At 40.6% G+C, this 121,896-nt stretch overlaps 2 protein-coding genes and 1 long non-coding RNA gene across 5 annotated transcripts; 2 read left to right on the top strand and 1 right to left on the bottom strand.

The window, feature by feature from the left end:
- Window positions 1-440: 440 nt before the first annotated feature.
- slc60a1a (solute carrier family 60 member 1a) lies at window positions 441-25,291 on the top strand. Its single transcript, XM_033626225.2, has 10 exons — window positions 441-775; window positions 3,037-3,235; window positions 8,815-9,066; window positions 10,839-10,968; window positions 11,039-11,154; window positions 12,071-12,244; window positions 14,780-14,927; window positions 21,129-21,199; window positions 21,454-21,574; window positions 24,677-25,291. The coding sequence occupies exons 1-10, from the start codon at window positions 543-545 to the stop codon at window positions 24,727-24,729; spliced, it is 1,497 nt and encodes a 498-aa protein (XP_033482116.1). The 5' UTR covers window positions 441-542; the 3' UTR covers window positions 24,730-25,291.
- An 8,529-nt stretch (window positions 25,292-33,820) lies between these two features.
- On the bottom strand, window positions 33,821-77,185 carry elk4 (ETS transcription factor ELK4). Its single transcript, XM_033627151.2, has 6 exons — window positions 76,729-77,185; window positions 64,019-64,233; window positions 53,836-54,588; window positions 50,385-50,624; window positions 41,519-41,638; window positions 33,821-39,040 (listed from the first exon to the last, which is right to left on the bottom strand). Exons 2-6 carry the CDS (start codon window positions 64,223-64,225, stop codon window positions 38,942-38,944), a joined length of 1,419 nt encoding a protein of 472 aa, XP_033483042.2. The 5' UTR covers window positions 64,226-64,233; window positions 76,729-77,185; the 3' UTR covers window positions 33,821-38,941.
- LOC144463829 (uncharacterized) lies at window positions 75,548-93,480 on the top strand. Of its 3 annotated transcripts, none has more exons than XR_013491840.1 (6): window positions 75,548-76,420; window positions 89,755-89,828; window positions 90,353-90,421; window positions 90,618-90,684; window positions 91,764-91,856; window positions 92,481-93,480. It is a non-coding gene; the product is annotated as an uncharacterized LOC144463829 (long non-coding RNA). The 3 variants fall into 3 exon arrangements; XR_013491839.1 differs by lacking the exon at window positions 75,548-76,420 and adding an exon at window positions 84,086-84,153; XR_013491835.1 differs by lacking the exon at window positions 75,548-76,420 and having other exon boundaries at window positions 84,133-89,828.
- The last annotated feature ends 28,416 nt before the right edge of the window (window positions 93,481-121,896 follow it).

Raw genomic sequence — 121,896 nt, 5'->3', positions numbered from 1 at the left:
ATAACAAAGACGTACAGTGACGTACAGGAGCAAAAAGCAAAAACCACTGCCGAGCGGTGGTCTCAGTCTACGGCTGAATGTGCTCTGATATGACTCCAGACAGAGTGACATTCAGGGGGTGAGAGGCGTTGTCCGGAATACAGAACACTGAGTAGTTTTCTCAGCAGCCAGCCAGCCAATATCAATCATATTGGATCACATAGAGGCTAAATAAAGTTATGTTATAAAGACAACAAGTTCAGTGTATTCATGCATGGACAGTGCTGTATTGTTAATGGAAATGGACTGTTTGCAAGACTTTAGTTTTCCTGCATCACGGAACAACTAATCTCAAAACAGTCTGACAATGGGCGGTAGCCTACTTTGGGACATCAGCCAATCAGAGCCACATCCGTCAATAGGACAACTGGCAGTGAACTACTTGTGAGGCACTGTTTACTTTCTTCGTTGGCACTTTGTGTGGCTGAGTGTGAGAGCTCCACGGCGTCAGTGTCACTGAGCAGTTGGCAGCTGTCGGGCCACTGCAGCTCTGAAAGGTCGACATGAAGCTGCTGGATGAGCGGATCTGGTCGCTGTTTAAGCGCAACTGGCAGCATACTCTCACCTACTGGAGTGTGTTCTTTAGCTTCGGCCTGTGCATCGCCTTCCTGGGACCCACCATTCTGGACCTGAGGTGTCAGACTCAGTCCACCCTGCAGCAGATCACCTGGGTCTTCTTTTCCCAGCAGTTCTTCCTGTTGGTAGGCAGCGGCCTGGGAGGGCTCTTCAAGAAAACGTGAGTGTGTGTAATGAATACTGAGTGGGTGTCCATACTGAGTGGGTGTCCTGCTGTCTGACACTGTGCTGGTGCTGTTAGTCAATGTGATATTCTAGTGGTATTCCCATTAGGACTAATTGTGTCTGCAGTACTCAACAGAGTCATTGTAGTCGCCATAGTATGCCTCTAAAAAACTAAACTAAAAACTAAACAAAACTAAAAAAAAAAAAAAATGCAAGCAAAACCAAACTTTTCAATCCAGGCTTTTTGAGGTCCCATCAGTCCCACTGATGGAAGTGAGATGATTTTATACTGATGACATGGTTAAGAGATCTGCTACAGAAATTGAGGTATTACTTGTGTTTGGGGTCTCAGAGACCTAACTTGTGTAAGGGGTCTCATGCCGCATTTTCTGTATTTATGTGTCATGCACACAAACATATCCCCGAACCCTCGTGAATTTACAAGACACCATTACAATATTGTTGCAGAGATCAATCCAAAGTACATGTTGTTTTACTGCTGCAAAATTCTCAAGCTTGTATCCCAGGCCTGGTCACATCACACAGAAGAACAGACTGTACATTTCTGTCTGTGAATGACTGTTTGGCAAACAAAGAGATATGCAGTATATTTGGCAATACACAGACCATTAACAGAAAAACATATGTAAAGTATGAAATATTTTCTTAGTAGACACATAAGAATATTTTGTCACCTAAAAGATGTGCAAGCCCAGTTTGTGGCAAAGACAATCATCTACACCTCAATCATTTTAGTTTTAATAAGGTCAGAAGAAAGAACAAATATTTACAGGTCAATTTGTATAATTTGTACACATACAGCAAACAATAAGGAAGTAACACCAAAGTCAAGAAAATGCAGGTTAATGAATAGTATAAATCATTCTAACATTTGAGAATGTGCCAATATTCCTGTACATATTTATAATTCAAAGAAATATTTCTTTTTTTTTTATTTGTTTAGTGAAATATGTTTAGTGTACCAGGTCATTATGCCTACTTGTGTTCATTCTCTAGAAAGCCTGAGGTCATAGCTATATTTTGCAACTTAGAACTGACTATTTTGGGCTATAAAATAATAAAATAAAATAAAATAGAATAAAAACTGACCTTGGACCAAGCTGAATTGGACACATAGAGTAAATACAGCCTTACTCTTAAGGTGGAAGACTTGATATGACAGACTCATTGGATTTCAATGACCACGTCCACTTTCACCTTAAAAGTTAGACTGTATTCTAAATTTGACTGGCAAATCTGTAACATTCAAATGACAGAGAGTAGTTTCAGGTCTGTGCCTCACCCCACACATTGAGTAGCCAGTGAAACGTGACCAGAAGTGTGAAGGTGAATGTGTGAAGTGGTCAGGAACATGTTACCTGTTTTTTATACGAGATGAAAAGTCAGGGGATCCCCAAAGTCATCCAAAGGGGGGCTTGAATGTGTGTAGGAAATTCTATAGCAGTCCATCTAGTAACTGTTGAGACATATCACTCAAAACAAAAAATGTCCACCTCTTGGTGGCGTTACAAGAAATGTTAGAGAATCACCAAAGTCAGCAGAATTCATCATCTGGAGACCATGAATGCCCGTACCAAATGTTGTGCCAATCAGTGCAATAGATGTTGAGATGTTTTACAGGATAATGAAAAATGTTGACCTGCTGTTGGTACTAGAGGAAAGGCCAGTGGATTGCCTAAGTTAGAAGGATTCATCCTCTTGGGATCTGTGTACAAAATTTCATGGCAATCCATGCATTAGTTATTGAGATATTTCAGTCTGGACCACAGTGGTGGACTGACAGACCTCTGATGAATACTGACAGTTCTGACTGACTTAATGTTAAATTAACTGTTTTTTTAGGACAAGGTGAAAAGGAGAGTCGAAAGTTGGCAGGAAAGATGCAGAATACAAGGTGAACATAATGTGAAGGTGTGATAAATAAAAGATAATGGAGCAGCAGACCATCAAGGTGACTTTGTTGTGACAACAAGAAAGTGGAATTTCCCTGTCTTAATCAGTCTGATCTGACTTTCAGCACTGATAAGCTTAATCATTGACAACACATTTTATAAGAGTAGGGACTTTTAATAAAGGTTAAGAATATGTTGAACAAACGACTGTTTAAATAAAACCTTAAATGAAAAAAAAAAAAGCCTAAGATGTACACCTCTCAGTGAGTGGCTAGATGGAGGCCATTAACAGTGTGAATATAGTGCATAATGGTGTTGTCTTCTCTTTCTGTGTCTCCTCCAGACTCCTGTTTTCCCTGTCAGCCCTTTTCTCCTGCACATTCATCATCTCGCTTGTGTTTTCCATCATACCGCTATGTAACCATGTGGTACTGCTGTCTGTTGCCATGGCAATTGCTGGCTTAGCCATGGGGGTGATTGACACCATTGCCAACCTCCAGCTGGTGAAGCTGTACCAGAAGGATTCCGCCACCTTCTTGCAGGTCAGAAGAGAAGAGGGAAGGAAGGGGTAGTGACAGCTGTAAATGTGTGTGTGTGTTTGTGGGTGTGTTCTGTACTGTTCAACAGGACGGATCTAAGGATGTCAGTGTGGATGTGCATGTTTACTGATACAAAAATATGTACTTATAAAATAACATATTACAGTTTTTTGGTTAATTAGACTTTATTTAAGCAATGTTACACTCAAGGGTGAGCTTTTCTGAAGTCAGCGCAAGTGAGTGATTATACAACACTTACCAACAAAATCAAAGTTTTAATCAAAATGTATTAATCCTGTTGTGCAATCCGCTCTCAATATTAAAAAATAACAACTTTTGTTAGTGTGTGTAATGAAACCTATACTGTCTTAAATCGCATACTTCTGTACTTACACTTAATATTTTGAGTGCATAAGTGAGTTCACATTGAGAAGTATGGGAAAATGCAGTGCACCTGGATGGTGCACTCAAAACGGTCAAGAAGTTGAGTGTGGAACTATGGACACTTTTTGCCCTCAATGGTCGCCATTTTGGCTATGTAGCAGAAGGGGAAGGACCACTTTTCAAACTGGAAATAGCGGCCAAGGACTGTGCGACCATGAACGTCGCTGCATTGTACAAATGTAAGATATACATGTGTTTTTTGCACTAATCACCACTAAACTGTTGTCGGATATAAGCCACCAGTATGTTTATTGGGTTAATTTAGCAGTCTGTAATGATTTGGTACAGCAAACGATAACGCGAATGCTAATGCTAGTTTGCTAACTAGCTAACAGCTGCGGTTGTCATTTCCAGTAAGTGCACAACAGCAGTGTTTGGTTTGAGACAACACTACCCTGTCAAAATTCGTGCACTACGCCCAATAAGTACATAGTGCACATAGTATACTACATGGAAGTGTACTTATGGAAGTATGTGATTTGAGACACAGCACTAGTTTACTACTCCATCAAGTAGGCCAACCCTAATAACCTAGCAAAGCAAAGAAAGTTCGCTCCTTGGTATAACTCTCAAACCTGTAAGTTAAAACAAATATCGCGAAAATTTGAAAGGAATTGGCGATTAACCAAACTGGAAGAATCTCATTTAATCTGGGTAGACAGTCTTAAAACGTACAAGAGGGGCCTCCCCAATGCCAGAGCAAACTATTACTCAGCTTTAATAGAAGACAATAAGAACAACCCCAGGTTTCTTTTCAGCACTGTAGCCAGGCTGACTGAGAGTCACAGCTCTATTGAGCCTTGTATTCCTTCAGCCCTTAGCAGTAATGATTTTATGAGCTTTTTAATGACAAAATTCTAACTATTAGAGGCAAAATTCATGACCTCCTGTCCTCAGATAATACCTATCTGCCCTCAAACACAGCTGTAAGACCTAATATATATTTAGATTGCTTCTCCCCGATTTCTCTTCAACAATTGACCGCAGTGATTTCTTCATCTAAATCATCGTGTCTCTTAGACCCCATCCCAACTAGGCTACTTAAGGAAGTCTTACCTTTAGTTAACACTCACTTATTAGACATGATCAATATATCTTTATTAACAGGCTATGTACCACAGTCCTTTAAGGTAGCTGTAATTAAACCTCTCCTAAAAAAGCCCACCCTGGATCCAGAGGTGTTAGCCAACTATAGACCAATATCTAATCTTCCCTTTCTGTCAAAGATCCTTGAGAAAGTAGTCGCAGACCAGCTGTGTGATTTTCTCCATGATAATAATTTATTTGAGGAATTTCAGTCAGGATTTAGAGTGCATCATAGCACTGAGAAAGCACTAGTTAAAATTACAAATGATCTTCTGATTGCTTCAGACAAAGGACTCGTCTCTGTACTTGTTTTATTAGATCTTAGTGGGGCGTTTGACACAATTGACCATCAAATACTGCTACAGAGACTGGAACATTTAATTGGCCTAAAAGGTTCTGCACTAAGCTGGTTTAAATCTTATTTATCTGATCGTTTTCAGTTTGTTCATGTTCATGATGAATCATCCTTACATACTAAAGTTTGTTTTGGAGTTCCGCAAGGTTCTGTGCTTGGACCAATCCTATTTACTCTATATGCTTCCTTTAGGTAACATCATTAGAAATCACTCTGTAAATTTCCATTGTTATGCCGATGATACACAGTTTTATTACACGGCTCTATTAAATGCTGTATTCTGATTGGTCAGTCGCAGCATTCAGCGGTCTGATATTACTGTGTAATGACCGTTGCTAGTAGCAACGGTCATTACACTTGCTATGTAGCCCAGCGTTGCTAGGGACGCTGCCCTGCAACACTGCAGCTGTCAAACAACTTCAGAGGGAAAAAACAAACAGAAATGGCTGATTTTAACATTTCTTTTAACTTATTTGGAGAGTAGCCACAAGGATTTTGAGGAATTGGATGCTGCTGAAGAAAAAAAAATGGAGAAGGAAAGAAAAAAAATCAAGCGAAAAATGGCACAAGGAACTGATACCTGAAGAGCTTCAAGTGATAGAGGAGGAGAAAGATGAGATAAATACAAAAAAGACAACAAAATGGGCTACTGTACTATACTGTACTGTACTACTACAGGTACTGATGGACTTTCTCTGCCAAAAACAAAAGAACACGGATTTGAATACACACTCGGCAGTCATGCTTAATGACATTTTACACGAGTTTTATGCCTCGGTTCAGTCCACTAAGCCTGGGTGAGTACAAAACTAACCAAAAGTTGTCGAATCCGGTCGGTTTTAGTGCACTTCGCGGAGGCAGACAACATTATTTATTTAACTGAAAATTAGCCGTATAATAAGCGGGATAAAGTATAATGAGCCGCGTTGGGGTTCTATTCCCCTGTCGGGAGTTATTTTCCCAGTATTCACCGGCTCATTATACATTATCCCTTACATAGTATACATATGTGACATAATCATTATGTGTATAATAACAGTAGAAGTATGACTAATGATAACAGTAGCAGGAGGCATAAAGCAGGACCATGGCAGCAGCACAACCACACAGGACAAACAATAAATGAAACAAATGAAATTCCACACATTCTTGTGGTTGGCTCAAACGCTGTCAGCGTGATTTAAATAGTAAATATTTAAATAGTTTATTGACTTTATTGCGGATGTTGATCAGTGTTTTTTACAACAAAAAATAGGTAAAAAGGAAAAGAGAAAAAGAAAAAAATGACATGCATGGTTTTAAGTGTTCATTAAGGTTTCATACATGCCAGCACCCTAAACATTAAAACAAATATTTTACTATACACATTGTGAAGTGTTTCTAATTTCTGTCTGCTCCATACAGGTACAGTAAAATATTGAAATGTTTTTATTTGTTTGTTTATTTTGGACTGGCTTTTTAAAAATGCATGAGGCGAGGAGAGGTGAACAATATGAAGCAATGGAGGTTTTGTGCATTCCGATCCACATGCTACCATACTATATAGTATGCCAGGGAAAGATTTAGTGTGTCCCAATACATGGTATGTCAAAAATACCAGGATGTTCTACTACATGTGGTCGTATTTTGCAGTATGCAAGCCAGCATGCTTTTTTGGCTGTTCTGACCCACAATCCTCTGCACAGCGGACGCTGCGTCACATCAACTGTCACAAGTCCCAGTGATGGATGACAGCACATTCAGTTGACTGATGAGCAGTCGATTAGTAATAATAGGAATATTAATTGTTTAATTGAATAAAATAATCATAAATATAACCAACAACAAAAAGGGCACAAATATTAAATAATGAGCTGTATAGCCTCTGTAATTTTACTACCATGAATATAATATTTTAAAATTTACAGTGTATGCAGTTATTACTTATTGCAAAATAACAACATCAGAGCTCTTTGGATTGACCTCCATTTCTGGCAGGCTCAGTGAACGGTCTTTTGTTTTATCTCCATGGTAATGGATATATGTGTAAGAGGGTCAAAGTTTAGGCCGTAATGATATGAGACAGTGGTATGTCCTGACATGCATACTGCATGTGACAGTATGTACTTTGTATAGGCAGCTGCTAAAAGTAAAAAGAAAAAGTATGTGATTTGGAAGGCACCCCTTGTCTGTCTCATATTTGTGAACTTGATATCTCAAGAACGCCTTGAGGGAATTTCTTCAAATTTGGCACAAATGTTCAGTTAGACTCAGTAATAAACTGATTGGATTTTGGTGGTCAAAGGCCAAAGGTCAAGATCAGTGTGACCTTGCATCTGTCTCATTCTCGTGAACACAATATCTCAAGAACACCTCAAAGGAATTTCATTAAATTTGACACAAACGTCCACTTGGACTAAAGGATAAACTGATTTTGTAGTCGAAGGTCAAAGATCAAGGTCAGTGTGACTTCAAAGTATGTTTTTGGCCATAACTCAAGAATTCATATACTAATTGTGACAAAACTTTACACAAATGTCTAATAGGATGAAATTATGAAGTGATGACATTTTATATCCAAAAGGTCAAAGGTCAGCTTCACTGTGACATCATAATGTTCTGCATAAAACACTTCTCTGGCCATTATGCAGCATAATATCTCAGGAACAGAAGGGGAAATATTTGGTCAGATACTTAACTGGTGACGCTAATCATGGTGTCCTTGAAACTGTACTGATTGTATCGATGTTCTGTGCTGTAGGGGGGACAATGTGTGTGAAGCATCCATGTTTTCATAGACATGGATGTACAATGTAAGAGAAACTTGAATTCTAGTTTTGAGCCATAAGTAACCCTATCTGGATGAGAGGGTGGACCTGTGGAGGCGTGAGGGGTGAATCTGACTTAGAGACTGTAGTGACGCTTTGCAGACAGCCTGTAACTCAAAGAGGTGCCACCCTTAAATATGCATAACTTTAAGCCTTGATAAAAAGTTAACGTAAAGTAAAATGTAAAGTTATATAAAAATTCAGCCCCATGCTGTTTTCATGAATGGGGAAATTAGCTATAGAGACCAAAATTATTTTTTGTCATTCAAGGAACTGCAGTTTTAGGCATATGCATTGGCTTCATTTTTCATTACCAGAAGTTGATACTTGGCTATCTGTGGAAAAAATCATTTTGTCCTTGGACACCTGTAATGTCTACAACATATCAAATTCTGCTTTTGCATTCCAAGGCTACTAGGAAGCAGCAGGGATAAGGAGCTGGCCATTGGTTTGTTTTTTCCCTGTCCTGCTGATCGGCACATTTGGGTGATATTAGCGCATGTTGAATATGTTTCCATTCACTTCCCCTACAACTGCAGAGCAACGCCGGCACACTAAACTATAGGGACACCAAATTGCCAAAAGATGAATTCTTGCATGATGTTGGTATAATATACTAACTTTATTTAATATAATATTAATTTATGCCACCACTTTTGGTAAACTGAAATAAAGGGTTTATATTGAAATAGTTGTAATTCCAGCATGGTTTATCCAATATTGCTGTCAGTACCCTTATAATTAAAGCTGAATATCTGGACTGAAAGAACACACTAATTGTTTTATTTCAAATCCATTGTGGTGGTATACAGAGCCAAAATAACAGAAACAATGTTACTGTCCAAATATAGTATAATAATAAGGGGATCAATGTCCATGTCTGGCTCTAGGCCTTGCATTTCTTCATAGGCCTCGGAGCACTGGTCAGTCCCCTGGTGGCTGATCCCTTCCTGGCAGATGATAACTGTGTCCTGGGTGCCAACTGGACCGCCAACTCCTCCTCTTCCTCTGACCTAGAGCACCTTCGCAGCAGCCTGGCTGGGCATGGAGGGCTACCCAACATCTCCCGGTATCCTCTGCACACCGAGGGTGTGGTCATGACGAGGGTGTCGTATGCTTTCTGGATTATGGCTGTTATTAATGTGAGTTCATGTCAATATTACGTGAGTCATATGATTCATGAAATGTATACAATGCATACTAGTATAAGCTATCTATTTAGTACATAAGCTCAAATGTATATTACTTTTGAAAGGCTAAATGACAGTGATTCTTGTAGCTGCTGGTTGGCAGGCTAAATGTGAAACCAAGTGTAGCTGTGATTTGATTAAGACAGAGGTCTCCAACATTTTGTTAGCTAATGTTAGCTAACTAGTTCACCTTTGGTAACTAACCTTTGGAGAGACCAGTATGTAATCAACTATAGGAATGCTCTTTCCTACTTTTCTGTCCATCTAACCTTAACCCTTCTGCTTCCACTCGGAAACCCCCAGACGGCACTGTCACTTTCACTCATAGTTTCAAGTATGTGCATCAAGGGATTGTAACATCTAGTCCTAAACTGAATTGAACTTTCTATACTGAGGTCTCCCTATGGAACAACCTGCCCATGCATATTAAACACCATTAAAAGCCAAACAAAGGCAATTTTTATAAACAAAAGTTAAGGAGGAGTTGTTGGGAGGGTTGATGCTTCTCCTTTGAGGGAGGTCATTTTAACCATGGGTGTGGAGTTACAAGGGGATGAGTAGGTTTATGATATAATTTGTGTGTTTGCAATTATGTGTATGTTCTTATGTAAAGTTTCGCTGTCACCACCGAGGACCACTTTGGAAAAAGTGTTTTTAGTAATGCTTTAAGTGCTACCCTCTATGTTTTTCTCTCACCCATTGTGCTTTTAAAATTCCTTTTAAAAATCAAATCAAAACTAGTTCACTTCACTGTTATTGATAAGTGATGCACAATAATTTAGCGTTAGCTAGCTCACATGATTGCACAACAGTAACTAGGTGATGCCCTTGCAGTAACACAAAAGACCCCCTATTGAGGTCACGAACTGTCTGCTGAAGACTCTTGGTCTAAGAGTAAAGTTTACTCATGACATGCAGTATCCTGTAATAAAGTCAGGAGTCTTTACCACTGAGCAACGTTAGTGTTTCTCTGTCCAGTTGCTTCCATGTGTGACAGCCACGTCACTAAAAAGAGAACAAACATTTACTAAGTGATTTTCCATCATCAGTCTGTCATGTGTGCCATCATAAGCTGTGGCCAAAAAGCTTTAGGTCCTCTTACAAACAGGATGTGTTGTCATGACATATACTTAATAATACAATCAAACAAGTCTATTTTTTTCATGGTAATACTGAAAGGAAAGTGTATAATTTAATTTAAACATGACATGTACAATTAGTTGGTTATACAGATGGACCTGTAGGCCTACACCAAAAAACAGAACTCTGCAACACTGATGCCCCTTCTCTCTGGCGGGCCTTTCGTTTTGGGGCATAGTCATAGAATTTAGGTATCCCATGACCATATTTCCCCCAATGTTGCACAACTACATGTGAAAATGACCATAATGGAAGTTAATGATGTAAAGAACTTTTTAAACAGTGTTGCTGCTCTTCAAAGCCACTCAGATTAATGTCTCTGATTTCAGTTGTGTTCTTCTTATTAGCTATAAGCCAGGATATTGCCTCTCATGTAAAGTGATAAGCTTCCACCTCAGTGGAAATATCATTTTCCAAATATCATTTTTTATTTGAACTAGATCTTTTTTTTTGATGCAGAGGACAAGATAAGAAAGCATGGATTCTACTTTTATGAGAGGAGGAATCAGCTGACAGGAAGTATTGACTGTTAACTTAGTTAACTTAGTTAACAATAACTTCTTTGTGTGTGTGTGTCCTGGAAGCTTCCAGTGCCAGCAGCGGTGCTCGCTTTGATGTACCATGAGAGACTGCTCCCTTGCTCCAACAACAGTCCACGTCTGCTTGACAGAGACTCTGTTTCCAGTGCGAGCCCCACTTGGGACAGTGGTCAAGGTAATGCACTTGTGTACTTGTGACCACTATATTCAAAAGCAGTGACAGACTTCAGTATCTCTCTCTCCAGGTCATGGGAGTGTGTTTGGTTGCTGTAATCATGCCAAACTCCGAGGACGCCCTGCTACTTTCTTCCTCCTCCATGTTCTGGGTGGAGCCATCCTCTTCATCACTGATGGGATTGTAGTGAGACTACCTGCTGACACTACACACACAAACATCAAACACAACACTCAAAACCAGGGCGGGTGGATGAAGGGTGACACGTAAGACAAAGATACTCATGTATACAGTCAATCGGACCCAAACTGCCTGAGGGGCTCTGTGCAGGCCCTACAATTTCCACTCTGGGCTTTGGCCTGGAAGTAGAATAGCATTAGATGTGTAACAGCTAAGAGAAGAAAAATAAAAAGCAAAGTGTACAGCACTTATGAACTGTACAAAGCTGTAAAGTTGTCCACCATGGTACCAGTTTGCTGCTAGCTAACTGTAGATAACTTGTGTTTCGATTGGTCTGTGATATAATAGGTCAATCAGAGAAAGGTCCAATACTAACAAGCTGAAAGGGGGCATATCACCACTTATCATAGTGGAGTCAGATATACTTTGGTCAATAAATCGATTCCCCTCCTGTGCTTGTATACTGGGACAAGGACAGTAGTCCAATTAAATGGCCCTGTCGAGCTATAACTGTAGTTCCACTTAACTGTGCATGTAAACGTACCGAGTGTTTTTTAAGTTTCCTTCAGTATCAAAGTAAACAAGGGGTAGTTGTCCGTACATCCATAGCTACATTGCAAACAGGAACTGCTATATGCTAATTTGATGTGCCAAAATTTAAACAAATTAAGGCTAAGTAACATACATTGTTGCCCACAGCAAACTCACTGAATCCATGGCAACATTATACTTTGTTAGCATTGTGGGGTCTGTAGTTCCAAAATGTAAATTATGTACCAACTCGAAGGAAGACAAAGTATTGATATTTTTTCATGTTGTTTTAAGTCTTCTATTAAGGAGGGGGATGAGAGGTAGGAGCTACATTGTCAGACTGTAAAATCTCTGTGCAGTGTTGACCCCTGCTGTGTTTGTTTTACTGTAGGGCTCCTACACTGGCTTTGTCTACACCTATGCAGTATCCCCTCCTTTGCTGATGGGCCATAAGACTGCCGGCTATCTGGACAGTATATTCTGGGCCTCCATCACAGTAGGAAGACTGGCTTTCATCTACCTGTCCTACAGATACACAGCACCCAGGCTGCTCACGCTCAGTCTGGTATGAACATACATTTGGGAGACAAATTCTCTGTATAGTCAATAAAGTTGTTGATACCACAGTGCAGTGAGATTAGAGCTCAACAGGTGAGCATCAGGTTTTTTTCCCACATTAATTTGTGTGTCGCACTGAGTAGTAATTTCTTGTAAAAGGAATAGAGGTCATGCACAGCTGTTGTATGATAGTTCTAACCAAATATTTGAACTGGGTGGGAAAGCACCCAGTGAGGAGATGAGGAGTTATACAAACAAAAGGTTCTTTAAGCCAAAGTGAACAGCTTTGTTAACACTTGATTTAGGTTCTGTAAGGACAACTGAATATCATTATCTGCCGAATTTCTCTTTGTCTTTGAATACATTTAAAAATATATGCAGTGGTAAGGGCCTTATGTCTGTGTTGTACCAGCAACAACTGTTGCAGAGCTGTGCACTCTAATGGTATGAAAGGTGAATTGTACCCTGGGATGATGAAATAGCCATGGGCAATTATACTGCAACTGTTTGCTTTGAGATTTTTCCTGTTTTTCTTTAGTTGGGGTCAAATAGATTTAGAGCTGTACTGAGCTGCAAACCACAACTTTTGAGAAAATTAATCAGTGATTATTGAGAAAATTATTCTCAATAATCACTGAAAATTATTTGAGAAAATTAATCAGTGTTTAATTAGGCTAAAGATCTTCTGGTTCCTGGTCCCATTCTGTATGTTTGCAGCAGTTTTTAGACTGTCCTCTGGGAACACTAGTTAGAGCTGATGACTCATAGCAGTTTGATTGGGGCCTCTTTACAATGAATGTCCTACATGGGTTTCATAGTTGATGTCTGATTGGGTCATCTCTATGTTGAGTTTCCATTTGTGTGTGACTTGTTTTGTTTTTCCAACTGAGGGCAAACCCGGGAAAGAACCAGGGACCTTTAGATCTTCAGTCTAATGCTCTCTCAACTAAACTTTTTCGGCTCCAAAGCCCTTGGTATGGTGGCCCTCAGATGTAAAAACAAAACAAAGGTGCAAAAAAATGGAAACTCAACACAGAGAGGACTATGACAGCTATGACATCAACTATGAAACCTGTGTAGGTCATTTAATGTAAAAATGCCTCAATCAAACTGCTAAGACACTGTGTGTTCGCAGAAGACAGCCAACTGCTGCAAACATCCAGAATGGAATCAGAAGGACCTTCAGAACTCCACTTTCATTGATCCATTCATCATTCATCCGTTTTAAACATTGTGGAACATAATTGTTGGTATATTTTTATTGCCCAGTTCTAGGTGTGTTGCAGCTTTGTACCCTTGGAAAATGAGATGAAAATGGTCAGTTTTCTTTACTTTTTTGTTGTTGTTGTTGTTGTTATTTTTCTTTAAATTTTTTATGTGTTGTTCATTAGTTGGGGTCAGATAGATAGATTGAGAGCTGTACTGAAGCTCTAATGAGTACGGTGGCTCTGAGTTGCAAACCACAACATCTGAGAAAAAAATGAATGAAACTCAAAACATTTCAGAGGGCATTTTTTAGAAGTCAGAAGAGTTAGGTAACTACTGTCTGTGTCATCGTAATACCATGTCGACAATGTCACTCGCAGACTGCCTGAGAAAGTAGAAAGATGTACAAAATTTGCTGATTTTTTTTTCTGTGGGTGCAGATCCTGAATGGTTGTTTTAGTATTTACTTTTAACAAAAGGACATATCCAAGAAAAACAACAAAGCAAAGCCTACAGTGTTGTTTTGTTTTTTCATCTGAGGACCACCATACCATGGGCTTTTGAGCCGAAATAGCTTGGCTGGGACACTGTTAGACTGAAGATCTAAAGGTCCCTCGTTCAGCAGAGGAGCTGTGTTTTAGGGACACATTGCCTTGATGATTGGAGTTTGATTTGGGGCCTCTTACTTCCTCCACGTGTTGATATAGGTGTTGTGTAGGAGTGTTGCACTTTTGTACCTTTGAATGATGAAATGCATGGGTTTTTCTTTTGTTGGGGTCTATTGAGTATGGCAGACCTCAGCTGCAAATATATATGTGCATATACTTGTATTTATATCCATATCAGTTACTTATTTCAGTATTTATTTATACATGTATTTATTGAAACTTAAGTCGTTTTTTATCCTCTATATACAACAGCCCCCTAACTGTTTGTGTAAAGTTTTTTAGTGAAATGTCTGTGTCACAGGGCCACCACACTATGGACTTTTGTGCCAAAATAGCTTTTTTCTGTTTCCTTCATGTGTTACTAGGTTTCCTACAACTCACTTTAAAAATTAGTGTTTCTTATGTCAGGTAGGCAGATGGCTGCAACAATAGTGTCATGAAAACTTTATCTCTGAAATGCAAAAGACAACAGTTAAAAATACTCTTTTCTTTTAAGAAAACAGCATTTTAAACATTATGTTTCATTGAAATCTGGATGATGATAGTGTCGTTTTCAGGTTGAGAAAGTAAAAATTAGGCCAAGATTTGTTAACTTTTGGTTCACAACAGGTAACAGGCTTCCCTCAAGTTATGGTCATTCTCTCACTGTCACTGTGTGTTTCTTCCAGGTGGGGGTCATACTGGTGCAGTGCCTGTTGTTGATCTTCTACACCAGCTGTGTGTTTCTCTTTATCGGTACTTGCGTGTTGGGACTGTGCATCAGCAGTGTGTTCCCATCCATGCTGGCCTTTACAGAGGACATACTAGACTACAAAGGTAAACTACCACACAGTCAAAGTGCAGGCAGCAAGGGAAGAAGCCAAATGCAGACAAAACAGAAAGAGGCAGGATTAATTCAGTGATTTTAATGAACATGGCTTATAGGAAGAGTCCAAATGGCAAGTAGGTTAACAGGTAACAACACTTCATAGCGTATGTGGAGACTCCTCTATCATCTGTCCTCGATCACTTGACCCAGAAATCAATTGACACCCACCATCTTGAAGGATTTCTCAAGTGCGCTCGGAGGAGTCCAGGAGTCCAGGAGAGAGCAGGCTTTTCAAGGAGAGGGAAGCATGGATGCACTAGTGCAGCCTTCATGGAAGTCTTTTATTGACTGACATACCCCCCTGAATGGATATCAGTTATTGATCGGACAGTGCAGCGCTGCAGCTGATACATCACAACATCACTGGAGTTTCATACTGGAGTAAAGACAGATAATAGATTAAACTCAAGTGTATCACTCCCAAGTTTTATATTGCATTTGTTCTCTAATTCGCCATCTAGTTAAAAATCTGAACAACAAAAGGACCACAAATATTCTTCATTTATAAGAAATTTTTTTCTCTTCATATTCTGTTATGTCTCTCTGCAACAAAAACTTTCTGGTTTCTGGTTTCTGGTTGATGAGTTACAGAATTTCAATTTTGTTTTAATAAAGCCCATAAAGCCTACTGATAGCTGATCCAGTTTACATGACAAACACATCAAATACATGCAGAGGACCAACCAGCCCCTCCAGGATGTTGTGATGTTGCAGTCGTAACAATTAGCACAACATCAGCCAATCCCCATGAATTCAGACCTTGCAATTTTGTCAAATCACTGCACCTCTACCACAAATTTGACTATTTCACTATGGACCCTTTTAGGACTGACATCATGATGATGCCATTTTATAAGCTGGAGGCATAACAGGACTCACCACCATGGGGGTGTAGGCTACACAGACACATTCCATCTTGCTGTGTTACTGAGTGCCAGAAAATGAGGAGTCATGGCACAAGACCTAAATTTTATCGTACACCGGCCACCACTGCCCATTAACAAAAACAAAGACGACTAGGGTTAAATGCGGTAAGATGAAAGGACTGGGCGATAATCAGAAATGCTCGGATGTGCAGCGCACACTTCATATGAAGTAAGGGAAAAAGTATTGACTGTTGCAGGCATGAATAACATTATATGAAAAGGTTATCATGTCGACATATTCAGAAGTTGGGATGGTATTAAGAGGAATGTTGGATTTCTCCGTAATGCTGACTTTTTAGCACAATAGCTAATGCTTGTTCGATAGCAAAACAAACTCGAGGAAACCATTCAAGTGTCCTTGTCTTTTGTAAGATTGGCATAGTAATCAACCACAAAGCTAACCATCCCACCTTCAGCAATCCGGACAAATCATCCATCCACTGAGTGAGAGCATAAGGGTCGGCCAGTCTGGTCCCCCTTTTTTGTGTTTACTTATTCAAGTGACACTGGCGGTCCTGGAAAGTGAATGACCGACATGGTGCGTTTGTAAATTCAGTTTGACACTACTCTACACAAAAATAAGGGGCCCTGTTGGTCGAAGAAATGGTGCATTATATTTCTGTATGAGTTAACAAACACATTCACCCCCCTCAGCACGCTGCAGCTCCGGCTCCACAGACAGAGTGCCCAGAGTGCACTCTGCCTTTCCAAGAGTGTGGTGCTTTGAAAATCCAAACAGTACATTCCCACAGCACTCTGAATTTATGATTGGTCCAGTTTGTGCTAGAGTCCGCTCCGGCACTCAGAATGAATATTTTCGAATGCGCTCTATTCAAAGACACTTGTATCATCTTCCTCCATTGTCGAAAACAAGCCAATAGAACTTGTTAGGTAGCACTATGTAACGGATGTGTCTGTCCTGTGGCATTCTCATATCTGGCCGGATGCATACCTTAACTTCTGTATGATCTGCGTTGTGTTCTGTGGCTGTGCTGATTGAAGGAAGAACCCAGACCATAAATTGCTACTGCTTGCTCCTTTAATGTTCTCTGTATGGTGGTTATACCTATGTACAAGTTAATAATAAAAAAAGAACAGCTCTGTAATATGCAGTCTGTTCCATAGACACAAATCATCAGTCCCCTCCTTTCAGTTTGTGTAGTGCGGACTGCTGTATAGCCTCACACTTTGCATACTTCACATGATTAAAATACTGTAACTCCAACATCAAATGTACTTTTGAACAACAATGTGAGTGCTCAATGCATTTTATTACATATAAGCTCTAAACACATTACATACAGTATAAATGTGAACAGACAGAATGCACATACCTGTACACGTTAATGACAAAAAAAACAAAAGAACAGCTTTGTAACATGCAGTCTCTTTCACAGACACAAATCATCAGTCCCCAATTAGCAGATAAACACAGAAAACCTTGGAGCACTAGGAAACATGTGTCAACTATAAAACTAGCAAAAGTGCATTTACCAAATTTATACTCAAATGAAACAGCTGCTGCATGTTCACAATCCTAAAACTGACATTTATAATTACAAAATGTCACATTTACATTTTCTGTGGAGCAAAATAAATGCTTAACTCTGACCAGGAAAATAATGCAGACCTCCTCTTAGTTAGTGCAGCACAGACTGAGAGTGGCGCTGCTGTGACATCAAAAACAGCAGTTTCAGTCGATGTGAGATTGCTGAGACTGTTTAAAGCAGGGTTGTCAAACTCATTTTAGTTCACGTGCCACATACAGTCCGATTTTCTCAGTTTTTCCACATTCAGTCAGTCTACTTCTCACAGTCATTCTCTGTGAAAGTGTAAAAAATGTTTATAATCAATTATCACAGTGGCTTAATGATAACATTGTTTTTTTTATCAGCTTTGTTTCAGATGTAACTTTTCCACAACTGCTACTCTCTTAAAATTTACAATTGATGTTTTCTCTGCATCTGATTGCGGTCATCTCACAGAAGCAATAATTGTTAATCTCACCAAAGCTTTTGATCTGGTTGGTCACTGTCTTCTTTTAGATGGGCATCATGCTGTTGTTCTTTCCCAACATCCATCACTGTGGTTTGATTTGTATCTTCACTACACCCTGCAGAGTGGTGTGCATCAAGGCTCTACTATAGGACCACTTTTTTTCTCCTTTTTCATCAATGACCTCTCACTCTTTTTTTCTAATTGTTGTGCACAACTATATGCAGATGATACTATTATATATACATCAAAAGCCTCTAAATTTAGGAGGACCTACAATCTGCTTTCAATATGCTACAAACCTGGTTGTCAGCTAACAAACTACTGTTCAGTAAAGTAAAAACGTGTTCAGTGCTTATTGATGTGAGGAAGAACTGCAACTCCTAATCAAACTATTCAGTTTTTTAATTTGTATTAACGGTTGATGTCTTCAAAAAGTAGAACAAATTAAATATCTTGGTGTGTGGATTGACTCTGAACTTGCCTCTAAACCACACATTGATCAAGTCATGAAAAAAGTGCATTTTAGTCTTAGTGTTCTGTATCACTCAAGACACTGTTTTACATTTAATGTCAGAAAGAAACTTGCTCCACAACTTGTACTATCTTCAGTATAATGGACTATGCTGACATTGTTTATCAGAATGCTTTTAAAACGTATCTCTGTCCAGTCTGTATTATAGACTCTGCAGATTCATACTGGGTTATTCTTTTTTTTTTTTACGCACAATTGTATAATGTTAGACACACAGGTGGCTTTCTCTTGACATAAGACTTTAATTTCACTGGTATCTAAATATTTTTAAATGTACTGACTTTATCTATTCCTATTGTCCAAAACAAATTTTTGTACTTAATTTGTCAAACTATTCACAAAGGCACTCTGGTCAGATTCTCTTTACAGTCCACTTTGTATCTAAAAAAGAGTTGAAAAAAAGCTGTTCTGTTTTGAGCTCCTTCTGATTGAAATAAGTTACCATATAATATCTGTTTTCTGTCATCATCTCATTTATTAAAAAGCAATTTGTTTTCTTATCTTAAAAGGGATTGCTAATGTTTTCAGTAAAGTCATCAGTGCTCCCTTCTCTATTTACAGAGTGATCATTGTTTTTTTGATTTTGTCTAGTCTAAGCTTACACCCTTTTCTTTTAGCTAGTCAGGTCATTGTTGTGTCATTTAATACTGTACCTTGTAGCTACTGTTTGTTTTTTACATTTATATTGTGAGTGTTTGTTTGGGACCCCATTGAAAACAAGATAATACATCTCAAGGGGTCTCTCTTTCTGTCTCATTAGGCCCGTTTCCACTGAAGAAGTTCCTGGTACTATTTGGGGAACAGGAACTACTACAGGAACGTCCTCTTGCTCGGCCCTCTCAACCGCCGTGTCTCCACTGAGAGAGCGGAGTAGGAGGAAGGTTCCTGTAAAGTTACCGGGCTCTGGATGTGACGTAATCATTGCGCGACCATTTTGACCGGGGTGGCGTAGGGACGTAGGGACACCGTTAGCTGTTAGCCCTTAGTGGTGTCTGTAATACTCAGTAACTCAATAAACGGTCCGTGAATTTTTATTTTTTTTTCCAGCGGATGTCTTAGTTACAACATGATTGAGCTAACTGGAGTAGTTTCACGTCGTATCCGACAACGGGAGGCTTTTAACAGATGACGTCCTGATGTTAGCTTTGCTGCTGTTATGAACTGTCCCTGTCAGCTGCAGCCACTGATGCTTTCTAGACATCGTGATTTCCCAAAACTGAATAAATACCACACATAGCAACATAAAACTGCTTTGCTAGCTCAATCATGTTGTAACTAAGATATCCACTGGAAAAAAAAAATTCACGGATTGTTTATTGATTTACTGAAGCTATGAACGAGCTAACCCTCGTCTACTGAGTTTTAAAAATGCCGGCTATTTTGCCGCTTTCTGTTGACGTTACATCCCGTCTTGAGTATATCCAATCAGCACCAAGTAATCCCCAAGCCCTAGCCAGGAGTTTCTCAGGGCCGTTCTGAGTACCTACTCCCAGGCAGGGACTTGTTTAGCCCCTGTAAAAGTTCCGTAACTCTGTCCTTTGGGGGTGGTTCCTGCGGTGGAGGCACGCACCAACGGCCTGGCCCCGTAAAATTACCCCAAGGTTCCTGCGGTGGAAACGGGCCTATTGTGTCATACTGATTACTGTTAATTTATTATGTTGATCTGTTCTGTACGACATCTATTGCACGTCTGTCCGTCCTGGAAGAGGGATCCCTCCTCAGTTGCTCTTCCTGAGGTTTCTTTTTTCAAATTTGCCACAAATGTCTCCTTGGACTCAAAGATTAACTGATTAGATTTTATTGTTTCAAAGTCAAGGTCACTGTGACCTTGCATCCATCTCATTCTCAAATTTGGTTCAAACATTCACTTGGACTCAACAATGAACTGATTAGAATTTGGTGGTTGTAGGCTAATGTCACTGTGACCTCACAAAACATGTTTTATGGCAAAACTTCACACAGATGTCTAATATGATAAAATAATGAAGTGGTGTCATTTTATATCCAGTCCAACAGGTCAAAGGTCATCTTCACTGTGACATCATTATGTTATGCAAGAACACTTTTCTGGCCATTATTTCACGTCATATCTCAGGAACAGAAGGGGAGACATTTGGTCAGATACTGAATTGGTGACATTAATATTGGGTGTCCACCTTAAAACTGTGCTGATTGTATAGATTTTCTGTGCTGCTGGGGGAAAGATGTGTGTGAAGCATCCATGTTTTCATTGACATGGATGTAAACTTTAAAAGAAACTTGACTGGTTTGCCGAGGCATACCAGTATTAATAAATGAAATAATAAACACATTTAAAAGCTGAAACAAATATGTGAATAAAGAATTAAATACATAGATAAATAAATGTTGTTGATTAATTAGGAAATAAACAAAATAAATGTTTATTTGTATATTTCTACAAATCTACATCTATCAGTCCTGGGTGGCAGTAGAGGAGGTTTGACCAGCATCTGCTTCAAAAGTAGTTTAGCTGACTTCATTCTTTATACTGGAGCTGAGAGCGTTGGAGCAGACTTCATTTCCATTGTTGAGTCAAAAAGTTGTCTTCTCAACTGATGACTCATATCATCAACTTTTCTGGAACAGTCCTTGTATATTTATTTATTGATGAATAAGTCATTATGAGTCCTCCATGAGGTAGATGATTTCTGTTTATTTCCTGTCTGCTAAAGGTTGTGCCACAACAGTTCTGGTGACCAGTGCCAGCACAGGAGAGATGATGCTGCAGCTACTCGTTGGATTAGTAAGGCATTTTTACTTTGTGTCCTTTCTTCTTGAATATCATTTTATTTACAATAATGATAACATTTAATCCAGTGCTCCCACATTCAGTGTTTTTACATGACTTTCATCAGGGTTATTTCTGCATATTGCTTGTTTCTTTTGACACATTAATATTTCCTTTACAGTACTGTATGCTTAGTTGCTTGCATTATTGTTTACAACGATCAGTGTGTGTGTGTGTGTGTGTGTGTGTGTGTGTGTGTCTTCCTACAGGTGATCCACAGTCAGGGGAGTTACTCTTTCCTGTTGTGTTGTACAGTAGCCTCATTCATTGGCTTCTGTCTGTTCCTGATTCTCCTCTATGTCCAGCATAGACACAGAAACTGCCCCACAGGTAAACACACACATCAGGTTGACACGAATGGAGAGAGTGAATGAAATTCCAATATCACTCTGGATTTAATTTGGGGAAAAAAGTCATTACAGCTTTCAGAAAAGGGCTTTGCAGATATTTCTGTTAGAAACACTGATGTCAGATAGCAGCCTGTTGCTATGTGACAATTTATGCAATGTGACTTAATTTCACTTGGAAATAAAGACTGTCCAAGGTGCATACTAACAGAACAGTCACCAAAGCAGGTGGAGGAGAGGTGATACTGTTCATTGCCTGGAAAAGCAAGTATATATATATATATATGTATACACACACACACACACACACACACACATATATATATATATATGTATATATATATATATATATATATATACATATGTCTCCCTGCAAAACTTTAAAAAGACTTGGACCCCATTTCTGGAGTATTATAACAGTGGCAGTGTTTTGCAGTTTTTGTTGCTAAGTCAAGTGAAGGGTCCAAAGAAAATATAATTAATGTGAAATATAAGGTTCCGCACTCCTCCTCACCCCAGTAATTTTTCATACAGTCTCTAATTTAGAATAATAGATCAGATATTTACTTCTTATCCAAGTACTGCTTTGTTTTTCAGCAGGTGTTCATGCATACAGGTAGCATGACAAGCTTGAGAGCTACCATGTGTTGACACTGTAAATGCATTTTATTATACCAACAGTCAATATAGCAAAAAGCCACAATGTGTTGCTAGATCAGGATGTTAATATTTTATGTAAATATTACTTCTGTTTCACTTGTTGTGTTGGCTTCCATCAAAAGCCTGCTGAATGTCACGCCTCCTTTATCTCTCTGCTGAGTCAAACTAATCATCACAGGATAATAGCTCTTCCTGGACTGGTCCCAATATTGTCCAATTAGTCCTCTCCCAGTGCTGAGTAAAATAGTAATGGGCGAAAATGTATATGTTCAAATCCAAGATTATTTTTCAATTTGAGTACAAGCTGCCAGCATGCATACAGAAAGGAGCATGCAATCAGCACAGCAATAGCCCAAGTGACTGATGACTAGTTAAAGACCATGGGTGACAGGAGGCTGGTGGTTGTGGTGATGTTGGATTTAAGTACTGCATTTGACGTTATTTAGTCATCAGCAGCCAAAAAAAGATCCTAAAAATTCTTTACCAATTAAGTTAGTAAAATAAATACATTAAAGAGACAAAACATTATAAGAGTATTTAATGCAAATAACTGTATAAATGAACAGAAAATGATATTATGTAAATGATGAAATCTTGCTGGCAGATTTTTGTTTGTATTGTCTAATATTTGATAAAGAATTTTTATGCCTCTGTGCTGGCGATTGCCGTGGCCAGAGGCATTATGTTTTCGGGTTGTCCGCAAATGTACATCAATCCCATGCTCGTGAACATGATATCTAAAGAATTCATTGAAGGAATCTCTTCAGATATTACACAAACATCCACCTGAACTCAAGATTGAAATGATTAGATTTTGGTGGACAAAGGTCAAGGTCACAGTGACCTTCTCTGTCACATTCTTGTGAACGTGATATCTTAGGAGCAACTTGAGGAGATTTTTTTATAATTTGCACAAACGTCCTCTTGAAGTTAAGAATGAACTGATAAGCATTTGGGGGTCAAAGATCACTATGACCCCGTGTCTGTCACTGTTCATTTAGTTGATGAAAACAATGACAAAAAATTGTCGTCACCGACCTTTTTTCCATGACGAAAATGACGAGCTAAAAATATATCTTGATAATAAAAACTAAGACAAAAACTATGTTTCATTTTTGTTGATGAGACGTGATGAAAATGTTAATAGGGGACCACCAGGCATGTAAAGTAGACAACGTCTGTAATTATCTTCAAATGCTGCATGAGTGACAGGCTGGTAGTCCAGCCAGTAAATAGTCCAGTCCAGTCCAGTAAATAGTCTGTGCCAGAATGTTTTGCTATCCAGCAAAAACACTCACACTGGAGCAGCATAATTCATCAGTAAATAATCAGCCATGTGTGTCTGACTGTGGATGGTGGAGCTGTGAATGGATTTGTCAAGTTTGTTAGCTGCAGCGGTGGCTGTTAGCAATTAGCTCTGCTTGTTATCCATTGAATGGCAGCAGAGCAAGCAGCCACTGGTTGCCAGACTTGTAGTGTCAAAGTTTTTGAGAGCATAAATAGAGAGAGTTGATCAGTAAGTGTGTGCTCGTAAATCACCCCTTAAACCTCTCAAAAACTGCTAGAGAAATCACAGTTTGTAAATGTGTAGAAATTGCTTGTAGTTGTAGAAAAATTAATATTAATATAATATATCTGAATAATATTTTTTATACAGCCTGTCACCTTCATTCTAATTTCTGATATATGAACTAGCCCAACTGGATTAGTTTAAAGATTAAAAACATATAGAAAACATAATGTCTAAAAGTTGACTAAAATGTCATGAATTGTCATCAACTAACATTAACACTGGTGTCAGTCTCATTCTCGTAAACCGGATACCTCAGGGAATATCCTGAAATATGACACAAACCTCCACTTGGACTCAGGAATTGATTAGAATTTGGTGGACAAATGTCAAAGGTCAGTGTGACCTCACAAAACATGTTTTTTGGCAATAACTCAAGAATTCATATGCTAATTATGACAAAATTTCACACAAATGTCTAATAGGATAAAATGATACAGTACTGACATTTTATATACAAAAGGTTAAAAGTCAACTTCAGTGTAACTTCATAATATTCTTCAGTTATTAACCTTGGGTGTCCACCCTGAAACTTTGCTGTGATCTTCTGTGCTGCTGGGGAGAGGATGTGTGAGAGGCATTAATGTTTTATAGCTCTGGAGCAACATCCATATTTGATGCATTGTCGACTATTATGGCTACATATGAGTCTGGACAGACATGGATTTAAACTGTACTACAACTTGACAAATACGAGGTGGTATTTTTATTTTTTGCATGTAATGTGATGTTTGAATGTACATAACTGTTTGTTAAACTGTGTGATTTATATGTTGGACCCGAGGATAACTTGCTGACATCAGGGTGTTAGCTAACCCTGATCCTAATAATCTAACTAAACACTTTTTTTCTCAGATTCCTCTGACAACACAGACATGAAAGAGAAGCCAAAGACTGGAGCTTCATGATCTGTGGGTTTCCGACAGACTAAGGGGGAGGCCAGAGGACAGAAACGACCAAGTGCCTTTGCTCTGGATGATAGAAAGGGAGAATGGGAGGAACCATTTCTGGCATTCGCATCATATGGCAGTCTCAGAACAGGAGCTTTATCCTGTCCTCCCCCAACTGAACATTGCTGACCTGAAGAGAAATCTACTTTCAAGCCTAGTGATCAACTAAAAGCTCAAGGGATGACCAATACTTGACTTAATTTCTGTTTTGACAGAATCATCTCTAGCACTGTCTTTGTTTTCAAAGACACTTAAATGATTAAGTATTGCCTTTCAAGTATGCATGTGAAAGCACTTGTATGATTTATTATGTCAAAATTGCTTGGATGGCCTTAAATGTTTTAACCTTTGATGAGAGTAAAACTTAAGTCCTGATATTTTGACCCAGTGTCACCTGTGATGCCCTTTATATGAACCTGTCTTTCCTGGAACCAGGTAAAACCCTCTGTGAAAAATCGGGATGTGATAATGGGCAGTGATTTGAAGTTGAACAAACAAATAAACTCAGTGATCAGATCTATCTTTTTCCAGCTGAGGCTCGTATCTAAGCTCAAGTCATTTTATCATTTAGTGATTTTTAAAGGGTTATTCATGGTTTTACCTCGACCCAAACTTGACCACTGTAATTCGGGGTGAAACCTTCTGGTTGGTTAGATGATTGGATCATCGATATGCTCTTGTCTAACCAAATACTTAATTACAGTCACTGGTGTTACTTTCATAAGGCCATGTTTCCACCAAAGCTGAAAATGCCAGGTACTCAGCTGGATCCTCCAGAGCGCTCTGGAAGTGCAGCATCAGCTGAGAAGATTACGGGCTGTTTCACATGTCAGGAAGGACATGACTTTTCAAGTGAACTGAGAGACGCTTGACTGAACTTGAAGAAAGGCAAGTCGGCTCACTGGTAGTTTGATGTCTTCGGTAGGGCCTGGACCACATACTGGATGTCCACGGAATCTGAGCGGCCGGAATTGTCGGATCGCAAGGTCATAATGTCGCGATAATTTGCGGAAACCCTGGAGGTATAAAGCAGGGCTGGCATTTTTGGCCATGGTGGCCCACTATGATTGGTGAAATGCTATACGCACACACTATGCTGTTACCAAAATTAAAATAAATCTCAGTAGTAGCCTACGTGCCCTTGAAGAGAGTACCAAGGCTAGAAAATCAATGTGCTCATTCACTACTCATATACATCATTGTGGTAGTAGATGGCCCCGGAGTACACAATGCCTATGGTGAAAGCACTTGCTAAAGAAACTCTACAAGATTTATCATTTCAATTTTTAATAAAATGTGTGCGAGTACAAATAAGATACATAAATGTCGGCTTTTTTTTTTTTGGTCCCAGTCCAGTCCTGTACACAGGTCATTGAAAGTCCTTGAATTTATCTATTTCTGCATGAAATTGCATGAAAATAGGATTTCGCCGTGTGAATTTCAAAATTTTCTCGGGGGAGAAAATCCCTGAACCCCCTTGAAATCTTTCTGTTTGTCACAACAGGACATATTGCTTGATTTTTTAAGCAGATGACTATACTACCATAGATTGATGAAATTGATCTTGATCTGTACCGTAAAACAAAAATACGTCTATGGACATATGTGGGGCTTAGGCCTATAGATATGAATATGTAAACATACACTCATTACATGTGCATATGAACTCTTTTAAGGTAAAAATTTAAATGTGCCGCTGTGTCCACGTATGTTCGTGACCACGCACGCACAAGCAGATATTACGTCACAAGATAAAATCTCACTCCAGCCCTCTGACCACAGTTGGCAACCTTGGATAATAAAACACTTACACACTGAGCCTGATACAAACTTCAATTACCAAAATGTATGAAATGCTCCTTTAACCTTACTGACGGAGAGGAATGAAGTCAGGCTATGGCGTTCAGCAAATCAGCAGGAGTTAGCATTAAGTTAGCATGAACATGACGCAGCCTATATCCATTAGCCTGCTCAACATAACACACAGCTCATCGATGCTCCTAACACATTCACTCTGCTCATCCTGCTTCACACAATTTACTGTCACTCTTGTATCTCAACCATATGCATCTTCACACACATTTCACTCACTTTAACTCACACAGATCGTCATTAGCGACGCACTTAGCTGCCGAAGCTATTTCTAGCGGCACCCTCCACGAGCCGCGACACACACACACACACACACACACACACACACACACACACACACACTCACACTCTCTTAAGGCTAAAGTATATTTGCTGCACGAAATGTGTGTGCGTGCAGTTTTCGTGCACGTTTGGCTGCCGCGTATTTTGCAGCCGTTTGGCGCATAGACCGCACACTTTGCTGCCAGGTAGCGTGACGCGTACGCGAGATGCAATATTGACATGAACACTAGAGGTGCTCGTGCGAAGTATACCTAGAGACTGTGAAAGTGAGGTTGGAGGTGGACTGGTGAAAAGGATATAATGGAATGAAAGATGTAGGAGCAGAGACCCCTCTTCTGGGTCTACCTTAATGCAACGTAACGGATGCCAACCGCTGTAAAACTCCAAAGAACAAGATTTCTATGTGCTTTTCCTCATCGATTGCTTGCATGGGTAAAACAAGGGAAACAAACTCCCCAAGTGATTGGTTAAGAGGCCGCACATACCATCTCCGATGGCGGTGGAGACGACGCCTTTTCCTCTGCCAAGATCTTAACAGCAATAGAATTATGATCTCCTCTTCATCGAGAGTGTCCATGTTTGTGTTTATCCGGAAATACACTGTCAACGCATTCTTTGTTTTTTCGCGACCTCTGTGTCTGAGTGCTGCGGTCTGCCCCTAGCGGAGACCACCAGTATCAGGTGTTTTGGCTGCATCGACCAGCATCCGTGCTGCAGCAAGTATACACACAGGTGCAGAACACCGTGTACGCGTACGTTTGGCCAGCAAGTATACTTCTCGCTTTAATCACGGTCAAAGTCAGTGTCTCTGAGTGTCACAGTTACACATTAAGGTTCTGTTGACACATACTACTGTCTTCTGGGTGTTCATTATCCTCAGCTTACCTGTAGGAAATTTAGAAACATGACTGGCTGCTATTTCAAGCATGACCTTCATCTCTGTAGCTAAAGTTGCTAGCCTAATTATTACTGACTGAATGAACCGAGTACACCTCTTCTGATTAACTGTAACGTTACCGTCATTATCATAAACATCAAAATTTAGAACACAGTCACATTTTATAACTTTGTAAGGCCACCATGTACATGATTAGCTGAGTTGCTAGTGTAAGCTATCGCAAAGAACTAGAACTAGTTAAAAAATCAACAGGCTAACGTTAGTCTATAGCCTACTTTAACAAACTAACTTACCACAGGGGCAGAAACAGATGAAACATTGTCTTCAGAGTCCCGACGCCAAGTGTCGCATCCTACTCCAACTGGAGCGGCACTTGAGGAACTTGCATCAGTTTTTTCAACCATCTCAGCATTGCTAGGTTCTGTGCTCTGATGAGGAGTGGCGAGCATAGCTGGCAAGTGGCACCCAGCGTGACATCATGCAGTGAGTTGAGATAATATCCCAGGATTGATTTTGGACAGTTTGGCAATAGCCTTTACTAGTTCAATCAATCAATCAATCAATCAATCAATTTTATTTATAAAGCCCAATATCACAAATCACAATTTGCCTCACAGGGCTTTACAGCATACGACATCCCTCTGTCCTTATGACCCTCACAGCGAATAAGGAAAAACTCCCCAAAAAACCCTTTAACAGGGAAAAAACGGTAGAAACCTCAGGAAGAGCAACTGAGGAGGGATCCCTCTTCCAGGACGGACAGACGTGCAATAGATGTCGGACAGAACAGATCAGCATAATAAATTAACAGTAATCCGTATGACACAATGAGACAGAAAGAGAGAGACAGAGAGAGAGACAGAGACAGAGACAGAGAGTCGTAAGTAGTTGTTAACTTTCTGTTTAAATGATTAAAAGTAACATCAAATTTATGTCTAGATGTGATGACTTTGCAAATAACACGAATTTCAAAACAGAATTGACATGCTTCGTTCTGAAGAGGTGACACTTCAAATAGCCGATTAGATGTGTTATGGCCCATAATGCATCTAATCGGCTATTTGAAGTGTCAGGACTCCTGACTGTGTATTGTAGTCTGTTCCTGTCCAGTTTGGTGGCTGATCCAAACCACACAGTGATGGATGGGCAGAGGACAGACAGCAGTGTTGAACTGTATCAGCAGCTCCTGATGCAAGTTGAACTTCCTTAGCTGCTGCAGGAAGTTTATTCTCTGGCGGGCCTTTTTCCTGATGGTGCTGATGATGGATGTCCATTTGAGGTTCACAGCAGACAAATGGTGCTTTTCAAAAGCAAGGAAGGATCCTTAAACAGCTGAATTTCAAGGAGGCTACATCACCAAATTCCACCAAAGGATTGTTCCAATATCAAGGATCCTTCAAATACCACCAAGGACTGAGTCCTTCCTTCAGAGAATTTTCAAGAATGCATGTGTGTATCCTCAGTGTACCCACAAGTACCCACAATTCTTTGCACATGATTTGCCGGAATTGAAGGCGGGACCTCTTCAATGATGCACACCTCGGCACTCGCTTGCCTGTTTCAATGTGTGTTCACAGAATGATAAGAAGGAGTCTTGCCTAGGCTCTGTACGACCCAACTTGGAAGGACCCATCTTACCAAGGACTTGACTTTGAGAAGCACCAACAGTGTTGTTCTGCTTTGTTCAGGTCCAGGTTGTTCTGACCGCACCAGAGGGCCATCTGATCAATGTCCCATATGTATACAGACTTGTCAACATCCCAGATGGCAGTTGGTTTCTGGTTGCCCCAAGATCAAGGTGGAAGCACCGGGGAGATTGTGCCTTTGCAGCTGTACAGCTGTAGCTCCCAAACTCTGTTGCTTCTGGATGTGCAGCTGGCCCCTACACTGCCAGTTTTAAAAACATAATTTTTCCTTGGCTTTTGGTCTTTGGGTGTTTATTGCGTTGTCTTATCGTTTTTGTTTGTTTGTTTTGTTTTTGTTTTTATCATACAACACTGTTATTGTTTCTAAATGGTGTTTTTAAATACATTTGGATTGGAATGGAAAACATATGCAGCATATTTGGATGGAACTATCAACTTATCTCCACCACCTTTTCCAAGACAATATACTTATGACATACACAAACTTATTTCAAACTTTTGAAATAAGAAATGGAAATTTTCTACAATATTTACAATTGATAAAAACAATCAAGAAGAGAATTCCAGCGCCTCAGGATACTTTGCAGCCACCAGAATTTGCCAAACATATTACAAAGCTCTGAGAAATAAAAATAACCTTTCTAAGATTTATTAATTACTGTCAAAGACCAGTTTTATACATTTACCAATTTTAAAATGGGAAAAAGAGCTGGATGTATCTCCGGACCCTGACTTCTGGACTCAGATATGCAAAAATACATTTAAGATGACAAGAAACACTAATATACAACTTATCCAATTTAAAGTACTCCACAGAACACACATCACCCAACAAAAGATGAATAGAATGGGCTTCAGTCAATCTGACATATGCACTCAGTGTACTCAGAACACTGCAGACACCTACTTTCATGCACTCTGGTTATGTTCACCCGTCCAGCACTTCTGGTCAACAGTTACTCAAAAACTCTCCTCCATTTTGGACTGCAGGATCCCATTATCTCCCAACCTGTGCTTAATTGGTGACCTGATGACAATTGACCTCCCAAACAGCCACTGCAACTCCTTTCTTGTAGCTCTCGCCATCGCCAAGAAAACAATCCTAGTCAACTGGAAAGATAAACAGACCCTCAACATCAACCATTGGCTGAATCTCCTTGTAGAACATATTTCGCTGGAGAAAATATCTGCTGGCCACAGAAACCAATTAACATACTTTACAGAAAAATGGTCACCATTCATCCACTCACTAAATTTGTCTGTATAGTGCCACTCAGCCTGTGAGCATATGCCACCTGTACATATAAATATTACAACTCAAGAAAAACTGTTGTGTAACATGTAATGTGTTTCTGTTAATGATGTAACCCCTAATCCCTCTATCTCTCTCACCACAATATATCACAGAATTCAAGGCCTTAAGCATGTGTTTCATCCTATTACTGCATCTTGCTAACTCGGCTTCTTCTCCGGAGCCTTTGTGCTCCACTGTCTCTCAGAATAACTCATACCGCAGCGGTGCCTGGACAGTGTGACGTGTGTGGTTGTGCTGCTGCCGTGGTCCTGCCAGATGCCTCCTGCTGCTGCTGCCATCATTAGTCATTAGTCATACTTCTACTGTTATTATACACATATGACTATTGTCACACAAGTATACTGTCAGATATTAATACATACTTTCAACATATTGTACCACAGTAGCCAGAACTATAACTATAATATTATTACTTTCATTAATGTTGTTGTAAGCTACTGTCATTACCTGCATCTCTCTCTCTGTCTCTCTCTCTCTCTCTCTGTCTCATTGTGTCATATGGATTACTGTTAATTTATCATGTTGATCTGTTCTGTACGACATCTATTGCACGTCTGTCCGTCCTGGAAGAGGGATCCCTCCTCAGTTGCTCTTCCTGAGGTTTCTACCGTTTTTTTCCCCCGTTAAAGGGGTTTTTTTTGGGGAGTTTTTCCTTATCCGCTGCGAGGGTCATAAGGACAGAGGGATGTCGTATGCTGTAAAGCCCTGTGAGGCAAATTGTGATTTGTGATATTGGGCTTTATAAATAAAATTGAAATTGAAAATTGTTAGGTGCACCCTCTCTCCCTTGAATCTGAGCCTGCTCCCTGGCTCTGTGGGGGATCGCGGGGCCGGGTGGTTTCCCCTGGGGGGCGGGTGCGTCTGGACTGCTCGCCCTGTGTGCCTGGGGGTGGCGGGATCTCCTTGTGTTCCCTGGGCCTGGGGCAGCGTGGCCGGTCCCCCCTGGGGGGCTGTTTCCGCCCGTGCCTTCCCCCTCCCTCCTCCCTCCCCCCTCTCCCCGTCCCTCCCTGCTCCTCTCTCCCCGCCTCGGGTGGGCCTGGGGCCCTCCCCGGGCTGGGGGCCTGGTGTGGGGGCTGGGTGCTGCCCGCGGGGGGGTGTTCTGCTGCCGCGCAGGGTGGGCCTGCCCGTTGGTGTGCGGCCGGTGGTGGGGGGCGGGTCGGATGGGCTGGGGGTCCAGCTTTGGGTCTGGGGCGGTCTGGGGGGGTACTGGCGGGGTTGCGGGTTGGCCTGTGCTCCTGCGCGCCGGGGTCCGGGGGGCTGCGTGGGGCTCGTCGTCCGTGCATCCTGGTGGTGTGCGGTCGGTTTGCTGCGGGCGGTGTGACCCAGGTCGGGACCGTTGCGGGGGCCTGACGCTGCAGTTGCTTGGGGGGCGGGGTTCGGTGGGGGCCCGTTGGGTTTCCTTGGGGCCCACCTGGCCCGCTGTCCATGGGCTTTGGGGGCCTCGTGGCACCGGCATCTGGTTGGCACCACCTTCTAGCCCCTCTCATCCATCCCTCCAGCCCTCGGGCTGGGCCTACGCTGGCCTGGCCTCCTAAACCACATTTAGTTCACTTACCACATATTTCACACTTTTAACGCACCACATACATTCACTCTTCGAGGTGCAGACCACGGATGGATTGGGGGGCTTCATGATGGGGCAGGCTATGGGACAGTGGTGTCCTGTAGCCCTCCATGCTGCCCCCCGGTCCATCCTTATCTGTTCTCCAATTTTAAAGCACCACATACACCTACATCTTGTGGGACAGATGGGAACAGGTTCCAGGTGCCTATGGCTGCACGGGCTGCAGGACAGCAGTGTGCTGTAGCCATCAGCCTTGCTCCCACCTGTCTCCTATGTCCCTCAATTTAACAGGGTTAAATGAGCTAAATGGGTGATTTTGGCCGCTGCCTTGGTTAGTGTCTGTGTGTGTGTGTGTGTGTGTGTGTGTGTGTGTGTGTGCGCGCGCACACGCATGGGGATTGTCCCAAATAGGAGACAGGTCTGAACTGCAGGCAGGTTAGTCTAGTACCTGCACTCTTTTACTAGCCACTCTGTTGGAACACATACAGAATGTGTCTTATTGTCTTGCTGGAATTAGCAGGGATGTCCCTGAAAAAGACATTGTCTGGATGGCAGCATATGTTGCTCCAAAACCTGTAAGTACCTTTCAGCATTCATGGTGCCTTCACAGATGTGCAAGTTACCCATGATGCCATGTACACTAACACACCTTCATACCATCACAGATGCTGGCTTTGGACTTTCAGCAGGTAACAATCTGGATGGTCCTTTTCCTCTTAAGCCCTGAGGACACAACATCCATGATTTCCAAAAACAATCTGAAACGTGGACTGGTCAGACCATAGCACACATTTCCACTTTGTGTCAGTCCATCTCAGATGAGCATGGGCCCAGAGAAGTCTGCGGTGTTTCTGGATGTTGTTGATATATGGCTTTACTTTGAATGGTCGAGTCTTAACTGTCATCTGTAGATGCAGCGATGAACTGTGTTTACTGACAATAGTTTTCCAAAGTGTTCCTGAGCCCATGTAGTGATATCCTTTGCACAGTCATGTTGGTTTTTAATGCAGTATCGCCTGAGGGGTCAAAGGTCACAGGCATTTGGTGTTGGTTTTCAGCATCGCCCTTTACACACACAGATTTCTCCAGATTCTCTGAATCCTTCGATTCTATTATGCATTGTAGATGGTAAAATTTTTAAATTCCTTATAACTGTGCTTTGAGAAACATTGTTCTTATACTGTTGGACTATTTGTCACTATTCACCACAGTTTACAAAGTGGTGAACCTTTCATACCCAATCATGATGCTTTAATCTGTTACCAGTTAACCTGTTTACCTTTTGAATGTTCCATGTATTTTCAACTTCCCTTGTCTTTTATTGCTCCTGCTACTTTTTTTGGAGCACATTGTAGGCATCAAATTTAGAATTAGTGTATTTAAGTAGAGTCCCAACTTCTTTGGAATCAGGGCTGTAATTTCCTGGTGGCTGAATATAACCATTAGAAATGAACAGAATATAGAGACAAGAATAGTTAGATATCTTTTATTATTGGTCTCACCTATCTCTCCCATTATAAACACTTCCTCTACACCTCCCAAACATCAATACGCCACTTAAGACAAGCAGCTTGTAAACATTTTAAAAAGCATCAAACAAATAGAAAACTGGACAAAACAAAGCAAGAACCACGTGTCGTTTCTTTTTTAAAGGAGATTTTACATTTCAAGGTAAGTATAAGGAGAACATCATCAGAAAATACAAATGAAGAAATACGCAAAAGACAAGTCCTACAAGAGTTAATGGAGGAAAATTACAAATGGGCTTCAAGGTTATCATTCAGCTATTTAATAGTTTTCCCCAATTCGATTGGGCTTTACTATAAATTCAAATAAATAAATGTTGTGTGGTACTGCCTAATCACAAATCCTTGAATATTTATTGTAAAAGATCAGATTTACTGTATAAAATACGAAGTGCATAATTTATCCTCACTTTTGGAAAATAAACATTTCTCAGTTAGCAAATGTCAACATTTCAAAGAGGAAATCTGAGTCATAAAAAAGCGACAGAATCCAATACTGCAGGAACCCCGGAGTCTGAAGTGCAAACGTTCTATCACAACATCTGCATGTACAATATCAACACTATCAAAACACTTTACATATAAAACATAGGTTTAGATTTCTCCCCATAAGGCCTTGATTCCCAGAACTAGCCAATGCCACCATGGGGCAGCCACCTCCCAAATCCACGAGAGGAAAACAACATAAAGAAACACATGCACAAAGAGAACATTAAATCAGAGAACCCCAAACAGCATCTAACTATCTGGCCGTTACAAAAATAGAAATTAATCTTAAAACTCTATCGGTGTTACAGGAAAATTAATGATTACACAAAAATATAATAAACAGGTTTTTATATATATATATATATATATATATATATATATATATAAAACCTGTTTATTATTTTTTAATTTATATTTATATTCATATACTTTCTGAGTAAATTTGTTAACACAAACATTTATAAGCAGGTTGGGAAGAAACATGGCTGCCAACTGGCCTCATTAGATTTACATGCTCTGAATAATAACCCATGTGCTGTCTGTATGTACATGAATACATCCCGGAGAACACTGCAGCACATTAAAGGTCCTGCAATACATAATCTTGGGCAGAACGCATGAGCTGCAGTGTATTCACACACAAAACATCCCTGTGAAGTTTGACTCAGAACTTCTGGGGGTCTGGTTTGGTCTATGCAAAGATATGGCATAAAAACAAACAGGAACGCTGTCGTGTTTCATTAGTTCTATGCTAACTTTTAAATGATACAACTCCATCCACATGTGGGAGCTAAACTTGGGCTTGGCTGTGGTAAGGCACCATATATCAATGTGACAGACTGTAGGCTGAGGGGGCTGTCTGTTAGTTGAGTAAAAATGAGCATGAGACCACAAGATTTGCTGGTCATCCATCCCTGGGTCAGAAAGGGACACTTAAGTAAAGAACCACCTAAGCGTGTTCTAACCAAGTATCATGTAAACAAGTATGATGTACAATTTCCACATATATTAGCATAGAAATGTGGCTCTACCTCTTGAGTCTGTGTCTCAGACTTATGGCTTCAAAGTCACTTACAAAAACAAGTGTAAACCTTTCATGGCTGATCATCTGGAGGAGGATTGGGGGTTTTAGGGTGAGGAAGGTGCTTCAATGTTCCAGAGGGTTTCTACAGTCCTCAGGATTAAAGGTTGTTGGGTTTCACATGGCTAAGGCTTGGCAATGGTTAAGGCTAGACTGTTCAGAGTCTAGTCACTAAGATTTGGAAGTTGAGTCTGAGATCAAAGAACTGCACTGACGCTGCAAGCAGCAACAACAACAATCAGAGCCTATTTGTTTATAACAAACACAACTGAGCCGACCTGTGGACAATAATCAAAGCTTCAAGGTCTGGTTTGATTCTGCTTCATAAGGAATTATTCTGTCCAGCTTTAGATCAAATTATACTTTAAGAAATAGTTTGACATTTTGGGAAATATACATGCCCGAAGTTATATGAGAAAACTGATATTTCTCTCACGTAAATATGTAGCTGGAACCGGCACAGGGGAAACAGAGAGACATGGCTAGTCAGGCTTGGTCCAAAGGCAATAAAATACATCTTAAAACACCTCCAAGGCTCACTAATTGACATGTTACCGTGTAAAAACAAGTTGTGGTGTGCTGGAACTATTTCTTGGCCACAAGCAGGCAACAAGCAAACAGCAGCAATGTCTCTTCTGTAAAAAGCAACTGCTTTTCATGGCACTATCCCCGCTAGAAACACAGTGACAGGTCACTAAAAACACCCACATCTGAGGACTAAAATGTTGCTGGAAACACAGCAATGACTGGCTAAATCACAATCAGTTTTATTGTATGTTGGTCTTGAACAGTGGTCTGCAGCTTGGTAGGCATGACATGCCATCCACCATCCTTTCCATCTCCTGATGACAAAGTCAGCTCATATACTACGTCACTTTAGAAACATTGATATGATACTTATGAAACGTGCCAACATAACATAGTCATGGTTTGTGGAAACGTACTGTGCAAGCACTTTCTGAGACTCCAGGAAGCTCCCAGCTAAGAAACAGTATATCTCATGACACTACTTTAAATGGTAAACTAATGTTTTTACGCTTTGGTTTTACACAGAATAAACAATGTCAACTGGTGAACTAAAGGTGCTGGCAGGCAGATTTTGGGACCTTTGGACAGAGCCAGGCTAGCCATTTCCCTGTTTAAGTTAAGCTAATAAGCTGCTTATTAGCATCCAGCTACATATTTAGAGTGGCACTGATCTTATTTATGGGAATAGTTCATATTTTTGGAATTGAGGTTGTATGGGTTACTTACCCATAATCAGCAATACCTATACTAGATGTCTGTCAGTACGCCCTCGTTTTAGAGAAGTGACAGGAGTGCCGAAAGGGTAGCTGAGCAATGTTCTGCTGTGGTTGGGGTATGCAGCAAAACATATTTTAGCCACCCACAAAACAGTCCCACCTAAAAAAAAAAAATCTATAAAAGATTAAGTGTACACTACATTGTGAGTATTTTCACCACTTAACCTTTCTGTCAGACAACCCGTTCCGATGCGGAAGCCATTAATGGCTTCAGTTCCCATCTGATCTAGGCTCCCACCAAAGCCACCAGGCTCCATTGAGATAAACATTTTAGCTCACTGAACTCAGGAGCTGCTGGTCTACTGCTTCAATCAGTTAGTTAGTTAGTTAGTTAGTTAGTTAGTGTTATTGTGTAACTTTGGTGAATACGAATGAACCACTTAAACACCAAAGTTTCACAACAACAACAACAACAACAACAACAGCAAACAGTTTGATGCAGTGGTAGACCAGCAGCTCCTGTGTTCAGCAATGTTAAATCGCTGTTTTTTTCAATGAGTCTTGCTTTGAAAAGAGCGATAAAACTGCTTCAGTTTTCCATCAGAAATTGCGGTCTGGAGAGCCAATGACACTATCACTGTAATTCTTGATCCATCTGATTATAAACTCATTTCTACATGCAAGAGTGAAAAGCAATGTGGCAACATAAGAATGTATACTTGTTCAGCCTTGGGAGAGTAGCCGTGGAAGGTTTTCTATAGAAGAATACTGTAAGAATTAATTTCATTACACAACAAAATTCCATAATTTTTCCAAAACGTTAAATGATTTTTTACTAATTCCATGACTTTTCCAGGCCTTGAAAATGAGATTGAGAAATTTCATGCCATTTCCAGGTTTTCCATGACCATGGGAACCCTTTAACTGATACTGATTGTTTAAGGTGGGAATTTTCTTTAGGTGGTTTAAATGCGTTTTGTTGCCATCCCCATCAACAGCAGTACACTGCTTAGCTTCTGTTTCAGTACTCTAGCCTGTTTCTCTAAACTAGGAGCATCCAAACTATCCCTTTAACTCTCAGCAAGAAAGCAATTAAGTGTATTTTCCAAAATGTCAATCCCTAACATGATGACCACCTTTAACAATGCAGAGTTAATTTAAAAAGGTGCCATCACAGCAGTAACAAATACAGGATCTGTGCGTTGCAGCTTGCAGAGCTGATGCACAAAAAGGGTTATGGCTTCTATTTCTTTCATTCCCACCTGAATGCTTACTTGCTGGAACCAGACCAGGCCACACTGGCTTCCAGGGATTTTGTACTACACAGACACAGACACAGACAGACAGACAGACACAGACACAGACACACAGACACAGACACACAGACACACAGACACACACACACAGGAACAGTTATGTAGAGGCATGGTTAAAGGTTCAGCTCAGATTATGGCCACATGTCACGATAAGAACGTCAAGGTAAAAGTCATGATGGATATGGCTTTAGTTAGCCAACCTTTCAGAGCAGTAATGGTACACACTCAGGCAGGTGAAGCGAGGCTGAGAGCTGGGAACAAGATAAAAGAGCTGCAGGTAAACATGCACATTATCAGGTTAAAGCACTACCCTTCAACAAGGGTAAAAGTTAAGGACAGAGCACAACAAAGAACAGAAGCATAGTCAGCAGAGGAGGAAACACATTAGCAACTGAGAACATAACGTGTGTTTTTGGCAGTTTTACTGTCCCACAAGATAAGAAGGAAATTCTACAAAAGTAAAGATTCAGTTATCTGCAATTCCAATAGTCTGTGTCTCCAAGTATGAAGAAGATTGTCGCTGCTGAGGGTCCAATCCACATGCACCAACTGTTGCCATGGAAACTCCTCCCTCCTTGCAACTGTTGTGACTGAGAATCCCAAGAAGCCAGACCAAATGAATCCAGAAGTGCATTAGAAACAATGGCATCAGTGTGTATGAGTACAAGATAGCATCCTCAGGGTGTAAATATTCTGAAACAAACTCAGTGTGTTACGGTCATCCATCAAACCTGGACGGCCAGCATCTGTCCAGACCCTCCCTCCACACGTCTGACTGTAGTGTGAGTTCTGTGGCAGTGAACTTTAAAGCACCGCAGTGATGAGGAATAGCAATGATAGAGCTCCTGCATCACTGTCCTAGATGTGGGAGCAAGAGATGGAGCAGGAGGGGGGAGGGTATCTGGGTCCAAATGCGGTGATACTGTGGGGGTTAATCCTATGTCTTCTGAGGGTCTGGGGAAATGGGGCCGGGTGTGTTGGTCCCATCCATACTATGGACAGGGATCTGGAACTGAGGGGTGAGGACCGATGGAAACTGAAACAGAGCAGAATGTGATAGGACGCTTCAGACAAAAAAAGAGATAAGCCCCTTTCCCACAACACAAAAAACCCACTAACACCTGCTGACATCTGGCTCTATAATAAGATGAGAAAGGTTATAATCAGCATTCACAACCAGGTCGATTGACACCATTAAGTTTTCACTGGCCTCCATGCTGCTTTCTACTGTTTACCTGTCCTGCGGCCTATCCGTGACACACCAAAAAAAACCCCACATTATACACAAAAAGGCATACTTGTCTGCTGCAGAGCTGCTCATCTACTGGGAAAACAGTCTATAGCCTATTTTGAGCATGTTTACCTGTGTTTAAGTAACCTGCATACACACACTAATTTTGGTGGAAACATATGTATATATTAATACACGTGTTTGTGTGTGTGTGTGTGTGTGTACTTGTTACAAAGATATGTAATAAAGAGATATCATGAACTCAAATATTTCAATTATTGTCTGGAATTACTGAGCAATATATTTTTTATAGTAACCACCTCAAGTTTCAGATTAGAAGTCATTTCAAGGTAGAAATGTGGGACTTTTAAAAATGCTTGATTTTTGTGTCTGTATGTATTGTCTGAAATGCATCTATCATTGTCAGGAGCTATCTCTTTATTTTTTCAAGCAATCTAAAACTCAAAAAAAAGAAATTTTCCTCACAATTTAGTGGTAAAGAGAAATCACTAAAGTACTAACATATGCATTGATGAATGCACCCTGCTGGACCATCAAAGAAAAAAAAAACATCAATCTTATGTATCATGTTGTCTCTTTATGAAAATGAAATTGTCATATTGGCATAAACAACAGAGGGGAAATTTGCCAATACTAATATAACTGCGACATGCCAATTTCACCTCATAAAATTGGCCGACTGATAAATCAGATGGGCTCTAATGCTCAGTTCTTACTATATGCATTTTCACGGAAACATTACAATTTAAAACACGTCAGTATTAACAGTCCCAGACATTGCAGAGTAGTGCACCTAGTCACACACAAATGTTTGCACTCTGCTCAAGTGGAGCTTATATGCATGTGTGTGCTCAGGCACACTTGGGGTGTTTGGAGAGTACACAACTGTAAAAAATTCTGTAAAATCCAGAATTGAATTTAAAATCCTACTGTTAACTTATGAAGCTCTAAATGGTCAGGCTCAATCATATCTTAGAGAGCTCATAGTGCCATATTATCCCACCAGAACTCTGCGCTCGGAGAATGCAGGGTTACTCGTGGTCCCTAAAGTCTCCAAAAGGAGCCAGAGCCTTCAGCTATCAGGCTCCTCTCCTGTGGAATCATCTTCCTGTTGCGGTCCGGGAGGCAGACATCGTCTCCACATTTAAGACTAGACTTAAGACTTTCCTCTTTGATAAAGCTTATAGTTAGGGCCGGCTCAGGCTTGCCTTGTACCAGCCCCTAGTTAGGCTGACTTAGGCCTAGTCTGCCGGAGGACCCCCCTATAATACACCGGGCACCTTCTCTCCTTCTCTCTCTCTCTCTTGTGTCCTATTACTGCATCTTGCTAACTCGGCCATTCTGGATGTCACTAACTCGGCTTCTTCTCCGGAGCCTTTGCGCTCCACTGTCTCTCAGGTTAACTCGTATTGCAGCGGTGCCTGGATAGTGTGACGTGTGTGGTTGTGCTGCTGCCGTGGTCCTGCCAGATGCCTCCTGCTGCTGCTGTTATCATTAGTCATACTTCTACTGTTATTATACACGTGATTATTGTCACACATGTATACTATCAGATATTAATATATTATTATTAATTACTTTCATTAATGTTGTTGTAAGCTACTGCCATTACCGTCTGTCCTGCATCTCTCTCTCTCTCTCTGTCTCTGTTCCTCTGTCTCATTGTGTCATACGGTTTACTGTTAATTTATTATGTTGATCTGTTCTGTACGACATCTATTACACGTCTGTCCGTCCTGGAAGAGGGATCCCTCCTCAGTTGCTCTTCCTGAGGTTTCTACCGTTTTTTTCCCCCGTTAAAGGTTTTTTTGGGGTTTTTCCTTATCCGCTGTGAGGGTCCAAAGGACAGAGGGATGTCGTATGCTGTAAAGCCCTGTGAGGCAAATTGTGATTTGTGATATTGGGCTTTATAAATAAAATTGATTGACTGATTGATTGACAACTGGATAAATGAGACATGGATGATACTGCGTGAGTTACGTGAGAGGGTAAATAGATGTTTTGATATAGTTTTGCTGTTGTTAATCTCATTCCTGTTTACTTCAATTCATCAAGAACGCTCTCCTTTTTTAGATTCTTTGTTCACTGTGGAGGCATGTGAGACAAACTTAGTTTTCTTCACCAGTTCAGGATAACATGCAGTAAGTAACTGATACACCAACAGTCATTTTGCAGGTGAAGTATTCTTATAATGACCATGTGAAAATGTGGGTCCGAAAGTGAGATCACTTGACAACCACCGCTCTAATGTGCAGTAATAACCTGGAACAGGTGGGCTCCCTGGCGTCGTGTGGCCGGGCTGAGGGGGGCGACCGGACTGAGTGTGCTCCAGAAGTGGATGTTGGACAGCAGAGGACTGGGAGTCAGCAACAGAGTGGGAGTCTGAGGAAGGACACAAACAAGACAGACTCAGTGCATTGCATTGGCACCGGACAGCATGGAAGATATTGGCTGATTTTAGATTTCCCAAGATATATTGCACCAGCGTATATTTAAGACGATGGCTGATGAGCAATTTTAGTAAAGAAATACCAAAGATCTGTTGACAGTAGGGATGCAGGATATTGGATTTTTTGCTGATATCCAATATGCCTATATATAACTCAGGACTTATCATGTTGGTAAACCAGAGTGACATTTTAACTCTCATTTACCGTTCATTCATTGAATCCATTCTCACCTTCAACATTTCATCCTGGTACAACTCACTCACCACCAAACACAAAACTGTCCCGCATAAGTAAACAGGCCAGCAAAATAATCAGCTCACTCCAAACTCCTCTATCTGATCTGTATAACTGCTCATTGATCTGGAAAGCCACCCTGATCACAGAAAACCCCTCTCACCTCTCCACCACTCCTTCCAATTACTGCAAAGTCCTACTGGCCCCGGAAAAACATCTACAAGAAATCCTTCATTCCCTCTGCAAAAACCACCCTGAACAATCTAAAACAGACACTGCACTTCAACCTGCTTATCAGTTGCTGTTTTAACAGTCCCCCTTTAATATTTGCTTCAGATGTGTTTTAAATGTAATAGTGTGTATTGTTGAGCCTTGTCACGGGATAATTTTTTGTCACTGTCGGGCCAGACACTAAAGTCTATCTATCTATCTATCTATCTATCTATAAAACATTACACTCCTATGAATGGCAGTTTGCCATTAGTGACTAAGGAATTGCTAACAATTGGTGCCTGATAATGAACTGTCAGTAATGTTAGTAGCTCTCATTTGGCACACACGCTTAATATCTGATGCTTTCCTTTGACATCACAACCTATGCTGCCTCACTGAAAATGAATTATTTTGTTTCTAGTTAAAATAGATAGCAAACACCAAAAGGTAATGTTGAAGTTTGGATAGACATGATTAATAGATCATTCCATCTATGGCAAACAAATGTAAAAACAATCTGAAACACAGAGTAATGTAAGGGACTTAGCGTCTATACCATGTGGTATATGTGATACTGTGGTGGAAGGTTTGCATGAATAGATGCAGTCTGTTGCACCTCATCTCTGCTTTTGTCAACTTTTCCTGTTACTTTTAACTGGGAATATAATCACAACTCACCTCTGACAACTGAGACAACACTAGATGGTTGGTGTATTTATTCACTTTGAGAATGAATTGTGAGGTCAAATTCCAAATTAAAGGGCAGTTAACAAGCTACCAGCAGCTTTTATCCATATGCATCTTTATTGACCCTGTAGAACTCATCTGAACCCTGCTGGACCTATTCGACGATGAGGCAATGCTTAAACCTGATCACTGACAGATGAGAGACAAACCAAAGAGAGAAACTCATTCATATGTGAGCTGAACAGCAGCGTGACGCTGGATCTCATGAGCAAACCTGACCTAACCTGCATGGGAAAGGACATAAGAAAAACAACACTGTCAAAACAACAAATCTAAATCCAAATTCTACAAAGCAGCATACACAGCCATGTGGTCTGCAAACAGCATCAACACCACAAAAACAAACCCAAAGAGCCTGGCTTTACAGATTATTGCTGCACTGCTGCCACCTGCTGGTCACTATTAGTAAAATGCTGGATGTTTTCTTGCGCTCAGTTGGACAGATCATTGCAAGGCAAACACATGGTAACTTAAAAAAATATACAGCCTATGTTGTATTCATATTCTTTGGGGTTGTTCCAAACCCTGTAGGGGGGTCCGGGGGGCATGCTCCCCCGGGACAAAATTTTGTATATATTTGGTTTAAAGGCATCAATCTGGTTACACTTAAAATACAGCTAAGGATTAGTGGTTAAACATTTCAGTAATTACAAGAAAAATGACTGACGTACTGATCTGCCTCTGGAGGGCTATTTTATTATTTTAAATCATGTGCAGACAAAATATTCTTTTAACACTCTCTCACTCACAAACACATTGCAAAACAATACAAAATACGCAATACGAAAAGAAAACAAAAGGTAACACTTAAAGGGACATTGTGTAACATTTTCAGTTGTTTATTGGCAAAAATTGATGTCTGCATTCATAAATATGTCATCACTGGTGTACTGTTACCTCCACCAATAATCTGACTTATTCTCGTAAAAGGAGAATTTCGGATTTGTTTGTACATTGTGCGGGTAAGTCGTTTGTGGGGTTCCATTACGTTTCGCCATCTTGAGAATACACCCGCCAGCAAGGGACATACAGCACCGCCTTCGGCGTTTTCGTTGAGAGCCAGGCCAGCACTGCGTATGCAGATAATGCAGGATCAGCATGTGCAGCATCATGGGAGACGGAATCCTTGTCACCAAGAAAGCGCAAAAGGGAATAGAAAAGGCAGCGTGACCGGCGAATTAAAAAACGAAGGCCCACATCGGGGTAGCCTTTCCCAGGTAGAGAGAGCTGCTGAGGGAGAATGGTAATGCAATCACAGGCCAGCGCTAACAGCGGCTAACAGCGGCGCAGTGATGCGAGGAGAGGGATGAGGCTGTTAGCGACTGGCCGCTAACAGCGGCTAACAGCGGCGCAGTGATGCGAGGAGAGGGATGAGGCTGTTAGCGACTGGCCGCTAACAGCCAACAGCGGCGCTGGCCTGTGATTGCATTAAGTTACCATTCTCCCTCAGCAGCTCTCTCTACTTGGGAAAGGCTACCCCGATGTGGGCCTTCGTTTTTTTAATTCGCCGGTTGCTAACAGCCTCATCCCTCTCCTCGCATCACTGCGCCGCTGTTAGCCGCTGTTAGCAGCTGTTAGCGGCCAGTCGCTAACAGCCTCATCCCTCTCCTCGCATCACTGCGCCGCTGTTAGCCGCTGTTAGCGCTGGCCTGTGATTGTATTACCTTTCTCCTTCAGCAGCTCTCTCCACCTGGGAAAGGCAACCCCAATGCTGACCCTTGTTTTTTTTAATTCGCCGGTCACGCTGCCTTTTTGATTCCCTTTTTCACTTTCTTGGCGACGAGGATTCCGTCTCCCGTGATGCTGCATAATACATGACCCTGCATTATGCTCAAAGACTGGGACTTTGTTATGCGGCAGTAGTGCCACTGGCCACTGACAGCTGTTAGTAATGCGAGGAGAGGGATGAGGTGTGTGAGGTTGAGCCACTTGTCAGTTGTCAAAGGACAAGACGTGATCGGTTTGTTTCAATTTACATCCGCCCCAACAGTCCTACGTTGTAAACACAGCCAACATGGTGAGGAGGGGGTTTGTCAACTCGCGTCGCGTGTGTCTGTGTAGGAGCCTGAATGAATACTCCATGTAGTATCAGATGACATGGTTTCATCAGTGTTATCATAGCTTTTTGGTACACAGTGGCTACAGGTGTTGCAATACGCGTTTGAAACAGTGAGGTGCTAGAGTGCGCCATCTGTTTGAATACAATATATGATTTCAACGTTAGATGGGAGAAATTCCTACACACTGTGGCTTTAAATTAATTACACACAAATTTCTGCTTTCCTCCCTCCCTCCCTCCCTCCTCCTGATTTGCAAGTACTGCACCCTGAATCAGAAGATTTAATTTTACGTGGTTTTCAAAACAGGATTTCAAAAGCTCTCTGGTAGTTGAATGCCTCTGGGACAGGCCCACTTATGACAACCAACTGGATCCGTGGAGTGCGCGATCCGGCTGAGGCGCGGGTGCTGGAGCTAATAGCTGCCATTCAAGTCAATGTAAGCTGCTCCACCAGCTGTGGCTTAGATGCAGCTCGGCGCTACGCTCTGCTAAAAATACGCGCCAGGTCTATTTCTGACGGACGCCGCATGACGGCATGTCAATTTGCACAGACCAAATGAGTCAAACAGGAAGTCAGGCGCAGAAAAGACGAGAGTACCGTCAATTTAAAAAAAAACCAAACCAAAACAAAACAAAAAAAAAAAAAATAAAAAAAAAAAAACACCCCACATAAGAAACAAAAAGTTTTCAGAGTGTACTTCAATAGTGCTGTGTGCTGCTGTACAGGCTCAGAGTTGCCTTAAAGGAGCAATAAGCGAAATTCATCATTTCTAGATTGAAGGAATTAAATAATTGCTATGTGAAGAACTAGAGGTGTAATTTCATCTGGAGTATAGCATGAACCTCACACACCCTATCTCTGTGTTGATCTCCAGCCCCTTGTTTACAAGCCGGTCTGGCTGTGTGTTCATGTGGATGGAGCCCTTGGCCCTCCCTCCCTATAAAAGGCTACAGCCAGTGCTCTGGCTCTGGCTGCTCTGGTACTCTGCATGAGCCGGCTCACGGAGAAGAGTAGGAATGTTAGCGTGGCAGCCGACTAGTGCTAACGCTAATGTCCCTACTCTTCTCCGTGAGCCTGGCGGGCTCGCGGGCTCACGACTCTGGCTCACAGAGAAGAGTAGGGACGTTAGCGTGGCAGCCAACTAGTGCTAACACTAACAGGAAAGCAGGGAAATAGCTAGACACAGCAGAGACCGAGAGTGAGTGAAAGACATCGCAAACTAAGTTGGCCGTTTAGGTTTTATTTCCTCACCCCTGTGGCGAGTGAATCTGCCTGTAGTGAAACCGGGGCTAACCGGTGCTTCCTCCTCAGGCTCCACTTCACTCAGCTGCCAGCACAGCCAGTTAGCCTCTGCGGGTCCATGTCATTGGTCCGACAGCCCATTGGTTCGACATCCCATTAGTCCAACTGTCCGCGGTGCTTAATGGCTTGTGGCGGGCATATGGTGCGCCGCAACTGGCTCTGGGTCAGCTGGGAAAGGCTTGAGGTGGAGCAGGCTCACGGCTTATGTGTTTGTCACTTTCTTTTTCATTTTAACCCACACCATGATCTTTTCCTGACCCTAACCAAGTGGTTTTTGTGCCTAAACCTAACCAGACCTTAACCACAGGGCATCATGATGATTTCGGAACGGACTTCGGAACAATGGGTTTAATATGGTCGGAACAATAGGATGTTGGACCAATGGGCTGTCGGACCAATGGGCAGTTCCCGCCTCCGCTAGCCTCCCAGCTAGCGGGGGCTAACCGGTTCTTCCTCCTCAGGCTCCACTTCACTCAGCTGCCAGCACAGCCAGTTAGCCTCCGCTAGCTTCCCAGCTAACGTTAGCCCCGGCTCTCCGTTTGGATCCAACCAGAGCACCAAGCCCTGGTTTGTTATTCGGGTTAATGTGGGAAGAAGCAGCGGGTATATCGGGCAGCTGAGTGAAGTGGAGCCTGCGGAACAAACACCAGGTCTGTCTGGATGTAATAGTCCGTGGAGATGCTGCGGTGCTCGGCTGCACAGACGAGGTGAGTGGGGTGGGGGGTGGAGAGCAGAGGTAGAGGGAGGAGTGGCTCATGACACTCTTTGTTTTGGTCTACAGTCAGTGCACAAGAGTGAACCTAGCGGTGAAACGATTTCACTTTTTGCCCCTTTAAGGCCCTGACACACCAAGCCGAAGGTTGGCCGTGAGTCAAAGTTGGGCCGTCGGTGAGCGTCTGTCGCCCTAGTTTTTGCGGTGCATCCCGCATCGTCGGCACTTCGGCGTCAGCCGATTGAGCATGTTGAATCGGTGTCGGAGCTTGTCGGTGAGAGAGATCACTCTGATTGGCTGTTCAGGTTTATTTCCTCGCCTCTGTAGCGAGTGAATCTGCCTGTAGTGAAACCGGGGCTAACCGGTGCTTCCTCCTCAGGCTTCACCTCATTCTGCTGCCCGACAGACCTGCTGCTTCTTCCCAATTTAACCTGAATAACAAACTGGGGCTAGCTGTGAGGCTAGTGGAGCATTAGCCACAGCATGACCGGAGTGAAGCACAGCCAGTTAGCCTCCGCTAGCTTCCCAGCTAGCCCCAGCTCTCCATTTGGATCAAACCGGAGCACCGAGCCCTGGTTTGTTATTCAGGTTAAAGTGGGAAGAAGCAGCGGGTTTGTCGGGCAGCTGAGTGAAGTGTAGCCTGTGGAGGAAACATCGGGACTGTCTGGATGTAATAGTCCGTGTTCGGCTGCACAGATAGGAAACCCCTCAGCTGACAGGATGTACCACTCTCTCACTCCGCTCTCTCTCACGCAGGCGCAGAACGTACGTGCTACTTGGCTGTCGGATGTAGTCTTTGTAGTGGGTTCAAATGCAACTGACACAGGGCGACATGAGGCGACGTAGACGACGCAACAGTTGGCTTTCGTTGCTGCTAGTTCTTTGATGTTGGTTTGGTGTATCAGCACCTTTAAATACAGCCACGCAATTGATGTTTGCCGGATGTTTTCAAGAATGCTTCAAGGACTCAGAGTTACGGGGGCACTGGCCCCTGCTGCCCCCCAAAACCGCCATTGATCATATGACCAAACTCAGGGACATCAAAGCCATCCAGAACAACTTATTACAGGCTCAGTGGCAGCTCATTTACAGTGGGTGTATGTAAAGAGTAAATGCTCCTTTGAAAGTGATACTGGCATGAGCACAGATGTCCCGCTGTTTACTACAGCTCCTCTTTCCTTTTACGTCCTCATTGCATCTGTCCTTCCCATTGTATAAAGAAGGGGCTGAGACAGAAAGAGGGGATGCAAATGATCCAACAGAGGAAGTACCAGGGCCCTAGGAAAGCTGTTCAGCCCTCCAGCATATTTTGCCCAGTGGTATTCCAGTGGAAAAATGCCCTGCTCCCCAGAAAACATTTTCCTCATGGGCCACCACTCTATAAGAGATGTCTATAAACCTGTTGACAGGATACCACCAAGTGCAAACAAGGCCAATTCTTTCTATTCTTTTTTTTTTTTATCCGTAGAGGTATTATATTATTAAAACTTTCCTGGAGCTGAGAAAAACGATTTAAAAATCTGTGACGTCGTCACAATCTAAAGCATATGAGCTGAGTGGGAACTTGTGGGCAGGGCCAGCGGCAGAAACATAACTGCGCATTTTCAGTGGGCCACATACCGTGAAAGTAAACCCAGAAGTTAGAACTCTTTTGGCATATGCGCCAGGTGAGCAAGTCCACTGGACTGAATAGGTACCATCTTGGGTCCAGTATCTAGTTGTTATTAAAACATGGGAAGCACAACTTTATGTCGCTGTGCACCAGTCAAGTCTCAAGCTGCTCTTAAAGTTTACATCAATGTCTGTGAAAGCATGGATGCTTCACACACACTGTCCCCTCGACAGCACAGAGGATCTAAATAATCAGCACAGTTTCAAGGTGGGCACCCAAAATGATTGTCACCATTAAGTATCTTAGCTATATTTCCCCTTCTGCTCCTAAGAGATGATGTTGAATAATGGCCAGAAAAGTGTTTTATCAGAAAACTAGAAAAGCGCTCGGAGAGCGCAGACCTCCGCCAAGCAGCTCGGATTTCCCGCCATTTTATTATTTTATCCACTTCGCTTCCACCGATCACCATCAAAATTTTATCATCTGTCCCTTGTCCCATTATCAACCTTTCCTGAAAATTTCATCAAAATCTGTTTAGAGTTATTTTGTAGACAAACAAACACACAGACAAACAGACCAACACTAGCGAAAACATAGCCTCCTTGGCGGAGGTAATTATGATGCCACAGTGGAGCTGGGTACCTGTTGGATATGACATGGATATAAAATGTCATCACTTTATCATTATATCCTATCAGACATTTGTGTGAAGTTTTGTAATAATTAGCATATGAATTCTTGAGTGATGGCCAAAAACATATTTTGTGAGGTCAAACTGACCTTGACCTTTGACCACAAAAAATTATGGACATTTGTGTCAAATTTAAAGAAAATCACTTAAGGTGTTCTGGGGGTATCATGTTCACGAGGATGGAACAAATGCAAGATCACACTGACTTTGACCACCAAAATTCAATAAGTTCATTGTTGAGTCCAAGTGAACGTTTGTGTCAAATTTAAAGAAATTTCCTTAAGCTGTTCTTCAGATATTGTGTTCACGAGAATGAGATGGATGCAAGGTCACAGCAACCTTGACCTTTGACCCTTGATCATCAAAATCTCAATAGCTCATCATAGAGTCCAAGAGAATATCTGTGCCAAACTTGAAGACATTCCCTCAAGACATTCTTGAAATATCACGTGCATGAGAATGAGACGGACAATGTCACAGTGACCTTGACCTTTGACCACCAAAAACTAATCAGTTCATCGCTGAGTCCAAGTGAACATTTGTGCCACAGATATCGCCGGTGCTGAGGCATAAAAAGCATAGGAATAGCTGAATGTGCCTTTTTAAGTACAGATGGCATTTTAAATTATAATGTAGTTGACAGTGAGTATAGACATTAAAAATATGGCTGACATTTCTGCTCTCGTAATTAAACTAACCGTTAATTAGTGCCCAGTAAACTATAAACCCAACGTTGCAGTGATAATTTTTTCCACATAAAGAAAAAAGGCTACAGTGGTCATATTCTCTTGAGCACCTTATTTTATTTCATCATCTTTAAGGTGCAGAGAAAAATTTCACATTCACGAAGTGCTGCTGTCCCTCACATTCACCAGTTTAATGCACACTGTGCATCTGTCAAAGTGCTAGAATGAAAATTTATCCCACACTTATTAAACAGTCTTATTACTTAAACCCAAATGTTTTATAATTTACTCTTCATTTAGTATTCACAATCCGTTAATACCTCCTGATTTGTATTGTTGTTTATTTATGTTTTGCTTAATTGTGATTTTAACTCAATACAATATACTTCTCTACCAAACGAGGATGACTCCACACTCTTACCTGTAGCATTGCTGGTGTGAGAGAGGCAGTAGGTAGAGATGGGCTGCAAAGGTTCATGGGGGAGAAGTCAGAGGTGGTAACCAGCAGAGCCGGTGGGCTGATCTGCAGAATTTTCGGTGGCTTGCGTGTCTTTCCTGAGCTCAGAGTGCTGACTGTGGTGCTGCTGCTAAGCGAGGATGAACTGGTTTCAGCGTCTACCAGACTGGTCTCGTCTCCAGACAAACCCATAGCACTGTCCACCTGGTGGACAAGAGACACATTACAATTTGTTTCATTGATATCATTTTTTTTTAATTTAGTCACCTTTCACTTGTTTGCTCTAAAATATCTGGGTCAATCAATATAATAACTATTTGTGAACTTTAGGTTACACAGCTCATTTGATGTGTTCAGAGTATAAGAAAAAAACTGTAATCTGCATACAGTGGGGGAAATAAGTATTCAGCATGTCAACATTTTTTTCATTAAACATATTTCCATCGTCACTGGTGGATGGCAACAGATTCTTCTCAAGAATTTTCAGTGCATGGCACCATTTATCTTTCCTTTATGAAATCTGCTGGTCACATGAGAAGAGAAACAGCCCCAAATGATGATGTTTCCACCTCTGAACTTCAACTGAACTTTTCTCCTCCAAATATGGCGAGTCATATTTTTGCAGAAAAGCTTGTTTAAAGTTTGCATAACAACATCTAGAGAACTTTGCACAGGGTTTCCCACACATTAATGTATTTGTGGCAGACCCCACAATTAAAACATGTGCCTCCATGTTTAGATTTTCTATTTTTGAAGCGCCGTTGGAATATATACACACACAAACATATATACATATACACACACATATATATATGCATATATATATATATATATATATATATATATATATATATATGCATATATATATATATATATATATATATATGCATATATATATATATATGTATATATATATATATATATATATGCATACATATATATATATATATATATATATATATATATATATATATATATATACACAGTACAGGCCAAAAGTTTGGACACACCTTCTCATTCAATGCGTTTTCTTTATTTTCATGACTATTTACATTGTAGATTCTCACTGAAGGCATCAAAACTATGAATGAACACATGTGGAGTTATGTACTTAACAAAAAAAGGTGAAATAACTGAAAACATGTTTTATATTCTAGTTTCTTCAAAATAGCCACCCTTTGCTCTGATTACTGCTTTGCACACTCTTGGCATTCTCTCCATGAGCTTCAAGAGGTAGTCACCTGAAATGGTTTCCACTTCACAGGTGTGCCTTATCAGGGTTCATTAGTGGAATTTCTTGCTTTATCAATGGGGTTGGGACCATCAGTTGTGTTGTGCAGAAGTCAGGTTAATACACAGCCGACAGCCCTATTGGACAACTGTTAAAATTCATATTATGACAAGAACCAATCAGCTAACTAAAGAAAAACAAGTGGCCATCATTACTTTAAGAAATGAAGGTCAGTCAGTCCGGAAAATTGCAAAAACTTTAAATGTGTCCCCAAGTGGAGTCGCAAAAACCATCAAGCGCTACAAGGAAACTGGCACACATGGGGACCGACCCAGGAAAGGAAGACCAAGAGTCACCTCTGCTTCTGAGGATAAGTTCATCCGAGTCACCAGCCTCAGAAATCGCAAGTTAACAGCAGCTCAGATCAGAGACCAGATGAATGCCACACAGAGTTCTAGCAGCAGACCCATCTCTAGAACAACTGTTAAGAGGAGACTGCGCCAATCAGGCCTTCATGGTCAAATAGCTGCTAGGAAACCACTGCTAAGGAGAGGCAACAAGCAGAAGAGATATGTTTGGGCCAAGAAACACAAGGAATGGACATTAGACCAGTGGAAATCTGTGCTTTGGTCTGATGAGTCCAAATTTGAGATCTTTGGTTCCAACCGCCGTGTCTTTGTGAGACGCAGAAAAGGTGAACGGATGGATTCCACATGCCTGGTTCCCACTGTGAAGCATGGAGGAGGAGGTATGATGGTGTGGGGGTGTTTTGCTGGTGACACTGTTGGGGATTTATTCAAAATTGAAGGCACACTGAACCAGCATGGCTACCACAGCATCCTGCAGCGACATGCCATCCCATCCGGTTTGCGTTTAGTTGGATGATCATTTATTTTTCAACAGGACAATGACCCCAAACACACCTCCAGGCTGTGTAAGGGCTATTTGACCAAGAAGGAGAGTGATGGAGTGCTGCGGCAGATGACCTGGCCTCCACAGTCACCGGACCTGAACCCAATCGAGATGGTTTGGGGTGAGCTGGACCGCAGAGTGAAGGCAAAGGGGCCAACAAGTGCTAAACACCTCTGGGAACTCCTTCAAGACTGTTGGAAAACCATTTCAGGTGACTACCTCTTGAAGCTCATGGAGAGAATGCCAAGAGTGTGCAAAGCAGTAATCAGAGCAAAGGGTGGCTATTTTGAAGAAACTAGAATATAAAACATGTTTTCAGTTATTTCACCTTTTTTTGTTAAGTACATAACTCCACATGTGTTCATTCATAGTTTTGATGCCTTCAGTGAGAATCTACAATGTAAATAGTCATGAAAATAAAGAAAACGCATTGAATGAGAAGGTGTGTCCAAACTTTTGGCCTGTACTGTATATATATATATACTAAGGCTGTGCAATTAATCGTCTGGTGATTGCGATTATGATTTTGAGGTCAAACGATTTCAAAATTAATGAAATCGAGGGCAAACGATTTTTGGTCACGGACGTCTGGAGATGTTATTTTGTCTTCTACAGAAGCCGCACATGCGCAATACCGCCCCCTCCTCTCCTATTCACTCCACAAGCCAGTCAAGTAGGTGAACTACGAGTAATGCGAGGGGCAGGTGATTGTGGAAGATTTCAAAAACACAGCGTGCAGAAAATGGCAGAGGGAAAGCGAGAGAGGTTGGTCTGTGAGAGTGTGTGTGTGTGTGTGTGTGTGCGTGGGCACGTGTGTGTGTGTGTGTGTGCACACATCGGGACCGAACTCCGCCGTGCGCGATACAGAGAGCAGAGGAGAAATGTAAATGTGCAACCATGTAGAGACAGAAATGACATGCCGTCATGTAAACAATATAAGTCATTACATGTGGCGCATAATCATGATTTCAATTTTGACCAAAATTAATAATTAATAATAATGATTATGATTTTTTCTATAATTGAGCAACCCTAATATATACATATACATACATATATCTATATATCTATATACATACATACATTCATACATACATACATATACACACACACACATATATATGTATATATATATATATATATATATATATATATATATATATGCACACACACACGTGTATATAACAGAAGTTAGAGTAAGCTTTAAAATGTTTTGTTATTTTTGAAGTATTTAACTTGCATGGTGTGGGATGTGTTTGTATGTATACTAGCCTTCTCCTGTGCATCTGTGAGTTCTGGTGCCTGAGCATCTGTGGGCTGAGAAGATCCAGACTCTATATCGCTGTCAATCACCAGTTCCTGGGAGGAGTCAGGCACTAGGCTTGGGGACGGACTGGCTGAGATCAGGTCTGGCAGGCCAAACGTTGGCTCAGATGGGCGGATGTTTTCAAATGGGTAGACGGACTGGGATGGCAGGGAGGAGTGAACATCTTCCGTCCTCAAGGTTGGAGCATGCAAAGAATCCAAGGGGTTGGACATCAGTTCCGGCTCTATGACCACTTCAATAGACGCTGGTGGTGCTGGCTTTGGAGGGGTGTTTCCAAACTTGATGACAGATGGCAAAGCAGTTGGCTGCTGTGGCTGTTGCAACTGCTCCTGGCTCTGGGGTGCAGCAGTGAGACCTCTCTTGTCAGCCATCTTCTCTGCTGGGTTCTCAATTTTGATGGACTTAAAGAGCTGGCGTCCATTTTGCAGTGAGTTGAGAGTAAAAGAGGTGTACAGGCCAGAGTGGATGTAGTCGTTGCGGTTTGATGGCTTGGAGCTGGAGCCCAGAGCTGCTGTGCTACTGCGGTCACCAGACTCACCCTCCTGTGCGGTGCTGTCTACCCTCTTTGATAGGTGTGGGATGCCCCCAGCACCTACATCCCCGCCCTGTGTTCGGGTAGCAACATCTCCTTTTAGGATGTCAGGATAGGACACAAAGCGATAGACAAACTTCTGACCATTCACCTTCTTTATGATGTTCTGTAAGACACAGAGAAGCAATTGCTGAGTGAGACATGTTAGATTATACTCTTAGTGAATAAATTAAAAAGTAAAAAGTGCATCATTATCATCTCTGCAGAAAACATAGAGTGAGAGTATAAACAAGACTTTCTCTCACGCAGTATGTGTCTACAAAGAGGCACTAGGGGTAAAAAATAGAAGAGTGAGACCACAAAAAAGCCTTGTACGTGGGACAGCTCTGTCCTTCCTGTCTGTACCAATCGAGCAGCCACTAATGCTGCAGCCAAACATACCAGAGCAGCCCTGCCCAGAACGCCCACAGGGTCAGACTTTGCTTCTGCCAAAACCACAAGCAGAGTGGGAGACAGACAGATCTCTCCCTCTCTTCCACATGTCACCGAGCAGTGGACTTTAAGCATTCTGAGATGTAATTAAGTTGGTTTTTGCTGTTAGCTGGTGCACACTTTGGTGCAGCTGTCTCGAACAAACAGTCCCCTCAGAGTCTCTAGCTGCTGCTTCAAAACAATTTAGGCATCATGTAATTAGTGTAATGATAACTGACTATTAAAGATCTGATCTCATTCAAGTGTGCATACCACACCATCTGATGAAACTCATTTTTTAGAAACTGCAAGTGGGGCACAAAATATTAGGGTGCTCACGCCCCGAAGCATCCTTACAGCTGTGCATCTGTGCCAGGTTCATTCACTCAGTGGCAACAGTAATACGATATTTTCAAAAACAGCTCAAATAGAGAGCAGAAATATTCTGAAAAAGTGACGCAACATTTAGTTGTTTGCCAAATACTTGGCAAACGCTAATTTCACTTCTCCTAATGTGCCTAGTTTAAAAATGATTGCTCCATAAATGGAGGGGAGCGGGTTTCACAGTGAAAGCTATACATCCTTAAGGTGCTGCAAATGGTTATATGATTTTTTTTATACTGGACATTATTTTAGGCATACAACTTCAATTCATTTTTGATTACACCCCCTTGATTCACCAGTGTTTAACTGTGCCACTGACAAATATTATTATAATCAGTATTTTGCTTGAAGTCGATGTAAACTAGAATTACCACTTTGCGGTTGTATGCCTCCATGGACCATTCAAGTTGCACTTATAATTTACATCCATGTCTGTGAAAACATGGATGCTTCACAATGTCTTCCCACCACGAATACAGATAATCCATACAATCAGCACAGTTTCAAGGTGGACACCCAAGATTAGAGTGACCAATTCAGTATCTGACCAAATGTCTCCCCTTCTGTTCCTACGTTATGATGTTGAATGATGGCCAGAAAAGGGTTTTCGCAGAACATTTTGATGTCACAGTGAAGCTGACCTTTGACCTTTTGGATGTAAAATATCATCACTTCATCATTTTATCCTATCAGACATTTCTGTCATAATTTTGTCATAATCAGCATCAGAGGCCACAGTGTCCTTGACCTTTGACCACCAAATTTTAATCAGTTCATCATTCCAAGTGGACATTTGTGCCAAATTTAAGGAAATTCCCTCAAGTTGTTCTTGAGGTATTGACAAGATATTCACAGAGGATAGGACAGATGGACGGACTTACAACTGCAAAACAAAATGCCTGATCTTGTGGCTCTGCACTGTAGTGGCCGCGCTAACATGGGAGTCCACATCAGTGAGGACCTCACCTGGACACTCAACACCACAAAGCTGGTCAAGAAGCTCAACAGTAGTACTTTCTGAGGAGGCTGAGGAAGTTTGGCATGTCGGCCAAAATCCTCAGCATCTTCTACAGCTGCATTGTGGAGGGCATCCTGACCAGCTGCATCACTGTGTGGTATGGCAGCACTACTGCTATGGACCGCAAAAACGTGCAGAGAGTGGTGAAAACTGCTGAGAAGATCACTAGGCCCTGATCACTGATGACTGCCCTCTCTGCAGAGCACCTACCACCGCAGAGTCCACTGGAGAGCTGCGTCCATACTCAGGGACCCCACCCACCCCCAGCATCGACTGTTCAAACATTAAAGTCACACTCAGTACGTTTACATGCACAGTTTAATTCCACTTTTAATTGGAATGAAAGGCCATTCCGATTAAAAGTGGTCATTCCGATTGAAAATTAAATCCGATTAAAGGGAGTGGTTTATTCCGTTTGTCATTCCGAATGAAAGAATTTTGTGTGCATGTATACACTCATTCCTCTTTAAGTTCATCCCGGTCTTTCTGTGCATGCTCGTTTCCTTGCCCTTCTGGCGCGATGACATATATAGCGTGCATAGCAACAGGCTGAGATAGAGCAGTCGGACTCGTTGCACTCACCGGTTTCCATTCGCCACAGCACGGTCTTCTATCTCCCTTCTTCAACCTTCTACCTCCCTTCTCCTCCTCAACAGATGAAGCATTAACAGAACAAGGTTGTTGTCGTACTGCTGCTTCAAGAATATAAGCAAAACACGCCCGAAAAAGGCACTAAGAATGGCGTCGTCAAGCATCTTGTTATCCAGAGCGAGGACTACAGTGTTTTCTTCCGGTAAATGTAAACATGCAACATCCGCCCCGCCCCCTATCCAATCAGAAACCTTCCCTGCCCCAAACCTTGCGCAGACCTGAATAAAGGCAATTGAACTGATCTCCCATGTAAACCCTCATTCGGAATGAATATTTCCCATGTAAACTACCTGGAAAGACTTTAATTCCGAATGATTTCATTCAGATTTATTTCATTCCGAATGAGAAGCCATCATGTAACCATAGCCACTGTGTAGGAATTTTTCCCATCTAACGTTGAAATCATATATTGCATTCAAACGGATAGCGCACTCTAGCGCCTCACTGTTTCAAACGCGTATTGCAACAACAATAGCCGCTGTGTACCAAAAAGCTATGATAACATTGATGAAACCATGTCATCCGATACTACATGGAGTATTCATTCAGGCTCCTACACAGACACACGCAACACGAGTTAACAAACCCCGTCCTCACCATGCTGGCTGTGTTTACAACGTAGGACTGTTGTCCCGTGATGCTGCATATGCATGATCCTGCATTATGCTCAAAGAGTGGGACTTTGTTATGCTGCAGTAGTGCCGGGGTAGTAGCAGTTGCTACTACTAGTTACTCCTCTTCTTCGGCTTCTCAGTCACGCAGCACTGGTCTGGCTCTCAACGAAAACGCCAAAGGCGGGGCTGTATGTCCCCTGCTGGCGGATGTATTCTGAAGATGGTGAAACGTTATGGAACCCCCCAGTTGACATACCCACACAATGTACAAACAAATTTGAAATTCTCCTTTTACGAGAATAAGTGAGATTATCGGTGGAGGTAATAGTACACCAATGACGACATATTTATGAATGCAGACATTGATTTTTGCCAATAAACAACTGAAAATGTCACACAATGTCCCTTTGAGCAGGTCAATTCATACAAATATCTGGGGGTTCACACTGATAATGACTTAAGCTGGCACATGCAAGTGGCAAGTGTCTGTGCCCGAATCCACCAGCGCCTGCATTTTCTCTGCCGACTCAGTGTTTGAGTGTTTGATGTCTGCAGGAATATTATGTTGATTTTCTACAGAGCAACCACTGAGTCCGTGTTACGGTATGGCATTACCAGCTGGTTCAGCAACTTTACTGTTAAGTCAAAAGCTCAGATACTAAATCTGATAAAAACAGCAGGGAAAATCATTGGTATGGCAGCACCTGTAACTCCCCAAGACCTGTTTGAACAAACAACCCTCAGACTTGCAGACAATATTTTATCTGACACATCTCATGTACTGCACTCTGAATATCTTTTACTAAACTCAGGAAGGAGGTACAGAGTTCCGCTATGTAAACATAACAGATACAAACACTCGTTCATTCCATTGTCAGTGAAGCTCATCTACGAGCAGATTGTTCAGGAGGGACAAAAAAGATAGAGTTTTTTAAGGTCAAGTGAGCAGAAATTGCACTGACATGCTGAAATGCACTTTTATGTGATTCTGTTGACCATTTATTTATTACGTAATTGTTTATTTTTTATTGATGACTAATGTGAGTGGAATGGGTTGTTTGTGGGTGTAATGTGTTGTCTGTGCAGCAGACCCCTCTGTCCAAGACAAATTTCTCCCAAGGGAGACCAATAAAGACACTTTGACTTAATCAGTGATTGTCAGCTGAGATTCATAAAGCAAGACAAACAAACAACAACAACAAACATGTATTATAGCTTTATAATGGCTGAATAAGATCAGAAATCAATGCGGCTGCTAACATTACCTGGCGATGCATCATGCGTATTGGCCAAGTTTTGCTAGAGAAAATAACAACACTTGCAAAATAAAATGCTGTAGTCAATTTGTTTAAGTGTTAGCTTCATTTAGGGATGTAACGATTATTGGTAAAATGATAAACGGTCAAATTCCCACGGTTAGTATTACCGTTTCAAATTTTAATTATCATTAAAACTGTGGTTGATTACCGCACTTTGAAAAACTCATGGTGATACTGCTCATTGCCTGGAAAAGCAGCAGCAGCAGTCCCTCAGACGCAGGTGCGCATGCACAGTTTGCAATGCTTGACCTCTGAAAACTGGCGGAAGGCACCGAAGGCAACCGCATGGACAGTGCTCCGGAGATTTTTTTCCCGCTCTAAAAGGACAAAGTCTGAAGTCTGGACGTATTTTGGATTTTATAAGGATGCTGAGGGGAAACTAATTGAAGATAGTCACCCTCTCTGCAGAAAATGTAGGAAAAAAAAGTCTCTGCGAAGGGGGGTAACACTTCAAATTTGATGAGCCATCTCCGTGACCAACACCCACAACTATACAGCGAGTGTAAGGTAAGTTAACTTTTAGCTGAATGCATGATGTGGGGACTTCGGAATAGTGGAAAATGTCATAGTTTGTCTGTCTAACTCTCCCATAGTTTGTCAATAAAGGAAATAGAAATTTTAAGTGTTACCTAACGTTACTCCTGTAAAAATACATGTTATTGGGTGCAATGGGCAAGTAGTGTCTGCAGGTCTCTGCACATGACACATACAGCAACAGAACAGCAGGTTGTGTTTCCGCTATGTACGGCCGCTGCTACTTAATTATTGCCGACACTGCTTCAGAATTGGGGCAGACGCACAATAATTACAGTAGAGATGCATGTTTGGTCCGTTTCTGCTCCGGCACGGCACTAGCCCAACTCCGCTGCAAATATACTCTGTCATAGCTCCAGTTGCCAGAGCCCGAAGCCCAGAGCACAGCGCATCAATGTCTCACAGAAGCAACAAGAGGGACAGGAAGTCTGACACAGATCTGGTTAATTTTCAGAATAAAACGTTCCGTGTTAAAAACAAATCCTAGAGGAAGCACTGCATCGTGTTTTGCTTTTACAGGAGTAACGTTAGTGTGTGTGTGTCAGTCAGATGATAATAATATAATAATAATAATACATTTGCTTTTCCTTTGTTTACAGAGTGGGCGTGCAGCAGGCAAACCCAATGATGCTACTGCTACTACATCCTCATCTACAGTGACACAAATGATACAGAGCGCATTTCAAAGGCAGCTGCTTATGCACCTACATCGAAATTTGCTAAAGACCTCACTGCAGCCCTCTCATATTTTATTGCAAAGGACAAAGGACAGTGCCCCAAGGAACTGTTTCTGCACCATTCGTCTTCACCCTCTACACCTCTGATTTCCGGTTCAATTCTGGCTCCTGCCACCTCCAAAAGTTTTCCGACGACTCCTCTATAGTCGGATGCATCAGCAATGATGACAAGGAGGAATACAGAGGACTGATTGAGAGCTTTGTCGCGTGAAGCAAACGAAACCACCTTCAACTCAACATCAACAACTGGAGGCAACCTGCCCCAGTCCCCATCCAGGGCGTGGAGGTGGAGATGGTGGACTCGTACAAGTACCTTGGGGCCCACATCAACAATAAACTGGACTGGACTCATAACACAGATGCCCTCTATAGGAAAGGACAGAGCAGGATGTTCTTCCTGAGGAGACTCAGATCATTTGGCGTCTGTAGTGGGCTCCTCAAGACCTTCTACCAGTCTATGGTTGCCAGTGCACTCTTCTTTTCTGTAGTGTGCTGGTGGGGTGGAGTTAAGACTGGTGAGGTCAACAGGCTCAACAAGCTTGTGAGGAAAGCCCGTTCTGTGGTGAGACTGGACCTAGACAGTCTGGAGACAGTGGCTGAGAGGAGGGTGAAGGACAAAATCTGTGCAATCCTGGACCCTTCTCATCCCCTGCACGACGAGCTGTTGCTGATGAGCAGCTCATTCAGCCAGCCAATTATCCCACCCAGGAGCAGAACTGAACGATTCAGACACTCCTTTGTGCCCACCGCCATCAGACTGCACAACAGTGGTTCGCTTAAGCTACAATCAGCTCTGAACGGACCTATCTTGCATCCGTTCAATATGACACTTTGTCTGCCACCTGTCACTTTATTTCATTCAACACTCTGTCTGCCATTTTTTAGTCACTTTATTGATCTGATGTAGCAATTTTTATTGATGTAGCAAGTTTACTTTATCTTTTATTTATCTATTATTATCTTTAATTTTTACTTTTTATTTTTTCTCTTTAATCTTCTTCTATTTAATGTCCTTTGATTTTGGCTTGTGCTGCTGTGATACTTGAATTTCCCCCCTGGGAAATCAATAAAGTATATCTTATCTTATCTTGTGCCATTCCAAATCGTTGAGAGGCCTGGCTTTCTGAGGCTGATGAGGGTTGCTGTGCCTCATTACAAAGTTCCATCACGATACCAGTTCTGTAAGACTACATCTAGTCTTGAGCACTGAACGTAAAGAAACGTATTCTTGGTTCTTATCTACAATTTGCACAAAGTGCAGTTACCTCTTATGGCCATAAGGTGCCATCTTTAATGCACATTTGTATGTTTGATGTTTACATGTTATTATTATTGTTGTTAGTATTTATTTTACTCTAAAGTCACAGAGTCATACTTTTGACAGCTTTGTGCAGAGGGTCAACAGATGCATCATTTGATCTGTCACAACTGTTTAAGTGCACACTGCAGACAAATGTTTTTGCAATTAAAGCAATAAAAATGTTGAATTTTCAAAAAAAACAAAACAAAACAAAAAACAAATTTGTTACTCATTTCTCTCATTTCAGAAACTTTATTATTTTCTCTTATATTACTCTTGCCCTTAAAAAAAGCTAAAGTAATTTAATGAAAACACGCAGTATTTCTTATCCAATTACGCAATACATCACCAGAATAATTGAAAGAACACTCAATTACTAAAAGAATTGATAGCTGGAGCCCTAGGCGACACCCACTCAGTCAAGGACTTATGGACTTAGCTATAGCACTAAAAGTGAGCTGTCATGGTCCAGGCAAAAACTTTAGATAACACATGTTAAAAAGAACAATACAATGAGACACAGTCCCCAGCAGGAGGGAGCTGCTTTCTCTGGAGCTGCACCTACTGATTATTTAGTACAACCCTCCCCTCTTCAGCTCAGGTCTGGGGTGTACATCCCCGTGTGACTGGTAGAGGCTGCACCACCACCGGCCACTATCAGAGCAAGTTCCACCGATGATGGTGTGTAAAATGTCTTCTCAGTGTTGATTAATCAGCCAAACTGAAATTGGGCAATATCTGGAAAACACCCTCTAATTTTACTCTACAACCTGCAGTTCTAAAACCAGGCCTGAGGACAATCCTGCAATTGCCAGCACCACTATATCTGTGAAGATGTACCTCAGCAAAAAACCTGCGTAACACCATCCCAAACACATCCCTTCTCAGAACTTAAGTTTCTCAGAATTTTCAGTTTCCAAAACTTGTAATGATTTTAATCTTTTTCTGCCAGCCTACAAGGGCTGGCTATGGATGAAATCAAAAGAAGAATAAGAGGAAAAAACATAAGATGGCTCCAGCCTACCAACCACATTTTGGCCAATCCAACAGCTACCCGCAACTTTTGGCCAACTGTATGGACATTGTTCTGCCCACAGATGCCAACATCAGATGTTCAAAAACAGCTGAGAAGGCTGTGATTAGTTAGATGTTGGACAAAGTTGGAGGACAGCACATGCTTATGGTTTGGGTCAGGGGTAGGAAGTACTGGGGAGGTAGTTAAACAGTCAGTACATTTACGTGCAGGCAATAGTCGAGCTAAGCTCATAGCTCGGCTAATCAGTCAAGTCGGAATTCTCGTCTTGTCTGAGAATAAATGCAGAAGAGAAAATCGAATTTCTGACCAAGTACGTCTCACTCCACCCCAATAGCCAGCGCTGTGTCATTTTTAATATAGTGCGTATTGAATTAGTTCTGGTTCTTGTTCAGAAACTTTTTTAAATAAATTCGCGTTTCACGCTTTCCTACCATACATAAACTTCAAAATGTTTGGCTCTTTTAGCTGTCGGAGCATGAATGTAGTTTCCTCGTCCGTCCAGGAGTGTGTCTTCTGCTTCTCAGTCGCCGTGGTGTTTGTTAGTCTGTTTTTCCAGGAGTTACTGCACTGCTATAGGGCTGTCAACAAATATTCTAAATTCGAATTTAAATTCGAATTTGAAAAAAGAATGGACCATCAAATGTGAAATGAAAAAACACCAGCGCAGCTGTCCTCTTTGCAAGTGGGCGATGGCCTGGGCCGCTGCACTGAATGCACTGCATGACGGGTCAGAGAGGGGGGGCGAACGAGAGGTCCGCGGTCGTTTATAATGTAATGTTATAGATAATTGTTTTATGTGTTTTAATGTGTAGGTATGCGAATGTTTTCAAAGACGTTTATGTTGAAATAAAAATACCTGCAAGTAGTTATGTTTCCTTGTATTAATACATATACAAGTATGTTTCCCTGTATTAGTTTGCCCTCTTGAGGACATAACGCGAGAAAAAAAAAAAAAAAAATTTCGAATGGTTCGAACCTATGAGTTATTTTTAGAAGGAATATTCGAATGTTATTTTTGAGCAATTTTGACAGCCCTACACTGCTATATACTGAACTGCTGTTAAGTCATCTCCTTCTTCTTCCTGGTGAAAGCCTGCGAAAGAAAAAGTGGTGCATGCGCAGAACGCCGAGTCCGATTCCAGTCAGACTAAGTGGATACATGCAGCAATAGTTCGATTTTCAATCGAATTATCTAGGTGTGATATTCAAGCTACGGCTAGTCCAATTTTAGTCGGACTAAGCTGTTATGCATTTAAAATTCCGGTTTCAGTCCGACTAAGCCAATAATTCTCAAGCTGCATGTAAACGTACTGAGTGTGTCCAATCAGCTTTCCTATGGAAATGACAAGGCTGTGAGGTGTGGAAAAAAACACAGTGTGGAGCTCAGGCAACAGCTGGCTGATGGTTGACCCAATATTGGTCTTGTGGTGACAGCATAGTTACTGTGTTATGTTAAGTTTAAGGATGAAATACAGTGCAGTGATGTTCCATCAGCCGTGTATCCCACAGAAGAGAAGATCTCATGTGCTTACCTTGTCGTAGTAGTATCTGAGAGCCCTGCTGAGTTTGTCATAGTTCATATTGGGCTTGTTCTTGCGGGCTCCCCACAGTCGGGCTACTTCCTCTGCCTGCAGCAGTTTAAATTCCCCTTCTTCATTGGTCCAGCAGATTAGCTGCTCATTACTGGAATCCAATAGGAGCTGGAGAAGGAACTGCCACAAGGTGACAGAGTTGTCCATGTCTCTCACTGAAAAAAGGCAGAGCAGAAAAATCATTTGCCTTTTGAGCTGCTGCTCACAGCATAACAATATAGGGATGTATAAACTTGGACACTCTACTGAAAGTCAGTTCAGTAAGTTGCTTATTCAGAGAGTAGTATCAACTCAATGAGCACAAAATCTGATCCCAACTGGAGCAATAGGAAAAGTTTTGTTCATGGTCATCCTCACCTGTATCTTTACAACAGGGTTCCTACACATTTTAGCCAACAAAGATGATAGTCTGATACTGTATGATTGTACTACAGCAGCCTCCCACTCAAGCTAACGTTAACTATCCATCAGTAGTACCTGTCTCCAGTATCATTTAGTGATTTACCACACTGACAGTAAATAATCACATATCTTATGTGCTTCAAATCTTAGTGTCAAAGTCTTGGTTAACCTGCTACACAACAGTTTTTTGGGATTTTCATGTCACTCTTCCAATGTGACACGTTTCTTTCCCCAAAAGGGGGAATAGCCTTGGTGAAGTTTTAAATGGTCACACAGCGCAGCACTAGATTTTGAATTAGTATTACAAGGATCTAGGGTTTCAAGGTATACCATGATATAAAAGCTGGCAGTTATCATAGCATGTATATTTGCTTATCTATTATACTGAAAAAAAAATGCAACTGGGCAGTTATTTTCGAAGGGTAGACTTTTTACTTGTACTTCCATTGACAAAATGGTTTCAAGTTTCAATTATAGTAAGAAAACGTTTGTTCAGCCAAAAATAACCCTTCCATTTTCATTCCTTTGAGGGTCATTCTGACTGATGATAAGATAAATTCTGTAATACCAGAGACGGTTATCATACCGTGAAAGTCTCATACTGTTGCAACCCTACAAGGAACACATGTTAAACATGTTTTGGGATCTTTATGAATATATTTTAAACAGCCATGAATACAACGTCAAAACAAACTTTTCTTAAACATTTTGTTGATTCCAAACCATTTCCACCTGGAGAGCAGTTCTTGTAATTTCATAACTTTTCCAGGAATTTTATGACCGTGGGAATACTGTTACAGACCTGGATAAACCACAGAGTCTGTTGGATACCCAATAGTATGAGGCTGAAATTTGGTGCAATTGCTATAAATGGTTATTTCACAGCCAAGGAGTAAGAGACTGTTTTATAGGACCAGATGCACTGTCTAGTTCAAACACTGTTCCGTGATGCAGTTCCCACTTTTCAGGATGATAATGCCACCATACATTCTGCTGAACAAATTCAAGAGTGAACAGTTGGGCAAAGTCAAACATCTTCCGGGTTTTCAGCTTTTCAAGAACTTAGGCTGTTTAAATGGTAAAAAATGGTCATGGTCTTGTTAGGTCAATCATACTGAAATACTATCACACATTGACGCATGACATCAAATTATTTATGTTAAGCTAATTATTGAAAAATAAAAGAATTTTTAAAGAATAACATTCGTAAAGAGGTTACTTCAAAAAACAGGGCCAGAGGAAAGCTATTCTTAAAACACTCTGCAAGGATAAAAACCCTGACATAAGGACATCACTATATTTCCATAAACGGTATCATCATTACTACAGCTCCAAGTCATTTCACAAAGGACATTATGCACTTGACTACAGTATGTTCCACTACCAAAGGTCTTCAAATAGAGTGGTTAGAGACTCACAACCTGCCGAATGCTTGTACCCCTCACAATGTAGATCTGTTTGCTGTGACCATCAGCTGCTTAGAGATAATGATAACGAGCTCTCCTCCTACTGATTGCATGTTCTTTCTCTCCACATCCACTACTCTCAGTAGTGCAGTGGTAGTTGAGTGGGCACCAGAGAGCTTTTGTTGTTTTGCAAATGCCTTGTCAGCAGATTGACAGCAACTGAAAACACAAGAAAATAAATTGAAAAGGAAATGGAAGCAAAAACTCAATTATTGTAATTACTCTGAAACATATTGCTTAATGTAAATTTAATTATGTGATATTATATATTATATATGATATAATATATGCATTTTTTGGTAACTTTTTTTTATTTAAAACTTTACGTTGTAAGTATTAAAAAGTTGGATGCACAAATGGTGGACTGTGAAAACAAACAATATCTGCTCATAGAATATTATCTTAATTGAGAGGAGCAAAAATAAAAAACACTGGTAATTCCAGAAATCAGTGGGTATGAACAAAATAATAACAAATTGTAAATACCAACAAAAATAAGAGGAAATGTGTTTGTTTATCACTTCCTGCATGAGACTGGTAAGCAAATTAGTATAGCTTTATCTCAACTAAGGTGCAAATCCCATCTGGCATTTTCTTTTTATATTTTTGAGTGCCTTTGCTACAGTCTATGCATCCTATGCTGAGTAAGCTTAAAGACTATATATACGGACCTCCAGTTCCGGTTTAGAGGGGATGGCAACTTAGAAAGAGATCTCTCGACAAGAGTAATCAAACTGCCCCAAAGTAAATTAACTAACCAGTGAAGTGCACGAAAACAAGGGAGAGGGGGCACAAATGACGTCCAAAAAGAACCGGAGAGGTAAAAAGTCAACTATCGAACAAGTTGAAGACGACGAGATGCAGCTAACAGAAGAAGCTAACGTTAGCTCTCCTGGGGCTAGCCGGGGTGCCTCTCCCTTCAATTTAAACTGACATCTTTAGAAGTGTACTCGAGGAGGGAAACGCTCAGACTATACGGGCTCCCGGAGGGAGCTGAGTCTGGATCACAATCTATGATCCATTTTGTGGAGAAGCAACTTAGGGAGAATCTCAGCATCCCCACAACAACAGCGTTACAGATCCAGAGGGCGCACAGAGCGTTATCATCTCCCCCACCAGACGGCTAACAGCTCAGATCTATCCTGGTAAAATTCCTGTGCTTCACTGTTAAATTTTTTTTTATTTAAGTTTTAATTTTATATACTTTATTAATCCCCGAGGGGAAATTCAATTCTTCACTCTGTTAGTCAATTACACACAGGTCCGAACACACACATGCACAAACAGGACCAAAGTGGAGAGATGTCAGAGTGAGGGGGCTGCCCATGACAGGCGCTCCGAGTGGTTGGGGGGTTCGGTGCCTTGCTCAGGGGCACCTCGGCAGTGCCCAGGAGGTGAACTGGCACCTCTCCAGCTACCTCTCTCCACACTCTCCACCAACCCAAGTCCCTATGGACTGAGCTACTGCCGCCCCTGCCTTCTTAAAGAAGAAGTGCTTAGGCTGGCATGGCAGAAGAAAGGTTTTATGTGAGCAACAAGAAGATAAACCTCGACCACGACTATCCTCTGGAGATTATGGCCATGGGGGGAAGAAATACGCAAAGGCACGGAGGATCCTGAAAGAGAAAAATCTCCGTTTCCGGACCCTCTATCCAGCCTGCCTGAAGGTGTTTTATAAAGAAGGAGTGAAAACCTACAACGCGGTGGAGGAAGCGGTGGCAGATACAAGCAGAGGCTGCAAGTATGCAGATGGGAAGAGAACTGATGTGACTTGAGGGGTTATGTCTATGGGGGGGTTATGATATGGACGACATGGTGAAATATAATCATTGTTGAGTCAAAATGGGTGGGGATTCTCTTTCGTGAGGGTGCCATCACAGTGGAAGGCCCCCTAGCTCAGAGAGTAAATAGGGGTATTCCTTCAAAGACTATGGGAAGCAGTGGAAGTGATTCACTGCTGGAAGTGTGGTCAGGAGCATTCATGCTTCAGTTATACACCATATATTTCTATTTATTCTTTACTTCTTATTTCATATGTTGTTTAACTAAGGGGGGTTTGCCTGCTGCTGTCGGGGGGATGTTGTGCGTTCAGTTAATACAACTACATGCAAAATGAGCCAGTGAAAATTATTTCTTTTACTGTAAATGGGGTTCTGAATGTGATTAAGATGAGTAAGATATTATCTAAACTAAAGAAAGAAAAAGCCCAGATTGCCTTACTTCAGGAAACACACATGAACCAAGCGGATCACTTAAGGTTGAAAAGAAAGGGTTTTTGAATTGAAATATAATAAATAAATTATGGAATTGTAACTGCTGACAGGTGATTTAAGTCCACGTGCCAGTTTATTAACTCAGTGTCTGAAAGTCTGAGGGAAGAGTTGTGAAGTTTGATGGCCACAGGCAGGAATGACCTCCTGTAGCGCTCTGTGGTACATCTCAGGGGGAATGAGTCTGCCAATCCTGTGTCTGACCAGCACATCATGGAGTGGGTGGGAGATATGGGACAACAGGTGTAAGAATATTTACTTTCTTGATATTTTTGTGAAGTTATTTTGTTAATTAGACTTAAAAAACAAGTGAGCTTGTGAAACAGCTGAAACTAGACACACCTGGGCCCTATTTCAGAAAACAGGATTAGAGAAAACTCTGAGTATGTTGAGCCTGAGATGAGGGAAACTCAGAGTTTTCCGTTTTTTTCCGTTTGGCCTGTACTGTATATATATACAGTACAGGCCAAAAGTTTGGACACACCTTCTCATTCAATGCGTTTTCTTTATTTTCATGTACTGTATTGTACTGTATATATATACAGTACAGGCCAAAAGTTTGGACACACCTTCTCATTCAATGCGTTTTCTTTATTTTCATGTACTGTATTGTACTGTATATATATACAGTACAGGCCAAAAGTTTGGACACACCTTCTCATTCAATGCGTTTTCTTTATTTTCATGACTATTTACATTGTAGATTCTCACTGAAGGCATCAAAACTATGAATGAACACATGTGGAGTTATGTACTTAACAAAAAAAGGTGAAATAACTGAAAACATGTTTTATATTCTAGTTTCTTCAAAATAGCCACCCTTTGCTCTGATTACTGCTTTGCACACTCTTGGCATTCTCTCCATGAGCTTCAAGAGGTAGTCACCTGAAATGGTTTCCACTTCACAGGTGTGCCTTATCAGGGTTAATTAGTGGAATTTCTTGCTTTATCAATGGGGTTGGGACCATCAGTTGTGTTGTGCAGAAGTCAGGTTAATACACAGCCGACAGCCCTATTGGACAACTGTTAAAATTCATATTATGGCAAGAACCAATCAGCTAACTAAAGAAAAACGAGTGGCCATCATTACTTTAAGAAATGAAGGTCAGTCAGTCCGGAAAATTGCAAAAACTTTAAATGTGTCCCCAAGTGGAGTCGCAAAAACCATCAAGCGCTACAACCAAACTGGCACACATGAGGACCGACCCAGGAAAGGAAGACCAAGAGTCACCTCTGCTTCTGAGGATAAGTTCATCCGAGTCACCAGCCTCAGAAATCGCAAGTTAACAGCAGCTCAGATCAGAGACCAGATGAATGCCGCACAGAGTTCTAGCAGCAGACCCATCTCTAGAACAACTGTTAAGAGGAGACTGCGCCAATCAGGCCTTCATGGTCAAATAGCTGCTAGGAAACCACTGCTAAGGAGAGGCAACAAGCAGAAGAGATATGTTTGGGCCAAGAAACACAAGGAATGGACATTAGACCAGTGGAAATCTGTGCTTTGGTCTGATGAGTCCAAATTTGAGATCTTTGGTTCCAACCGCCGTGTCTTTGTGAGACGCAGAAAAGGTGAACGGATGGATTCCACATGCCTGCTTCCCACTGTGAAGCATGGAGGAGGAGGTGTGATGGTGTGGGGGTGTTTTGCTGGTGACACTGTTGGGGATTTATTCAAAATTGAAGGCACACTGAACCAGCATGGCTACCACAGCATCCTGCAGCGACATGCCATCCCATCCGGTTTGCGTTTAGTTGGACGATCATTTATTTTTCAACAGGACAATGACCCCAAACACACCTCCAGGCTGTGTAAGGGCTATTTGACCAAGAAGGAGAGTGATGGAGTGCTGCGGCAGATGACCTGGCCTCCACAGTCACCGGACCTGAACCCAATCCAGATGATTTGGGGTGAGCTGGACCGCAGAGTGAAGGCAAAGGGGCCAACAAGTGCTAAACACCTCTGGGAACTCCTTCAAGACTGTTGGAAAACCATTTCAGGTGACTACCTCTTGAAGCTCATGGAGAGAATGCCAAGAGTGTGCAAAGCAGTAATCAGAGCAAAGGGTGGCTATTTTGAAGAAACTAGAATATAAAACATGTTTTCAGTTATTTCACCTTTTTTTGTTAAGTACATAACTCCACATGTGTTCATTCATAGTTTTGATGCCTTCAGTGAGAATCTACAATGTAAATAGTCATGAAAATAAAGAAAACGCATTGAATGAGAAGGTGTGTCCAAACTTTTGGCCTGTACTGTATATATATATATATATATATATATATATATATATATATATATGTACACACACACACACACACACGTACATATATATATATATACACACAGGTATATGACGTGTCAGAGGAGAAACGAGCCGTTCACATTTCTCTCTTTGTGGCAGGTCACGGTCCACAGACCAATAAGTACTTCATTCCACTGAAATATCAATGATTGATTTATCTTTTAATAAATGACAAAAGGCACATCTGCCTCGTTTTTGTACTGTGGGTCCCAATTTTGGTACCGTGACAACACTACCTAGTCATGTCTAAGCATTCTAGTTTATTTATGATTTGTATTAGTGAGGAAAATGCACTTTTCAGTTTGTATTTAGCTAGACATGTCTGAAGTAATCTAAGTGTCAGTTGTGCATTTATATATATTTTTGTATTGGTGAGAATACAATGCACCTTTTCAGTTTGCATAACTTGTTAGTGCATTATTTATTTTGAATTACACAAAAGAGTTTGTGGACTCCTAGAGGCCTTTATTTTTGAATTTTGTATCACCCATGTGCATCCAGTACAGTGGCATGGAGTCCTCCCTAGCCTGAGAGCAAGATATAGAGAGATGTAGAGTTAATTTAGGAAAGATAAAGAACATCTTAAAAGGTGAACAATGCTGCCCTATGTTGCACCTGCATGTTCCATCATAGGTCTACCTGTACTCTTCTTATACACAAGCCATCTGACATTCAGAAATATTGTATTGTTTTTTTTGTATTATGCACTTTACTATGGCTAATGTTTATATTTTATAAGCCATTTGAAAGAGAGAGAGTTTTGTTTATTTGAAAAAATAAATATGTGCATTTCTATAAACAGAACTGTTCTTGGTTTTTGTTTTGTTAATAGTAGTGATGTCATGACGTTTGGTTAGGACAAAGCTACAGTTTGTTAAATCCACCTTTCTTTACCAGTCTTTCTTACCGCCAGGTGTGCACAAACTACAGGTGAATCTAAATTTAAAAATGAATAAATATAAATATGTCACCGGTTATTGGTTATCCGTATTGGTCTTGCAAAGCAGGAAGTTATCGGTATCGGTATCAGTATTGGCTTGAAAAAAATAATATGGTTCATCCCTAGTTTTTTTGTGCTTCATTTTTTTTTAAATATTGACCTGGGCACTGTTTTGGCACTGGAACTATTTAAAAAGTATCATTTTAACACTGGTATTGCAAAAAACCTAAACGACACCCAACCCTAGTCCCTGACAAGGACAACATCATCGATGCAGGACATGATGGTTGTTTTGGTGACAGTGCACTAACACTCTATAACTTACTTATGTTATGATGAGTTGGACGAGGTGTTGCATGACAGTCCATTGTTTTCCCCTATGGAAGGAGACGTGCTGAATTCTGCTAATAGTGATATCTGCAGCTATACTGACACAACCGCTAACGTGACTAGTGAGCATGCTAGCGAGAGTGTGGACATAATAAATGTGCGCAGGGCCCTTTGACCTTCTAACATAAGTGATGTAGAGAATAATAATATCAGAACATGGGTGGTCAGCTGGAGAAACATGATGTGTGAGCTAGGGGTGTAACGATCCATTGATCTGGATCGATATATCGATTCAATGATCCAGAATCCAATATTATCAATGCAAAGTGAAAACATAATTTCATATCATCATCATCTTTAGGCTATGCTTTTATTTTGAAAGCCTGTGTCACTGTCAAACAGTACTCGGGAATATATCAGCCGTGTGGAAATATTTTCGATTATGGAGAAAACGTGGGTCAACAGACAGAGCATATGCCATACATAAACAATGCCAATTAAAACAGACATACCTGCCTAGACGGGCATCTAACTCCACTACCTTCTCACTACAGTATCATTAGCTGCTCTGTTTCAACAATGTTTGGCCAAAAAAAATGTGCATGCAGGCTGAAATTCAACTGTACTGTTCTGTTGGGAGATACTGGAGGCGGAAGTAAGTCTGCATGCCCACAGCGGCCCGCAGCCATTAAACCACAGAAGAAGAAGGAGCCGTGTTTACGAGTAGGATTTATGAAACAGGCTAAATGACATGTAGTAGGGAGTAGTGAATGATTTCGGACACATTGCACACTCTTGTACAGTAGGTGGTGGTATGCACCTGGAAGTTGTTTGTGATCCGCCAATAAATTGAGAGAAGAAGAAGAGCCGTGTTTACAGAGAGTGTTCTTCGAGTAAGCGGTACGCAACAGGCATTGCTGAACACATAACAGTTTTACCAGATGTATCTATAAGGACTTGGTTGTACTTTCGATGCCATGGCGGATAAAGAAGGAGCACCATCTAAAATAAAAAGAACAGAAGAACAGAAGAAGGCTAAACAGGACAGTGATAGGGCTCCAGCCCAAACGCGTGTAATCCTCGGTCAGGCATTCACCAAGTGGAGAGAGCTGAGAGATTTGAAAGGTTTTAAAAGTGATCCCGAGTTGGCCCTTTTCCTAATCGACAGGTATGTAATTTTTGTTTTTATTTAGAAAATATACCGCAACTTGTTAGACATTGTTTCACTTCAATATATGACAACATGGAAGTTATAAGCAAGCTAAATGTAACGTTAGCTGATGTGAACTGCATTTGTCTAGTAACGTTACAACAAACGCCACAAAATGATCTGTGACTGTGACCATGAACACAAATAGACAGCAGGCAGTTGTCCTCAGTTCATAAGAAATTCAGAGCTACACCAGAACATTTATGATTTTCCTCTCGCTCTCCAAAACAAATGTATGCGGTAATTGCCGGTTGCGAGATTTTACGAATGAAGCCGAAGGCTGCAGTCGGAATTTTATGACACCAGGCTGTGGGTGTCATACCGCTTTGACCAAAAGGGGCACTATAATCAATGAAAACGGAAAGTTCCGCACAGCTGCTTTAAGCTATGAGTAGAAAAGAAAAAGTCTGCTAGACGCTAGGCTAATTTATGCAATGTAAACATGCTTAAAGAGATAGTGCACCCAAAAATGAAAATTCAGGCATTATCTACTCACCCATATGCCGAGGGAGGCTCTGGTGAAGTTTTAGAGTCCTCACAACACTTGCTGAGATCCAAGGGGGGAGTGGGTAGCAGCACAACTCCACCTAATGCAGGCTGACGGCGCCCCAGATTGAAACGTCCAAGAACACATAATTGAAACCACAAAATATCTCCATACTGCTTGTCCATAGTGATCCAAGTGTCCTGAAGCCCCGACATAAAAAGTTGTTTGGAAAAACATCATTTGAACTCTGTTTTTAGCCTCACTGTAGCCTGTAGCTCTGACTGCCTCTCTGTGCACTGCGCTCACGCTTGCACGCGAGACCAGCAAAAGCACGTGAACACACATGAAGGCGGTGTCCATGTCTCACGGTCTCACGCAAGCACACACACGTGAACGCAGTGTACAGAGAGGCAGTTAGAGCTACAGGACTTTTTATGTCAGGGCTTCAGGACACTTGGATCACTACAGACAAGCAGTATGGAGATATTTTGTGGTTTCAATTATGTGTTTTTGGACGTTTTAAACTGGGGCATCCTGCCTGCATTAGGTGGAGTTGTGCTGCTACCCACTCCCCTCTGGGATCTCCGCAAGGGATGTGAGGACTCTAAAACTTCACCAGAGCCTCCCTCGGCATGAGGGTGAATAGATAATGGCTGAATTTTCATTTTTGGGTGCTCTATCCCTTTAAGATAATAATGGAAAAACAACTGTTATGTTTCTGAAACTTGACAGTTATTACTGAGGTGAGTTTGATGATTTGAAATGATGTTATTAATCCATGTTTTATGGCTGTTGTTGAAGTTTGCCTTCAGGGCTTTAAGCCAGATAGAACTGAAGCTTTCTGAAAAAGATGATGGTTTGGGTTAACATGAAAAGATTTCTTCGGGAAAGGGTTTTCTGCCAGAAAGCCCCGAAGGTTCATTTATACCATGTGCTGTTGGTCGAGTCAGTTTAAAGTAAACTTAACTGCATTTATTATTATGTGTGTCTTTTTTTATGGCCAAAAGGCCCCTGAATGGCAGACAATGTAATATTGGCAAATTTCTTATCGTTGTCTAAGGAGTCAATATAATATTATATTGTGATGAAACTGCTGATTTACACCCCTACTGTGAGTGGTGATGGGTCTCAGCTGTCCACTTGTGTTTGGATCAACAAAATGCTTGTTAATACCAGGTGTAAAGAGGCTCTGAGAGCACCCAGGGGAATGCTCTGAGTAAATTGGTACATTTTGTTTCACAACTGAAAACACTATAATAGAATAAAGCTCATTTGGGTATATAAAGAAAGACAAACATTCAGTGAGTCCACAAAATCAGCCTCCCATTCATTGTCTAAAGAGCAGCTCCAGAATTAGTACCCTGTGACATCACAAGTTTGAGACTTTTGACTGTGGTTTCTGACTTTGAGAGAGAGTAGCTCATGTTTACAGATACTGATTGAACTTACCTGGGCCATGGAAATAACATGCTGGAATAGAGGCACACAGGCATTTGTACCCTGGAATTGCACTGTGATGTTTACTGTCACACTGCAGCTTGAATATTACTTGTTATGGCCAGCACCATCCAGCTTCAGCAATGGTCATCTATGAAGGGCTGCCTCCATAATGACGTGTCTCATGTTACGGTTCACTTATTGTACACACTGGAGAAGGCAGAGCCCAGCAACTCCACTCATCTTGGTTATGCAGAAATCAGCCCTTCTATCATGCACAATGATGCTTTTATTTAAAGTTTTTAGTCTTACTTAAAGCCAGGGGTGTAAATATCAATAGTGCAGGCTGTGCGGCTGCACTGAGACCCGTGGGGTGGGGGCTTGTGAATGAGTCAGATTGCCACCTAGGAACTACACTTGTGTTCAAAGAAGAACTCAAATTAAATCAAAAATGGTGCCTTTTGCTATAGGCTACATGCCCTCAAAAATGCAAACCCATTTCCTTCATGACTTTCTTATACAATACAATGCAATGATAAAATACAGGAGCTAGTTTAGGCGCAAAATCTGTCAAGACTGACAAGCTGAGTACATTTGCATGTCCAGCGAGCAGTCATGCCTTTTAAACATAAAAGTGGCAGTAAGAAAGGACAAGAGAAAAACGAACAGGGGAAAAAGTAGCAAAGCTCCCTAAATTTGATTCCTTGTTTGTTTTTAATAAACAGTTGCCAGTGGTGTGTATGTTCACCTTATAACTAGTAACTAATGTACACTGATGCTCATGGTAACTACCTTACACCACTGCTTACAGCCCCCTCTTGATTATTGTTCACATGCAATGCACGTGTGGAAATAAAGTTGCATATATGTTTATGCAGTGACTCTTACAAATGCCATGGAGGGCTCACTTCTTCTGCAAGCGCAAGATTTCTCTTTTTCTGATGCTTAGTATTTATTTTTAATCTCCCCTTGCAGATTTTGTGTACAACATTCCTTCAATGCACCCCCCAGCTACTGAAGGTTTCTCTAGAAGAGCCACACAAATAGTTATTGTCACTAAGTTGACACAGGCTGCTATGTGACATCTATTCTAATAATGACTGGTATGTGTTGCTGGATTCTCATGTGGTTTGCTATTTTGTCCATGTTACTTCATGTTACAGGCTGAATGTGCTCTCCTTGTCAGTGTCTGTCAACAACTGCGCGCTGTGTGTGTGTGTGTGTGTGTGTGTGTGTAAGCTTCTTATGGGGACGAGTAAATCTGCCCTGACTCATCCGGACCTGCTGGGTGGAGACACACCCCCCACACAATCTGTCCCAAACTATCATGTTAAAACCGGTGATATCAAGCAAAAATAGGACAGCGTCAAAACTGCTGCCAGGGAAAACAGATTACCAGTGAACGTTATGTAACGTTAACGCCTGACAGTGACAGCAAACGTTACCTATGGAGCACGGCGATATCGGCAACTTGGTCCAATCAGTCATATAACATGGGTAAGCCTGTTCAATGCTCGGACTGGAGTGACTGATTTCGTCTGTCAGATAACCCGGCACCCACACAGAGCAAAATAAAGGACCACTTGTTGATGAATTACGTTAGTTTCGTTACCGTCAACACAGAGTCATAGCTATTTACCGACAATGTAAAGTCACAGCGTGAAGCTCAAATGCTACCGTCGTGTTAAGCGTGAGTGTAAACAATCGTTGAAGCAAACATTTCAAGGCATTGACGTTAGTTTGCTGTAACTTCACTGTAAGTTAGCTGTTAGCTAGCTTCACATTAGCTTGTGTGCTAACATTACCTCGCTCGTATAGCCCGCTGAATTTCCGAGTCGTTGAGCCGCGTCGAAATATTCCCAAAACATTGCTGGAAAACTTCCTATTGTGTCATTGGTCAGGAAACAAGTTTCGCGCAGAGTGCTAGGGAAATACCTTAACATAAAATACATCAAACTGTCTTTGGCTTGTACTGACGATATCCTTTAAACAGGAAATAATGTGGCATTCAGTGTTCCTCGTACGCCTCATAACCGACATCTGTGCCGCCTCTAAGTGCGTTTGCACACAGACAAAACAGGGATTTTGTGTGTTGGTAGCTGTTGTTTTTAGTGTACATATTATCCTGCAAATAGTTTATTTTGAGTTGCAATGCAAAACTGCACTTTCTTTATGCACTTTAGCGTTGTAGTATTAGTATCATAATAACTAAAACAGTCTCAACTCAGAGAAAGTAGAAGATTTAAATGAATATTCTCAAAAAATATTACATATTTTGCCATGCAGATCTACGTTACTTTTACGGTCACACTTGATGACGGGGCTCGCATGCTCTCCCAGCACCCCTTAGAGAAAAATGTACTTCCTGTTTGCTCGTTTGTGGATGTCGGTCTAAAATTCCGATGCTTCCGAGTGCAAAAAAACGTCTCATTAAACTCACGCTGAGATCACTTCCTCTCGTTTCTGTGGTCGTGATGTTAATTATTTAGTAACTTTACAACGAAGTTAGACATATACTACCAGTGAAACTGTCTGTGTGTTATGTCTTTTACTTACACAACCTCCTTTTTATTTATCTAGAGTAGGATCGTAGTTTACAACGTGTTGCTAAAAATCTTTGTTTCAATAATCTTCAGAAGACTATATTTTTATAAGAAATAAACACAAAGATTTTTTAGCAATGCTATTTTAAACTTTAAAGGGGGACACCACTTTAAATATTTTAATACTTTATTAGCCAAGGGAAGTTCAATCAGTATCTGTGAACATGAACTACACTCTCTGAAAGCCAGAAACCAGAGAAGTAAGTCTCAAACTTATGATGTTATGAAGTAAAGCATAGACCATGTCTGTGTCACCCACTGGTTTGTGGGTGCATTCATACTTTTTCTTTTTACTTTTGTTTTACCGTGGCTGTCCTTAAAAAGTACTTACATTAGCTTGGAGATTAAACGATATGCTGTTTACCGAGCTTGCCAGAGACGGAGGTCAACCCAGAGGGCTCTGCTGTTGTTACTTTGCAATGTATGTAATTTTTACTTTGAAATTATAACTGCATATATTGTAGATTTTAACATATTATATTAACCACAGTGAAATAACATTTGCATATCTCTGTCATCGTTTTTATCGTTATGGTCTTTTGTTGTGGGTAATCCATGATTATTTTGTTCACTTAATTAATATTCTTATTATCACCACTCTTCGACTGGTCATCAGTCACTTAAATGCTCTGTCATCCATCATTGTGGCTTCTAACAGCTGTGAATGAGCTGTCAATCAACTATCAACAAGCTGTCTAGCTGTCATCTGTTTGTGGCCCAGTTGATGTGATGTATCTTCAACTGCACAGAGCACTGTGCCAAAAAAGCATGCTGGCTTGCACGCTGCAAAATTGGACCGGATGTAGTAGAACATTCTGGTATTTTTGGCATGCTGCATTTGACATACTATGTATTGGGACATACTAAATCTCTTTCTGGCTTACTAATTTATATAGTATTGTAGTATAGGTACTGGAACACACAATCAGGACATACTACGGTCTCATAACAGCCTCATTTGAGATGAACTGCGCCTCGCCTGGAAAGTAGACAAGATCAGGCAGCTGCAGCAGGGCACGGTCACAAAAAGCTGAGTCGAAGTCGGACAGTTTCCCGACAGTTTCCAGCAGCCTTCAGTCCGGAAGTCCAGGAAGTCAAAGAACACTTACATCCTGCCCGTTATGTTGATTTATTAAAAATGTTGTCAGACTCATATATCAGTTTGTTCTCAGTCTCCAATTTTTTTTAATTATGATAAATTAATTAATTAAAATGCTTTACAGGCAATCTGTTATGTTCATGGTTCATTTTACATGAATTCTCATGTAAATCAGCATCATATCAGTTTGCTGCTGCAGAGCAAACCTGTCCCTTCAACTACATAGGCTAAATAAACTGTGTCTGACTATATGTTAATATTGTCAGAGGAAAAAACACAAGACAACACCTTTTATTAAAGCCCTGAACTTTGACCCTCTTGCCCATATATCTGTTACTTTGGAGATAAGACAAAATGTCATTCACTAAGCTCGCCAGAGACACAGGTCAACCTGGAGAACTCTGCTGGTGTTGTTACTTTGCAGTGTATGTAGTTATAACTTTGAAGTTATAACTGTACGCAAGGTAGATTCTAACATCATCTATTCACCACAGTAAAATTACATCCGCATTTCTCTGTCATTGTTATTTTCATTGTTATGTCCTGTTATTGGTGGTAATCTTTATGACTCTATTGTTTGTTTAAACAATAATATTAATAATACATTTTATTTGAAAAGGTGCCTTTCAAAACACCCAAGGTCACTGTACAAAGCATAAAACAACATACAGAGCAAGAAACATGAATTGGCAAACACATAGGCCTATTGTTGCTGTGATAAAATATATTAAATATAATATTCCTATTATTCCTATTAGACTGGTAATCATGTACTTGAATTCATTGTCAGGCATCATTGCAGCCTCTGAGAGCTGTCAGTCAGCTGTCAACAAGCAGTCATCTGTTTGCGGCTCAGTTGATGTGATGAATCTTTCACTGTACAGAGGATTGTGGGTCACAACAGCCAGAAAAGCATGCTGGCTTGCGTACTGCAAAATGTGATGTAGGACATCATGGTATTTTTGGCATACTGTATTTCACATACTATGTATTGGGACATATTAAATCTTTTCTGGCATACTACATAGTACAGTAGTACACACAGTTGGTTCTGAAGCCTTGAGTTTAGCATTTTGGCTGTCACCATCTTGTTTTTTTTTTTTGGGGGGGGGGGGTGCACACAGAAGCAGTCAGAGCTACAGGCTACAGCGAGGCTAAAAACAGAGTTCACATGACGTTTTTCGAAACAACTTTTTATGTCGCGGCTGCAGCACACTTGGATCACTATGGATGAGCAGTATGGAGATACTTTGTGGTTTCAGTTTTGTGTTCTTGGACATTAGTCTGGGGCGCCGTCTGCCATTAGGTGTGCTAGCCGCTGCCCCCACCGATCTCCGCAAGGGATGTGAGGACTCTAAAACTTCACCAGGGCCTCCGTCGGCATATGGGTGAGTAGATAATGGCTGAATTTTCATTTTTGGGTGCACTATCCCTTTAAGTATTCTTGAAGAATCCCAGAGGCTGCTTGTACTGAGATGTTTTAATAGTGGTTTAAATTCACAACAGAGACATAGAATGCCAAGGTTTAGGGCAAACACTATTGCTACCTGGATGTCCATGAGGACAGGTCAAGGAGACGTGATGCTGCTCTGCACAATTTACATGCAGCTGCCACAAGGGAAGTTGAAGAGGGAGGAGCGGGGGCTCAACTCAAATGCAGTTGCTGGGACTACAACTCCCTTTAAACTGAGAATTGATGCCATTGTCCAAATTAAAAAAAAAAAAAAAAAAAATTAAAAAGAAAAAACAGACAAACAAAACTTGTCATGCAAAAAGGGCATTTATCTAGTCAGCTGTGCTTGCGCACCACTCTAGGTCTATCTGTACACATGCCTGAGATTGTTCTATATGAATACTGTTCTAATAGATAATAAATATAGCAACTTCTGATCAAACCATATCAATTGTAGGTTTAAAATAACAATTTGTGAATAGGTCTGACCCACTTTCAATTTAAACTCCACCCACTTCTGGTCAAAACTCCGCCCACATCAAGAACAGATACAGATAGAGCTAATTTAGTTGGTTAAACAGATACAGATACAGGAAACGCCATGCTCGCTCATCCCTAGGAACTATACAACATGATAAACCCCTAGACACTGTTAAAGGATAACGTCTGGATTTTTTTCAACCTGTCACTGTGCGTCCATTAAAAGTGGTTGTTTTTGCCACAGACAGGCTATTATAAGTGGCTAGGTGTCTCTACTCTCACTTGATCTGGGGCCTCATTTATGAAAGAGTGCTTAGGATTCATACTAAAAGTTGACGTGTGCCAAAAAATAATCTTATTTATAAAACCGTGCGCACGCACACTTGCACGCAATGTTCTCTTTATGAATCACAGACCTCCTGGAGTTGTGTGCACCCAGATCCGCCTCATATTCCGCCCTCTACACGCCCTAGTTCAACCATAAATGGTCATGCAAATCACCTCATGAATGTAATCAGCGTGTAAGTAAGCCGGCATGCGAGTGTTCTCTCCTTGTGAGTCACGGCATCAGGTATGAGAAACAAACCAAAAAACGGAATTTCTCCAAGACTGAGCAAGAGACCCTTTAACAGGAGGTGGAGGACTGAAGAAAGATTTTATTTGGTGGCCACAGCAGTGGGATCACTAATAAAGCAAAAAAAGTGGCAACACATCAACGCTGCTGATACTGTCAGCTGTGTCTGTGGGACTGCACGGACAGTGACAGAACAAAAAAAAAAAGTGGTCTGATCTAAAGGTAGACCAAATATTTCTACTCCTTTACCAACATGTAGTTAATGTGTTGCTTTTAAATTTGAGGATGTTTGACACTGATGTGCGACATAAAGAATCATATTTATTAAAGGTGGAGGCAAAAAGGAGTATGTGCCAGTGCCATCTTGCGCAATTACGTACGAGGGTCACCGCAGTATTTATATGTTCATGGCAATTAGTCTGATCAGACTCCCGGCCTGAATTACAGCATGAACCAGTGGTATCCCTGTCCCAAAATACAACGTGTAATTTGAAATACAATTCAAAGATGAAAGTGTAATAGGTGAACACGTTTCTTCATGCCGGTTTTGTCATGAACAGTACATGTCTGATGAAATGAGTGTAACGGTTGTGCTTAACCCTATGGGCCCTAGGCGTTTTTGGGGTATTTTTACTGCCTTTACTTTTAAGCTCATATCACAGTTATTATAAATGTTACATACACATGCTATATCTTGTTTTTTTCAGGACAATGTGGGCTATCCAGATTTGCCATCATTCCATGTCCTACTATGTGCCTCTATTTTGTATTAATTTTTATATCAATGAAAAAAAACATCCGTGTTACTAAATTCTTACATTTTTACATGTATCTCACCATAGCAAGTTGGAAAAAGACATATTCTGCCATATATGAAGAGGGGAGACTCTCTGGAATCTGGCAATATTAGAACCATGATGGTGGGACATTCTGTCACTTCACAGTTGTCCAAAACATATGGTTTGTGCCAGGCAGACATGATTGCCAGTATTTTTTCATTATTGCAAGAAATTCCATTGACTCATTCACAAGTCAAAAATGTGTTTTATCTGAAAGAAACATGCAATAATTACATCTAAGATCATAGAAAAATAGTCAACCAAGTGCAATGATGTCCTCCAAGATATTATTTGCCACTTTTTTTTCAGTAAACAAAGTTTGTTGTTGTTTTTCAGTTTCAGTTATATATTGGGGGGGCATTTTGGGAATGGGGGGGGAAACATGTCCCCCTCAATGTATATGGTGACTACGGCCCTGTCATGCATGCATAATTAGGCTACAGTTGTCTGGGTGCGCAAAGGTGAAGTATGCTGGTCTTGTCATACAAAGTTTGATGGAGTGTCAGCTGGACAATATGGAGATATTTGCATCTTGAAAGCCGGACTACAAATGTGGATAGACAGGGAGAAACACACGCAAGCCTAAGACGTGGTAAGATACGATATTCCTCACTATATAAAGTGACTGATAACAAAATCTGTATAATGGATTGTAAAGAAATTCGTCAGGTTTTTATTTTGTAGACAATTAATCTGGATTTATAGCATGATGGGATGACAGCACAATGATGTGTGGTATCATTGGAAAGCTCTGCTCCTGCGCTTTCATGTGATATGCGTGGCATTTCTGTGCGAGCCTGCATTCGCGAGTAATCCATCCAAGAGTAATGTGTGTGCAGAGCTGTATGAAAGCTCTGTTATTCATGATTTTAGTGTAACTTTATCATTTTTTTCGCTATGAAAACACTGGACTACTGACAATTGACAACTACTGACATTTCACAACGTTTTTATGAAACAATTATCACTCACTCCAAGCGCAAAATAAGGCTGCTGGATTTAATTTCAATGATAACGTGTATCTAAGGTGGATATAGCGTGACATTAAATTTGTGTGAGACATCAATAAAAATCTGACTCCACCTCTCCACCTCGCCGTCTGCGTCGCCACTTCCCAGTGTCTCTAAAATGTGCGCACGCATGACTCGGAGTTTGCTTACAGATGCGCACATTCTCCCGCCAAGTTTATTTTTATAAAACACAACATTTGCATGGGAAGTGACGTACGCCACTTTCACGCCCTGTTTTGTGCGTAAGCAAGCTTTATAAATGAGGTCCCTGCCTTTTTGTTATTGGCTTGTTAGGTGGAAGTCTTGTTCTGAAATCTCACAAGACGTCACTTGTCACCAGGGCCTGTGGGGTGGAGGGGCCCGATTGCCACCTGAAAATAGAAGAACAAGAATAAGTACTCGGGTTAAATCAAAAATGTTGCAATTTTATATAGCCTCAAAAGGCAAACCCATCTCCATCATGGTTTTCTATTTTGTAAAATAGTATCTGACCATAATAAAATTATATGCTTATTCTACATAAACTGTTAAAACAATTTAGCTAGACTAATAAATTCCTCTCTTCTTTTGAAGTTTTTGTCATACACAGATATGTAATGATGATTGCTTGGTAATATGTACGTTGATGTCCAAAATTAAGTCTAATAATGTCTAATTTTGTCTTAATAATGTAACAAGACGATACCATATACAGAAGCACATCAAGACACATCTGCAAGCGGATTTAACATGAAAGCGGCAGAAAGACACAATGTTGGTAATACGTATGCCTTAAACTGTGTGTGTGTGTGTGTGTGTGTGTGTGCTGCATAACTAGTAACCAGGGCCCACTAGGACCTGCACTCAAAAAAGTGAATTAGAGGTGTTGTTCAAGTTATATTTATTTTTTATTTTCACTTTACTTAAAATACTTGTCTTTGTTACAGTTAAACATGTTATTCTAATAAAGTCGACGAAATTGTGTCTGTCGTTATCTGTAAAAAAAAAATTAATCTGTTGTTTAATCACAAACTATTTACGTTGTCAGTTAGGATTGCGATACATCTTACAGCCAGAGGGTGTCAGTAATGCAATGCCAGCCGCCTAAAACCCCAAAGAAGAAGAAGAGTGAGACGTTTCAGACTGCACATGCGCAAGGCCTCAAGTTGTCGTTTTTTTTGTCGTCGAGAAAGGTAAGTGAACATTTTCTTTTTACCCAGGCCTGTTGTTTGTATTAATTTCATATTGAGCGTGATTGATTACACATAAAGCTGATGAAAATGGTCATTGGTTGGCAGTTGTTTTAAACATTGAAGGTTCGTTTGTTATTCTAATTAACATTTATGGTTATAGTACCCTCAATCTAAATAAGCTTATGTTATCAGAAATCTCTGATATTGTCACTAAATACAGAAATGTTTACAGCACAAACCTGATCTTGTTCGGAGGAGATTTTAATTTAGCTCTTGATGACTGGCTTGATAGATGTCCATCTAAATTCAGTAATAATCATTATAATACAACTCTACTTGACTTCTGTAATACTCATGCACTTATTGACATATGGAGAAGTAGGAATATGAATATCAGTCAAGTTTCATGGATAAAACCGAATGGAAATGCCAGATCTCGAATTGACGGATGGTTATCAACACTTGAACTAGTAGATTTTGTTTCAGATGTATCAATGTCAAGTGCACCCCTAACTGATCATTGCCTTTTATCTCTTGTGCTACAACCTTCACTACACAATAACAAAAGAAAAACACACTGGAAATTTAATGGTGACCTTCTGAAATGTGATGAATATTGTAATTTAATTAAAGATTTGATATTAGAGATAAAATTTGACTCAACAATAGGTAGCTATTGTAATAGGTGGGAGTTTTTTAAGTACAGGGTCAGACAAATCTCAATCAAATTTGGGAAAAAAAGAAGCAAAGCTCTCAGGGAACAGGAATTTAAGCTAGTACAAGATATTGATAACTGCTGTAAAAAGACACCTATGTCAGAGTCAGACAAAAATATATTCATAAACCTCCAATCGAAACTAGATGAAATGTACTTGAGGAAAGCACGAGGGGCATATGTAAGATCCAGGGCCAAATGGTTAGAAGAGGGGGAGAAAAATACTGCGTACTTCTGTGGCTTAGAAAAAAAAAGACAAGAAAGAAATGCAATTAATGTGCTTATGATAAATGATGTCGAATGCACGGACTCTAAACAGCTGTCTAATGAAGTCCATAGATTTTACAAAGATTTATATTCCTCGTCTCATTCTAAAGAGAAATCTGATGCCCTTTTCCAAAGTATTAAACATCACATCCCCAAAATCAGCACTGATTTCAAGGAACTATGTGATGCTGAAATTGAAATGTATGAATTGGATAATGCAATCAAAAAACTTAGTTTAGGGAAAGCACCTGGACAAGATGGGTTATCGTCAAATTTTTATAAATTTTTTTGGAATGAAATAAAAGAACTGTTATTTTTTGCTATTTGTGAATGCTTCACGAACAAGTCCCTAATGCCCACAATGAAGCAAGGATTAATAACCCTTATCCCCAAACCTGGCAAGGATAAAAAATACTTGGAGAATCTGAGACCTATTACACTACTTAATGGCGATTATAAATTGTTTGCCCATGTTATTGCTGACAGATTAAAAGAAGGTATGGCACAAATTATCAGTGAAACACAATCTGGCTTCCTTAAAGAACGCTCCATCCATAACAATATCAGGCTAGTGTTGGATTTACTTGATTATAGTGACAGAATTGAGGATGATGGTTTCATTTTATTTTTAGATTTTTGCAAGGCATTCGATAGAGTGGAACACCCTTTTATTTTGGACACTTTGCAACACTTCGGTTTTGGTGATGGCTTCAGAGAGATCATCAATATGCTTTATAATGACATAAATAGTTCAGTATCATTACCATTTGGCACCTGCAGTAGATTTGAGGTGAGAAGGGGTATCCGTCAAGGTTGCCCTGCCTCTCCTCTACTCTTTATTATGGCGGCGGAGATTTTAGGTATTATGTTAAAAAATAGTGAGGATGTCAAGCAGCTAAATGTTATGGGTTGTCCCTTAGTTGTAAGCCAACTAGCGGACGATACAACTTTATTTCTAAAAAATGCCGCTCAAATACCGAAAGCTCTAAAAATTATTTCCTCCTTCTCAGAAGCTTCTGGTCTTAAGTTGAATTTAAATAAATGTGAATTGATGGCGATTCATGACCAACCTCTAACATCTATTGAAGGCATTCCAATCAAAAAAGAAGTCAAATATTTAGGAATTACAGTGTCTAAGGATTTGAAAGATAGAGAGAGGGCTAACTTTGAGAACATTCTGAAAAAAAGTAAAACAATTTTGAATACATGGTTACAAAGGGACTTATCTATTTTCGGAAGAATTTTGCTTTCAAAAATGGAAGGTCTATCGAGATTGATTTACCCAGCGTACTCTTTGAACATCCCTGATCATATAATTAAGATTATTAATCAAAACAATTTTAATTTTATTTGAAAAAATAGACATCATTATATTAGGAAGAATAATGTCATTAAATCTTTGGAAGAAGGAGGTTTGAATGCAATTGATTTCAATCCCATGAATGGCTCACTAAAGCTGAAGTGGTTGCAGAGTTTTATCAAACAGTATGAAAATTTTTGGTTTAATCTTCCTACGAAGTTGTTTCTGGATTTTGGGGGTGTGGAATTTTTATTGAAGTGTGATTTTGAAATAAGTAAACTGCCAGTCAAACTTTCCAAATTTCACCAACAGGTCCTCCATTATTGGAAATTAATATTCAAACATAATTTCTCCCCCCACAATACTCCAATATGGAATAATAGATATATTTTGATAAAAAAGAAGTCCTTTTACTTCAAAGAATGGTCAGACCAGGGAATCTGGTCTATCCTACATTTATTGGATGACAGAGGCAATATATTGGAATTTACAGAATTCAGGAACAAGTACAACTTAAACTGTACCAGAGAATTATTTAGTGATGCGATTAAAGCAATACCTCAAGCTCTTATAGCTACAATCAAAGGATATTTATTTTATGAATCAACAATACCTTGAATGTACCCTTTATTCATTCAAGACTGTCTTTTTTCAGCTGATAAATGTAGCAAAAATCAATTTCTAAGATCTTTACTTTCCAAAGGATGTTTCCCATCGCCCTTAAAAAGAAGATCCATATTAGAAAGATACATTACTGCTGCATCCACCGCTAAGAGAATTAGATGTAACTATTTGAAATTTTCTATTCCACCGAAAGCTAAAGAAGTGCACTTTAAGACAATGAATGAGATTTATCCATGTAAAGAACTATTGCGCCTTAGATTTAATGTTGATGTTAATGAATGTACATTCTGTGAAAATAACATTGAAACTCAGGAACACCTTTTCTTCTCATGTAGCATTTCTGATAGGTTTTGGAAAGATCTTTATCAGTGGTTCTTGGAAAATAACTTGTCTTTGTCACCCCTAAGTTATGAAAATATTCAATTTGGTCTTGTCTTGGAGGACGCAAAAACTGAGTTTCTATTAAACAATATCATTATACTTGCAAAATACTTTATACATAAATGTAAATTCATGTCTGTCACACCTCATTTTCATGTTCTGTTGAAGGAGCTTGCTATCTTTTTGGACTCTTTGAAAGAAGTTGGATCTAAGAATGCTGAATGCCTTTACAGTGTGTTATCTGCTTTGTCTTTCAATCTGACCCCAGAAAGTGATAATTGAAATTTTTTATTTTATTTTTATTTATTTATTTACTTATTTTTTTACCCTTTAATTTTATGGCTTTCTCTTGTTATTTGGTTATGGTTTCCTAGTTATCTGTTTATGTTACACTCGTTTATGCTCAGTCTAAAACGTAACTGTGCATGTTCACTGCTTATCAGATTTGTTTTAACTAAAAAAGAAAAAAAAATTACAATGACCTCTGAGAAGGAATTTTATTGTTGTATTGAAATATCTGTATATTACTTATTGAAAGGTCATGTAATCTTTGGAATTTAAATAAACTTAAAAAAAAAATATTGAGCGTGATTGTATTTTGTGCTTGTTATAGAATATATAATATATTGTTGGCGTGTTTGTGCAGTTTTAGAGAGCAGGTGGGTCTTGTGCTAGCTAACTTTTTTTTTTATCCCGCTGAGCACCGCCATATCACTTTTTGTGACCGAGTCTCTGTGGATTAGATTAGTGTTAGTTTTGTGTTCCTGTCTGAATTTACAGATATTAAATTTATTTTACAAGCTGGTGAAGCTAGCGTTACTGCTGATACTTATCGTTTTGCTGTAGCTTCATAATAAAAGCTTTCTGTCGGCGAACCACCAGGAAGCTTTTATTGTGAAGCAGGTACAGGAGGTGCGGCCGCGGCGTGTTGCACGCGAGTAAAAACAGGTAGCAGTTGTCAACAACGAACTACTTCGGATTAGCGGACCAGTAAGGACTGTAATTTAAAACGCAATATACTGAATTGAAGCACTGGTAAGTGGATATGCTTGGTCTTATAACCTAGGTTGTCTTGTATTTGGCCATTATGTTGTTGTTGTTTTTAGTCTTTATGAACTTGACTGAGCCGCTGCTAGACGAAAGTTGCGTGAGCTACATGCTAACAGAAATGTGAATTAGTGTGCAGTGTCACAGAGCAGATGTCGGTTTTAGGTAAATTTAATGCTACTAAACATTAAATGCGGCACGATGTGCAGTGGTTAGCACTGTCGCCTCACAGCAAGAAGGTTCGGTCTCTGAACCCACCAGCCATTGGGGATTTCTGTGGTTGGAGCCATTTTGTGCCGAGTTTGCATGTTCTCCCCGCATCTGCGTGTGTTTTCTCAGGGTGCTCCGACTTCCTTGAAGTCCATTGTCACTGAGGGCGAATATCCGCGCGGATTATTCTCGCGGAAAAATATAAGAGTTGATTTCATGGGTTCTTATGGAAGTTTGCACACCGGGGCGGAACTTTCGTGCGGTGAAAAAAGTTTCCGCCCAGACTTTGACCCCCTGCGCAATTCGCTGGCGGAACTACACAGCTGGGCCAATGAAATCGTTTGTTTATAGTCGCGCGGACCCGGGAGAGTCCGAAATCCAGCCAGGCAGGACAGTATGGGAGAAAGGTTGATAAACCTTGTTTCACAGCACCCTGTCCTTTTTGATAAAAGACGGGATGATTTTATGAACAATGAATTAAAGGACAACGTCTGGCAGTCCATTGTCTAGCTTGGTGGCTGCGGTGAGAGTGGTAAGTGCTAAAGAAAGTTGAAGTTGACGCTTGTTAAACGTTAGCTTGCTAGCTTGCTGCTGCTGCTGCTGCTACTCGCGTCCATGTTCACCCACAACCGCACACACTGTGCGAAACTGGAACACAACAAAGCGAAATTCCGCACCGCGTCCGTACCGCGCCTGTGTGTATGGTTTAAACGCGGAAAAGCGCTACGCGAATATTCCGCAAATCCGTCCCGCATTTCTGCATCGCGGCAGTGAGAATGAACCCACTCCAAACACGTGCAGGTTAATTGGTGACTCTAAACTTTACGTAGGTGTGAATATGAGCTGTTTGTTTGTTTGCTTGTCTCTATGGGTCAGCCATGTGATGAACTGTCGACCTGTCCAAGGTATACTCCGCGTTTCACCCAATGTCAGCTGGGATCGGTTCCAGCCTCGCGCGACCCTGTAAAGGATAAGCTTGATTTAAAAAATATTTGAAGTGTCTTTTTTTTTCCTCTCTGAATTTTCAGTATCTAATTGCATCCTCTCCCGTTTGCAGGTGAAGGAGATACCTTTAGCTGCTGTTGAAGCTTGCGTCTACTTTTGAGTACATGATTCACCATATCATTATATGTAAGTATTTTAACAGTTTTGTTTTTGTATTATATTTCCAAACTTAAAACTTTTTTTTTTTTTTTTTTTTTACAAAGCTTAGTGAAATGGGCTTTAGGCTTAATTTTTAACAGTGACAGTTAAAGGTGACCAGCCTCTGTCGTGAATTTATGATTTGCAGTTCAAAACAAAGTGTCTAGTGGCCTGGCTATGATATCTGTATCAGATTTGATATTCTACTCTAAACATAAAGAACGTAGTTCATATATTCTTTCAAAGTAGAATGCACTAATTGTGTTGAGTGCTGGAAGTCATGATAAGTGATGATATAAACGCAGTGTAAATTTAGTGTTTTCAGAAAGTGTAGACTTTGTGAATATAGATTGTGTTCAGCTCTTAACTCACAAAGTTCTTTAATCTCAAATAATAATCAAATCACATAAATCAAAAAGGCCTTACACCCCCCCCCCCTTCTGTTAAAATCTTTCTACATTTATTTCAGTTGATTTTCTATCTTTTTGTCATCATCATGTTGCATATATCAGGTCCTGAATGATGGTCCATTGATCATTTGTGCTCCCTCCTGTCTGGACAAGGCTTTGTACTCATAACAGGTATGATCTCAACTAACTACTCATTTACTGTGAATTGGGTTGTCTGTATTTTTATTTCTAGAAACATGCATCAGGTGACTGCTTCAATATCTTGCTCTTCTTCTGAATAGCTCATTTAATTTTAGAACTCTGGTTTTCTTAAAAGCAACTGATGAATTTATTAGTTGATGACTCCTGTTAACATCTTGAATTTCAGATTCTGGCCTTTATCTGCTCCCTCCCTCATTAATGTGGTGTAGGCGGCACTGCTGAGCTTGCACATGGTATGTTCAGTCACACTTTTCTAAAGAAAATGTTTTACAAGTTAAGTTTTCTTTACTGATATTCCTTTGCTGTTTTTTTCCAGATTTTGAATGTGGCAGGGTAAAGGTTGCAGTTCAGAGACCCCAACTAGGGACCAGTTACTTAAACACTATAGGTCAAAACATCCACATTATGGGCGCCAGCACCCATATCCTTGCCCATACAGTAGTTGTCCGTGTACATTTAACTTATGGAATGCGCTCAGGTCACATTTGTGTCAAGTCCATAACCGAGAGACATCACAGCAAACATCGTCATTGGCCACATTCAACTGTCATGTTTGTGGATTCCCTGAAGTTTCCTCTGAAAAAGAGTATTTTGCACATCTAAATTTGCATCTCAAAGCCAATGAAACAGTCCCCTGCTTCTTCAAAGGATGTTCATTTAGCACAAACATCTATGGGACATTTAAATCACATAAAAATAGAAAGCACCTTGGTTTTTCTTACAGTGACTTTAAACCTGGAATAGTTTCACTGAGAGAGAGTTTTGACGCACCGAATCTTTCAGGTGAACATGGAGACAGTGAAGTATTTGATGAAGACAAGCTAGAAGTGCAGTCAAGTTCTCAGACGGACATCTCAGAAAATGTTGAGAAGATAATACAAGAAAAATTTGCAGCAGTGTTGCTTAAGATGGAAAACATACTCCATGTTCCAAGCAGTGCAGTCAATGAACTTTTACAGGACTTGCACTTCCTGATGAGTTCTGTGTCCATGACTACATTAAATGGCATTGTGTCAGTTTTTTGTACTAAGCATAATCTTGGTCGTAATGCAACAGAAATACAGGAGTTGGCCTCTGCAGTCTGCCTCTCTAACCCTTTGACAAAAACAATTGGAGATCAAGGCCCACTTGGCACTGCTTTTAAGTGGAAGCAGTACTTCAAAGACAGGTTCCAAGTAGTTGAACCAGTTGAATATGTTTTGGATAAGGAGTGCAATATGTACCATTATTCAGATGCTTTTAGAAATGTGAGGTGTAGTAGGTGTGTATGTGCAGTCCTAAAGTTTCTTTTTTCTTTTCTTTTTTTTTATAGAATGAAACTGTCAAAAGAAAGAGGGAGTGCGTCCTGAAGGCACTTTGTGTCTATCTGAATGAAGACCCAGACATCCTCTTCAAGGAATACCTGGTTAGTAATATTAATTGTTTTCACCTCTATTCAACCAATTATTGAATAACTAATGTTGTTACTTAATTATAATTGCTTGGAATTAGTTTGTTTAAACTTATTTTGAAATCTAATATATACCTTAACCGTGCATTTTATTAGGGACACCTGTGCAATCTAATGTAAGCCAATACAGTTACTTTTATGAAGCTTATACAGTTTAATTTTTTCTGACATTGTCAGAAAAATAATTTGACTTTACTTATAACTGAGGTTGTAGTGGGTGGCAGTAGTGCAGTTTTATTGATAAGTGTTCTTAATATTGTCTACCAGAGCATGTAAGTGGAGTGGTGCAGTGAGAATTTCCGCTCCTCACTCATGGAGCTGTTTATCTGTGCTCTCCAGCTCAGTACTGCTACTCACTAGATCATATAAACATATTAGGAAGACTTGTTAACACAATGTAAACACAAACAAAATGTCTAAGCTTAGTAAAAGTAAAAGCAGTGCTGTTCCAAATAAAGTACCAAGTGAGTTGACATTAAATAATGCTATTCAATTCTGCAAAATCTGTTTGTGATTTCATAGTGTGGTGTTTTTTTTTTTTTGTTTTTTTTTTGTCGTGTCTTTCTGTCCCATGTAAAGGATTCCGATCCTACTACTCAAGGGGAGGTTGAACAAATTCTCCATGGCATCTACAGCATCACTGTTGAAGTCATTCCTCCAGCTGATGTGGGAATCGTGATCGAGGGTGTTGAAGTTCTACATGACTTGGGAGACATTGCCACTGCATGTGCACTCTTGATGGGTGTAATCTATGCACTGAACCTCAGTTATCCTCAAGAACTGAAAGCCTTCTTTGAAGTGCTTCAGAAGATCTTTCTTCAACTGGATGCTTCAAGACTCTCAACAAAGGTACAGGTGCTCAAAAACAAACTGTTTGAATGAGCCAACCATTGATTTGCATACTGAATGTTATGCGGAATAGGCACAATTCTATTTTGGATCAAAACTGAATAAAGTGAAAAGTAGTCTTGTGGTAAAACTGAGTTCCAAGTTACAAGAATTGAGAAGTGAATTGAAAGGCCAATGTTGACAGCAGCAAGTGTGGTGTTAGATTTTTAGACCATTATGCTGTTTGAATTTTTTTTGAAAACACCAAGCCTGTCATGTTAGACCAAAATATTGTCAAAAGGATGTTTTTTGTTCTATGTTGTATGTGTTATGCTGCATAAAGGCAGTTTACAGATGTCCATGGACTATCGTGTACCATAATGTTGCCAACTGAGTTTATCTGGATGGATGCAACAAATGGTTATTTTCATTAGTGATTAATCTGTCCATTTTTTTCTATTGGTTGTCACTTTGAGAATCTGTGATTGGCATTTTTGACTTGATACACCAAGGTGTAAAACCTTATGTTTTATTTTGTCACAACCAACAGTCCAATCTGTCAGAGGACTAAATAAACCAGAAAGTATTTACATTTAAAGGGATAGTTTGGGTTTTTTGAAGAGGGGTTGTATGAAGTACTTGTACATAGTCAGTGTATACCTGCGTTAAAAATGTCATAATGTTGTTTTTGGACCAAGTGCACCAAAATGCTAATGTTAAATGCGTTGGTGAATAAAGGAATTAACAAAAATATGTCGGGTGTACCAAATTCATTTGTGTGGAACCTGTTGACAAACTAGAATTATGTCAAACTAATTAAAAAAGAATCGATTAGATGAAAGTATAATGTTTTTATTAATTGAACTTAAATGTATTATTTTACTTATAGATATAAGATGTATGTTTAAAGGGCAAATGTAAAATATGTAGGATGACTATATTTTTTAAGTTCATATAACATAATTGATTTAATTATGGCAAGCTGAAATAACTCTTGTTGATCAGAAGTAGTTGTTTTTATTTGGGTCAATTCACAATCATTATGTTACTCTAAAACAATTTGATTAAGTTAGATTGACTTTATATATTTAATTGTAATTAACTTAATACAATTTCGTGGAACCTGTTGACAAAATATATTTAATTAAAGTCAACGTTTAATTTTTTTGAGTGTGTCATTATAGCGTGCACTGGGGCCCAGCATAACTACCTTCTGCCACTGGCAGAAAGACAACAGTGGAAACATGAGATTTTGAGAGTTTCGTAACCAGAGTAGTTTACAGAAAACGTAGTCTGATGTTATCTGAAAGATTTTCAATGTCGTGGATGATTATTTACCTAATTTCAACGATGTGGATGAGGCCTTTGAAGTTGATCACCAATCAGATTTTTTTGAGGCGGAATAATGTATGAACAGCAGATGGGGAGAGAGAAAGAGGGCATTTTGGCTGTCGCCATCTTGTTGTTTTTTTTTGAGCCAGAAATTACCATATTTGGACGAGAGGGTAGAGCTGTGGAGAACTGAGGGGAAGATCTGACTTGAGGACACCACCATGGCAGCCCCACCTTCAAGGGGGTCACATTGTACAGACAATCCCAGCCCATGGCCTGTAGGGGGCCCATGCAAAGGCATATTGTTGACCCTTGAACAGGATCATGTACAACAATTTACTTATTGACCTACAGTACAGGCCAAAAGTTTGGACACACCTTCTCATTCAATGCGTTTTCTTTATTTTCATGACCATTTACATTGTAGATTCTCACTGAAGGCATCAAAACTATGAATGAACACATGTGGAGTTATGTACTTAACAAAAAAAGGTGAAATAACTGAAAACATGTTTTATATTCTAGTTTCTTCAAAATAGCTACCCTTTGCTCTGATTACTGCTTTGCACACTCTTGGCATTCTCTCCATGAGCTTCAAGAGGTAGTCACCTGAAATGGTTTCCACTTCACAGGTGTGCCTTATCAGGGTTAATTAGTGGAATTTCTTGCTTTATCAATGGGGTTGGGACCATCAGTTGTGTTGTGCACAAGTCAGGTTAATACACAGCCGACAGCCCTATTGGACAACTGTTAAAATTCATATTATGGCAAGAACCAATCAGCTAACTAAAAAAAAACGAGTGGCCATCATTACTTTAAGAAATGAAGGTCAGTCAGTCCGGAAAATTGCAAAAACTTTAAATGTGTCCCCAAGTGGAGTCGCAAAAACCATCAAGCGCTACAACGAAACTGGCACACATGAGGACCGACCCAGGAAAGGAAGACCAAGAGTCACCTCTGCTTCTGAGGATAAGTTCATCCGAGTCACCAGCCTCAGAAATCGCAAGTTAACAGCAGCTCAGATCAGAGACCAGATGAATGCCACACAGAGTTCTAGCAGCAGACCCATCTCTAGAACAACTGTTAAGAGGGGACTGCGCCAATCAGGCCTTCATGGTCAAATAGCTGCTAGGAAACCACTGCTAAGGAGAGGCAACAAGCAGGAGAGATTTGTTTGGGCCAAGAAACACAAGGAATGGACATTAGACCAGTGGAAATCTGCGCTTTGGTCTGATGAGTCCAAATTTGAGATCTTTGGTTCCAACCGCCGTGTCTTTGTGAGACGCAGAAAAGGTGAACGGATGGATTCCACATGCCTGGTTCCCACTGTGAAGCATGGAGGAGGAGGTGTGATGGTGTGGGGGTGTTTTGCTGGTGACACTGTTGGGGATTTATTCAAAATTGAAGGCACACTGAACCAGCATGGCTACCACAGCATCCTGCAGCGACATACCATCCCATCCGGTTTGCGTTTAGTTGGACGATCATTTATTTTTCAACAGGACAATGACCCCAAACACACCTCCAGGCTGTGTAAGGGCTATTTGACCAAGAAGGAGAGTGATGGAGTGCTGCGGCAGATGACCTGGCCTCCACAGTCACCGGACCTGAACCCAGTCGAGATGGTTTGGGGTGAGCTGGACCGCAGAGTGAAGGCAAAGGGGCCAACAAGTGCTAAACACCTCTGGGAACTCCTTCAAGACTGTTGGAAAACCATTTCAGGTGACTACCTCTTGAAGCTCATGGAGAGAATGCCAAGAGTGTGCAAAGCAGTAATCAGAGCAAAGGGTGGCTATTTTGAAGAAACTAGAATATAAAACATGTTTTCAGTTATTTCACCTTTTTTTGTTAAGTACATAACTCCACATGTGTTCATTCATAGTTTTGATGCCTTCAGTGAGAATCTACAATGTAAATAGTCATGAAAATAAAGAAAATGCATTGAATGAGAAGGTGTGTCCAAACTTTTGGCCTGTACTGTATATCACTGGCAAACAAGTTATATGTATTTACATGATAAATTATTGTTATCATTAAAACGCATTTCAACCAGTCATCTGATACCCCACCTCTGCCAGTTATTGTGAAAATTTTAGGCACCAAAGTTAGGCAAAACTTTAGTGGGAGAAAAAGTGGCATTGCCATTTTTTAAAATGGTGTATTTGAATATTTTGAGGGGTTGGATATGACTGGAAAACTGAAAATCTTGTGGATTCAACTGAATTCATGTGAGGTGATGTTAGTCCCCATAGTAACCATTTCATTGAGACCATTTTTTTTTCAACTTGACACCACTGTATAAAATGACCTATAGGGATAATCACAGCCTCATGAAACTTTAGACGTCAAACTAGAGACCTCAGGCATTCAGAGGATGGATAGCTTTCACAGAGATATTGACAATGGGGCGCAGCAGTAGCTCAGTCCATACGGACCTGGTTTGGGAATTAGAGGGTCGCCTGTTCAAGTTCCCGTCCAGACCAAATATGGAGCGTGTACTGGTGGCTGGAGAGGTGCCAGTTCACCTCCTGGGCACTGCCGAGGTGCCCTTGAGCAAGGCATCGAACCCCCAACCGCTCGGGGCACCTGTCCAAGGCAGCCCCCTCACTCTGACATCTCTCCACTTAGTGCATGTATAGGTCCTGTTTGTGTATGTGTGTATTTCGGACCTGTGTGTAATTGATAACAGAGTGAAAAAAATTGAATTTCCCCTCAGGGATTAATAAAGTATATAAATTAATTAAAATTAAACAATAAGGGGGTTTCTCAGAAGTTTCCAGAACAGAAGCGCTTGCCATCCAATTGCCAAATAATGCAATCCATCCACTTAACCACTTATCCGGGGCCAGGTCATGGGGGAAGCAGGCTGAGCAAAGTACCCCAGACATCCTACTCTCCAGTGCCACTTTCCAGTTCCTCCTGGGGGGTGCCAAGGCACTCCCAGGCCAGAGGAGATATATAATTGATCCGGCGTGTTCTGGGTCAACCCTTGGGCCTCCTACCAGTGGGACAGATGCCCAAACCACCTCAACTGACCCTTTCCGATGTAAAAGAGCAGTGGCTCTACTCCGAGCTTGCTCTGGATGTCCAAGCTTCTCACCCTATCTCTAAGGCTGGGCCCAGCCACCCTACAGAGGGAACTCATTTTGGCCACTTGTATCTGTGATCTCATTCTTTTGGTCACTACCTAAAGCTCATGACCGTAGGTGAGTGTTGAGCTGTAGAAGGACCAGCAAATTGAAAGCCTTGCCTTCTGGCTCAGCTCCCTCTTCACTATGATAGAAATCTCCAAATGTCAGACGTTTTGATACTTAATCACATTTGTATTTGTATGGTGTTCCTCAGGAGTTTGGTAATGTGGTATTTTGGCCAAGAGCTTATTTGAAATGATCCCTGTTGGTATTACAGCTGTTTGCTGTTGCTGCTGCTGTATTGGGTGTGGATGAGGGGCTCAGTTTGGAAAATGTTGTGCCCCTATCCATAATTCCTGACAGCTGGTCTGTGCCGTGTTAGTGAAACCATGCCCTGCTTTATTGTCTATGTTACTCTAAATGGGACCATAATTTCCAAGTGACTATCATGCTGCATTGAAAAAGACTGAAAATATTGATTAAGACCATAAATTCATTAGGAAAATGTTTACTGAGGTAATGAATCAAGTAAGAAGCAGGGTAATTTTGGCACAGACATGTGCACTATTTCAGCCCCAAATCTATGGAACAAAGTCCCCCTTGACATCAGATCAACTGAATCAGTGCTCCAGTTTAAAACACTTTTAAAAACCCACCTGTACAGACTTGCTTTTTTTTTTAACACTTTATAATTTTGCATGTGTGTATGGATGTGTACGTATGCACATATGTATGTATATATACATATATGTGTGCATTTATGTACAGATATTTATGTGTATGTGTGCATGTATGTACTTAATATGAAGCCTGTATGTGTAAATATGTGTGTATGTACTGTATGTTTGTATGTATGTATTATATACAAAGGAGGATTAGGACCATGTTAAAGACAAAAAAAAAAATCTTGGATTTCAAGAATAAAGTTGTAAATCTATGACAATAAAGTCTACGATATTAAACTCGTAATTTTAGGAGTTCTTTATCCCTACTGCTTTCAGGCAGCCTTAGGACGCAGAAGCAGAACGGGATATGTTGTAGGTATATGAATGAAAACACACTGAACATGATAACACACAGTGCAGCAACACTCAGATGCACGATCATTAGCAGCACCATTCTATAATGTAGTTTGGAATATGACACAACAACATAGAGGGATATTTTTTCTGGTGGCACACTGGTGGAAGTGGAGTAGTGTGGATTAGTGTGGATGAATGAAAAATGAAAACAAAACAGTTTTCAGGCGGTAATGCATTACATGACACTGTAAATGTAATAATAGTGCCTGAAACGTTTGTAAAACATCTGCTTTAACGTCTAACACTGTGGGTTGACAGTGAACAACAGGAATAACCTTAACAACAAAATTTGCTCCAAATATGCAGTACAGGCCAAAAGTTTGGACACACCTTCTCATTCAATGCGTTTTCTTTATTTTCATGACTATTTACATTGTAGATTCTCACTGAAGGCATCAAGACTATGAATGAACATATGTGGAGTTATGTACTTAACAAAGAAAGGTGAAATAACTGAAAACATGTTTTATATTCTAGTTTCTTCAAAATAGCCACCCTTTGCTCTGATTACTGCTTTGCACACTCTTGGCATTCTCTCCATGAGCTTCAAGAGGTAGTCACCTGAAATGGTTTTCCAACAGTCTTGAAGGAGTTCCCAGAGGTGTTTAGCACTTGTTGGCCCCTTTGCCTTCACTCTGCGGTCCAGCTCACCCCAAACCATCTCGATTGGGTTCAGGTCCGGTGACTGTGGAGGCCAGGTCATCTGCCGCAGCACTCCATCACTCTCCTTCTTGGTCAAATAGCCCTTACACAGCCTGGAGGTGTGTTTGGGGTCATTGTCCTGTTGAAAAATAAATGATCGTCCAACTAAACACAAACCGGATGGGATGGCATGTCGCTGCAGGATGCTGTGGTAGCCATGCTGGTTCAGTGTGCCTTCAATTTTGAATAAATCCCCAACAGTGTCGCCAGCAAAACACCCCCACACCATCACACCTCCTCCTCCATGCTTCACAGTGGGAACCAGGCATGTGGAATCCATCCGTTCACCTTTTCTGCGTCTCACAAAGACACGGCGGTTGGAACCAAAGATCTCAAATTTGGACTCATCAGACCAAAGCACAGATTTCCACTGGTCTAATGTCCATTCCTTGTGTTTCTTGGCCCAAACAAATCTCTTCTGCTTGTTGCCTCTCCTTAGCAGTGGTTTCCTAGCAGCTATTTGACCATGAAGGCCTGATTGGCGCAGTCTCCTGGTGACTCGGATGAACTTATCCTCAGAAGCAGAGGTGACTCTTGGTCTTCCTTTCCTGGGTCGGTCCTCATGTGTGCCAGTTTCGTTGTAGCGCTTGATGGTTTTTGCGACTCCACTTGGGGACACATTTAAAGTTTTTGCAATTTTCCGGACTGACTGACCTTCATTTCTTAAAGTAATGATGGCCACTCATTTTTCTTTAGTTAGCTGATTGGTTCTTGCCATAATATGAATTTTAACAGTTGTCCAATAGGGCTGTCGGCTGTGTATTAACCTGACTTCTGCACAACACAACTGATGGTCCCAACCCCATTGATAAAGCAAGAAATTCCACTAATTAACCCTGATAAGGCACACCTGTGAAGTGGAAACCATTTCAGGTGACTACCTCTTGAAGCTCATGGAGAGAATGCCAAGAGTGTGCAAAGCAGTAATCAGAGCAAAGGGTGGCTATTTTGAAGAAACTAGAATATAAAACATGTTTTCAGTTATTTCACCTTTTTTTGTTAAGTACATAACTCCACATGTGTTCATTCATAGTTTTGATGCCTTCAGTGAGAATCTACAATGTAAATAGTCATGAAAATAAAGAAAACGCATTGAATGAGAAGGTGTGTCCAAACTTTTGGCCTGTACTGTATATACACACACGCACACACACACACACACACACACACACAATATATATATATGTATATATATATATGTATAAATACATATATATATATACACACACACACAGTCAGAAATAAATACATACAAATATATAAATCATGTGGGCGGCATGGTGGTCTTTTGGTTAGCACGGTCGCCTCACAGCAAGAGGGTTGCCGGTTCGATCCCGGGTGTTTGCATGTTCTCCCCGTGTCCCCAGGTTCTCTCCGGGCACTCCGGCTTCCTCCCACAGTGAGATGCAGATTGGGGACTAGGTTAATTGGTAACTCTAAATTGTCCGTAGGTGTGAATGTGAGCGTGAATGGTTGTTTGTCTCTATGTGTCAGCCCTGCGATAGTCTGGCGACCTGTCCAGGGTGTACCCTGCCTCTTGCCCAATGGGGTGTGGGGGTGGGATAGGCTCCAGCCCCCCCGCGACCCCTGAGAGGATGAAGCGGTTAGAAGATGAATGAATGAATGAATGAATAGAAATCATGTATATAGTTAGTGTATAGTTAGTATAGTTAGTACTACTACATGACGGTGCCATGATGGAGGACCCACCCACTGTGTAGATAAAAACAGGTAATTCTAAGGCAATGAAAACACAACTATTCTTATTCTTTAGGTGATTACATGAAAACATAGTTATAAATATTGAATTCAGTTTTTGCCAGTTGATCCTCCTCAGTCCTTCGCACTGCTCCTTTAAGGCAGACTTTCATCAGTAACATAAAATACTCTCTTCTCTACAGATAATCTACAGTAGAAACTGTAGAAACTACAAGTATGTTTTCAGATCAACCACAACATATGGCAACATATCGCAGCAGTGTCACACTATCATCAACCAGCCCTCAGCAAGTGTCTAATTTATAGTAAACATACCAACATAGAGTAAACAGACGGCTGCATGCATAGAGTCATGAAGGCTGGTAGAACGCGAAGAAGAGAGGAGGCAGATCACCACGTTGGTATGGGGGGCCGTACAAGCCATAATTCATTCTGGCCCTCTTACACACATACATTCTCCTTACACATACATATATTTTCTCTTTCACACACATACATTCTCCTTTCACATACATATATTTTCTCTTTCACACACATACATTCTCCTTTCACATACATATATTTTCACTCTCACATACATACATTCTCCTTTCACATACATACATTTTCTCTTTCACACACATACATTCTCCTTTCACATACATATATTTTCTCTTTCACACACATACATTCTCCTTTCACATACATATATTTTCACTTTCACATACATACATTCTCCTTACACATACATATATTTTCTCTTTCACACACATACATTCTCTTTTCACATACATATATTTTCTCTTTCACACACATACATTCTCCTTACACATACATATATTTTCTCTTTCACACACATACATTCTCCTTTCACATACATATATTTTCTCTCACACACATACATTCTCCTTTCACATACATATATTTTCACTCTCACATACATACATTCTCCTTACACATACATATATTTTCTCTTTCACACACATACATTCTCCTTTCACATACATATATTTTCTCTTTCACACACATACATTCTCCTTACACATACATATCATTTTCACTCACACATTCATATATTTTTCACTCTCATATTTATATATTTGAACACACACATTCATATATTTTTCTCTCATATTCATATATTTTATGCACACATTCATACACTTTGCTCTCATGCACATGCAATCATGTATACATTTAATACTACAAGTAATATATGTATGTAAAAGGAAAATGTATGTATGTTGAAAGAGAATATATGGATGTAAGAGAAGAATGTATGCATGTGTGAGTAAGAGTATAGTGGAAACGGAAGGAGTATAGTGGAAACGGAAGGCAGTCCATTTATCGTCTACATACTCCGGTACAGTAGGTGGCGGTATACACCTAATGAGCAATGGTTGCAACGCGCCATAAAACCAAATGAAGAAGAAGAATTTATCGTGCTGTGATTGGCTGAGAAGGATGTTATTGACGTGGGTCTGCTGTGGTGAAACTACAATGTTCTGAAGATGGACTACAAAATGCAGACGATGAGAACGTTCTCATCGTGTTGTTTCATGCAGGATATATAAACGTGGACAACACGGTGAAAGATAGTTTAATTACTAAGGTCGGAACTGAATTAAAAAAATGAATATAGGCTACCAGTCACAAACTGAAACGAAATTGTCACATTGAGAATGTTTGCTCACATTCACCCATCTGAATCCCAAGTAGTAAAATGAATTAATGATATTACTAAAGGCTGGCAATATAACAACGCTAAAATGAATAAATGACTGATGCAAACTGAGCATATGTTACGGAGCGTGTCCCCTCCATCCACAGCTGTGTTCACCTTGTTTGTTTTGTAACAGGATAAACAAATATTTAATGCATTATTTTGTTTTTCGGTGTGAATAAAAAAAATAATGTAAATCCACGTGCTTTTTCCATTTTCTTCTTCAAATGGCTAATTGATATAGAAATTAAACCAAAACCAGAAACCTACTTGTTTTTCGCCGTTATTGTTATATCTATATTATCTGCCCCTACTGCATCTCAAAACATTGGCATCGGCTATGCTTAGGACCTAGATAGATACATAGATAGATAGATAGATAGATAGATAGATTCAAGAGTATTATCTAGACCTGCTCTATGTGTAAAGTGCCCTGAGATGACTTTTGTTGTGATTTGGCACTATATAAATAAAATTGAATGTAAAAAAATAGATAGATAATCAATGAAGTAACGTTGCTGTGCCTTGTGCGTAAATGCGCATATACTTGGCGTATCTGGAGATTTAAATCATCAGTGAAGTTACTGCTTCCCACTTTTTTATTCCCCTGTACAGTGTTTCCCTGCAGAGCTACAGTGGAAGGATCATAACAAAAAATACAAAAGACTGTAACGTTAAAAGATATCTGCCTGAGGTTATTAAATACCTGCAGCGAGCACCCCACCCAACCCCCCACCCCGCAGCAGAAACAATAAGCACGTTTCCCCATAAAGAGAGACGCTGTGCGCATTTACGCACGAGGCACAGCAGCGTCCCTTTTATTAATATTATTATTATTTATTATTTATCTGTCTATCTATGCAGTAGAGGCACATACAGGGGCGTCGTTTCAGCAAAAGCTAAGGTATGGCAATATGACATGATGTCACAGAGCTACTGATGATGGAGTTTCAAAAATATGAACTTATATAAAACTTCACTTTGGTCTTTGACCTGTCAGAAGTACACACTATGCTACTGAAAACTGTTTGAAAAGACATGAAGCTGTTTCTCACATTCATAATACCTCATGTCTGCATGTAATGCACGACTTGGTGAGAGCAGTGAAAACATCGGACCTATTTCGGCGCATATTTCAGCACCACGGACAGCGAGCGGACGTTTAATTATCATTAGTCATGTGTTTAACTTCACAGAAAATAAAGAAAATAAATTAATTACAAGCTCATTTCTAGAAGATAACCAAGGGGTCCGGTGTATGAAACACAGTAAAACAAAGGCCAATTTGGTACAATACTGTATAGGCGAATTTATTGGAGTGTCTCCAAAGCAAAATGCTTTTACAACACAAAATACTTTTACAACACATATACCGTATTTTTCCAAATAGTAGCCCGGGCGTTTATTTCACAATTGATTTTGACCCCAGGCATTTAAAAGAACCAGGGGCTATTTGTTCAAGGCTTTTTTTTTTTTTTTTTTTTTTTTTGCACTGACCTGCACCAGGATGTTATTTGGTTACAGTTCCTGTCCAGTATGTTTTTAGTGCAAGAGTGGGTCATTTTTTTTCGTGTACACGGGTTTCACTGCTGGGTGGTGCTATTGCATTATACCAGTAAAGCCCCAGTTATCCGAATACCAACCGAACGGGCCATTTAACCAACAGTTACAGGCCGCCACGCCGAAATATCGCCATCCCGACGGTCTGCCATCCCGAATTCTGGTCCCTGAGTCCTGACAGTAAGCTATGGTGAGCCTGTAGAAGCTGTATTCCCCATGCATGTCAGAGATTTTCACTGGGGACTCACGTGAGTAATTCAGGCTGACATTACCTGTTTTTCAGCGAACTCTTCTGGTAATTTTATTAAAAGGCATGGCATATAGGTCCACAGTAACTTATTATTATTATTATTATTATTATTATTATTTTTGGGTCTTATAAGAGTGGGCTACAATGAGTACCGGGCCATCAAATCACAGCATCCGTGGTGAGAGGACATGGAATTGTGTGCGCTTTTACGCACGCAGGTGTAGGTGATCACGGATATTTGATGTGGGAAAGATGTAGCCAGATGTATTACCTGTTTTAGATACGTGGCTGTCTGTCCGTCCGTCCGTCCGTAGCATGAGTCATGTGCACCACTTCACCACCGACCCGTGCATAAAAGCGCAAATGCACAAACAGTCCCTCAACGAGGGACAGCCATGAGGCAATGAATGAGGAAATAATCGCCCGGGCGTTTAATCGGACCGGTGTTTAATACGTAAAATGGCGTCAAACCCCCAGCAGTTATTATTTGCCACCGGGCGACTATTTGGAAATATGTAGCCTAACTCATATAACTCATAACTCGCGGAGGAGCGAAGTGGCTAACAATTTGATTCAATAACACTCGTATTCACTGATGAGCATGTTATTGACCTATTTAAGTGCAGTACAATGAAAACAACCAGCCAGTGCGCCTCGAGTGATGACTACAGAACCTCTCTCTTTTTTGTCTCCCAATTCCAAGGTATGGCAGCTGCCATACCTCGCCATACCTAAATGACACCTAGGGGCACATAATATTGATTTAACAATAAAGGCCAAACACAAGTTAATTTCTGGTTGTGGTCTAATTTCGAAAATGGAAAAAGCACGTGGATTTCCATTATTTTTTTTATTCACACAGAAAAACAAAATAATGCATTTAATATTTGTTTATCCTGTTATAAAACAAACAAGTTGAACACAGCTGTGGACGGAGGGGACACGCACCATAACATATGCTCAGTTTGCATCAGTCATTTATTCATTTTAGCGTTGTTGTATTGCCAGCCTTTAGTAATATCATTAATTCATTTTACTACTTGGGATTCAGATGGGTGAATGTGAGCAAACATTCTCAATGTGACAATTTCGTTTCAGCTTGTGGCTGGTAGCCTATATTCATTTTTTTAATTCAGTTCCGACCTTAGTAATTAAACAATATCTTTCACTGTGTTGTCCACATTTATATATCCTGCATGAAACAACACGATGAGAACGTATGCCCCATACGTTCTCATCGTGTGCATTTTGTAGTCCATCTTCAGAACATTGTAGTTTCACCACAGCAGACCCACGTCAATAACATCCTTCTCAGCCAATCACAGCGCGATAAATTCTTCTTCTTCGTTTAGTTTTATGATGCGTTGCAACCATTGCTCATTAGGTGTATACCGCCACCTACTGTACCGGAGTATGTAGATGATAAATGGTCTGCCTTCCGTTTCCACTATACTCTCACTCACACATGCATACATTCTTCTCTTACATACATATATTCTCTTTCAGCATACATACATTTTCCTTTTACATACATATATTACTTATAGTATTAAATGTATACATGATTGCATGTGCATGAGAGCGAAGTGTATGAATGTGTGCATAAAATATATGAATATGAGAGAAAAATGTATCAGTGTGTGTTCAAATATATAAATATGAGAGTGAAAATATATGAATGTGTGAGTGAAAATGTATGAATATGAGTGAAAATATATGTATGTGAAAGGAGAATGTATGTGTGTGAGAGTGAAAATATATGTATGTGAAAGGAGAATGTATGTGTGTGAAAGAGAAAATATATGTATGTGAAAGGAGAATGTATGTGTGTGAAAGAGAAAATATATGTATGTGTAAGGAGAATGTATGTGTGTGAAAGAGAAAATATATGTATGTGAAAGGAGAATGTATGTGTGTAAGAGGGCCAGAATGAATTATGGCTTGTACGGCCCCTCATACGTTGGTTCTGGAATTCTTGTATGTTGCTATGCCGGTTTTGACTTGGTTTGACTTTAATTTCTGACATTTGACTTTGGATTTGCAGACATCAGGACTTGTTAGTGATAGGAGTGGGTATTGTAGGAACACCCTGTAGGAATATCGACCGACAGCCTGTATGGGTCCAGAACGATATTCTTATATTGTTCCTTACAAACCCTGACAGGATGGCAGGCAGGGAGACAGATAGTGACAGCAACAGCATGGAGTTTAGTGAGGAAAATGATAGGAGGGAAGGTGAGTGGGAAGAGGTGGTGTGAGGGAATAGAATCGGGAAGGTGAGTAGGCCTAAACGTAAGAAAAGACCTAGCTCAGGCAGAACGGAGAGTGAGGGGAGAGAGGGAGAGGAGAAGGAACAGAAGGGAGGATTAATGAATGTAGTGGTGAGATTTGAGGGAGAGGAGGGAGTAAAGAAAATCGACCCGCTGAAACTAAGTAAAGTCATCAGAAGACAGGTTGGGGAAGTGAAGTATGTGAGAGTGTTGGGAGATGGAAACTTGCTCATAGGATGCAGCACTGAAGCGCAGATGGAAAAGGCAAAGAAAATGAGTAATATTGGAAAAATCAAAGTATCTAAAGTAGTAAGAGTGGGGGAGCAGAGGGCCGGTGGGTGCAAATGGGTCATTTCTGGATTACCTTATTCAGTCAGTATGCCGGTGTAGGTACAAGATTGGCTTGGCCTGCCAGAACGGCTCGGGGGCCTGAGACTGCCTGTGACATCACACAATATGATTGGTTGTAAAATGGGGTGATGACGCGGCACGTTGTGATTGGCTGTAGTGGGTTTACCGTTTTTCGTGGGTTTATCATTTGGTGGTCTAGCGTCGGCAAAATGGGAGAGAAAAATCATAACTTTTACCTTGAAATCCAGTTTTTTTTTTTTTTGGCAAAAGGTGAGTATCACAGCCTTACCCTTGCCTCCCCAAACCAGGAGAGCAGAAAGGCAGTGATTTGGAAGGCGTTCAAAAAGTACATGATAAAGGGTAAGTCACACTGTGTATTAATGTTAGGACGCTTAAATTACTTTCCAAGTAACGTGTGTGTGTGTGTGTGTGTGTGTGTGTGTTTGTGTGTGTAAAAATAACAAGTCATACAGCAGGGTGAATTCACACTACGACGCTCAAGTTAGCTTCCAATGAAGTTGAACGTGTGTGTGTGTGTGTGTGTGTGGGTGTGTGTGTGTGTGTGTGTGAACAACCATCCATAAAAGCTATGCCTATCCACCTAAATACTACTGTAAGTTGTATGGGGGAAAATTGTCAGATGTAAACAAGACATTTAAATTTTAGTTTAGTCAGTTCTATGAATGCACAATACAGATTCAGTGAATAATCTTTTGTTAAACCCCACTGTAATTTTTATGCAGTTATTGAAAATATTCTTTCACACATTATTTCATAAGTTTTTGTCAACTGGTGTGTATTAATGCTTGCAGCCAGGGTCTGGAGTTTCATGAGCTGCTTTTAGTCTTATTGTAACCTTCCCAATTATCATACATGCACACTAAATGAATATTGTATCTATTGTATCTTTTTGAAAAATATGTCTGTACACCTATGCTTGTCACAGGTACTCCTCCTCCCACCCCCGTCTGTGGAAAGGGACACCCTTTTCAGTAGATACGATGGCTACAGAACTGAAGCTGTGATGTCACCACTTGTGTGTGTGCAAATAATAAAAACTTCAGCAAAACACAGCATCTGTTCAATGTCTTTACATGTCTTTATTGATTAGTTTTATCTGTCAAACATAGAAGGATATTGTAGAGTTCTTCAACAAGTAAATGTTTTATCTATTCTGTGATATTGCAGTTTGTAAATGGTCACAATGCTTTGTTAAATTGGGCCCTAAGAGTTAAAGCTTCAGTACAGCAACAGAAAGGATCTGAGGTACTAAAGGTTTTTGAAAAACACTGGGTGAAAGTTAGCAGGTTTACTATATACTGTAATTGGAGCCAACAGGTTGACCCCACCTATTTAATGCATTTCAACCACTAGACACTTTCAAATGAACTGACAGTGAGGAGCAGCTCAGGTCCCATACTACAGTGGCACTTTTTTTTTTTTAAATTGAGTCTTACTAGTCCATACCCACTGAGTGCACAGTTGCCCACGTACAGTTTCACATGGTGTGTGTTTGGGATACAGGTCATAGGAAATTGCAGATTGAATAGTCAACTGAACCCGTTAAGAAGACCAATCCTGTTCTACATATCTACCAAGTTTAGTAAAAATCGATATGGTAGATGGTAGACCCTAGATTATGTTCACTGAGTTTCAAGCAGATCGGTCAAACTTCCTAGGAAGAGATCGATTTCAAGTGTTTTTCAAAAAATTCAAAATGGCGGAAAATCTGTATAACCGGAAGTTATGGGTTCTTGTGGCAAATTTGTTCCTCATGAGGAGAGGCATCTCTGTGCAAAGTTTCATGTCTCTACAACATACGGGGCAACTTCAATCGGTTGCTATAGCGCCCCCCTTTTGGCCAATTGATGTAATATTGCTTCATTCGCATCCTCCCATGACCCTCTACCACTGTGCCAAATTTCACATGGATTGACCAAGTCAGTGAGGAGAAAAACGTGGAACAGACATACCCACACACACACACACAGACACACAGAGTTTTCGTCATTATATAGTAAGATATAGTAAGATAAATAATAATAATAAACAACACGGGACAAACTCTAGCAGGACAGCGGAGCGTCCCGACACTGTGTAGCCCAGGACAAGTGTTTAAGTGTGGGAGAGAGGTGTGTAGAGGACCGGCAATGGTAACGTACAGTTACCTGGGCTTGTAACTAGAGATGTAACAGTGTGAAAATTTCATATCACGGTTATCATTATTATCGTGGTATTGTTGAAATTTGCTCAAAAAGTTCAAAAGTACTTATTTCGAAAACAAATTAAATAAACAGCACAATGTACTTTCTGTCTAACAGAAAGTCTAGCATGTTTGATTTTCCTTTTGTTGTTCACGATTACTCCCATCACAGCCGTCACTTTGACCAATAGAAACACAGAGTTAGCTGCTGCCGTAGCCATTATTTATTATTCCCTCTGTATCTTCATATTTTTACTTTTTATCCACTCCCGTTGGCTTCATAAAGTTAACACATCGCGCCATCATTTCAAACTCAACACTTCCTGAATTTGTTTTAACTTAAAAGCCCCTTATAACCTTGGCTGAGAGAATCCTCCATTTTCTAAATAAGCTTTTATTGTGAAACATTTGTAGGAACTTGTTGTGGAGGATTCAGTGACTTATATGTTTGCCTACAGTACTTCAGATGAAGCTCCTGCCATCTGCTGGCACTTTTTACGTTACTACAACAACATGTCGGCTGGCACATGAACAAACACAGTGACTGAAATAATTGTAAAAGTAATAAAAATAGGACAAGAATAACCTGATGACATCACACACATAGTGAAAGACGACCGGGAATAATTGGTGTGGACCATCATGTAGTGTGTCATGTCTGTCGGCCAAGTCACAGCACGATTTTATGATTCCACAATCGTGTAATGTGACATAGTGACCTTTAGAACGGGCAGAAAACTCATGTAGTGTGTACCAGGCACAGGTACACTCGCTGTAAGGTTGTGGGTGGTGGTTATGGATGCTGCGATTCAACTTTTTCACTTTCTTTTTTTCTTTTTTTTTTTTTTTTAAATTAATATATATATATATTTATATATATATATATATATATATATATATATATATATATATATATATGTATGTATATACACATATGTATATATTTTTTTCCCCAAACATATAATAGAAGACAACATATACACAATACTATACATATACAAAAGGACAACATCAGTAACATACAAAGGACAACAAAAACAGCATACAATGTGTCAACATGAAGAAAACAACAAAAACAACAACAAATGTGTGTGTGTTTGGGGGGGGGGGGGGGGGGGCATCAATGATTTTTACTAGACTAGATAGAGTAAGTGGATACATGTAACCACTTACTCCCCGGAACTAATAATGCAATCAGAATTCAACTAAGACCTTATCGTGTCCCAAAGTCCCTTGAGGCCTGGATCTAACTGGTTTAATGTAGCCGCTGCTCCTTCCATACCGACCAGGTCGATAAATTCTTCCAGCCAACTGGTTAGACTTAAACAAGATGGGCTTCGAATCTTCCAGTTCATGACAATTTTTCTTTTAGCAGCAAGACAACCGAGTGTTATATATTTCATTTCCCTTGCAGATAACCCATCTATTTTGTTCCCTAAAATTCAAAATGTAGGACATTTAGGAAAATCAACCTGGAAGATCTCTGAAAGGGCAGCTGTTACCTCACACCAGAAGGAATACACTGCAGGACATTCCCACAGACAGTGCATCAGGGTGCCTCTACCACTGCAGCCATGCCAGCATTTGTCTGTCAGTGCAGCATCCATTTTGTTACATTTTACAGGGGTAATAAATACCCTATGCAAAATTTTTAATTGAATTATTCTGTATCGGACACACTTTGATGCTATTGATGTATTCCATATTCTTTTCCACTTGGCTGCGGTAAGAGGGACACCTGTATCTTTTTCGCAGCAAAGTTGTATTGATGAATTAACCTGATCTGTGGGTAGTCTCAAAAGTTTATATGTACTAGTGACCTGACCTTTCCTGACTGTAATATCCTGTAGTTTATTGTCTATATCCTTCTCTGTTGCCATTGGCACCCCCTTAGACATTTTAGCTTTAATTATGGAAAATAATTGTTGAAAAAACAAAAAGGAGGCATTGTTTAAATTATATTGTTCTTTTAGTTTACTGAATGTTATAATTTCTCCATTACAGACTATATCTTCTCGATGTTTAATGCCAGAATTCTGCCACATGGTGTTGACTAGTGGTTTTCCTCCTGCCAAAAATAAGGGGCTGTGCCAAAGAGAGCAAGAGGGAAGAGCAGTTCCTGTAATTTTAAGCCTTTTATGGATCAATTTAATAATTCTACAAGAGAAATGGATAATAGGATTGTCCAGCCCAGCTGAAGTATTAAGATAAAACCATAAAGATGTCAAAGATATTTTATTATTTAGACTAGCAATAATTTGACCCTCAACCCATTCCCAGCTTCCTGTTATATTAGCATTGCCATATCCCCATGTGATAGTATATGTGGCGTTAAAAGCCAAGTAATATTGGTAAATGTCTGGTACGGCCAGTCCACCCTGATGTCTGGGCATTCAAAGTTTCTTTAAGCTTATTCTAGGTTTTTTATTGCTCCACAAAAAGGATGAAAACAAAGATTTTAATTCCTTAAACCAGCTTGTTGGAAACTGCATGGGTAGGGCTGATATAATGAATGCTAGTCTTGGAAGAATGTTCATCTTCAGTACCTCAGCTCTCCCCCATAGAGACATAGGTAAAGAGGACCATCTCTTTAAATTGTCTTTTATTTTCCTCAATAGGTCTGGGGCATTTAATTCATATATTTTTGAAATAGGAGCTATAATATTAATGCCCAAATATTTCATTCCATTCGTTTTCCATGAGAATGGTGCATTTCCCAGGTCTGAGGAAAATGTGTTGCAGTTAAGAGGAATTGCCTCGCTTTTACTCCAGTTTATTTTATAGCCTGAAAAATTGCTGAAGGAATTGATAAGGCTCAACACTTCTGGAATAGACTGTGTAGGTTTGCTTAAAGTTAATAAAACGTCATCTGCATATAAACTAGATTTAAAATTATAGCCTCCTATTTCTATGCCAACAATTTTAGGATTGTTGCGTTTGGCAGATGCCAGAGGTTCTAGGGCTAAAATAAAAAGTAATGGTGAGACTGGACAACCCTGGCGTGTAGAGCAAGTAAGGCAGAAAGGTTTAGACATAATAACATTGGTTTTCAAAGAAGGCATGGCACCATTGTATAGTGATTTGGCCCATTTCAAAAGATTTGAACCAAAGCCAAATTTAGACAGAGTAAAGCAGAGGTATGGCCATTCTATGCAATCAAAAGCTTTCTCTGCATCCAGTGAGACAGCTACTGCTGGACTACAGAGAGAGCTTGCTTTATGAATAATATGGTAGAGTCTTCTCATGTTGTTTGATGATAATCGCCCCGGAACAAAACCTGACTGGTCAAGATGGATTAAGGAGGGTAGAACCTTAGACAGCCTTATAGCCAAAATTTTGGCATAAATCTTGTAGTCATTGTTGAGAGTACTTATCGGATGCCAACTTGTAGTCTCCAAGAGATCTTTGCTAGATTTTGGCAATAGTGAAATATTGGCAAGATGCATGGATAAAGGCATCTCCTGATGTTATATTATGTCATTATACAATTTACAAAGAAGAGGAGACAACACACCTTGAAAACATTTATAATATTCAATACTAAAACCATCTTCACCAGGGGCTTTTCCGGAGGATAATGCTTTTAAAGCTTGTTGGAACTCCTTTTCTGAAATGGGCGCTTCTAAAGCCGATATTTCATGCACCTCAATGGAGGGAAGATCAGTATCATCATTAAATCAGTAAAAAAGGCTTCCATTGCAGAAATGTTTGTCTCACCTTCTGAGGTATATAATTCAGAATAATACTCCCTGAATCTGTCATTTATATCCTCTGGGTCTCTGATAACTGATCCATCTTTATTATTAATTGATGATATAGCTTGGCTATTCTCTATTTGTTTCAGTCTTAAGGCTAACATCTTGCCTGCTTTATCACCCGATTCAAAGGTTTTCCTCCGTAATCTATACAATGCATATGCAGTTTCCTTATGAATAATAGTTTGAAGTTCTGATTTAACTAAAAATAACTCTTTTTTTCAAAATCAAATCATCTGGATTGTCCATGTGTTTTCCTTCTAGCTCTTTACATAATGTCTGCAGATTGTGTTTCTTAGTAATACTTTGTTTCTTTTTAATTGTCGAATAGCTGATTATCCAGCCTCTGCTGGTAGCTTTCAAAGCTACCCAAACCGTTTGTATGGATGTAACTGAGTTTATATTTAATGTGATGAATTCAGAAATCCTATTTTTAATAAGAGACACAAACTCCTCATCTCTAAGAAGAGAGTTAGTAAACTTCCATGTGCGTCTCATTGTCATTTTCCATGTGGGGACAATAGAGAGAATAAAAGGAGCATGATCAGAGATGATAATGTTCTGAATTTGACAATTGATAACATTCTCAAGCATATGATTTGAAATAACAAAATGGTCTATTCTAGAATAGGAATTATGAACTTTTGAGTAGAAAGTGTATTCCCGAGAGCTTGTGTTTAGTGCACTTCAACCATACCCAAGGAGCTAAGAAATTCATTAAAGGCAGAAGAGAGGGACTTGTCAAAGGGAAGAGGGCGACTAGATCTGTCTACTTCTGGCTGAGGTGCAAGGTTAAAATCCCCACTGATTACCATGGGTAAATCTGAGAGTTTGGATAATAGTGGACAGAGAGATGTTAAAAAGACTCCTTGTCCTGTATTTGGTGCATTTATATTTATCAATACGCATTTAACATTTTGCAAAGTGCCTGACAAAATTATATATCTACCTTCTTTATCTGTAAATAGCTCATTTAATTGAAAAGAAATTCTTCTGGAAATTAAAATACAGACACCCCTTGCATTCCCAGTGCCAGGTGAGAAGAAAACCTGTCCCACCCATCTTTGTTTCAGTCTAAGGGATTCAACCTCCTTCAGGTGTGTTTCTTGTATCAATGCAATATCACAACCAAGAGATTTCAGATGCATCAGAATTTTATACCTTTTCACCTTATTTTGTATTCCATTTACATTCCATGAAATTAAGTTAACATTATTCAAAGACATACAATTATCTCTAATGGAATATAAGATATAATTTTGGATGAAACAGAAGTACAGGTATCTAGTCTATTTGTATCAATGCCGTTAAGGGAAAAGGACAAAAAAAGAAAAACGAGGTGAACACATACAAAACAACACAGAAGACATTGCCAAAAGGCAAAAATACGAAAAATACATTGAGATAGAAAAGAATCCATCTCCAAACGTGAAGAAAAAAGAAGTAGAGCCAGTGCTCAGTTGCAGGGAAGTAATCAACATCACATATTCAGTTGACTGGCCTTTAACCAGATTTTATCGTTTTATCAGAAATATATCTGTAGAATTAAAAGTTCACAAAACCTCCCATGGCAATAATAGCTGCTACACAGTCCTGGTGAGCATCGTATTAAAAAAAGAAAGGGAATGAAAAGTCATTCATAAACAAATGCTTATAACTTCATTCAGTCAGAGGACAGACATACAGTTGTCATTTACTGTCAGATAAGTTACAGTTATCATATAACAGCTGAAATATAAGACGACTACAAAATATAAACTTACCACTGAGGAGAAACGTCCAGCTCCAGTGTTTCTTTCGAAGCGGCTTTGGAGTCTGTCGGCTTGTGTTTCTTCACTCAAATTGATAATGGCGGACAGCCATCGTCGTTAGCTTTAGCCTCAGCGGTGTTGTTTACGCCAGTCTCCGGAGGTGAAGTAAGATAAGATAAGGGGCGTGATGTTTCTGATTCACGCTCTAAGTGTTGCACCAATCACAACAGACTGAGCCAGCTGACCATTCAGAGCAGACTGGGCTGCTGGGGAGGGGGACATAAGCCCAAACACAGTGTTACAGACAGAGAGGCTGCGGCACTGTGCAGTATAAGACAAATAATGTGTGTTTTGAACAGTAAAGCACATAAATCTATTCCACTAGACCCCAATATTACATATTTATAACAATAGGACCCTGAAAATAAGCATAATAGGTCCACTTTAAAACTGTTCATTTATTTTTTTATAGTGTAGATTTCCGTGTTCCCCTGTCACAAAAGAATAATAAATAACAACAAAAAACTAAAGAAACACCAATATAAAAATGTTGATATCAGCTATTGGTCAAATTGTTATTTTAAACATTGGTATCAGTATCGGACCAGAATTTCAAAACTGGTGCATCCCTAGTTCTATTAGAAAGTTAATTTGTATATTTTATTATTATTTTACAATGTGATATATTATTTTATTGTTTATTCTTCTGAACAAGTTAATTTGTAATTTTTTTTGTTGATTATTAATTTATGATTATTATAACACGTGCAAGTTAGAGCAAGTTAGCAAATATTTTTATCTTATTTTTTTTTATTGTTAGCTAAGTTGTTAATTTGCATCAGCACCAAATGTGCTAGAAACCACATTGACTCCACTGTAAGTGGAGATGCGTTGTCCATCTTCATATACATTCTACGAGGATTGACTCACTTCTGCAGCCAGCCTCAAGTGGCCATTCAAAGAACTGCAGTTTTTGGTACTCCCGTATTGGCTTCATCTTTTAATCCCCAAAGATGCTGCTTGGTTTTTAGACACCTTAATTTGGAAATGTTACATAGTGCATCTTTAATGTAAAAATAATAACGTGTGCAAATATAAGTGCAGTACTTGAGTAATTGCACTTAATTATTTTCTACCACTGGTGTGATGTCAGTTAGTGTTTGACCAGTGTTGGGGGGTAAAGTTGCACATTCAACAGGATTTTATTACATTTACAGTGTCACGTAATGCATTACTACTAGTGCGGCAGATAAGCTCATATATGGAAGGAATTGTGCTTTTTATGACTAAAGCATGAAACTTTCAGTGTTTCTATACACCATGAAGTTTATTTTCAGATGTGGAATCACTTCAGGAGGGACCTCTGGAACCTGTCAGAGGTTGAACACATTTCGGGCTGTTAAACCCTTTTTTCCCTCACTTTTTTGTAGGTATAAAGGCAGTATATATCAAAAAGGAGAGTTGTGGAACATACTTATCATCTTATAATTGCTTTGATATGTGCAAGCAGACTGACATTTCGACAGCACTATAGGATATATCAACTGTGTTTTATTTTCACAAATGAACAAATGACGGAAACACCCCCCACACAAACACAAAAACTCAAAAAAGTTTAATTCACACAATTGATGTGAAATTTAACTAAGCATCTCAACCCACCCTACATGACATTATTATTAGTTGAGTATAAAGTAGTCATATGTGGCCTAACAGTCTCCAGAGGATGAACAAAGAGCAGTACACTTGAGGGCAGCCTTTTTGCAACTGCAGCGCGTAGCACATCCTTTCTTGCAGCCACAATGAATAAGTTCATAGCAGCTCTGTGAGGCTTCTGGAAAGGTCGCCAACAGTGGCTACCATCCCTCTGCTTCTTTCACCCAGCCCCAATCAGATGGGCTTGGCAACTGAGGGTCAGGTTCTAAGGCCTTGCACCAGACATTGGCCTGATACGTACACAGCACTTGATGTGTTGGTCAAGGGCAGCCTTCGTTGGTGGCATGTTCTCCAGTGCTCTGGATCTCTGTGTGAAGAGCTGTTTTCTTGCTTCATTCACCTCTGTGGTTTTGCTTGTCCTGTCATACATTAGTACCACAAAGCGCTCCAGTCGTGAATTTGACAGCTCACTTACATCAGCTTTCATCTGCAGGAGCTCACTGAAAGCCTCAGTCACTTCAGGGAAAGCCTTTCAAATCTCCCATGCTGTTTTCTTTCCTCGTCCAGCAAATGCTGAGACTGTCACACCCCGTGAATGCATGAAACAATAGGAAAGCAGCACAGGTAGGGAACAGTCCAGCTTATTGGCTACTTCATGAATGCCAGTATATTTGAAGCTGGTGCCTCGACCAAAAGCAATCCACATTTCCTCTGGTTTGATCTTCCTGAACAAGGCCATGGCCAGGACAACATCGATGTTGACAGTACGAGTGGTCACCTTCTTGCAACCCTTCTGAACAGCATCGGACACATGCAGAGGTAAGCGTGTGTCAGCTTCCTCATGAGAACATGGAGTGAGATTTGTGAAGTCACACTGGGCTGGAGAGCAGAGCACCATTTTGCCATGAGTTGCATAAACTTATTTTCCCTCAACTACTGGGAGGAAAGTGACTTGCTGGGAGAGGAATCCAAACAATTCTGTTTTATTCTCATCAACACGCAGGAAGTCTTTCCAGTGCTTTGGTAGTACAGTGGTTGGCATGACCCGTCTCCTGTTTCCCTTCCCTCTCTTCTGTCAGGTGGTTCCTTTCAGACAGAGATAATATCAAGACGCCTTGTTTTCTCAAGTTGGGATTTGGTATATGGCACAAAGACACTGTCCACATAGTCCTGGAAGGTCTTTGCTGTACCAGGATTCAGCATCTGGACCACAGCTGCGCCATCAAGGAAAATAGCATCAACCACAGGAGAAGGTTGTGAGTCAGTTTCATCAGTCATTATGCAGCGCAAAAGGTCTGCTTTTGTCCCCAGCCACATCTTCCCTCCTTCCCTCCACAAACTTGGCAAGACACATACAGCCGCGAGAAGAGATTGCAATCACGCTTCAGTGTTTCAAGTTGTGTCTTCTGTTTTGACTGTGTTTTCACTGGCAGATGGCTGAAGAGAAGCATCTTGTTCTTGGGAATGGTATCTGTGACTGGCTTGGTTTGCTGCTCCAGCCGTTCTTCCACAAAGGTCTTATACTGTTGGGCACCCAAGGACTCCACCTTCCTCACTGTGTCTGCAACTGATGAACTCATTATATCTTTGGAGTCAAGCACCAGAAGATCCTGACTCTGTTCAAGGAGTTTGCACTGCTGGCTTCTGCTCATGGTGACAGTCTTCACTTCGTGGGGTGCTTTCATTCGTTCATAGCCAAGAACTTGTGACTTGTTTTATGCACAGCAAACTTCCCAGCACAGAATTCCTTCAGGATTGCTGTATGTTTATCAGAGAGGACCATCATTAGAGCTTAGATTCTCTGCCCGAGCCTGAGCCCGGCCCGCGGGCCCAAGCCGGGTCGGGCTGGGAGCCCTCCTCTCTCTGACGGGCCCAGGCTGGGCCGGTCAGATATGACGAAGCTATGATTTGATAATGTTATAGGCTATGTATTGTAGCGACCCTGCAGTAAATGTTCTGTTATAATGTTAATGTTCTGTGAGTTAATGGCATGTTTGGGATTGAATGAGGTGCGGGGTGCGAGTTAGAGCCCTGCTGCTATCCTGGTCAGGAATAGCGCTCCTATTTCGTTGTTTTCATTTAGTTTTTAATGAAATAAAGGCTGTTTCATATTCTATTCTCCTCCTCTGTATTTATTTATTTTTCTACCTTTATATAATCACACAGTGATTGAGGTTAAGGCAGGCCTGGCGCCAGGATGAAGTTACTGAGGGGGCGGTTAAAAATTAAGAGGCGGCAAATCTTTATTATGCAACACACACAGTGAGTTATAAAGAGCAGGCAGCCGTGCGTAATTGTTGCGCGTAATGACAGCTCGTCGCCAGTGAAACACAATAAACTGCACGTCTTCTTTCATGTTTGTCTCATGACAGATGGAGCTTACAGACAGACAGGTGGAGCAAGCAGCAAATTGGTGTGAAAGCTGGTTCAGGGCATATTTGTCCATTTATGAATAAATATAGAGTGGAAACGCTTATGCATGTGCACCAAGATCCCACAGTGGTGTTTTTTTTTAGCCGCCCGTTCCTGCCCGCAGCAAAGTCCAAACCGCCCACTCCCGCAATATTTGCAATGCAGCCCTCTAGAGCGAGTGTGACGGGGATGAGGAGGGCTGTGTGAGTGCGCGTGCTGGTGTGTGTATGAGCGAGCTGGAGGAGAGAGCAGGAGTGCACAGATGGAGTTACAGCTAAGTTGTTGTTTGTTAGTTGTTTTGGCGTGGTTACGGCCAACAGTAACCTGTACTGTTCAGTAGCCTAATAAACGGTGGTTTAATTGCTGAATAACTGCGTCATCCTTTCCACACGTCCTGTCGGACGCTATAAAGAATAAAATTAAACCATACTTTGTATGACACATAAAGTTACAACAAACTTAGTTACAATGTTGCAACATTGTGCGGGCACAGCCCTTCACCACCTGGATCCTAAAATAAACACCTGTTTTATTACATAATCATGCTTCCGTGTTGCGCCATTCATTAAGACCCTATGTTTCTGTCATTCATATAACAAGACTTGTGGTTTAATACTCTTAATTGTAACAGCCAGCTTATTGAAAAATGTCGGGATTAAATTGGGCTCAGGCCCATAATTACAGTTAATTGGACGGGCCGCGCCTGTCCCGGACATAACGTGCACGGGCTCGGGCTGGGTCGGGCTGGATTTTTTGGGCCCGATCTAAGCTCTAACCATCATACCATCATGTCACGAACATGTATTGAGAGCCACCTGGAGTAGTGAGTGTGGCCCTGAGCAAACATCCAGGGTAGGAGCTGTGTGAGAGTTTCCACATAAAGCCATGGCTGAGCAAATAAATGTCTTTATTAGAACTTTAGTGCAATTTAAACAAAGATATACATTATTATAATGGGGCAAAAAGTGGGAAAATACAATGCTGGGTCACCAGAGATAAGACAGAAAGTGGTTCTACATCTGAAATATAACCTTGGGGTATGTAAAATATATGCTGAAAGTTTCATGCTTTACTGTGCGTTCACACCAAACGCGATGGACGCGATGAACGCCACAAGTTTCCATTCAAAATCAATGTAAATGACGCGATGACACGCGATGTCGCTTCGGGCGATGCCTTTCAGGCGATAAGAGCGACGCGATGAAGCAATGACGCGTCCATTGCCTCATCGCGTGTGTCGCTTGAAGTTGAAAAATTTGAACTTTTCAAATTGTGACAGCGTGACTCTGTGCTGCGACATCCAATCAGCGTTGATATCCAACCATTCATAAAGAAATTATAAGCAACTAACCTAGGGTAACCATATTTTGATTTCCAGAAAAGAGGACACTCGGGCGGCCACAACATAGCCTACTTAAATGATACTCGCAGTTTACTCAAAGATGCCTTATAATTTTAATATATCTCAAATTTATATGTATGGATAGAAAATTCAGTTATATTACAAAATAATATCTCTCGAAGACAGAAATTCAGATAGGCCCCAATAGGGGACACATACACCGAGCCCGACGGTACCCGACGGGTCGGGCCGGGTTTGGTCAGAAATGTAGATAAATTGTATTCAGGCTCGGGTCGGATTCGGTCAGCTTTCAGTGAAAATGTAGTGTAAAAAAAAATAAAATCCTATTGTCTGTCCTGTTTATTGCTTGGGCACTGTTATTTACATGACAACACCTGAACATAACACACACAGACACACATTGGCTGTTTGTTTCTACCTCTCCCCTCGCTGGAAGCCTCGGACCTCAAGCCGCCCGCCTCCGCCTTGATTAAACGCTGAAAATAAAATAAAAGAGGGAGACAGGTTTTTGCTATTTTATCTTATTTTGTTTTATTTCTCCCTCTCCTCTCGCTGGAAGCATCGGACCTCCTGCCTCCCGCTCCCGTCTCAAACACGGAGGTCTCCCTCTCCGCAGCTGAGCACCCACGGCGCACGCCCGGCCTGTTAAATAGCCTGTAACCACTGTGTGACACAGACTCAGTGCTTTGGTCATTAAATAATGTCGGGCTCGGTTCGGGTTCGGACAGGAATATGCGGCCCGTGCCGCACTCTAACACACACACACACACAAACACACGGAAAACCAGACATTATCATGATTATAAAACCCCCCGGACGCCCCGGACAGGACGTGAAAAGTGGACATGTCCGGGCAAAAGAGGACGTTTGGTCAGCCTAAACTAACCGGAGACAGATGGACAGGCGCTCCGCAGCTGGGATGGAGCGCCTGTAGTTGGTGTCCAGGCGGGAGGTCCTCGCACCGATACGGGCCAACAGGTCCTCAAACTGGGCCAGCATCAGCCTGAAGTACCGCTGGAAACGACCGTCATCCAGACGCAGCTCTTGCAGGAGGTGATGATATTCACCCAGCTGTGTGCGTTTCTGGAGGATATTGTGAACCCAGACACGGCGGCGTTTGGGTCTCCGATCCAAATCAGATGTCCACAACAGATAAAGAGCAGCTACGGTAGTTAACTCAGCCATGGTTGACGAGAAAATAGCGGGAGGTGAAGAAAATTGCGGGAGGAGGGGTGCGTCATCGCGATTGAAGCGATGAAGCGATGATCAAAAAGATGACATTTGTGATCAAGCGACGCGATACTCGCGTTACGGGCGATGACATCGCGTCCATCGCGTTTGGAGTGAACGCACGGTTAGTCATAAAAAGCACATTTTGTTTGCTTAACAGCCCCACTATACCTGAAATAAGAGTGACGCCGAGATCGAAAAGTGGCTGAAGGTATGTCGATTGCTGCTCAGCGGCGTATACCGATCCCCAGACTGGCATACAGATTCTTGTGGTATGCTGCTATTATGCCGCTGTTATTCCACCGACACACGACGGTATGTGCCGCTTGAGATTGTTATGGCACTGAGAGACGGTTGGATGGGTACCGCCCACTGATGAATATGCAAATGTAATGCCACTGGGCTGGTTTGACGACAAGTACTGCCGTAAATGTATACATTTTCGTGTCTTTATTGACAATGCTAACTTAACACTTTACCGCAAGTAAAGGAACATATGTATGTTATGTTGTTGGGATGTACGCATATAGACAGTAATTACACGTGGGACTCTTACGATATGATAGTAAAGTAATATGTCTAAATGTCCGCCTATAAACTACTTAAAGCTAATGAAAGCGCTAGCCTTAGCTAACATGGCTAATGTTAGCCCAGCCACCGTAGCCAGTCTGACTAATCGATAGCAGAAACTTTGAGTC

This window comes from Epinephelus lanceolatus, chromosome 1, assembly GCF_041903045.1.
Source record: "Epinephelus lanceolatus isolate andai-2023 chromosome 1, ASM4190304v1, whole genome shotgun sequence".
In the NCBI taxonomy this organism is placed as follows: domain Eukaryota; kingdom Metazoa; phylum Chordata; class Actinopteri; order Perciformes; family Serranidae; genus Epinephelus; species Epinephelus lanceolatus.
This window is presented reverse-complemented; position numbering and strand designations above follow the sequence as displayed.

Excerpts from the sequence above, each read along its gene's own strand:
- slc60a1a (XM_033626225.2), top strand. The coding sequence starts at position 543 with ATGAAGCTGCTGGATGAGCGGATCTGGTCGCTGTTTAAGCGCAACTGG. Across the intron at positions 776-3,036 it reads GGAGGGCTCTTCAAGAAAAC|ACTCCTGTTTTCCCTGTCAG; the intron begins GTGAGTGTGTGT and ends TGTCTCCTCCAG. Across the intron at positions 21,575-24,676 it reads ACACAGAAACTGCCCCACAG|ATTCCTCTGACAACACAGAC; the intron begins GTAAACACACAC and ends TTTTTTTCTCAG.
- elk4 (XM_033627151.2), bottom strand. The coding sequence starts at position 64,225 with ATGGACAACTCTGTCACCTTGTGGCAGTTCCTTCTCCAGCTCCTATTG. Across the intron at positions 50,625-53,835 it reads TCACAGATGCACAGGAGAAG|GTGGACAGTGCTATGGGTTT; the intron begins GCTAGTATACAT and ends CTTGTCCACCAG. Across the intron at positions 41,639-50,384 it reads TCACACCAGCAATGCTACAG|ACTCCCACTCTGTTGCTGAC; the intron begins GTAAGAGTGTGG and ends GTCCTTCCTCAG.